The following is a 113,344-nucleotide window of genomic DNA, read 5'->3' on the forward strand; positions in this document are numbered from 1 at the left end:
CTATCAAATGTTGAGAAATATCCATGGGCTTTATAATATATTGGCCATTTAATTTCTGACACGGACTATAAGCAGTAGATCAAATCACAACAGACTGGGCCATCTGACCAATGAGAGCAGACCAATCACAACAGACTGGGCCATCTGACCAATCAGAGAAGAGTAGACCAATCACAACAGACTGGGCCATCTGACCAATGAGAGCAGACCAATCACAACAGACTGGGCAATCTGATCAATCAGAGAAGAGCAGACCAAGCACAACAGACTGGCAATCTGGGCTGCGTTCAGCCCCGACAAAATGTTGCAAAACATTTTTTAAGCGGAAACGGTGGTGCGTTGAACACCCTGTTCTGATGACGCAAGAGTTGCAACTATGGCAGCTGAGAAGGCCATTCTTTGTGTTATTTTGAAGAATTTTGGGAGCCTGATGAAATCGATATAAATACATGTTGAATACTGCAAAATATGCTCAATGTTAGTCACTGCCCTTGCCGTCCAGAATAAAAGAGAACATCCCAATTGAGTGAAGGGATTTGTGAAAACTGTGGTTCCTAACTATTGTGATCCAACATTTGCCTCACATTTCAGGATGAAAAGACAAACATTTCAGATGAAGGATAATCCACTATTTACCTCCGAGACTGTGTTATGATCTATATGACCTTATTATTTTTATTGTGAGTACTAGGCTTATCATTATTGGTGATCACTATTGTTGTGCTATGATATTGTAATATTTACAATTATATAACCAGAGAAGAATAGAAAAGTTTATGAACTTGTCACTCCAAAATACAATAGCAGCATATATAAATATGTATAGTATTTTTATGTTACATTAATACCCACTGTGTGAGCTGTCTCTCTAATACCGTGTGGTTTATATACATGTTGTTGCTGATTGGGCTGACATTTTTGACACACCCACCAAACAAGAGAAAACATATCTCAAACCCCGTTGCACACCGTTTCCAGGAAACATGTTGTTCAATCCGGAAACCGTAGCAAAACCTTGCGGACTGGTTTGAGCTTGAACGTGCCCCTGACCAATCAGAGCAGAGCAGACCAATCACAAGATACTAGGCCATCTGACCAATCACAAGATACTAGCAGAGCAGACCAATCACAAGATACTAGGCCATCTGATCAATCAGAGAAGAGCAGACCAATTACAACAGACTGGGTCATCTGACCAATCACAACAGACTTGGCCATCTGACCAATAAACCAATCACAACAGACTGGACCATCTGACCAATAAACCAATCACAACAGACTGGGCCATCTGACCAATCAGAGAAGAGTACACCAATCACAAGAAACTGGGCCATCTGACCAATGAGAGCAGAGTAGACCAATCACAAGATATTAGGCCGTCGGACCAATCAGAGCAGAGTGCACCAATCACAAGATACTAGGCCATCTGACCAATGAGAGCAGAATAGACAAATCACAAGAAACTGGGCCATCTGACCAATGAGAGCAGAGTAGACCAATCACAAGATGCTAGGTCATCTGACCAATCAGAGCAGAGTAGGCCAATCACAACAGACTGGGCCATCTGACCAATCAGAGAAGAACAGACCAATCACAACAGACTGGGCCATCTGACCAATCAGAACAGAGTAGACCAATCACAAGAAACTGGGCCATCTGACCAATCAGAGCAGATTAGACCAATCACAAGAAACTGGGCCATCTGACCAATGAGAGCAGAGTAGACCAATCACAACAAACTGGGCCATCTGACCAATGAGGCCAGAGTAGACCAATCACAAGATACTAGGCCATCTGACCAATCAGAGCAGTGTAGACCAATCAAAAGATACTAGGTCATCTGACCAATCAGAGCAGAGTAGGCCAATCACAACAGACTGGGCCATCTGACCAATCAGAGCAGAGCAGACCAATCACAAGATACTAGGCCATCTGACCAATCAGAGCAGAGTAGATCAATCACAAGATACTGGGCCATCAGAGCAGAGTAGGCCAATCACAACAGACTGGGCCATCTGACCAGTAAACCAATCACAACAGATGGGGCCATCTGATCAATCAGAGAAGAGTAGACCAATCACAACAGACTGGGCCATCTGACCAGAAACCAATACAACAGACTGGGCCATCCAATCACAACAGACTGGGCCTTCTGACCAATCAGAGTCAGAGCAGACCAATCACAAGATACTAGGCCATCTGACCAATCACAGCAGAGTAGATCAATCACAAGATAATGGGCCATCAGACCCATCAGAGCAGACCAATCACAAGATACTAGGCCATCTGACCAATCAGAGTAGAGTAGATCAATCACAAGATACTGGGCCATCAGACCAATCAAAGCAGAGCAGACCAATCACAAGATACTAGGCCATCTGACCAATCAGAGCAGAGTAGATCAATCACAAGATGCTGGGCCATCAATGTATATTATGAGAAAATTAAAGTGTTTTTGACCTTGGAAGTAAACCTATTGGACTCCAGAACAAACCTTCATTTTCATATGGCCGTTTCCCAAATAGCTTGCGGTCTTCTGGACTTAGAAATGGCTGCAGTGTGCGTGTGATCGTGAAGTAAACAAGACAGTAGGGTGTCCTATCTGTCATTTTAGGTTTCAGAAGAGTGTTCGCGAGCGACCTTTGCAGCCGATATGCACCCTCAATGTGCACTTTTGATAATCCTGCACTAGGGTGAGCAGGAGAGATCTACCCAACAGTCAGAATGGAATGTTGTTTTTTTGCACAGTAACATGGCAAGAGCTAGATAAAAATATTCTAATCTGATTTGTTTAAAAAAAAAAAAAAAAAAAAAAAATAATAATAATAATCTAAAAATATTTAATTATTAATTTAAATGATTTATGAAATTACTTAAAAATTGCCGCCTGTGGTAAAAATGAAGTTTTTAATGTTGTTTATATGTCTATGTAGTGTTTTTAATATGCTTTAAGACAAACCATGTGCAAATTCATAAGTCAGCACCATTGCTGAGTATTTTATGTTTGAAACTGCAGTAAACCAAAGACAGTCTAAAACCTGCGGTTTGAAATCCTGGGCGTTTGGGACGTCACAGACTACAGTTTGAAATCTTGTAACCAATCACAACAACGTGCCGGCAGGCTTTAGCATATCATTAACTGTGACTGCTCTGAAGCAGGGAAGTCTCGAGAGAAGCCAGGTTATCCTGGTATATATTCTGTTGATATGAAAAATTGTTGATTTAGCAATATAGCAAGTCTATTATGATGTTATGATGAACTATATGCCTTTCTCCTCTGACGTTCTGAGTTCAAAGCGTTTGTAAGGATAGTGATTGTTAGAAGGCAGCTGTCTGACTCTAACATGGTGAGCGGGTGTGTAACATTAGTGTGACCGATCGTTCGTGCAGGGTTCGCCTAAAAATACTTGGAAATAAGAAAACAATAAACGACAGTCGTCCGAACTTTCTTTTACTTTATTCTCTGCCACACATGTATATTCACCTGAAAACCCGCGGCACTCCAGTACCCCAAAAAGTGCGCATGCCCCAAACCTATATACGGCAAGCCCCGAGGGGAAAAATACTTTGCACACACAAATACACAACGAGCGCCAGAACATACAGAATTAATACATCATGACAGAGTCAAATAAAATCTGTTACATTAGCAACACATTATTCGCTGTTTGATAACATAGTCAAGCAAAAGGCTAATCATATTAATTCATATTAATTAATGACAGAACCGTCGCAAGGGCTTTGCCAAGTGTGTGAGCGCATAGCAGCTCACGCCAAAGTAAAGTGACATCTGACTTGTAGTTCATGTTTTTTTTTTTCCTTCGAAATATTTGAATACTATAAAGCATAGCTAAAACAATATTGCTCTGAGCGCGTGCGTGTGACCGTGATTCGTGTGCATATTCAGTCAGTGTGGCATCACAAGCTATTCAGTCCATTATAAATTCTGATTTTGGCCGCCTCTGGAATGGATCAAACCATAGATATTAGCCTACCTGATAACTTCAAGTAAATACACTGGAAATTTGCGCTCATTCAAGGATGTACATTTATTTCATGTACAGAGAAGGCACTGGCGCCTGCAGGATTTCATCTGAATGTTTTTTAAATCTGAAAACTCCAAAAAGCAACTATTTTTATGCAGTAATCAGGTCCAAGAGTCAATAATTGAGTCTGAGTAACTGAGTCTGCTTCATCTTATCTTAAAACAAATGTATCTGAAACCGAGTTCAAAAGGAAATGATGTCGACTGTACACGTAGCTGGCTATCACAGGCAAATTGATATAATAATATTACCAGATTTTTAACTGTGACTATAATTGTTTCTGTGCTTATGGATCAATATTTTTATACATTTAGGTGATATATCAAGCTTTCAACCATACTCCTTTCTCTAATTCATTAAAGGATTAGTTCACCCAAAAATGAAAATTCTGTCATTAATTACTCACCCTCATGTCGTTCCACACCTGTAAGGCCTTCATTCATCTTCAGAACACAAATTAAGATATTTTTGTTGAAAATATTCCATTGCCAGCAAGATAATTAACACTTTCAAATGCCCAGAAAGACGTATTTAAAACAGTTCATGTGACTACAGTGGTTGAACCTTTAATGTTATAAAGCGACGAGAATAATTTTTGCATGAACAAAAATGCAAAAAAATGACTTTAACAATATCTAGTGATGGGCGATTTCAAAACACTGCTTCATGAAGCTTTGAAGTCATGTGATTTCAGCAAATGAGGCTTCGTTTCATCATAAGTGTTTTGAAATTTCAATAGCTTCACGTGACTTTGGCAGTTTTATACGTGCTCTGAACCACTGATTCAAAACAAAAGATTTGTAAAGCTTCAAAGCTTTATGAAGCAGTGTTTTGAAATCGCCCATCACTAGATATTGTTGAAAAGTCGTTATTTTGTTTTTTTGGTGCACAAAGAGTATTCTCGTCACTTTATTAAGGTTGAACCACTGTACCCACATGAACTGTTCTAACCCTTTAAATATGCTTATTAAAAAACTAATTGCCAAAATTTGAACTTTCAGCACCAATGACAAACAAAACAGCTGGTGTTGATACAAAATACATTCAGGTATTATTTTACTCAGGTAGTAAGAAAAAAAAAAATCCCAAGTACTGCTTTTCAATTGCTACCCGTGCGTGTTTTGAATCTGTTAATCTTGCAAATCCAAAGTGATGCATTCATATGTCAGATAATCTAATGTAATGTAAATATACTGACATTATATAAAAGGTTGCATTTCCATTTATAGCCCTTTGAAAGCATATTAAATGAGTTTGTACAGAAGCAATGCACTGTTTTTACCTTAACTCTCTGAGTAGGATGACAGGACAGAGTACTTAGTAAAAAATATTGAAATTGTAACTTAATTTTTTAATCTGGTGTAGAAATGTTTACGTTTATGCATTTTAATAGTTTATTCTGGACCATGACCTTGGCATTACTAGTACCATGTTGTCAAACATGAATGATTTAAAAGCACTTCAACACAATTAAAGAATGTAAAAGCATTTGACAGTCATTTAGAGACATAGAACATTTTGACAGGGGACGTCACCATGTGCGGCCGGACCTGCTGTGACACCGCATCAGTTTGAGTGATGTGCTCAGAGGACAGGAATAGTATTTTTGATGCACCGCGTGGGTGTTTTCAAATGCAGAAGATGTGAGTATGATACACATAAGAATAAGAGTAATGTTCAGAGTGTGTATGCTGCACTGTCAATGGGGGCTGGGCACTGCAACATACCGCAGTGCTTGAAGCTTTCAGCACACCCACTCCATCATCTCCTCTCTCGCTCATACTCACCCACAGTGCCCCTCTGTCTTTTATGTTCCTGTACCATTCTCTCTTCCTCCAACACATGCTCCTCCCTCTTTCTTCTGTCCTACATAGTCTCACACTTTCCTCTCCTTTACACTGCTTACACAACACCGCTCTCTCATCCTCATATACGCACACTATAAGCAGAAAATTCACACACACTACAACACATAGGTCTGCACACTTCCCCTAATGTAGTAACTCACACAGTGCACCTTTGCTGTACCAAGATTAATCAGCTTGTCAACAAGCCCAGCAGGAAGACCAGTTGTAGTTGTTCTGTAATGAATCGATTGCCCATTGCACAGAGATTAGGTTGGGGCAAATTTACCTGAATGTTTTAATTAAAATCTGTAATGAGACCAAACTTCTTGCCTTGTTGACTTCCATTACCTCATTCATATTATTTAAAGGGTTAGTTCACCCAGAAATGAAAATAATGTAATTTATTACTCACCCTCATGCCGTTCCACACCCGTAAGACCTTCGTTAATCTTCGGAACACAAATTAAGATATTTTTTGTTGAAATCCGTTGGCTCAGTGAGGCCTTCATAGCCAGCAATGACATTTCCTCTCTCAAGATCCATAAAGGTACTAAAAACATATTTAAATCAGTTCATATGAGTACAGTGGTTCACCATAATATTATAAAGCGATGAGAATATTTTGGTCCGCCAATAAAACAAAATAACGACTTATATAGTGATGGCCGATTTCAAAACACTGCTTCAGGAAGCTTCGGAGCGTTATGAATCAGCGTATCGAATCATGATTCGGAACTGCTGAAATCATGTGACTTTGGCGCTCCGAACCGCTGATTCGACACGCTGATTCATTATGCTCCGAAGCTTCCTGAAGCAATGTTTTGAAATCGACCATCGCTATATAAGTTGTTATTTTGTTTTTTTGGCGCACCAAAAATATTCTCATCGCTTTATAATATTGATATTGAACCAATTAACTCACATGAACTGATTTAAATATGTTTTTAGTACCTTTATGAATCCTGAGAGAGGAAATGTCATTGCTGGCTATGCAGGCCTCACAGAGCCATTGGATTTCAACAAAAATATCTTAATTTGTGTTCCGAAGATTAACAAAGGTCTTACAGCTGTGGAATGGCATGAGGGTGAGTAATAAATTACAGAATTTTCATTTTTGGGTGAATGAACCCTTTAAAGCAACACAAGATTTTTACTTTAATAAAGCATAAAAATACCCCAATATGTTTGCAGATATTTAGGAAACATGCTAAGTTCACCTACTTGTTTTTCAGAAAAACAATGCTACAGCCAGATATTCTACTTTGAAATGTGAGTTCCGTGTTGGAGTGTCTGTCTTTGTTTTGGTCTGTGCAAAACCGTGTGCTGCCAGTTTATCCAATAGTATTTCGACATCACAGGTTGCCAGTTGGCGGAAAACGCCACATATTGTAGCCATGGAAACCAGCAAACAAACTGGGTTAGAGAATCACAGATTCTACCCAACCAAAAAAAGCCTCTGCATCCATCAAAAAATATCTATGAACGACAGCATATTAAAACACAGATAAAGCAACTCATCAGCTTACAGTGTGCAAGTCTCCTCAGCTTTCATTGTCAATTGAACGAGGGGGCGGGGCAAACAATAATTTGAATTTGGACTGCAGTACCTATTTCGACCACTGGGTGTCATTCCTACATAGAGCCCCTTTAAAATATTGTCTCTAAAATTATTTCAGTGGTAGAACAACTCTTAACTGGACAAATTATACTGCCGCTGCTACCTGAGCAGCCTCCTAGCGGCTACAACCACAACCTGCAAGTTTCGTGTTCGGGTCAGTACACACAGCCCCACCCATCCCCTGCCAGCGGAAGAGTGTGACCTAATTTATGGCATACGTCATGTATTTTACTCGTAGCCTGGGTGGAGTTAGCCAACAGCTAACTCTAAGATGAGACAATCTAATATGCAAGTCTCAAAACCATGCGGATAACATTTATTCTCTGTTACAAATTACACCCTTTGCAAACAATGCTACATACAAACTATGCAAGCAAAGAAACTAGGCTAACATACTACCGTTCTTTTTGTCATTGTACTTTTCAATTCTGGAGTAACAATAAATTTATTTAACTATGTACATAACTAAATGTACATAACTATGTAATGATATTTGTAGAACATAGTGTAACACGGGCTACTTTACCTGGTTAGTGGACATGGTTTCCAAACAAGGTTTCTGCATTCGCCGATTCCATCAGCTTAGGCAACAAATTCAGGTGTATTGAGCTGCCCATGGGGAAGCTTATACAGCAACAGTATTTACGACACTGGTAACAGACAATTGCGCTTATCAACCACATGGGGGAACCATGAGCAAATGTTCCATGGCGTTGCTTTTAAGCAGTTTTATTTGCTATATTTAGTGTTAGGTAAGTTAATTCAAAAAAGTAATTAATTACTAATTACATCAGTGTTGTATTTAAAATACTTTTCTAATTACTCTGTCTGAAAAGTAATTTAATTACTCAATAAGTAACTTTCTAATTACTTCTTAAAATCCCTATAAACCTTGACCGGATAGACAATAGAAAGGAAACTCCTTTAATAATTTAATCAAACATGGAATAGTTTAGCTTTTTAAAACATTTTAACTTTATTAAAACATATACTATAATACTTTTATTTACCTTATAATACTTAAATTTTTTTTAGTAAGAAATAGAGATGTCACTATACCAAAAATCTAGTAGTCGGTACCGATACCACCAAAAGTGCACAATACTCGATACCACGGTAAAATATAAAAACACAAATAAAACAATGCTATTTTTTTTCCAGGTAGGTCTAATAGTAGGAAGTAAAAATACCACAGAAATGGAATAATCAAATATAAAATATCTCTGCATAGTCATAACTGTATAAATTAAATATAGATTAATCCTTAAAGCTTTTCTTTTGTTGTTTGATTATCATTTATAACAGACAGCCAATAGTAGACAGTATTTTAAAGGCTGCTGTCACTAAGACTTAATGGACGGAGACAATATGCTGTTACACATGCTGTTCACATTCACATAACCAACGCGAATATACGCCAAGACGGGCATTTTGACATAACTGTGTGTGTATTTTAACGTTTATGTTAATAAACCGCGGAAATTTGAAACTCGCGAGAGCATGTGTGTGCGCTTTGGTCGAGAGCGCACTGAATGAAGACCGTCTCTAAGAAAGAGCGCACATTTTTTTCTCCCTAGGACATAGCTTACATTTTGCCGTAATGTTCTTGCCTACCTGTGTCAAAAAATAATTGGAATATTTCCATTCTGCAAAACAGCCACTCGCTTCAGCCGACATCCTCAGACAGCGACTATGCAGCCAACTGGTGCGAAGTTGCGAACTCACGCGCAACTGCACTACAGCTAACGATTTTAAAGAGGCAGCGTTTACTTTTACCTTTAGACAAATTTAATTTTAAATTCAATATTGATTTATACAGAACTGTTGAACTAATTTACAGTATGTAACGCAAATACATTATAAGTAACTGTAATTAAATTACCTAAAAATGAACAGTAATCCCTTACTTTACTTTTGCAATGGATAAATAATTTAATTCCGCATTACACCCAACACTGGCTGTATTGATGTGTTTCCTATTGAAACGGGAATTTAGTCTTCTTTTACCGCGAGTCGTGTTTCACGGGACACTTAGAGGTGGTCCATATAGCCATTTCAAAGCTGTATCAGGTGAGCTACTGATGAAGTTTACTACATCTGAAAAGCCAAACATTTGGAGCTGAAGCTGATCATGTGATGCAAACGTCAAAATGTATTAATGTACAAAATACACCAATACACATGGATAAAAGCCACAAAACCTAAAAAAAAAAAAAAAAAATTCTTGATTTCTTGATTTTGTGAAACTTGATTTCACATGGTATTTAAGAGCTGAAGTCGGACTAAAAAAAATCAGATCAGTTTATATCTAATAAGATATTAAAAAAAAAAATAAATAAAAAAAAAAAAAAAATCATTTAGCTTTCTTTCATTTATAGCATATCAAACTCAGTTCCTACAGGGCCACTATCCTGATGATTTTAGCAACCAGATCCAAAACACCTGCCTGGAAGTTTCTAGTAATCCTGAAGACATTGATTAGCTGGTTCAGGTGTGTTTAATTAGGGTTGAAGCAGAACTCTGTAGGACAGCGGCCCTCCAGGAAGTGAGTTTGACACCCCTGATTTATAGTAAGACATGGCGCCCTCTACTGGCCAGAAAGCATATAAGCTGACAAAAAGGTTGTTTAAAAAATACATACAGTTACTGTATCATTTCAATAAAAAGAAACAGTCACACTTTATATTAGGTGTCTTTAAGTACTATGTACTTACATCAAAAAAAAAAAAAAAAAAAAAAAAAGTACAATGTATTTACTGTGTTGATGTTGTATATTAGGTGTCTTTAAGTACTATGTACTTACATCAAAAAAAAAAGAAAAAGAAAAAAGTACAATGTATTTACTGTGTTGATGTTGTATTGCAAAACACTTGTGCTGCTATTGAGGTGGATAAGGTTAGGGACAGGTTTGGTGGTATGGGTAGGTTTAAGGGTGGGTTAAAGTGTAAGGGAAGGGTTAACAGTGTAATTATACATGTAATTACATGCAGGTATTTATAATAAGTACAATGTAAAAACATGTACGTACATAATAAGTACTGTATCAAATGATTAATTTAAATGTTAGTATATAGTATTAAACACACCTAATATAAAAGTGGGACCAAATAAACTATTAACATTTTATAACTTTTGCTGTTATGTTAAAAGCTGATAGCTTTTGTGTTGATGGTTATATCTTAACTATTGATGTTACTATCCATCAAGTAAATCACAAAAAATGTTGTTTGCCTTTAGTAATATATAATATAGGTATATATATAGTGTATGTTCTAACGCTGGATTTTGAGGTTACACAACAGTCCAAATGGCACTGTCCTGATAACGAATCACCCATGCAGATTTGGTAACATGCTATAAAATAAAAATAATTTCTAAGTATTTTGCAAAATGGCAATATAGACATACTGACAAGTAAATTACTGGATAATTTTAAGCAGGCAACATATTTTAAATTGGCTACTTACCATACGTGCTGAAAAACTTAATGGGATGACAAGCCAAAAGCCTCAGAAAAGCACTATATTGCCTAAAATTTCCTCTCTCGAGGTGCCTTTAAAGAATACACACTGGCTTCAGACGCCGGGTGTCATTCACACTAAACTGATTTGAGTTGAAGATCAGTTGATGCAGAAGCAGAGGAAAACAAACATGCAGAATCTTTCCTCTGCTCACTCAGCCCTTCAATATTTTACTGCTGTACTTACCGAGAAGTCTCCTGATTGGCTGAGCTGCTGCACAGTAATGTATGCTCTCGTCTTTAACTGGATGGAGACAATTTATGTCGCCCATCCAGCTTTATTCCTGTTCACTCATGCTCATCTCTCTCTCTCTCTCTCTCACACACACACACACACACACACAAACACACGCACTCACAGAGGGGGGGGGGGGGGGGGGTGATAGCTGAGCTCTGCAATATCAGATGAAGCGCAGAGGATGAATGAAATGTAGAATATTTAAAGGTGCCCTAGAATCAGAAATTGAATTTACCTTGGCATAGTTGAATAACAAAAGTTCAGTACATGGAAATGACATACAGTGAGTCTCAAACACCATTGTTTCCTCCTTCTTGTGTAAATCTCATTTGTTTAAAAGACCTCCGAAGAACAGGTGAATCTCAACATAACACTGACTGTTACGTAACAGTCGGGATCATTAATATGTATGACCCCAATATTTGCAAATGCCAGCCCATGTTCAAGGCATTACACAAGGGCAGGCAGCATTAACGTCTGGATCTGTGCACAGCTGAATCATCAGACTAGGTAAGAAAGCAAGAACAATAGCGAAAAATGGCAGATGGAGCAATAATAACTGACATGATCCATGATAACATGATATTTTAGTGATATTTGTGAATTGTCTTTCTAAATGTTTCGGTAGCATGTTGCTAATGTACTGTTAAATGTGGTTAAAGTTACCATCGTTTCTTACTGTATTCACGGAGACAAGAGTCGCTATTTTAATTTTTAAATACTTGCAGTCTGTATAATTCATAAACACATCTTCATTCTTTATAAATCTCTTCAACAGTGTGTAATGTTAGCTTTAGCCACGGAGCACTATCAAACTCATTCAGAATCAAATGTAAACATCCAAATAAATACTATACTCACATGATCCAACGCATGCATGCAGTATGCATGACGAACATCTTGTAAAGATCCATTTGAGGGCTATATTAGCTGTGTGAACTTTGTAAATGCACTGTTTTATAGTCGAGAGCTCGGGGGGCAGGAAGCACGCGATTTAAAGGGGCCGCAACCTGAATCGGTGCATAGTTAATGATGCCCCAAAATAGGCAGTTAAAAAAAATTATTAAAAAAAGATCTATGGGGTATTTTGAGCTGAAACTTCACAGACACATTCAGGGGACACCTTAGACTTATATTACATCTTGTAAAAACTGGTTCTAGGGCACCTTTAAGGTAGTTAAATAAAAGGCAGAAGAGAGAACAAACGGTTAACATTTACTCTAACATAGATTTTATTTTATTGAGAGCAAAATACAAATGAGGAAAAGCACAAGCAATTATATAGGAACCAATAATATTAGCAGTTCCTCAATAATTAATTTCGAGAGTAAGCAGAGTAGTACAAAAACTAGAGCAGAAGTGTGACTGTGTATGAGTCTTTATGTATGATTATGGTTTATTTGTCCAGAAAAGAGGGTCATGATGGGACAAAAGATCGGAGATCATTGCTTTGAGAAGTGTTTATTGTCAGTGCCTTGTTCTTGCAGTGAATGGTAAAATAATTTGTGCGACTAACCAGTGTGTTTATGGTAATGATAATAGATTAAAATAAAAGATAATAAATAACAGTTTACAACATCAAGCAGCATAACTGACCTTTTTTGTACAGTTAAAATAAATGGCAGTGGATGAGAGTGGAAGCCTAAATATATTCAAGTTACACTCTTACGTTAAGATTAAAGTGAATACAATCTGTGTTTCTCACTTCTAAGGGCACAATGTAATTTTAAATCTTAGAAGAAAAGGTTCTATATAGAACCGTAAAGGTTTCTGTCAGGCGCTTCATAGAACCTTTTAAGGGTTCTGATCATGGGATTATTTTCATGATTTAGTTTTAATTAATTTTTCATATATATATATTTTTTTATTCAATTTTATGAAGCATTATGCAAGTTTTATGCAATCATTAAGACTTACCTACTTGTACAAAACCTTTTTGGCATAAAGTGTTCTTTATAATTGACTCAAGAAGCCTAGAGTTCCATATAGAACACCACTGAAGCTTTTTTTTTTTTTTTTTTTCTAAGATTAAGTAGCATCATGGGTAATGTAGTTTTTCACAGAGAATTCCACTGTTAAACGCGATTATTTTAAGGTTATTAGGTGAAATAATGCGGGCTGACGACTTCAACAGAAACAAACACCATCAATTAACAACCTTGTGGCTCACTGTAGGTCTGTCTTAAAAGGAGTATAAGTTATCATTAAAAATAAATTTCCCTTTGGACTAAATGAATGGAGTTTTTACTTCCAGAACCCGACTGTTGCACTTTATTTCAATCAAATCATTTCTATCAAATGTTTTCTACTAGATATATCTGTTTGTTCACTAGCCCATGTTAATTTTGAAATAAATAAAGGGACAGAAACTAAGCTACTGTATATCACCACTAGATGGCAATACTCTTTTGTTGTTGTGGGAATGAGTAAGGTTGCTCAAATGAGAAAGAGGACTATCAGTGTTTACTGCTGAAAGATGAGAAATAGATTTTTATTATTAGTAGTAGTAGTAATAGTAGTAGTAGTAGTAGTAGTAGTAGTATTTATTACAAGTACTGTTTTATAATTTTATTTTAATATAGATTATATATTGTTCTATTTTGTATGACATATACAGTTTCTAGTGTATAAGTTCTTGCAGTGTTACTAGCATAATACATCTACGGCTATATATACAGTCATGGCCAAAAGTGTTGGCACCCCTGAAATCTTTCCAGAAAATGAAGTATTTCTCACAGAAAACTGAAATTACACGTTTTGCTATACACATGTTTATTTCCTTTGTGTGTATTGGAACAACACAAAAACAACACAAATTTGACATAATTTCACACAAAACTACAAAAAAATGGGCTGGACAAAATTATTGGCACCCTTTCAAAAATGTGGATAAATAAGTTTGTTTCAAGCATGTGATGCTCCTTTAAACTCACCTGGGGCAAGTAACAGGTGTGGGCAATATAAAAATCACACCTGAAAGCAGATAATAAAAAGGAAAGAAGTTGACTCAGTCTTTGCATTGTGTTTCTGTGTGTGCCAGACTAAGCATGCAGAACAGAAAGAGGAGAAGAGAACTGTCTGAGGACTTGAGAACCAAAATTGTGGAAAAATATCAACAATCTCAAGGTTACAAGTCAATCTCCAGAGATCTAGATATTCCTTTGTCCACAGTGCGCAACATTATCAAGAAGTGTGCAACCCATGGCACTGTAGCTAATCTCCCTGGATGTGGACGGAAGAGAAAAATTGATGAAAGGTTGCAACGCAGGTGTGGCGAGGGGGGGCGTGGTTCAGCGAGGTCTGCGGCGGGAGAGAGCATCGGGAGATCTTTGGTGAGTGAGCGAGTTAAATGGAAATCACGAACACCTGTTTCTCATTTCAGTAATTGGCGCGGAGACAGGTTAAAACTCCGCGAGAAGCAGGAGTCGGTGAGAGAGAGGGGAACTGCTGACTGAGCCGCTGGTGCACGACAAACTGGAGTGAAGCCCTTTGTGGATTGTACATGCCGTGACCAGGAGTGAAGCCCTTTGTGGATTGTTTATGCCGTGACTGGAGTGAAGCCCTTTGTGGATTATTTTATTTTGTTGTTGTGCCCTGCACAGTTTTTGGTTGGACATTTTCTGAATTTTGAAATAAAGCTCAGTCAGCAGTTGACCGCCGACCCTGTCCCCTTCCTTCCTAGACTTAAGAACATTATTTGTACTACACTGGTGCCGAAACCCGGGAAGGAAGCTGGGTGGCCGCTGCCATGCAATCTTCGTCCTCCCCGTCGACATTTGCGGAAGTCATCGCGTCCCTCGCGGTCCTGCATCAGGAGCAACATCAGGCCCTGCTGGACCTGCGCACCGACCAAGAACGTCGCTTTCAAGCCATCGTGCAGGCCCAGCAGGAGGACCGCGAGAGGTTCCGGAGCTGGATTGACCGGGAGGTTCAGCAGGAGACCATCGGGCGGCTGGCTGCGCCTACCCACCTGCCGATGAATAAAATGGGGCCATCTGACGACCCCGAGGCCTTCCTCGATTTGTTCGAGCGGTCAGCCGAGGCAAGTGGCTGGCCGCGGGACCAGTGGTCCATGAGACTGGTCCCCCTACTCTCGGGGGAGTCACAGGTGGCGGCGCAGCAACTGCCAGCCGAGAACCTCCTGGTCTTTGACGATCTTCGACGGGCCATCGTCCAGCGGGTCGGCCGGACCCCAGAGCAACATCGTCAACGCTTCCGCTCCCTGGACCTGGGCGAGTCCGGCCGGCCCTTCGTGTTGGCCCAGCAGCTCCGGGACTCGTGCCGCAAATGGCTACTGGCTGAGGGAAGCGACGTGGACCGGATTATCGATCGCGTGGTACTGGAGCAGTTTATCACTCGGCTCCCCAAGAAAACCGCCGAGTGGGTCCAGTGCCACCGCCCCACGTCGCTGGACTCAGCCATCGAACTGGCGGAGGACCACATGGTGGCGTGCCAAGGGGTCGGCGAACCCCTCCCATCTGCCTCTCTCTCTCCTTCTTTTAATTTCCCCTCTCTCTCTAAACCTGTCCCTCTACCCAGGTCTCGTCCGCCCGGCCCGCCACGTGTTCCGCCCCGGGGGCGGGGTGGAGCTGAACAGGGATCATATTATGGACCAAGAGCCCTGCCCAGGGGGGCGGGACTCCCTGCTGCCGGGCCGGACTCTGCTCCTGCTTCTCCCCTCTCTCCGCGCCAACCATTTAACCCGCTCCCTGCCACAAGAGCGGCGGGCAGGTCTGGGCCGGCCTGTTGGCGTTGCGGGGACCCGGAGAACTTTGTGGACAGGTGTCCAGTGATGGAGGTCGGGACGTTGATCCAGGTCCCGGACGATCCGCAGGCTGCCCCCGGTCAAGCTGGCGAGTACCAAATACCTGTGAGTGTCAAGGGGGGTACCTATCAGGCTTTGGTGGACTCAGGATGTAACCAAACCTCAGTGCATCAAAGCCTGATTTCGTCCGGGGCATTGGATGCAGGCCGCTTGGTTAAGGTGAGGTGTGTGCACGGGGATGTGGTGAAATATCCGTTAGTGCCCGACATTATTCAATTTAGGGGTCAAAAGCATAGTGTGGAGGTGGCAGTTAACCCGCACCTCCGGCATCCGATAATTCTGGGTACGAATTGGCCTGCATTTAATAAATTATTGGGGTGTTTATGCTCGGATGCCTCTTGGGAAGAAAAATCGCGGGATGGGGAGGTGCGCGTCCAGGCGGGAGAGACTGATCAGGGACCAATGAGTTCAGCTTCAGGGGAACAGAGCGAAATTGGAAGACTTATTCTTTCGGATCGCGATGACTTTCCCCTGGAGCAGTCTCACGATGAGACGCTAAAAAATGCGTTTGAAAAGGTCAGCACCATCGACGGTCAGCCTCTCCAGCCTGGGCGTCCACTTTCTTATCCGTATTTTGCGATCATAAAAGATAGGTTGTATCGAGTGACCCAAGACACTCAAACAAAAGAAGATACGACCCAATTATTAGTTCCAAGGAGCCGCAGGGAAATGCTTTTCCACGCGGCTCATTCTAATCCGATGGCTGGGCATTTAGGACAAACAGCAACACTAAATCGTCTCATGACCCGATTCTTTTGGCCGGGCATTCACGAGAATGTGCGCAGGTGGTGCACGTCTTGTCGGGAATGTCAGTTGGTTAACCCACCGGCCACCCAAAAGCGCCATTGCGCCCCCTCCCATTAATGCAGGTCCCCTTCGAAAGAATTGGTATGGACCTCATCGGGCCATTAGAGCGATCAGCAAGAGGGCATCGCTTTGCATTAGTCATTGTGGATTATGCAACGCGATATCCTGAAGCAGTGCCACTCCGCAACATTTCCGCGAAAAGTGTTGCGGATGCACTGTTTAGTTTAATCTCCGAGTGGGGATTCCGAAAGAAATCCTCACTGATCAAGGCACAGCGTTTATGTCACGCACGTTACGCGAACTTTACGAATTGTTGGGCATTAAATCCGTGCGTACCAGCGTCTTTCACCCACAAACGGACGGGCTGGTCGAACGGTTTAATCGCACACTTAAATCCATGATTCGTAAATTCGTTCAAGAGGACGTCAAAAATTGGGATAAGTGGTTAGAACCTCTGTTATTTGCAGTGCGAGAGGTCCCGCAAGCCTCCACGGGGTTTTCCCCCTTCGAGCTTCTCTTTGGACGCCAGCCCCATGGGGTATTAGACGTCCTAAGAGAGACTTGGGAGAACGGACCATCTCAGGCCAAAAATGAAATTCAGTATGTGCTGGACTTGAGAGCAAAACTCCACACGTTGGGGCGGCTGTCTATGGAGAATTTGTTACAAGCCCAGCACAGACAGAGCCAGCTGTACGACCGAGGAACTAACTTACGCAAATTTTCACCGGGAGATAAAGTACTTGTATTGCTTCCCACATCAAGCTCGAAATTACTTGCAAAGTGGCAAGGACCATTTGTGGTGACACGGCAAGTCGGTGAGCTCGATTATGAGGTTGTGCGTTCCGATAGGAGAGGAGCATGTCAGATTTACCACCTCAATCTCCTTAAAAAATGGAATGAGGCGGAATCAGTGATGTTGGCGATGGTGATTAGCGGAGAGGATGATCTCGGGCCAGAGGCGAATGTCAAAAAACAGTCCCTCGCTCTGGCCCCGGGGGGAGATCACCTCTCGCCCTCGCAGCTCACTGATTTGTCCAAGTTACAAGCAGAGTTTGCAGACGTGTTTTCTCCCCTACCGGGCCGTACAAACCTCATTCAGCACCACATCGAGACAGAGCCGGGCGTGGTGGTTCGCAGCCGGCCGTATAGATTTCCCGAACACAAGAAAAATGTAGTTCAGGCAGAATTAGAGGCTATGCTTGAAATGGGAGTAATAGAAGAGTCCAGCAGTAACTGGGCGAGCCCGATAGTTTTGGTTCCCAAGACGGACGGCTCAGTTCGGTTCTGTGTGGACTACCGCAAGGTGAACGCAGTGTCGAAATTCGACGCGTATCCAATGCCTCGGGTGGACGAGTTGCTTGACCGGCTAGGTACGGCTCGATTTTATTCGACACTGGACTTAACGAAAGGGTATTGGCAGATCCCCTTGTCGCCATTATCCAAAGAAAAGACAGCTTTCACGACGCCGTTTGGATTACACCAATTCAGCCTGAGTCGGGCGATGGGGGTATGTGGCGAGGGGGGCGTGGTTCAGCGAGGTCTGCGGCGGGAGAGAGCATCGGGAGATCTTTGGTGAGTGAGCGAGTTAAATGGAAATCACGAACACCTGTTTCTCATTTCAGTAATTGGCGCGGAGACAGGTTAAAACACCGCGAGAAGCAGGAGTCAGTGAGAGAGAGGGGAACTGCTGACTGAGCCGCTGGTGCACGACAAACTGGAGTGAAGCCCTTTGTGGATTGTACATGCCGTGACCAGGAGTGAAGCCCTTTGTGGATTGTTTATGCCGTGACTGGAGTGATTATTTTATTTTGTTGTTGTGCCCTGCACAGTTTTTGGTTGGACATTTTCTGAATTTTGAAATAAAGCTCAGTCAGCAGTTGACCGCCGACCCTGTCCCCTTCCTTCCTAGACTTAAGAACATTATTTGTACTACAGCAGGATAGTCCAGATGGTGGATAAGCAGCCCCAAACAAGTTCCAAAGAAATTCAAGCTGTCCTGCAGGCTCAGGGTGCATCAGTGTCAGCGCAAACTATTCGTCGACATTTGAATGAAATGAAACGCTATGGCAAGAGACCCAGGAGGACCCCACTGCTGACATAGAGACATAAAAAAGCAAGACTACAGTTTGCAAAAATGTACGTGAGTAAACCAAAATCCTTCTGGGAAAACATCTTGTGGACAGATGAAACCAAGATAGAGCTTTTTGGTAAAGCACATCATTCTACTGTTTACCGAAAACGGAATGAAGCCTACAAAGAAAAGAACACAGTACCTACAGTCAAATATGGTGGAGGTTCAAAGATGTTTGGGGTTGTTTTGCTGCCTCTGGCACTGGGTGCCTTGACTGTGTGCAAGGCATCATGAAATCTGAGAATTACCAAAGGATTTTAGGTTGCAGTGTAGGGCCCAGTGTCAGAAAGCTGGGTTTGCATCCGAGATCATGGGTCTTCCAGCAGGACAATGACCCCAAACATACTTCAAAAAGCACCCAGAAATGGATGGCAACAAAGCACTGGAGAGTTCTGAAGTGGCCAGCAATGAGTCCAGATCTAAATCCCATTGAATCACCTGTGGAGAGATCTTAAAATTGCTGATGGGAAGGCGCCCTTCCAATATGAGAGACCTGGAGCAGTTTGCAAAAGAAGAGTGCTCCAAAATTCTGGGTAAGAGGTGTAAGAAGCTTTTTGATGGTTATAGGAAGTGATTGATTTCAGTTATTTTTTCCAAAGGGTGTGCAACCAAATATTAAGTTAAGGGTGCCAATAATTTTGTCCGGCCTGTTTTTGGAGTTTTGTGTATGGAAGAGGATTAGGGCCAAGCAATAATAAAAAAATAAAACTATCTCGAGATTAAAGTTGTTAAATTTCGAGAAAAACTCACTAAATTTCGAGAAAAAAGTCAAAATAAAATGTTGAGAATAAACTCGTTAAATTACGAGAAAAAACTCATTACATTTCGAGAAAAAGGTCGAGATAAAATGTTGAGAATAAACATTAAATTACGAGAAAAAAAATTTAACGAATTTGTAATTTAACGAATTTGTTCTCGTAATTTAACGACTTTTTTCTCATAATTTAATGAGTTTATTCTCAACATTTTATCTTGACTTTTTTCTCGAAATTTAACGACATTTTTCCTCATAATTTAATAAATTTGTTCTCGTAATTTAACAACTTTTTTCTCGTAATTTAATGAAATGACTTTATTCTCAACATTTTATCTCGACTTTTTCTTCAAATTTAACGAGTTTTTTCTCGTAATTTACCGAGTTTATTCTCAACATTTTCTTTCGACTTTTTTCTCTAAATTTAACAACTTTAATCTCGAGATGTTTTTTTTTTTTAATCCTCTTCCATATTTGTGTGAAATTGTCAAAATTGCTTTTTTTCCTCGTTTTTTTGTTTTGTTTTTGTTTTGTTTTTTTGTGTGTTGTTCAAATACACACAGAGTATAAATAAACGTGTATAGCAAAACATGTGTTTCAATACTTTTCTGTGAGAAATACTTAATTTTCTGGAAAAATTTCAGGGGTGCAAACACTTTTGGCCATGACTGTATATAGCATATGTGAACAATATTCCTTTTTGACAGATTACATGACCATTAAAATATAAAGTAAACATAAATCAGTAGTGGTTATTTTCTCATGAAAATAACACACTGTCATTGATGATAAAAGACAAGGATCAATTATGCACTGTAACACTGAGCTTAGCATACTTTAAAGGTACACTATTGGCCCTATTCTTATGCAGATGACGCAGTAATCACAGTGAAGTCTTCCATGTTTACATCCGAATGCCAGCTCAGTATTGGCCAAAGATGCACACACGAGCAGCACGACGCATCCGTGTGATCCTGATGCAGGAGCCGGCCAATAATGAGTTGACGTTTGGACGTAGAACCTGGAAGTGCTGGATGTAAACAACATATGAGAATGGCACAGAAGTTTTTGTTCTTGCTCACAAAAAGTATTCTCATCGCTTCATAAAATTAAGGTTGAACCACTGCAGTCACATCTACAGTTTTAACAATGTCTTTAGTACCTTTCTAGACCTTGAAAGTGTTGATTATATTGCTGTCTATGGACGAGTCATCTACCTCTCAGATTTCATCAGATATATCATAATTTGTGTTCTGAAGATGATCGAAGGTCTTATGGGTGTGGAACAACATAAGGGTGAGTAATTAATGACAGAATTTTCATTTTTGGGTGAACTAACCCTTTAAGTGCACGTGTCATTGAATTCAACTTTGTGCCAGCAAATCCATTGAGATCTCAAGTATTTAGTTTCATGTTCACACAGCTTGTTTTCTCACAGTGTACTGAGACGCAGAGAATATGCCAAAATTTACCGATTAATCAATCCCAGTGAAACTCCACGGATGTTAGTGCAGCTTTCAGGCACTAGATGGCTCTCCATATATGACTGTTGTGTTCATGTACTAAACTTACATTTCCAGCTGTGCAAAGATGCAAAATGATGCTATGATGCAGAAGTACTCTACCAGATGTACTATGAACAAACTGTATCTGAAGTTTCTCATGCCCATCTTACATGGGTTTTTTAGAGTCAACAAATTGTTCCAAATTGGAAATTAAAAATAAATTAAATCCACTCTGACATCGGAATCCTCTAGCTAACAGAATTTTGTTATAAGAACATTCTCCAAATATTCAGTTTTGGTTTTGGGAATGTAAAAAATTTCCAGTTTTCTTGAGGTTAGAGGAACATTTTTTATAAGGTATGATGTCCCTCAAATGTTTCTAGGAACGCTGATTTGTAACATTCCAAGAACATAAAAATGTCCAGTTTCCTTAATGTTAGTAGAATGTTATTTAAAGGTTGGTATGATGTTCCTGAAACATTCTTTCAATCATTCAAACACCTGCTGTGAACAAGCACTGAAAGAAAGAGAAATAAGAACACAAACTACAACTTTCTTCAGCCACAACCTTAGATGAAATCAACTGAAGATAAAAGACTTTAAATATGTCCAATCTTACTAAACATCTCCACAAACAGTATTACCAACATTACTGACTTTATTGCTGTCAGATGTCTACAAAAGATCTATTTGAGAATTAACAGAGATTTAGATGATGTCTTATTGAAAATGATGTCACTGTCATGGGGATCAGTGTTTGCTTTATTTGAGCTCTTGACCCTTGACTTGCGAGTTGCTTCTTTTTCAGCAATTGCAGGTGTTTTCAAAAAACATTTTTGCATTGATAAAGAAGATCAACATGTCTGTTTTAATAACTGCATTAAAGTGGTTTAAACAGCTGTTTTTTTTTGTTTTTTTTTTTTGTTTTTTCCTGTAATTGCTGACTTAAGGAATGGAAATGTTATTGAGAAGCATAAAACTCAACCAGTGTGAAAAAACAAATTGTTGTAACACCATTGCATGCAGGCTCAAATGACACCCCTAAACAAGCAATCTGAAGTTCTAAAATGTTCTTTGCCTTCTGGACCTTTTTCATCTCTACATCAGTGAAATTGCATATATCAGGCCCCATTCCCATGGTGATGTGGTCGCTTCAGTAGGCTGCTCAGACTTAAACACTTGGCTAGCCTCCACACATGTGTTGCTCAAGAAGTGCACTTCACAGACAACTTCAGCTTGTTTTGGGAGCGAAGAACTCTTTTCAAAGCGAACAGGTTTCATCCAAACAACTCTTGACTTGAATGAGACTTGAATGCTCATTTCCAACCTTCTCTACAGTATCACTCATCCACCTTTGACAGCTTTAAACAACAACAGCTACAGAACATTTGGCACCACCAACAAGCAGTTGACCCCACTGTCACAATCACCCCTCCGCCCAGTTGTCACTACTATAAGAAATCTGCCAGAAGAAAGTAATGGTATGCATGGGCTTCTAACCAAGCTCAGCAAGTACTGCACATCAGGATCTTCTCCCTCTCCCACCACACGTACAGGGGTCCCTGTAATCTTCACCAGGTTGTAGATATTTCAGTGTCCCTAGATTTAATAAGAAGAGAGGTGGAGTTGCCTGTATGTCCTGCAATTCTTTGTGCTGTCAACATATTTCTCTGGGAGATTTTTAAACATTTGAATACCTTGCTGTGCATCTGAGGAGTGAACTCTCAGTTATTTTACTAGTTCTCTATCATCCTGTGTGAGTGCCAGAGTGCTGGATACTCTGATGTACTGTGTTTTCAATTCATACTGGCAGCCTGAGAGCGCTCTATGCACATTTAGTCCACAAATGGCACTAGTGATGAACAGGCATATCATGTGACGTTCCAGGAAATAACAGAGGCGAGATCGCTATAACATGCAGATAGACACTTTTGAAGACAATAAACACACTAGTCTCAGCCTTAGACGACACACCCATGAACCGTTGGCTGAACGTCTGATGCATATGGCACACTTAACTGGAAACACTTCAGGATGACTCAAGAAGTCATTATCTGGTTGGTTGAATTCTACAGGATTTCTGGGAGATGTGTGTATCTTTTTTTAATGGTCCACCTGGAAACAAATGCCATGATGCCAAACCCTCTTGTGGAAGACGAACGCTATCGTATTTACAACTGTTACAATGAGCGCTTACCAGGATCAACTAAACGCTGGATTTTCAAATGTATGTGAAGTTCGTGGCTCCATTGTTGCAGTAAACTTGCACAGCACTCTTGAATGACAATTTATTAGATGCACACCGGTCTTTTATTGTAGGGACATCACCTTCACATTTTCACGCCCCTAAACATGATGTGGAACAAAACGAACCACGATTGGTTGTGTTACATGTCAGTCAAATGTCCACTCGGGTGGTTCTTGGTCAATGAAAACTGCAATAGAGTCCAGACCTTCTGCCGTCAGTATGAAGGTCTATGCGAGACTACAAACACGAGACTTGGCATGAAGAACACAGATAAACCATATATTGTCCATGTTGGGTATTTTCATAATAATAGAATATATTTATAATGCAATGCAAATCGACAACTTTTATCATTGTGTAGAATACCATAAAAAATATATTATCTGTCTGATGTTTTGATCCAAAACCATATCAGACACAAAAGGATATTTAAAACACTCAAATTGAAATCTCATAAATTGTGTATTGATGGTGTGCTAAGCTAACATGCTAGCACCTGCCACCTAGCTGAGCAAATATGTTATTTTTATGAATAATTTTGAATAGTAAAAGCTCACTGAAATGTTTCTTTTTTTCTTTTTTCAAGAAGAGCATTTGATAAGTTTCACACTCAAAGAAGGTGAAGTGAGAAGTTTGATTAAAGAAATGAGGGATTAAATCTGCATGGATAGAAAGTTGATAGTAATTATAATAGAGATAAAAGAAAAGAATAATTAGAGCCATAACCAGGCTTGAGAGGTGTGAATGTGTGCAGGGAAGACTAAAACTGAATTGGGCAATTTGCTCCACAAAACAATAGAGACAATACAGAATGGATGCTTAGAAGATGGCAATAACTATCAATAAGCATTTTAGAATATTCTCAAAATAAAATCACGTGACTTGAAAAACATTTAATAAAACTCAGAGTTTTAGAATTGTTATCCTCAGATTTGAAATATAACATGGTCAGGCATGTGGCTTTAGCTGCAGTGCTTTTCTAGATTGCAACAAGGCTAACTTCAATTTATTTTCATAAAGATATTTAATAAAAATACATTTCTAATAACTTTACAAAACATTTAAGCTATTTATAACTATTTTTTCATTATGACAATAATTAATTTTGACTTTACAGTAAACTGCAAATCTGCTTTTAAAATGAGACCATACTTATGCTTTTAGTGCAAAAGGCTTCATGAACTGTATCTGTTTTAGTTTAGGTATGCCATTTCTTGGGATTTTTTCAAAAGCGGGGGTTCATGCTAACAGGTTAAAGCCCCAATATAGAAATAGTACAATCATCATAAAATTAAAGGTGCAATAAGGTGCAATCCAAAAACCACTAGGCCAGTGTTATATATTTTGTTCACTTGAGTACTTACAATATCCCAAATGTTTCCAACTATTTGTAAATCATGAGAAAATTGCAATTTTAACCAAGGATCTGGGACACGTGAGGAGTCGCCTGTCAACTGTGTCATATCTGAGTTACCCTTGGTTTACGGTTTTATTTTGTAAAAACCATGGAAACACCAAATACGCTTCAATATATTACATGTTTTAATGGGCAAGGGAACAACTGTTTGGTTACATTTATAGACAGAAAACTAATTGTTGTTATATAGCTCAAAACGTTTAGTCTTATTGTTTAAATCTAATTTTCTTGATTTTTTTTGCAAGTACCATGCTTTACCATGCCTCAGAGAAAGACACTATTTTGTCAAGTAGCTAACATAGCATAATCAGATGCAGCTTTATTTTTAGTAACAGTAATACAGAACTTTCTCCATCATACAATACGTTTTAAAATTAATTGCATGCCATTTATCAACACAAGCCATCCAGCATTTAATATGATATTCTAAAATCGATCTAGCTTACATCAGTGTGTCTCAAACAAGTGTCTCACAGCAGCCGCCAAGCGAACGCTAATTTGATAAACAGAGCTGTGTTACCTCATACTCATGACTGGAATAGCGGAAGTGGCGCCGGCGACTGTGGCATAATAAAAGTTCCGCTGCTCGTGAGGCATGTGTTGCGCAATCGCTCCAGCAACCTCGTTCAGCTCCTACCACATTCGGTCCTGCTCTGCTTCATACTACAGTAACGTTAATAATCACATCCATGAACATACTTCCCGAGTCCTATCCCTATTCTTTTGCACCATCCATTGAGGTGAAGACCACATGTCCCAAGATTCTGCTCTCAAACTTGGCATCATCAAGCTACACCTTTGTTTTGAATAGGCCTCTAGCGACCTCTAGCAGACATAATTCTTACATACTACACCTTTAAGCAACTGGGAATACAATGTTACACTGGGTGCCTACACTTCCAGGCATTACGTCATTTTTTGTTGTGTTCCTCAAGGCTCAATTTTAGGTCCTCTATTATTTATCTTAAATGCTTCCTATAGCTGTTGTACAGTACAATATTTCATTTCACCAGTATGCAGATGACACTCAACTCTATCTTTCACTTGCACCAAATGCCCACAAATCAATTTAGACACTACTGGACTGCATAGAGAACATAAAATTGTGGATGTCCCAGAATTTTCTAAAGCTAAACAAAGATGAGACAGATGTACTTTTTTATTAGTAATGACATCTATTGCTCCACATCTTGACTCTCTATCAATAAAAAACATTAGGAATCATGTTTGACAGTGACCTCAGTTTAAAAAAAAAAAATGTATATATATATATATATATATATATATATATATATATATATATATATGTCTAGTATATTATATATAGTCTTACATGTTTATTTGAAAGTAAATAATCTAGAACACACAAAACACAAACAAAAACAATATCTCAAATAAAATATGTGTAAATTATATTTTTTTTTAAAGGGGGCACTCATACAGAAGAAAAAAATATATATTTTGTTAAATATGAAAATAAATTACAACAGCAAAATAATACATCCAGTTGATGTATTACAATCATTTTCTTTTCCCTATGGTGTCATGTTGTAATATTTGTATTTGCAAGTAACAAAAGAAACAGGTTACTTCTGATAATTGTAATTTCTTTCTAGGAGTCCATTATTCATCTCCTTCTACAATCAATGTCTTCATTTAAGGCAGTATGCTGTCTCCACAACACTGCAGTTCAATTCTACATTTTCTCAAGCTGCAAACAAGCTGGTTTTCCACCTTTAAAAGTATACAAAATTGCAGCTGCTAGTAGACAAAGTCCCATGCTAATGCAATTTTTTTAATATAAGCATGCCATGTAGATCCCTCAGTGCAAATATAGAAACTCCATCATGATGTTGATTGCTGACATAATGGTTCAGAGTCCTGGAGAGGCAGAAACATGACAATTAGTTCAAAATCTGTATCGCACTTGACATTGTTATTCTAGAGTCTGAAAATGTTAATCTCAGGTTTCGAGATTTCACTCTGTACATTTTTAAAACCTGGTTGGGACTTTTTATTTGCATATTTACAGGTGTAATAACAGTGATTATTATTTATGAGGTTACTATGTTTTTATGACTGCACGAGTATTTAATAAAGCATTGAGGCAGTTTATGATCCAGGGTTAAAAGATGTTAACTCAGGCTTAGTGTGAAACACTTTTAACACCAAGAGGTAAGACTTTTAAGACCAAGTAGTAAAAAGTACAAAACTCAATTTAAAAAGTGTAATTTAACTACCTTTAAATGATGTCAGGACAATAGCTTCTGCTGCTGGTGAGTCTTCATCTTTAAGAGAAAAATTGTGAGTCATTTGTGATAACTGATTTCTGAGATTGTGTAATTATTGCTCAGAAACATTATTATACTCCTTTATGTTATGTACACTCTTAAAATTAAGGTTCCCATTCAGTCAGTCACGTTTGACTTTATGTTGATACTGACATATCGGGGTCTCGCCTGGGAACCCAATCATCTTTAAGTGGTAACTAAATGAGTCAATGGATATTGGCTAGTGAGATTTGCATGCCAAGCCGCTCCTATCCAGACATACAGGCATATAAGACCGGCTTGCACTCACTCATTCATACTTTGCGTCGGAGCCGAGCGGTTGTATACAGCGATCAATCTTTTCCAGTCATCCTTCGACAGAAGCGGTTTCCTGATTGCAGTGAAATAGCAATTTTAATTGCTAAAAGAACTTGTTCCTGAGGAGATTTCTCCTGCCAGTGTGAGGGCGTATCCAGCGGTGATTTGCTTCCTGAAAGAGCAGTGCATAGTTAAGTGCGGCGTTTCACGCCTCAGCGCTTTGGTGCACAAGAGCAGATTTCCTAAAAGAGCAAGCACGGGCGACGAGCGTCTTTTTAAAGATGTCTTTCCGTCTGTGTGTTTTTGGATATGGTCATTTCCATGCTTCATCTTATAGCCACGATCATTGCCTCACATGTCTGGGCTGAGAGCTGCCACCTGGAGGAATCGTCCTTGTCTCCCACTCTGGCCACCTCTGCATTCCTGCAGGTCCATCAGGCAAAAGCTTTTAAAGAGCTGCACGAGGGTAGTTCTGAGCTGGGGTTGATGCAGGAACTGCACACAGTGACTGACTTTGCCCTCTGGGGTGCACAGTGCGTCCCCCTATGGTATCTACATCAGCTTATTTGTCAACCAGGCCCCCTGCAGAAAGCCAACGCACCCTGTCCAGGCAGCTGCTAAACCCTCGAAGCGTCCATCTAAGTGGCTCTGAGAGAGGTGGCCCAGAGATGGAGAGAGCTGGTCTGAACCAGGATGTGGTGATCACACCACTTCTTCCCGAAGTGGAGGACCGGGTGGAAAATCTTCATTTTCAGTATCGACATAACGTTAAATGCAACTGACTGAATGAGAATGTCTTGGTTACTAATGTAACCCTTGTTCTCTGAAAGAGGGAACGGAGACATTATGTCCCTCCTGCCAATATATCTCACTAGCCACTGGTATCTCCCAGGTGAGACCCCAATACAACAGTTACATCAGTAACCGAGATGTTCTTTATTGGCATTGATTGTTTCATGAAGAACTTTTAACATCAGTGGAACCTTTACACTGCACTAAAAGTTCTTTAAAATTCTTTATAGCAAATAAATATATATTAATAATAATAAATAATAATTATAGTACATTTTATTTAAAGTCACCTTTCAAAACACTCAAGGACACCGTACAGTTGAATGATAGTCATAAAACAAATCAAGACAATACAATAAAACAATAGCCATTTAACATAAGATATTTAAAATTGATCAGAGAAAGCTAATTCAAAAAGGCAAGTTTTAAGACATGATTTAAAAGTAGCCAGACAATCACTTTCTTGTAAAGATTGCGGAAGAGAATTCCAGAGACGAGGAGCAGCACAGCTGAATGCCCTGGACCCCATAGTGACTAAATGAACAGAGGGTACAACAAGAGAAACAGATAAAGAAGATCGAAGTGTATGCTTTCGGGGTGTAGACATGAAGCAATTCAGAAAGATATGTGGGTGCATGATTGTGAAGAGCTTTAAAAGTGAAGCAGAATCTTGTACTCTACCCTATATTTAACAGGAAGCCAATGTAGATGATAGAGGACAGGAGAGATATGCTCAATGGAAGAGGTTCTAGTAATTATACAGGCAGCTGGAGTTCTGGACCAACTGAAGTTTATGAAGGAGTTTATGAGGTAACCCAAACAGAAGAGAGTTACAATCTTCAATGCGTTAAGTGACTAGAGCATGTACAAGAATGGCTGTTGAATTGGATGTGAGAAATGGACGAAAGACTGCTGATGTTCCGTAGGTGGAAATATGCAGACCGAAGTAATATTGTTCTCATGCATTTCAAAAGACAAAGTACTATCAAGGACAACACCCAGACTCTTAACCTGAGAAGATGGAGAGATAGAATTATCAATGTAAAGAGAAAAGCTATTGAATTTTGACAAATTTGATTTAGAGCAAACAAGAAGAACCTCTGTTTTATAAGTATTCATCTTGAGAAAACTGTGTGAATAACCAGGATTTAATCTCCTCTAAACAATCTGAGAGAGAGGAAGACAGAAGAGTAGAATTTGGCTTGGATGATAAGTAGAACGGGGTGCTTGTCCGCATAGCAATGAAAACGAATGCCATATTTCCTGAAAATATAACCAAGAGGAAATAAGTAAATGATAAATAAAAGAGGGCCCAGAACAGAGCCTTGAGGAACACCAGTGGTAACAGATGAAGAGTATGACCTGAAATTTTTTAAGCTGGAGAAATTAAGTGGATCCGGAGAGATAAGATCTGAACCAGGTGAGAGGAACACCAGTGATACCTATAGAGGGTAATCTATCTAAAAGAACTTGATGGAAAAATGGTATCAAACACCACACTTAAATCAAGTAAGATAAGTATGGTTAAGAGTCCAGAATCAGCTGCCATCAGCAGATCATTAACAGCTTTTACCATGGCAGTCTCTGTACTATGCAATGGCCAAAAACCAGACTGGAATTTTTCAAACAGGCTACTTTTTAAGAGGTGAGCATGAACCTGAGATGCAACAACCTTTTCCAAGAAAGAAAAGGTAGATTGGAAATTGGCAGAAAGTTGGAAAAGTCATTAGGGTCAGCATCTGGTTTCTTGAGTCTTGGAGTTATGACAGCAACTTTAAAAGATGATGGAACAAACCACAGAAGTGAGAGAAGAATGTTTAATATCGATTACTATACCAGACAAAGTGGCTAAGCAGGCTTTAACCAAGTGACTAGGGAGTGGATCTAACTGACAGGTGGAAGACTTAGATTTCTATTTGTATTTGTATTTGTATTTTATTTATATAGCAACAATTTAATACAACGTTAGTTGTCCAAAGTGCTTCACAGTGGCAAAAAAAAAAAAAAAAAAGTATGAATAAAAACAAATAAAACAATATAAAACACACACATAACACACATTAAACATCACTCTCCATCATTAGAACTTGCATTCAGAGTTAAGCAAATGTGATTAACATAGCTTTAAAAACAGGTAGAGATTTGATGGATCTAATAGCGACTGGGAGATCGTTCCACAATTTAGGACTGGCTCCGAGAGAAGGCTCGATCACCTTTGTGTTTGTATTTTGTCTTAGTAACAGAAAGCAGATATTTGTTTTCAGATCACAATGATCTGGGCGGAGTATACACTGTCACCATCCTAGACAGGTAATTGGGCGCTAAATTGTGAATGGCCTTAAAAACAAGTACGAGAATCTTAAAAACAATTCGATAACGTACTGGCAACCACTTCAGTGAAATTAAAAGCGGAGTAACGGAGTCATGTTTTTTTTACAGACTTAATCATTCTCGCTGCTGCGTTCTGAATTTTCTGCAGACGCATTAGTGCTTTACCATCAACTCCAAAGTAGATGGAGTTGCAATAATCCATTCGAGAAAAAAACCATAGCTGAAATTGCCTTCTCAAAATCTGATAGTGTCTTTGCTAACAGACGTAGATTAAAAAAGCATGATCTGACAACTGAGTTTGTTTGAAAATCGGATTGTCGGATAAGACATAATTATCAACAGTTGGAAGTTCAAAACTATAAAATGAAAGAAGTCAGTCATGGTAAAGCAGATACGGCAGATCACATGCCATGTTATTTCGAAGAGTCAATTTTTGATGGATATTGTCAATTTTAGTTATAAAAAAGGTCATAAATTTGTTACACAAATCAGTAGAATATAGGTGGGAAGGAAGGGTATCAGGATTTTATGATTTAGTGGTTAAAAGAGCATTCTTGCAAGAGAGCATGTGATCTGCATACATATCTTTATGAACAGTAAGTCCAGTTTTAATGCACAGACATTCAGGTGTAAACCAAGGTGCAGAATGAGAAAAATATACAGTCCAGGTTTTTAGAGGTGCAAGTGTATCAAACACACTATGCAGTCCCTCATTATAATAGGAAACCAAGTCATCCGGAGTAGAAAAGACATCTCTCTTCAAGAAATTATTAAGTCCATCAGAATGAGCAAATTGATCAATATTCTTAACATTCCGAAAATGAGATGAAACGACCGATGTTGATTTTTTTCTACCATTAAGTTAACACTGAATGATATTAACCCTCTGGGGTCTGAGGATTTTCGGGGCCCTGGAGAAGTTTTGACATGCCCTGACATTTGTGATTTTTTCAGTTGTTCATAAACATTAATGGAAAAAAAAGTGTCATTACACTGTATTCAGCACAAACTAGGCTACCATAATATGTAAGGAACATGTATGTACATGTTTGTGTTTTTGAAGGAATAACGTTTATACATAGTTATTGAAAAATCAAAAAGATTAAGTCACTGAAATAAAGGCAAAAAATATATATTAAATCTGTGTTCACAAGACGTTCTGGGTATTGGAGGTTGTAGACTAGAGTTTTTGCTTCAAAATGATGTAAAAATATCCTGCCTACTCGTTCATATAAAATAATATATTGATTTAGTTTTTGTAAGACACTTTTTGTCAAGAAACACAATATGCGCGGAGGAGTGAATCATCGTGAATAATCCTGTAATTCACACCTGAGAAGACAAAAGAATCGCATAATGACCTGCATATCAATGAGCTCTTTCAGTCAGGTAGGCTGTGAAAAAACCCTCTGTGATCATGTCTTAAGCTCATCATGGTGTATATCAAACATACAGAAAAAACAGCAATACTGTGAAATATTATTACAATTTAAAATAATGGTATTCTATATACTTTAAAATATAATGTATTTCTGTGATGCAAAGCATCTGAACATTCATGTTACCTCTATGGCATTTCATATAGCCTTTTAGCTTAAAAGCATGCACATTTGGAGAAATATTGATGGATTCTCATAAATTTATGTCAATTTTATATACAGATGGAGTAATATTTATTTAATATTTATTGTCATCACTATGAGCACTGGATACTGTGTTTTCAATTCATACTTGCAGCCGGAGGGCGCTCTGTGCACATTTAGTCCACAAATTAATCTAAAGAACAGGACATTCCAGGAACTAACAGCATGTCTTCCAGAGGTCTCTAACCATTGCTTTAACATACAGATAAACACTTTTGAAGACAATAAATACATGACTGAGACAATGTATACATGTATTGCCTCAGAATTTGCATCTGAATAGCACTCGTTCTGTGGGTGTGACTGCATTAGCGGATAATGAGCTGATTCACGGATGTCTGACATGGCTCTTTTTTCATACAGATTACATAAACACAGAATTTTTGTTTTCGATTTGACTTACACAATTTAAAACCTGACATTTCAATGTTTCTTTAGACATAAGTCTATTTTTTTGTGATTAGTATTCACCAAGTTACAGTTCATTTTCTGAGAACTATCAGATTGGACTTTGTTCAGAGGGAGATGACAGATAATGCATCATGTTTGTTTTCTTTATTTTACAAAAAGAACAACATTTTGTGTACACAAATAAAAGAAGATATTCCACAGATTAAAATGGTGTATAACTCTTAATTGTATGTGCAACATTGACAAAAGTATTTTGAGTCTCTTTCACACTGGTAAGAAAAAAAACGTTGTGGTATCGACGGCGTGACCGGCGAACCCGAGGGAGTTAACTTGTGATCTGATATGGGCAAGTCCAATGCAAAACAGTTAGAAGGGGTTACACCAGAGCAGCAATTAAGGTCAAGAATGTGACCTTTACAGTGGGTTGGAAAATCAACAAATTGTTGTATTCCAAGACTATCAAGGCACGATATAAAATCTCTGGTGAGAATGTTAATGACATTATCCATGTGTATATTAAAATCGCCCAATATAATAACATTGTGAGATGTGGAACACTCTAAACTTAAAAATACAGAAAAAAAAATTGTATCGCTCCTGGGTGGACAATAAACAGCAGATACAACAGTAGGAACAGGCCGTTAATTTGTAAAACAGTGGACTCAAATGATTCATACAAAGGCACAGTTATGGGAGAGCTCTTTCACTTCTCAGTATAAAGTATAGCAAACCCTCCTCCTCGGCCAGAGGCTAGGGGGTTGACAGGTGTAAACAAAGCTGGGAGGAACGGTTTGATTAAGCTGCGAGAAATCATGGGGTTGTTGCCATGTTTCAGTCAAACAGTGGAAATCAAACTTCTTATCATTCAGGTGATCATAAATAAGAGGTCCTTTGTTTGTTAACGAGCGAATATCGAATACACCAAAAGTTAGATCATTCATACCGGATTTAGTACTACTTGTCCTGGCTATGTTGGCTAACACACTGTGGTCAACAGTCCATCTTGATTTCTTTGATGGATGCGAGGTGGATTACCAAAAATATTGTACTGGACCTGTGTCATCAAAGATATAATTCCGTCATGACCGGTGATGGATGTACTTCTGCCGAGGATAGTATATAATGTCCTGGTGAGATTGAAGGGTAAGTGGTGGTTCAGTGACACAAAATCACAATGATAAAAGTTCCGCCACGGTATATTGAAGTATCAATGTCACCGGATGGTAGAAGAAATAAAGTATAATCAACATAAGAAGTCAGCTGATCCACATTGTTGCAAACAAACACCGGGATAGCTCCTTGAGAAGGGAGCGATACCAGAAGCCGTGATCAAAAGCGTCAGACCAGTCAGGTACAACTTTAAAAGTTAATGAATAGTTGATGTTTTCTATTTGGGTAAAATTGTCCTCAGGTCCTTTTAGTTAAAAAGACCAGGAAAGGCAACAGTAATAAAACAACAAAAAAGAGAGCAGCGGCAGTTTGCGCAGCATTCACTCACAGAACTATTCAACAACCCATACATAGAACCGAATCGAAATCCACACAATCCACAAAAGGGAGGGCTACCCAACCAAGGACTGACACCACAAAATGACAGAGAGAGGAGACTCACTGTGCCAGATGACGAGAAGGACGTGGATAGGAATGGAGAGGGCTCGCAGACAATCAGTGTGACAGGATCGTGAAAAATACCAGGACAGTCGTCCAAAACTTTTTGTGTGAAGAAAGTAATCCAGAAAATAATCCAGACAATCAAGATCTGTTGACTTCCAGTAGAAACGTTTCCAAGAAACATATCCAAAAAACGTATCAGCAAACAATCAAACAGACAGACAGACAGACAGCACCAGCGTGAAACGGCAGCACAAGCGCGCCACTGCTCTGACACTGGAAGAGGAATATGATATGATAGATATGTGTAGATATACGTTTGTTAGATCTCTTACCTTTAATCACATCATCTTCAGGAAGAGCTGCAACATGATCAGTGAGCAATTCTTCTTTTTCCTCACATTCTGAATGGTATTAGAGAGTGTGGCAATTTATTTTAGTTCAAATCATAATTCTGGCTTGTAATGCAAGCAAATTCATGCAAAATGACAGAAAACTACATTGTTGAATTATATAATATTATCACAAAATATAAGACTCGGTATATGAAATACTACCATTTGTAAATGAGTAAATGAGTACATGATTGTATTTTTGATTGTAATGTCGGCCAAACACAGTAAAAGGCATACCTTCCATCTCTGTGGGACTGTTGTCCATGTACTGCTCCAAGGGTGAAGCAGTTTCTATAGAGTAATTAAAGATCCATATAAATGTAAATGCGTGCACACACACACGCACACACACACTGGGTTAACTATCGAAAGGGAACTCACTCTGCTTCAATGTCAGCTTCATGTGACACCGCGATATGTGCATGCACATGAGTAAGCAGCTCGCAGGCTCAGTCCTTGAGGGGACTTTTTGCATGCATTTTGAGCGCCTTTCTATGAGGACTTTCACTCTTGTCTGGCCCTTTTTTCCAGGAATAAAGCCAGCCATCTGTGTCTCGCAGTTCAGGACCTGCTGCGGCTTAGGAGAGTAGGAAACAAAAGTTGTGGGGATCATAGGTGGAGCTCGCGGATTGTTTCTCAGTCATTACCAGAAGTGTGAGCTGCCAGATGATGATGCATTATCTCTCTCATCATCTGATCCGGCAGCTACAATGCTCCTTGTGCTCTCAGCCCACTTGCTCAGCATATGACGAGTTTTTGGATGTTATCCCTGTTGATAAAAAACAGTATATACTGGTTAGGTATGTTTTGAAGCATGGCAGCTGGTTTGAGCTGGTTTATGCTGGTCCTAAGTTGGTCATGAGCTGGTTTAAGATGGTCCTAAACTGGTTATAAGCTGGTCCTGAGATGGAGCTAGTTGCTTAGGACCAACACTTGACCAGCTTAAACCAGCTGCCATGCTTCAAAACATACCTAACCAGCATAAGCTGTTTTTTTCAACAGGGACGTCAGGCATAGACATGCTGTGGAAACGTGAGAAGCCTGAGCCCCTTCGCGGTCGCCTAGATTAACGGTTCCTGTCGGGACATAACTATCAATCTCATACGTGCCTTTCTTTTCTCCCAGATCTTCACAATGAGGTGCAGAGATCTTAGAGCATGCCATATACTGCCCATACCCACCGCGCTCAGGTGATTTATGATGTTGTTGAGGGAATGCAGGAGCATGAGAAAGCGTTGATGCCTCCGATCAAAGAGACGTTGGCCAGCTATTTCACAATGGGCGTGGCATCCACGTTTAAGGCTTCGTCTCTGCCTACTAACGTCATCTCGCATCTTAATGCCAGAGCATATGCGGCAGTAGGTCAGGATGGCATGTTGATGCACACTTTGGCTGTGTTGCAAGCCTACCAGGCTGATCTGCTGAAGGACCTGGTTATGCCAGGAGGGGCTTTGAGGGGCCTCCACTCCTAGCTATGTTTGCCAAGTTGTTAGGCTCTCTCTAAGCCTCCATGGCTACTGTGGGGGGTCGTCTGGCCTCCTCTTGTTAGCAAGAGTTATATTTATTTAGGTTTCCACTCTCCACGGAGCGGAGGCCTTTTTGAGTTGAAGGCTCACTGTGAGCCTCCTTTCTAGACATCCTGAGTGTGGGGCATTGTTAGGCCTCCTCACGATTAGAGAGCAGTTATTTTGAAGGCATCCGCTTCAAGAGCTCGGCTATTATTTGCTAAGTCGCCGGGCTCTCTTTGAGCTTCCTTGGCTTATATGAGCGTTGTTAGGCCTCATATTATTATTTAGGCCTCCACCTGTGGAGCCTCGTGGGCCAGCTGTTAAGGCCTCCTCTTTCTAGGGCTGCTTTTTGGAAGTTTGAGTATTTTAGGCTCTCTGTGAGCCTTTTTGGAAGCTGGTCTGAGTATGAACATAGCTAGGCTTCCTCTGTTAGAGTCTTCCTTGAGGCCTCCATTCTTGAGAAGCTCCTGCCTATGGTTGTCACTGGTGCACCTAGGGATGAAGACTCTTTGAGTCTTTCACTTAGCTCAGCAAATAAGGCATTCATCCCTTCAGCATGGCAGCATGAGTATTCCATTCCCCATAGCGACCCCTAAGAGCGCAAGTTCCCTTTCGAAAGGGAACATCTCTAAGTATGCACGTAACCAAGGTTCCCTGAGAATAGGGAATGAGATGCTGCGTCCCTTTGCCATGATTCAGACATTCCTGCAAAGTCTCCTTCAGACAAGAAGTGGATGACGTCATTTTCAGGTGCCCTTTCATAGCACCTGTGGTGACGTCATAGACTGCCACCTGCCGATGTCAAGTTCATTGTTGTATTTAGACTTCAGACACTTAAAACACCTGGCATGCCAGAGGCATTCCCCCTAGCAACCCCCAGACATGTTCACAATTCCCTGCGGTCAAGTCCAAGTCAAGTCTCAAGTCTTTGAGGACCAAGTCAAGTCAAGTTCAAGTCAAGTCTCAAGTCTTTGAGGACCAAGTCAAGTCAAGTCCAAGTCAAGTCTCAAGTCTTTAGGGATCCAAGTCAAGTCTCAAGTCAAGTCTTTGTTCTATTTTTATCAATATATTTTTTTCAGCTAGTTGTTATAATATAAACAGTTTATTTAAATATCAAAACAGATTACTTTTACTTTAAAATGGTCTAATAAAGCACACAAAATACTACTTAAATAATTTCTATTACTTTCTAAATTTATACAAAATGATACTATTTAGAACCACCGCAAGGAAAAAAGTGCCGTGTATTTTGAGCTATATGAGTTGCGGTTGTTTGCTGTAGATCTCAAGCAATGCTGGAAAATGTAGTCTTCCAGTGAGCGCTGACGGTAACAATATCTATGTATAGACAAGCGTTACAGTAAACAAAACAATGAACAACATTTCCATTTGTGTGTCTCGATTGTGATAAGGTGATATAATAACGCACTGCGACTTAACAAACCGGCCTGTGGAAATAAGTCGGACAGACAGTGTCATAAAATGCACGTGGAAGTGCACGTTCAATCCAAATACAATTTAACATGGTAAATCTGGATATTATATGCATTATCAAATACTTGTGCAAAAATAAATTAAAAAAAAAAAAAAATGAAAAGGACATGTACTTCTTGAAAACGGACCACAAGCAAGCCTCTGCAGCTGTGCAAAACCGCAGCTTCCCTTCGGATTAATTAATTGCTTTTCAAATGAAATGACAAAGTTTATTGCAAGGTAAGGCTTGGTTATATTGTTATTATTTGTTGCTAATTTAACAAGTTTTCTAAGGGGTGATGAATTTGTGTACCTTCAAATGTGTCACGCGCTCAATTGCTTGGTGTGTTTAGAGATGATTTGTGATATTTGCTGCTGCAGCACATATTTGGGAATGAATGGATAGTAAAATGTGGTGTTTCGTGCCATCGTGTGGGGTAGTAAATAGAGAACATAATCTGGAATGTCACGCCAAAAGATTTGCATTTTTCACAAGTCTCTGTCTTCAAGTTCAACTCAAGTCTTGAGTCAAGTCTTGGGTTAGTAGTTCATGAGTCCAAGTCAAGTCACGAGTTAGTAGTTCATGAGTCCAAGTCAAGTTGCAAGTCGTTTATTTTTGTGACTTAAGTGCGACTTGAGTCCAAGTCGCAGACTCGAGTTTCCATCTCTGGCAACCCCTAGGGGACACAGCATCTTGTTCCCAATTTTAAAGAACCATGGTTACATGCATAACTTGAGACGTTTTCATGTTTTATGAGGGCTTTCCATAGACATAGGTTTTTTTACTATTCAAACTGTATATTTTATCCCTTAACTCAACCCACCACAGAAATCCTTCTGCATTTTTACATTTGAAAAAAAAAAAAAAAAAAAATATATATATATATATATATATATATATATATATATATATATACACTGTACAAACTGTACATTTGTAATGAGGATCCACTGTAGGCAAGTCGTGGATAACCCAAGTGCAGTTTTATTCCATTACAAGATCAAACAAAACATAACATAGACTTGACTTGGCTTGGCATTGCATGGCATGGCATGGCATGGCATGGCTTAAGCTTGGCAAACAAAGAACAGGAACAAACTGACCAAACAGTGGTACACGGAACAATGCTTAACAAAGAAAAATGACAAACATGAGGGCTTAAATACACAGGGACTAATGACAAGACACACCTGTGCACAATCAACCCAATGAACCATTGACAACACAGGACACATGACAAGGGAGCACATGGCAGGATCACATGAGGACAAGGGAATCACATGACATGGGATCACATGGCAAAACATAACAAACCTGGGGCACGTTCAAGCTCAAGTTCAAGGTTTCTGGGTTGAACGACATGTTTCCTGGAAACGGTGTGCAATGGTGTGCAACAGGGTTTGAGATACATTTTCTCTTGTTTGGTGGGTGTGTCAAAAATGTCAGCCCAATCAGCATCAACATGTATATAAACCACACGGTATTAAAGAGACAGCTTGCACAATTGGTACAAGTAAAGCTGTTTACAAATGTGTTCTCTTTTATTCAGGACGGCAAGGGCATTGACTGTAACATTGAACGTATTTTGCAGTATTCAACATGTATTTATACCGACTTCATCAGGATCCAAAAATTCTTCAAAAAGAACACAAAGAATGGCCTTCTCAGCTGCCATAGTTGCAACTTTTGCATCATCAGAACAGGGTGTGCAACGCACCACCGTTTCCATTTAAAAAAACGTTTTGCAACATTTGCCGGGGCAGAATGCAGCCCTGGCAAAGAAACAAGAAGCATGAACATAATGAAACATGAAACTTGAACATGAACACAAAACCAAACTATACCAGACAATATTCTATCCCCTATCCCTAAACCTACCCATCACAGAAAAACTTACGGTTATTGGAGTCTGCCATTGAGAAAAACAAGTCCTCTTGTACTGTTTCTTTTTTCTCTAGAGATAATGATATGAAACAAAAGTTTTGTAAGAAGTAATTAAATATAAAATGTTACTAATATAATTAAAAACACAGAAGCTAAATGTTACTGTTTTACTGTATTCTTGATTAAATAAATGCTGTCTTAATAAGCATAAGAGACTTCTTTCAAAACGATTTAAAAATCTTGCCAAAACTCAAACTTCTGAATGGTATTGTATGACAACAAACACAAAATGGCTGAATCCACGTCAAAGGTTTACGTGTTTAAAAGCAATTTTATATTTTTAGGTAGCAGCCATTTACACTAAGTGTACTAGAGGGTGTAATATCTTCAGACCAACAGCTGAATGAAGTACAAACGTCTCTCTTTCCAGCTTGCTTGTTATCATTCAACATTACATGCTTCACTCGCACTCGATAGCACAGCACACTGGGAAACCACTTTTCTTAAAGGGGAAGTACAACACTTTGTCCCTCCCTTTGTTTTAGAAAAAGAAAACATTATGAATAATACTAATTCACCCGGAGAACAAGAATGAAAAATGAAATACAAAAGTAACTGAAAGTATATGCTCTTTAAATTACGTTAACTTAAATTATGACTGAACAAGTAAAATGAATTTAGTATAGTAAATAGAAATTAGAATCTGATATATAGACATGTCAGCTGGCTATAATGGGAGGACCTAAAACAAACTAGTCAATAACTTATCTCAGTGCTTCTTCATAATGTTTAGCTTTTGTCTAACTCTATGTAATCCATGAGTCCATGAGATGTCACTGTAGTTTGTCATTTCTCAGAAATTTATGGAATTCTTGTTTCCATGATTTTCCTTCAACAGTGGCATTTGATATTGCTTTCTTGAGGATTCTCATGAATCTCTCAACCTCACCATTGGCTTGATGCCAGTAGGGGGTGATCATTCGATGGTGAATACCAAGGTGGGTTGTGAAGCTCGCAAGGTCTTCTTGACTGGAGAATGGAGACCTGTTGTCAGACTTCATTATTTTGGGAATGCCTGCTGTGGAGAATATTTTCTCCAGTAATGGAATGACTGTATGCACGGATGTTGATAGTGTTATCTCTACAAAGAGGAATCTGGAATATTCATCCAGAACAACTAGAAGATAGTCGCCAGAGGGAAACGGACTGCAAAAGTCAACAGAGACATTCTGCCATGGACCTTCAGGTAACTAACATCTGGAGCGGTTGATGTTTGTTGTAGGTAGTTGATGCTTGACAGAGAATGCAGGCTAATATTAGTTGTTCTGCCTGCTTTTCTATTCCAGGGATCCAGACCTTTTATCTCAGCAGCTGTTTTGTTTTATTAAACCCTGCTGGCCTTCATGTGCGAGTTCAAGTGCTCTGTGCTGCAGGGCCCTTGGCATAACTATGCAGTGTCCTTTCAGAAGTACACTGTCATCCTGTCATCCAGGACAGTAAGCTCCTCTCTGACATTGTAGAATGATTTTAAATCAGACAGATCATGCTCTGTGGTGAAATTATCATAAAGTCTGTGCCATTGACCTGTGTGGGCGATGTTGATGATGTGCTGAAGAAGGCAGGTCTTTGCTGTTGCAGACTTTACTTCCTCCAGTGTCATGGCTTTAGGGCTCTACGTTAGTGGTGATAAAGTTGACGTGCATTTCTGTGTCAACCAATGGTGTAGTCGGGGCGATACGCACGCATACGCCGTATGCTTACTTTTTGCTCAGGGCTGTTTGCGTTTTACAACTTCTAAGGATCAGTATTTGCGTATACCCACTTGTTTTTTGCTTCGAAAGTCCATAAAATATTGTCCTGTTAGCTTCCCCTTTAACTGTGTGTCCAATGCTGTTGTGTAAACTCGCGATTCGTTGATGTAATTGGTGCATGAGCACTTCTGTCTACCTTGTCCCGCTCATAGCGGCTAAAAACCAGGCTTCACAGTGCGTTTCGCGCTCAGTGAGAGAACTCCGATCAACGCCGCTCGGTGTTTTGAGCCGTGCATTGAGCGCATTTCTCTCACTGCAGCGGTCTCGGCGTGAGAAACATGGTGGTGAGTAAATAAGACTATTAATTAATTATATAGTCTACATCATGCGTTTTCCAAGTTTCCGTACGAACTGAAAAGACCATCAGCGCAACTGAAGCCTTGTTTATAATGCATTAGTGGTGCGGGAATCATAAACATACTAGGCTAACTTTACTCTCTGAATCTTATCACGCTCCAAAAGTTTGATAAGATTTCCATTCCGACACTGATGATAAAATGTGCGATCCATTTGAATTTTGAGAGTTAAACACTTTAAAACGCTATAGAGAAAGTCAAACATTTTCTATAGGCTTGTGTAGGTTGCTATTTTTCATAACAAATGCTATAATGGAAAATGATATAGTTTGACTCTATGGCACACTGAAGTAGAAAATTCTGTCAAACTGATATTACATGTATATAAATAATACAAAACTGAGTTTACAGAGGTTACCGGGGAAACAACTCTATTTCTGCTTTTCCATATGCGCCACCTACCGACAGAGAGTGGTTTAAATTTTCATTCAGCCTGACTACTGTTTTTTGTTTGTTTGTGAAACTATGACCACATTTTTATAATGTTAATAAATTAAATTTTTAATAATTGACTTTTTTAACACCCTTTTGAATAAAATGAAACTTTAATTTCAGATATATCATTTTTTTTTTACAGTGAATATAATTCCAAAGCAGCATGTTTAAATAATAGTCAAACTGTAAAGCAATAAAAATGTCAACCAATTTTAGAATGCACTGTATATATTTGTTTTTAATGAAACATGTTACTAGTGAACAACAACATAAAACAGATTTACTGGCATATGTTTTTTTTTTTTTTTTTTGTCGTTTTTTTTGTGTAATAGTACACCACTTATTTTTTTAGGACTACACCACTGGTGTCAACATCATGCATGATGGAGGTCTTGTGGAGTTGCTGTGGGTTGCGAGACATGGATTTGTCTTTCCAGCTGGATTTGTCTTCCCTACTTTGTAAATGACTTTGTACATGTAAGGCTGCAGTCTGAGAGCCCATCTCTTGATTCTTGCTGGCGGTTTTGATTTAGGCTTGTTAAAGATTAGCTCTAAAGGTTTGTGGTCTGTGATCATGTTGAACTCAGCAACATAAAGATACAGATGGAAGTATTCACAGCTCCAGACGATAGCCTGAGAGTACCTCTGTTTAACTGGGGTCAAGGCCCTGCTTGCATAAGCAAAAATATAAGTGTGATTAGTGGTTTTGTCTCTCTGTGCCAAGATAGCGCCAAGGCCAAAAGGACTGACATCAACAATGACATTAGTTTCTATTTTTAGGATAGAAGTAGCTCATCACAGGGGCATTGTCTTTCTTTGATGGTTGTCAGTGCATCTTCTTGCTTTTTACTCCACAGCCATTGAGAGTCCTTCTTTGTGAGTTCCCTCAGAGGTTGTTTGAGTTAACCTTGCACTGAAATTGGCCATTCCTAGGAGGCTTCTTACCTCACTCTGGATTTGTGGAGGTGGCATACAGGTGATTGGCTCAATTTTTGGGGGGTCAGGTGTGATGCCACAATTGGAGAATACATATCCAAAGAACTCCAGGGATGTTTTGTGAAATTCACATTTGTCCTTGTTGATTGTCAGGTTGTTTGCATGCAGTCGTTGAAAGACTGCTTCAAGAGATCTGTTCTGGGCACCTGTTGTGGTGCCATACACCAGAATGTCATCACTGAAATTTCTAACTCCAGGGATTCCCTGCAGGACCTGTTGGATGGTATTTTGAAAAACTTCAACTGCTGATGAGATACCGAATATGAGCCTTGTATATCTACTCAGTCCAACATGGGTTGAAAATGTTATGATGATCTGGACTCTGGTGCTAGTTCAAGTTAGCGATAGCCTGAGTTAAGGTCCAGTTTAGAGAACATCACCGCTCCATTGAGATCATGGATGATGTCATCTACCGTTGGTGAAATGTGTCTCGCTCTGCATATGGCTTGGTTTGGCAAGCGCATGTCAAAAAAGATATGTATCTTCTCTGGATTTTTGGGCTTGGGCTATGCAACGATGGGTGAGACCCATGGTGTTGGACCTTAGACTTTTTCTATGATGCCTTGATCCTCAAGGAGCTGCAGTTCTTTCTCCACATTTTTTCAGATGTGGAAAGGGGATACGACGATGTGGCTGGATAACAGGTTTGACAGTTTCATCAATGTGTAGCTTAACGTGAATGTTTTTCAATTTTCCAATGCCCTTCATAATGTTTTGGTATTTTAGCATACACTGAACAGAAAGGGTAGGCTGCTGAACTATGTCTGCAGAGTAAACAATGTGAATGAGTCCAAGTTCTGAAGCTGTTTTGTGACTGAACAGAGAACCATGGTCTCCTTGAACCACATAGAAAGTTGCTTCAGTGGTTCTTTAATGAGCTGAAACATCAGTGGTTAGTTTTCCAAGCAGTGGAAGAGGGTGTAGCTTGCCATACAGTAATAATTTCTTGTTTGTTGGTTTCAGTTTTGTCAACATATTTATTCTGTTATGGGCGTTGTTGTCAAGAAGGTTGACTGTGTCTTCAGTATCAATTAATATGTCCACAGGTTGTTGAGATATCCACACTTTTGTCATTGGTTGTTTGATGTTTGAAGGTGCTTGCATGACATAGACATATTCATCAACTGTACTTGAGGTCGCGGCTGACTCCATGTCTCAGGTTTTCTGTAGTCTTGTTCCTTGCGTAGTTTGTTGAAACAACAACGTGCAAAAGATTTGGTTTGCTGCTGAATTTGCATGACAGACCTCTAGCTGGACATTCTGATTGTCCACCAGGATGTGGAAAAGAGCCACCAAAATTTCTCCATTTTGACTGTTGTTTTCTTTGTACTGTTTTCTGTTGTGGGCTTTTACTTGTCATCTTTCTTTTAAAGTTTGTCTGTGGTATCGCTGCAACACGCTCAATGTCATTGACTTGTGTGTTATTTTCGATGCCAGCTACTTGCATTTCTGGTGTTTCAAATGCTCTGGCTAGATCCAACAGTTGTTTCAACGTCAAGCTGCTGTCTCTACACTAAGTGTACTAGAGGGTGTAATATCTTCAGACCAACAACTGAATGAAGTACAAATGTCTCTCTTTACTGCTTGCTTGTTATCATTCAACATTACATGCTTCACCCGACAGCACAGCATACTAGGAAACCACTTTCCTTAAAGGGGAAGTACAGTGGTGATCAGAATTATTGGCACCCTTGGTAAATATGCATTGTTTATCCTTTTGATCTTTAATTAATAAAATTAGCAAAAATCTAACCTTTCATTGAAGGAAAATAATTGAAAGTGGGAGGGGGGGGGGGGGGGGGATCACATTATGAAATAAATGTTTTTCTTCAAAACACGTTGGCCACAATTATTGGCACCCCTAGAATATTTATGAGTAAAATATCTCTGAAGTATATTCCCATTCATATTTACATTTTTTTTAGGGTGATCATAAACATGAAATTGTCCAGACATGACTTCCTGTTCCACAGGAGTACAAACATGAGGAAACACAAATGCCAAATTCCCTTAATCATTCATCACAATGAGTAAAACCAAAGAATATAGTTCTGATGTGCAGCAAAAGATTGTTGAGCTTCACAAAATAAAAAGTGGCTGTAAGAAAATAGCTAAAGCATTGAAAATCCCCATTTCCACCATCAGGGCAATAATTAAGAAGTTTCAATCAACTAAAGATGTTAAAAATCTGCCTGGAAGAGGACGTGTGTCTAAATCATCCTAATGCGTGGTGAGAAGGAAAGTTTGAGTGGCCAAAGACTCTCCAAGGATCACAGCTGAAGAATTGCAGAGATTAGTTGAGTCTTGAGTCTCAGAAAGTCTAAAAAAATTATCAAACAGTACCTACATCACCACAAGTTGCTCGGGAGGGTTTCAAGAAAAATCCTCTGCTCTCATCCAGAATCAGTCTCCAGCATATTCAGGCAAGACTGGAACTTCAAATGGGACCGACTTCTATGGTCAGATGAAACTAAAAAAAGAGCTTTTTGGCAGCAAACCCACCAGATGGGTTTGGTGCACACATGGATAAAAAGTACCCCATGCCCACGGTTAAATATACTGTTGGATCTTTAATGTTGTGGGCCTATTTTTCTGCTGGAGGTCCTGGACATCTTGTTCAGATACATGGCTTCATGGATTCTATGAAATACCAATAGATAAAAAAAAAATCAAACCCTGGCCGCTTCTGCTAGAAATCCAATAATGGGCCATGGTTGGAGCTTCCATCAGGACAATGATCCAAAACAAACATCGAAACCAACACAAAAATGTGTCACTGAGCACAAAATGAAGCTTCTGCCATGGTCCCCTGACCTGAACCCTAAAGAAAATGAGTGAACTGAACTGAAGAGAAGAAGTACCAACATGGAGCTGGGAATCTGAAGGATCTGGAGAGATTCTGTATGAAGGAATGGCCTCTGATCTCGTCAATTCTTCAATTCTTTTCCTTCAATGAAAGATTCAATTTTTGCTAATTTTATGAATTAAAGATCAAAAGAATAAACAATGCAGATTTATTTTTATAGTCATCTTTGATCATATTTACCAAGGGTGCCAATAATTCTGATCACCACTGTACAACACTACAGAGTGTAAATAGTGTTTACCTGTTTAAACTGCATCCATTGATAGATACAATTCAAAGAAAATGTAATTACAGTAGAAGCGGTACTACAGTATTTGAAGCATTGGGTTGGTGCTTGGTGTAAATAGATACTGCTTGTTTTTTTGTTTTGTTTTTTTTTTAATGAAGAGAACAGTATCATTAATTAAGATGCTTAATTTCAGAAGTACATGCATTTTTTTTTTTTTTTTTTTTTCTGTTTGTACCTGATTTACAGGTGAATCTTAGAACGAGGCATCCAATGATCAGGCTTACAATACAGCAGATGAGAAATCCTGAGATGGCCAGCAGAATTTTTCTTTTTAATACTGTAATAATGGGGAAAATAAAAAAGTTAAATTAACATTCCGTTCAAACATTTATGTATAAATTTTATATATATGTATATTAGGGATGTGCCCGAAGCTGAACAACAGGTGAATACCATATTCGGAAAGGAAATGACGTGTACTACGGAGCCCCTAAAGGCAAATACACATGAGATGGGAGGAAAAAAATATATTTCTTTCTATATATATGCTTTATCTCACAATTATATAGTTGGGTAATTATAATGTAAATAATTTGCCAGCATCAGGAAGCTGCTGTTAATATGCGGAGTATTGAAATCACTTTTGAATGCATGTGAGCTTTTACTTTCACTGTCGAGATTTGCAATCACACGTGCTGTGTGTATACTACGGAGCATCAGTACTTATTACACATTTCACAAGATTAGATATTTGTCAGTGATGCTCAGGAGCTGCAAACCATTCACCACTGTCCTATCAGCCATCTCTGCTTTTAATTTCATTATATATATATTAGGGGTGTGACGAGACGGGTATCTCACGAGACGAGACGAGACTCGAGATTGAGTTCACGAGACGAGACGAGACAAGATTTTTACACACTATTTTTAAGAAATCCTCAATGGCGAAATACACGACTAGAAAAAATATACTGCAGGTGTATTTGAAATGTTTTAACTAATCATCTCGTAATGAATGTCATTTCAGTTCTACTTTCTTAGTATGAATTATCATATGCAGTAAAAGACAACAATACTCAAGTACTGTAAAAGGTTTTGCCACAAACTCAACTGACTGACTTCTCTTCTGTATTTCAGTCTCTTCAGACCTTACTGTACATGATTTATGAGCTTCTACAACCTTTGATCTCCTAACTGAACTCCTTTCCACAAACTGATCATAGAAATGAAAACAGTATAAATAAAAATGTTAACACTTTACAATAAGGTCTCATTTATTAACATTAATGTATTAACCAACATCAACTAATAATGAGCAATATATTTGCTACAGTATTTATTAATCTTTGTTTATGTTAGTTAATAAAAATAGTCATTCATTGTTAGTTCATGATAGTTCACAGTGCATTAACTAATGTTAACAAATGAAACCTTATTGTTTGTGCTTAATAAGATTAAGAGAAACTGTTATTTGTTTTTATGGTAACACTTTACAATAAGTGCAACCATAATCGCACTCTCTCAATATTCAAAAGTGCAAATAAGACCAATTTTTTCTTTGATACAGAGCTAAGAGATGGTTACAACTACACTGCCCAGCCTAAAATAGCTTTCATATTGAGAGATATTTGCATTCATCAGGGAGCCGCTTTCAAAATGCGGGTATTGAAATCACGTTTGAATGCGCGCGCGCGTTTACTTTCACTTTTAGCGATCGCGCGTAACTCTGTAAATATGGAGCGGCGGCAACCGTTATCCAGCTGAATTAAATGTTTTTTATTTAAATACAAAGCAAAACGACAGTGGAGGCGTAATGTAAACGTAGAGGTGGCATATTCTTTCCCAATCATCCTAACACTCTGTCATGGCAACAACATCACGAGACTACTTTTCGCCTCGACGAGAAATCTCGTCACATATTAGTCTCGCGAGATCTCGTGCCACGAGATCTCGTCACACCCCTAATATATATATATATATATATATATATAAACACATACACTATATTGCCAAAAGTATTCACCCATCTAAATAATTGAATTCAGGTGTTCCAATTACTTCCATGGCCACAGGTGTATAAAATCAATCACCTAGGCATGCAAACTGCTTCTACAAACATTTGTGAAAGAATGGGTCGCTCTCAGGAGCTCAGTGAATTCAAGCGTGGTACCGTGATAGGTTGCCACCTGAACAATAAGTCAATTCGTGAAATTTCCTCACTACTAAATATTCCACTGTCAACTGTTAGTGCTATCATAACATAGTGGAAGCAATTGGGAACAACATCAACTCAGCCACGAAGTGGTAGGCCACGTAAAATCACAGAGCGGGGTCAGCGCATGCTGAGGTGCACAGTGCGCAGAAGTCGCCAACTTTCTGCAGAGTCAATAGCTAGAGACCTCCAAACTTCGTGTGGCATTCAGATTAGCTCAAGAACAGTGTGTAGAGAGCTTCATGAAATGGGTTTCCATGGCCGGGCAGCTGTATCCAAGCCTTACATCACCAAGTGCAATACAAAGAGTCAGATGCAGTGGTGTAAAGCACACCGCCACTGGACTCCAGAGCAGTGGAGACATGTTCTTTGGAGTGACGAATCATGCTTCTCTGTCTGGCAATCTGATGGAAGAGTCTGGGTTTGGCAGCTGCCAGGAGAATGGTACTTGCCTGACTACATGTGCTAAGTGTAGAGTTTGGTGGAGGGGGGACTATGGTGTGGGGTTGTTTTTCAGGGGTTGGGCTTGGCCCCTAAGTTCCAGTGAAAGGAACTCTTAATGCTTCAGCATACCAAGACATTTTAGACAATTTCATGCTCCTAATTTTGTGGAAACAGTTTAGGGATGGCCCCTTCCTGTTCCAACATGACTGCGCACTAGTGCACAAAGCAAGGTCCATAAAGACATGGATGAGCGAGTTTGGTGTGAAGGAACTTGACTCGCCTGCACAGAGTCCTGACCTCAACTCAATAGAACACCTTTGGGATGAATTAGAGCGGAGACTGCGAGCCAGGCCTTCTCGCCAACATCACTGCCTGATCTCACAAATGCACTTCTAGAAAAATGGTTAAAAATTCCCATAAACACACTCCTAAACCTTGTGGAAAGCCTTCCCAGAAGAGTTGAAGCTGTTATAGCTAGGGTGGGTCAACTCCATATTAAACCATACGGATTAAGAATGGGATTTCATTAAAGTTCATGTGCACGTAAAGGCAGGCGTCCCAAAACTTTTGGCAATATAGTGTATGTTTATATATAATTTTTTGAATGTTATGTTAACAGAATACTATGGAAGCCCGTTTCCGCCACAGTTGAGTAAAAAAATATAATTCTGTAAGTCATAATAATGAGAAACTTTCTCATAATAATGACTTAGTATGTCAGAATAATGAGAAAATTTCTCGTAATAATGACTTAGTATCTCATAATAATGAGAAACTTTCTCGTAATAATGACTTAACATCTCATAATAATGAAAAAAAATTCTCATAATAATGACTTAGTTTATCATAATAATGAGAAACTTACTCGTAATAATGACTTAACATCTCATAACAATGAGAAACTTTCTTGTAATAATGACTAATGCTGCATTCCAGGCAGGTTTTTGAGCCCGTAAGTCATGACTTCAAATCACAACTCACGACTTTGTAGCGTTCCAGGAAAATCACGCCAAACTGCGTAAAAGTGTAATCAAACCAACATGGCGGACTGTACGGGGCTTATGCTCATTAACAATTATTTCTATCGCCAAAGGTGCTTACTCCTTGCTTATTTGAGGGAAACAGAGGAGGAAAATGGCGCATAAGGCAAGAGAAGCTGTTATACCTTTTATTTTACCGTGCACTTGCATAAACACCGCATCCGTAAGGGCTGCCATTGTTGTTTCGCGGGCTATGTGACATCAGAACTTTACTCGTTAAGTTTAAGTGCAACGTCTTCATAAAATGTGTGGGTTTATGTGTTAACTTTAACACGTATTTTGCGGATGAGTCTAGGCTATTTGATGTGCAGGTTTGCCTAGACATAGGCGCTGGAAAGCTTTTCTAATATAAACTGGGTCCTAACCCTGACAGCAACATAGTGTCGGCACAGATCCGGCCCACATCTGGTCCGCGTATAATCTACATGTACCAGATGTGGGCCGGATCTGGGCCAGACTATGTTGCTGTCTGGGAAAGCACTTGGCCAGTCATAAACCTTCATTCCAGTGATATTCCTACAGAAAACACCTTTTAAGATATTTATGACTCATTAGAATGTATGCAAAAGACAGCTTTCTTTAACAGAGTTGGATATGTAGGTGTGTGCTGTCTTATCATTCCTCTATCTGTTTGAAATCCATGGATCACCACTCTGTGTTTCTGCTTGTTCATACACAAAAATACAAATGAATGTTACAAATGAAGACTATATCCCGTCTCATATAGGCTACTGATAATTTATCAATAATGTCATTTATTTAATGATATTATAGATTACACTTTTGCAGAACGTGCCATGGTTGCAGAGTTCTCGCATTTACGAGACTTTGACCAGCGGATGTCGCTAGCGTGCTACGCCCTTCTGCTCCACTGCTTTGTTTCTCATTATAGAGGGTATGCACGTGACGTCACCGTCAACCGTTACAAATGCGGTCACGCCCACTGAGTGGCAAAAGACTGAGCGGTAGCATTGGTTTTCAGTGTGAATGTCGCGAAAAACACACAAAACACATCCAAAACGGGTAAGAGCTTTGTGATTGACTGTACAAATAGCTTTGACACAAAACCTGAGGTATATATATAAAAACTGCAGAAAACAACAGAAAAAAGAAGGAAATGGATCACTGCAATTCACAGAAACAACTGGACTCCAGCAGAGAAACATGGATTTGCAGTTATCATTTTGTGTCAAATTGTTGGATTTTGAGGTAAAATCATACTGTATATATTGTATTGTTATACAATATATACAGTATACAGTCGTTTTGACAACTCATCAATTAAATATTTTCCATCTTATATTCTGCATAACTGGGTGTTTTTCAATAAACAACACTGACAAAAACTATACTATAAAACTATATATGTTTTAGGGCTGGACAATATGACGATATAACATTGATATAAGTGATTACGCAGATTAAAACCTACCGATATTGTAGTTATATAAAATATTCACAGGCAGATTTGCTTTATGTATTTCCCCGGCGTCAAATCGGCGGGAAAATGACATCGATGCATACCCTCTATTATGAGAAACTAAGTCATAATTACGAGAAACTTTCTCATTATTATGAGATGTTAAGTCATTTTTACAAGAAAGTTTCTCGTTATTGTGAGATGTTAAGTCATTATTACGAGAAAGTTTCTCATTATTATGAAATGTTAAGTCATTATTACGAGAAAGTTTCTCATTATTATGTGATGTTAAGTCATTATTACGAGAAAGTTTCTCATTATTATGAGAAACTAAGTCATTATTATGAGAAAATAAGTCATAATTACAAGAAATGTTTTCATTATTCTGATATACTAAGTCATTATTATGAGAAACTTTCTCAGTATAATGAGATACTAAGTCATAATTATGAGAAAGTTTCTGTGGCGGAAACTGACTTCCATAGAATAATTATCTCACTGTTAAAAATGTTTTTTTTTTCTTTCTCATTTTTAATCTAAATGTATGATCTTGATGATAACTTGACATTGTTCTAATCCACAAATCATTCACATCTATACACTGTATGAAAGAGGTTTACTAATAAATATTTGCATTACTCACTAATAGTATTGGCCGTGAAGCCCTCACTCAGAGCAGAGTACAGTGGTCTCTTTGTCCTTATTCCCTTGCATTTGAATTCACTTTTAATAGTTTCTTCAGTTGCTGTCACTTTGAACATATGAGATGACCCATTGAGATTCTGTCCATTCTCGAACCAGGTGTAGCTCCACTGTCTGCCCTCTGAGACGTTACACCTGAGGGTCAGGATATTTCCAGACATAATGTCGCTCAATTCGGTCTCCAGACTCAGAACTGCAGGTGGACGCGCTTAGAACAAAACAAAAGGTTATTTTATAAATAATTTGTTATAAAATATTTTTCATACTGAGCCTTCTTACTACTTCTAATCAATAAGCATCAGTGTTTTTACTTTTACTAGTTTTTTTAACTATTTAAAATGCAATACTTTATTCATACCATGTATGTATCAAAGCATATCATGCAGTAAACTACACTTAAAGTGATAGTCCACCTATAAATGAAGATTATCTCATCATTTACACACCTGTATTTCTTCTGTGGAACATAAAATAAGTTTTTTTTTTCTTTTCTTTTTTTTCTTAAAGTCAGTAGGGTCCAAAACAACATTAGACCACACTGACTTTCATAGCATAGACAAAAGTACATTCTTCAAAATATCTTCTTTTGTGTTCCACAGAAGAAAGAAAGTCATACATGAATGACATGAGAGTGAGTAAATGCTGATATGGATTTTCACATTTATGGGTGAACTATCACTAATTTAATATTTTCATTTCATTGAGTTCTTTGCCATGGTCATATTCCTTAAAATAAATGGCGACATGAGGCAGTTTATATGGGCACAAGAGACTAACTTACCTTTGACTCGCACTTGTAGAGTCTCACTGTCCACTGAGAAGTCTCCTCTCTTTGCTTTGCAGTGATAGACACCAGTGTTAGAGAGAGATGCAGAACTGATAGTGAAGGTTGGATCTGTGATCAAGTTTTCTGAGTCTTTGTACCAGTCATACTTCCATCCATCACCAGGCATGTTACAACCAAGCTGGACTTTCTCCTCAGTGTAGAAGAACTCAAACCACTGATCTTTTCTGATCTCTGGTTTTGGTGTGTCAACTAGGAGCAACAGAGGTAAAATTAAAAATAATGGACCACCTGACCGCCTTAGTCAGGAAGCTGTAACCGCTGACACTAATCTCTTTATAATTCAAAGGTCAGTGCAACAGTAAAGTAGCTAAACCTTTTCTGTGGAAAGCAAAATCCACATTTACCTCTTTAAGACACCTGGCTGTCACTATCTGAATAGTTTTTGTTCATTTCTGATTCTTAAAACTTTTAGAAATAGTTTAACTTGCCATAAATACGAAGTTGCAAAGCTTCTCCTTGTCTTGTAGTCACAGGCATTCTCTTCAGATGTTTTCCTCTGCAGGTAAACTGTCCAGAATTACTCACTTTTGCTGAGATGATTGAGAGTGTGTCTCCAGAAAAGGTAATGTCCTTGTCAACTGAAAGCTGAGCTCCGTTTCTAAACCATTCATAGCCCCATTCATTTGAACCTCCATCAATTGAACACTTCAGAGTCACTTTTTCACTTGGGTAAAATGTTTTCCATGGAGTCTCTATTGACAGTTTTGGTTGAGGCGGCTCTGCACAGAAAAATAAATAAGTAAATAAAACAGTAATGAACAAAAGTGGAAAAGTGAATGAAAAGTATTAAGCCCAATTTCTTGGATATCAAATCAAATATCAAATTAATATGATATCCAAGTAAATAAAAGTTAGTAAAATACTTATTTAGTAAATACTTATTTAACTCTCTTGATTCTAAGTTGTTTAATTTACACATGTGGTGGATGCTTCCAAAGCGACCTATGACTTATACAGTTCAGGCATTTCCTGGAAACTTTTTGAGGTATTGTAAGCTGAATGCACAACGAGAAGAATATTCCACAATAGAAATGACCATAAAGAGGTAAATTATGGACTCACCTTCAACTCGCACTTGTAGAGTCTCACTGTCCACTGAGAAGTTTCCTCTCTTTGCTTTGCAGTGATAGACACCAGTGTTAGAGAGAGATGCAGAGCTGATAGTGAAGGTTGGATCTGTGATCAAGGGTTTTGAGTCTTTATACCAGTCATACTTCCATCCATCACCAGGCATGTTACAACCAAGTTGGACTTCCTCCTCAGTGTAGAAGGGCTCAAACCATGCATCTTTTCTGATGTCTGGTTTTGGTGTGTCAACTAGAAGTAAGTAAAATTAGAAATAATGGACCACCTTCAAACAATAAATGCTTTGAGTTGCATTTGCTGATTATTTTCATAATCAAAGACTAAATTAACTGACTCATGCTGCTAATAGTGTCTGGCCAAAGTCAAAAGCGTAGACAGAAAACTGCAAATATTCACATGAATCACTGTACACTAATACAGGCCAATGCAAATTAAAAATCAGCTTCTTCATTGAACTTATTTGGGTGCCTGTTAATTTCATTCATATATATTAATCATATAATATAATAAGTAGTTTAACCATAAATATGAAGTTGCAAAGCATCTGTTTGTCCTGTAGTCACTGGTGTTCTCGTCAGATGTTTTCCTCTGCAGTTATACTGTCCTGAATCACTTGCTTTTGCTGAGCTGATTGAGAGTGTGTCTCCAGAAAAGGAAATGTCCTTGTCAACTGAAAGCTGAGCTCTATTTCTAAACCATTCATAGCCCCATTCATTTGAACCTCCATCAATTGAACACTTCAGAGTCACTTTTTCATTTGGGTAAAATGTTTTCCATTCAGACTCTATTGACAGTTTTGGTTGAGGTGGGTCTGCACAGGAAAAAAAAAAAATAAAATAAACAAAACAGTAATGAACAATTGATGTTAAAGAGTCAATGAAAACATTTCAGGTTATGCATGTAACCATGGTTCCCTGAGAAGAGGGAATGAGACACTGCGTCTTGACGCATTTGGGGAATGCCTCCGCGTGAACCTGTGTCTGAAACGCTATCAAATCAAGGCAATTGTATTGGCTGGCGAAGCTGATGACTTCACTACTAGTGCGACCCGAATGCACATAAGGAGCGCCTAGAGAACAAGTCATCCACTTATCGTCTGAATATCGTCTTAAAGGTGTCCCTTTAAGGGAATGTGGCCAGGGAGCCGAAAGGAGCCCCGGCCAGTCACTTCTCAGGGGAGCATAGTCTACCCTGACTGCCACCAGGGAGGCTGACCTGATCCTACTTTAGTAGTAACCTAGTCTGGCCAGCAACCTGTCTGTTACCAAAACTGAATCTCTAAAGCACTAGCCTCCAGAGGAGGCATCCAGAAAGAGGGACTGCAAACTGGCAGTAACCAACTCAGACCGGATCATAGAGACGGGTATCCTGGGGAGCAGGACTCAGTGCTTTGTAAACAGCAAAAGAAGGGAGTTACTCTACTCAACCTAGGATCTACAGAGCGCTTCTTAAATAAAGCACTCTGGAGGCTGAGTACTCAACATAGGGTCCATAATGAGAGACGTACCTCCAGCTCCAACAGGACCTGATCTACCAAGGGAGTTCTTACTAAAAAGAACCTCTTAAACCTTTAAGACCAACTCAGGAGCTGAGGTCCTCCATATGACGACCCACTCAAGAGAGTGAGTACCTCAGCCCTAAATATTGACCTACCAGGGAGGTCTCATAAGAGACCTTCAACCTTCCTCGGGAGCGCAGTACTCTAAAGAACGACCCTCAATGTGAGGGGAGTACCCACTGGACTCAAACGAGATGAGTATTGACCAAGCTCAATGCAAGTACTAGGGAGGCTCCTAAAGAGCCTACACTCTGATATAACTCTAGGGTGTCAGAATACTATCTTAGCTGGAAGTGCTAAGGACCTATTCGTCCCAGAGGATTGCCTTCAAGGTGGCCTGCTCGAGGGCCAACTACTTGGTAAAAGATCTAGAACTCTAGGGCTAGAATCAGGGAGGCTCCACTGGAGCCTGAGCTACCTGATAAGTGTTTGCTCAACTCTAGGGAGCTAGGACACTCAGGAACCAAGCTCAACCAAGAGGATCACTTTCAAGGAGACCCAAGGAGGGCCAACTACTTGGTAGCAAATCTAACTCCAACAGACATAGCCATTAGAGGTGGTTTGCTCTCACTATGAGTTGGAATACTCGTTCGCATTGTCATCATGAGCATTGTACTCAGCATATCGCTTTCTACCCTTAAAACAAGGGAAGTACAAAACTATGTGACCGGGCTGATGAGGAGGCCTCAGTTAGGGCCTACTACTCTAGCATAGCATAGCCACAGGCCCGAGGCTAATGCTTGAGCTCTAAGGGAGCGTGCTCAACTCGCCCTGAAATGAGGGAGTACTCGATACGCTCGACCTGAGCATCACTGGTGTTGGGCACATATGGGGCACAGAGCTCTGGGAGCGAAGTGAACTAACCTGAGAAAGGCTCAAGGGTGATAGCCTGAGCAAAAACTCTTGCTCCAAGATGATAAAAGCCATCTAAGCTCAGCTCTGGAGAAATGGAGGCCCCAACAGGAAGAAATACCACAGGAGGGGCCTGCAACACTCGACCCTGCGACTTGATAATAATCAAGGAGCTTTTGGTGGAGAGATTGCTCCAAGCTCAAACTAGACAAAGCTACTATCAAAGCTCTAGAGAGCAGAGACTTCAGCATAGTGCTTTCCACTTTCTAAATGAGAGAAGTCTAACAACACTCAAGGACAACCACAGGGAAGGCTTTCAACGAAATTATATACTCTAATACCAAGAGGAGTTTCAGCTCAACCTAGGTAAATTGAGGAGGCTGTTAGGCCTGCTACTTGCATTAATAGCCTAATGCAGAAGGTGGGCCCCATCCGGGGATGACTCTCACAATGAGAGGAGGAGTACTAGGATCACTAGCTGCCAGTCTTAAGCTCAAGAGGCTCTCCTAGGAGTAGCCTACTCCGGGCTACTGCATGCTAGGAGGCGGAAAGCTACAGCTGAACCGCCTCTGTCAAAAAATACGTATTCCTGATTACAAGTCTAGGCTGGATATCGGGGCAGCCCAAAAGAAGGGCCAGCACACACGCACTCATGACCTTCCTGGAGCACAATGGAGCAGAGACTTCAGCCTAGCAACTCTAAAGAAAGGAAGCCGGCTCACACAACACCCAGGGGAACTGACCACCTGGAGCTCAATGGAGCAGTGGCTTCAGCAAAATGTACTCTCTAAGTGAGAGGAAACCAACACACTCACCACAGGGAATGTCAAGGTGGCCTTAACAGGCCATTGCTTGAGGACATCAACTACCTGGAGCTCAGTGGAGCAGAGGCTTCAATAAAAAACTCTATAAATGAGAGGAAGCCAACACACTCATCGAGTGATTGTCAAAGTGGCCTTGCAGCAGGCCAATGTCAAAGACATCAACTACCTAGAGCTCAAATGGAGCGGCAGCCTTGAATAGAGACTCTCAAACAAGAGGAAGCCTGCTCACTCATCACAGTGTGATGTCAAGGTGGCCCAGAGAGGCCGACACCTACAGTCATGATCTATCTGGAGCTCGGGGGAGTGGAGGCTTCAGCATATCGTCTTCTACTCTCTCAGCGAGAGGAAACCACTTCACTCAACCTAGGGAAGGTATCAAGGGGGCCTATCAAAGGCCAAACACCTCAAATCATGATATTACCTGGCGCTCAGCAGAACAGTGGCTTCAACAAATGACTCTCTTTAACTAGGGGAAGCCAGCCCACTCAACCCAGAAGGATTATCAGGGCGGCCCCAGAGGGCTGAACACCCGACATATCAACTATCTGAAGCTCAGATGAGTGGCGGCCTAGAAAACTGATTCTCAGATCGAGAGGAGGCCATGCCATTCACTAAAGGTGATATTTCGTTCTTAATGCTACCTGCTATTAAGACTTCACAAAGAGAGGAGGCACATAGTAAGGGTGCCACAATAACCTTCCCTAATAATGGGAGCTCCAGGGCCCCAATTTAAATGGCCCAATACATAAAGTATATATACTTTTGTAATCTAACATATAAGAATAAACATCCCCTTTATTCCTTTCTACAGGGAGCTGAGGTCACTAAATTTATAACGGCTCTCACACAGGGAGAGGTAACCTAAAAGCTCAACCTGAGACTTTAAAGAGCAGAGACCTAAATGTAAAAGTGTCCTGCCATACTCTGCAGTCTGAAAGGATGTGCTCACTAACAAGCACTGTGCCGGATCCACAGATGGGTTCAAAAAGATGGAACAAACACAGCACTGGTCCAGCCTCAGGCCTGGTGTTGGAGCACAGCATAATCTGCCACCGCGTATGTCCTGCCATATACAGACAGGACCAGCTTCATAACACATAAACGCAGATGCAGATAGGAAACACGCAACTAGGGTTGCCAAGGGAAACACTCATAGTGCGAGCAAACAGCCTTAAGGCGAACACACGTGTAAGTAATGTGTGTGATAGATGTAAAGGCTTGCACACAAACCTACACATCGCTCATCTAAACGTATATAGATCACTGTTTACTGATATTGAGGATGCAAGAGACAACGCATCCTTAATCAGCAAAACACTCTCATAACCAAAACCTGTCCTGCTTCCCTCGAGAAGAGACAAACGAGAGTGGAGCTTCCTCAGCGGGAAACGCTCACAATGCGTGCCGACATAACTCTCAAGCACTGGGCATGCATGCTCTAACAAAGACGCTCGAGTCAAGTGTGTTATCAGGTAACTATACATGGATGTGCACACTGATTGAAACGTCTGTATAAACAGTCATTCTTACCTTTGAATAGCGCCTCAAAAAAACAGTCCCTGAAGACGAAAAGAGGATGACTTGTTCTCTAGGCGCTCCTTATGTGCGTTCGGGTCACACTAGTAGTGACGTCATAGGCTGTCGCTGGCCAATGCGATTTGATAGCGTTTCAGACACCAGGCGCCTTCAGGCGGAGGCGTTCCCCAAATGCGTTAAGACGCAGTGCGAGTTCCCTTTTGAAAGGGAACTGCTTTTAGCTAGAAGCCCTGTTTCTTGTTTATGAAATCAAAAAGTCTAAAATACTTTTTTTTATATATTTTAAAATATATTTTGCATTGATCTTGACTTAAATTGTTGAATAAAGTAGTTATTTTTGTTTTGTTTTTGCACACAAAAAGTATTCTCGTCACTTCATAAAATTAAGGGTGAACCACTGTAGTCACATGGACTATTTTAATGATGTCTTTACCTTTCTAGGCCTTGAAAGTGGTAATTAAATTGCTGTCTATGGAGGAGTCTTGGATTTCATTAAAACTATCTTAATTTGTGTTCCAAAGATGAACAAAGGTCTTGCGGCTTTGAAACGACATGAGGGTGAGTAATTAATTACAGAATTTTCATTTTTGGGTAAACTAACCTTTTAAACATTGCAAACTTAATGGTGCACAACAGGCAGATTTTTTTTTCACAGAAATAACTCAAAAGACTTACATTTAACTTGCACTTGTAGACTCTCACTGTCCACTGAGAAGTCTCCTCTCTTTGATTTGCATTGATAGACACCAGCGTCAGAGAGAGATGCTGAGCTGATAGTGAAGGTTGTATTTGTGATCTGAGGTTTTGAATCTTTATACCAGTCATATTTCCATCCATCACCAGGCATGTTACAACCAAGCTGGACTTCTTCCTCAGTGTAGAAGAACTCAAACCACAGATGTTTTATGATATCTGGTTTTGGTGTATTATCTAAGAGTCACAGGGACAGAATTAGTAATAATGCACTCTCTTCAAACAAAAACTGCCTCTTTATAATCCTCACACAAAATGAACTGAATTTCTCACTGAAAATCCTTTTGCACATAGTCAGGAAGCTGTAAGTGCTGACACTAATGTCTTTATAATTCAAAGGTCAGTGCAACAGTAAAGCAGCTAAACCTGTTATATGGAAAGCAAAATCCTCATTGACCTCCTTAAGACACCTGGCTGTCACATCTGAATAGTTTTTGTTCAATTCTGACTTTCAAAATTTTCAGAAATACTGAACTTGCCATAAATATCAAGTTGCAAAGCTTCTGCTTGTCCTGTAGTCACTGGTGTTCTCTTCATATGTTTTCCTCTGCAGGTATACTGTCCTGAATGACTCAATTTTGCTGAGCTGATTGAGAGTGTGTTTCCAGAAAAGGAAATGTCCTCATAAACTGAAAGCTGGGCTCCGTTTTTAAACCATTCATAGCCCCATCCATTTGAACCTCCATCAATTGAACACCTCAGAGTCACTTTTTCACTTGGGTAAAATGTTTTCCATTCAGACTCTATTGACAGTTTTGGTTGAGGCGGCTCTGCACAGAAAAATAAATAAGTAAATAAAACAGTAATGAACAAAAGTGGAAAAGTGAATGAAAAATATTAAGCCCAGTTTCTTGGAAATCAAATCATTTAGTTTGATATCCAAGTAAATAAAGTTAGTAAAATACTTATTTAGTAAGTACTTATTTAACTCTCTTAATTCTAAGTTGTTTCATTTACACATGTGGTGGATGCTTCCAAAGCCACTTACGACTTGTGCAGTTTATGCATTTCCTAGGATCTTTCTGAGGTATTGTAAACTGAATGCACAATGAGAAGAATATTCCACAATAGAAATTACATAAAGAGGTAAATTATGGACTCACCTTCAACTCGCACTTGTAGAGTCTCACTGTCCACTGAGAAGTCTCCTCTCTTTGCTTTGCAGTGATAGACACCAGTGTTAGAGAGAGATGCTGAGCTGATAGTGAAGGTTGGATCTGTGATCAAGGTTTCTGAGTCTTTATACCAGTCATACTTCCATCCATCACCAGTCATGTTACAACCAAGCTGGACTTCCTCCTCAGTGTAGAAGGGCTCAAACCACACATCTTTTCTGATGTCTGGTTTTGGTGTGTCACCTAGAAGTAAGTAAAATTAGAAATAATGACCACCTTCAAACAATAAATGCTTTGTGTTGCATATGCTTGTTATTTTTCATAATCCAAGACTAAATGAACTGACTCATGCTGCTAATAGTGTCTGGCCAAAGTCAAAAGAGTAGACAGGAAACTGCAAATATTCACATGAATCACTGTACACTGATACAGGCCAATGCAAATTAAAAAAACAGCTTCTTCATTGAACTTGTTTGGGTGCCTGTTAATTTCATTCATATATATTAATCATAGAATATAACAAGTAGTCTAACCATAAATATGAAGTTGCAAAGCTTCTGCTTGTCCTGTAGTCACTGGTGTCCTCTTCAGATGTTTTCCTCTGCAGGTATACTGTCCTGAATGAATCGTTTTTGCTGAGCTGATTGAGAGTGTGTCTCCAGAAAAGGAAATGTCTGTGTCAACTGAAAGCTGAGCGCTATTTCTAAACCATTCATAGCCCCATTCATTTGAACCTCCATTAATTGAACACTTCAGAGTCACTTTTTCAGTTGGGTAAAATGTTTTCCATTCAGACTCTATTGAGAGTTTTGTTTGAGGTGGGTCTGCACAGGAAAAATAAAAAAATAAAATAAATAAAACAGTAGTGAACAATTGATGTTGAAGAGTGAATGAAAACTACTTTGAGCTAGAAGCCCTGTTTCCTGGTTATGAAATCAAACATTCTATAATACTTTTACTTTTATTTTTATTTATTTTTTATTTTAAATATATTTTGCAGTGATCTTGACTGAAATTGTTAAATAAAGTAGTTATTTTTGTTCTGTTTTTGCACGCACAAAGTATTCTCGTTGCTTCATAAAATTAAGGTTGAACCACTGTAGTCACATGGACTATTTTAATGATGTCTTTACCTTTCTGGGCCTTGAAAGTGGTAATTAAATTGCTGTCTATGGAGGAGTCTTGGATTTCATTAAAACTATCTTAATTTGTGTTCCAAAGATGAACAAAGGTCTTGCGGCTTTGAAACAACATGAGGGTGAGTAATTAATTACAGAATTTTCATTTTTGGGTGAACTAAGCCTTTAAACATTGCAAACTCAATGGTGCACAATAGGCAGAATTTTTTTTTTTTTTCACACAGAAATTACTCAACAGACTTACGTTTAACTTGCACTTGTAGAGTCTCACTGTCCACTGAGAAGTCTCCTCTCTTTGCTTTGCAGTGATAGACACCAGTGTTAGAGAGAGATGCTGAACTGATAGTGAAGGTTGGATTTGTGATCAAGGTTTTTGAGTCTTTATACCAGTCATACTCCCAACCATCACCAGGCATGTTACAACCAAGCTGGACTTCTTCCTCAGTGTAGAAGAACTCAAACCACTGATGTTTTGTGATGTCTGGTTTTGGTGTGTTATCTAAGAATCACAGGATAGAATTAGTAATAATGCACTCTCTTCAAACAATAACTGCCTTGAGTTCCATATGCTTGTAATTTTCTGTAATCTGAGACTAAATTAACTGAAACTAAACTGCTAATAGTGTCTGGCTTCTTCCATTAATGCTTTTTAAGTGCCTGTCAATTTCATTCATATCTACTAATCTTAGAATATCATAAGAAGTTTTACCATAAATATGTAGTTTCAAAGCTTCTGTTTGTCTTGTTGTCACTGTTGTTCTCTTCAGATGTTTTCCTCTGCAGGTATACTGTCCTGAATGACTCGCTTTTGCTGAGCTGATTGAGAGAGTGTCTCCAGAAAAGGAAATGTCCTCATAACCTGAAAGCTGAGCTCCGTTTTTAAACAATTCATAACCCCATTCATTTATATCTTCATCAATCGAACACTTCAGAGTCACTTTTTCAGTTGGGTAAAATGTTTTCCATTCAGACTCTATTGACAGTTTTGGTTCAGGTGGTTCTGCACAGAAACACACCATAATAATAATGTAACATACTGTAGACTGTTGGCTGTGATCCTTTGTAACTATAAAAATAATTTATAATTATTTTATAATTATAACAATAATTTAAAGACTAAAAATATTATATTTACACTGGTTTTATTTATGACTTCAATGAAAACACCAATAAGCTTTTGCTTAAATTGAGGCTGGCACAATACCAAAACTAAATAAAAAATGTACAGTGTTGAAATTCTAAGATAATTATGAGAAAAAAAAAATTCCAAGAGCTGTGTTCTGAAATGAGACATTTCTAAAATGGTTATATTTTACAATTAACAGATTGCACAGCAAAATCCCCAGAGTTAAATCAACTCTGCTCAGAGTACATTTGATTCCTCTCTAAATAGTGTTAAAGTAACACTGAAGCAGAGTTAAATTTAATGAAATAATTAAGCGATTAGTTAAGTGATGATTGAGCATTAGTGATGAACACCTGCTTTTAACAATCAGAATCACTGAAGAAAAGAGAAACACAAGAACTACAACTGACTTCACAGCCTTAGATGAAATCAACCGAAGATAAAATACATTAAATCTCTCAATATCTAATTAAACAACTCCACAAACAACATTACCAGCTTCACTTATTACTAACCAGTAGGGGTGTGACGAGATCTCGTGTCACGAGATCTCGTGAGACTAAAATGTGACGAGATCTCTCGTCGAGGCGAAAAGTAGTCTCGTGATATTGCCATGACAGAGTGGTTAGGATGATTAGGAAAGAATATGCCACCGCTACGTTTACATTACGCCTCCACTGTTGTTTTGCTTTGTATTTAAATAAAAAACATTTAATTCAGTTGGATAACAGTCGCCGCCGCTCAATATTCACAGAGTACGCGTAATCGCGAAAGCGAAAGTAAACGCAAGGAAGCATTCAAGCGCGATGTTAGTACCCCGCATTTTGAAAGCGGCTCCCTGATGAATACAGATATCTTTCAATATGAAAGCTATTTTAGGCTGGGCAGAGTAGTTGTAACCATCTATTAGCTCTGTATCACAAAAAAATTTGGTCTTATTTGCACTTTGAATATCGATTATGGTTGCACTTATTGTAAAGTGTTACCATAAAAATGAATAACAGTTTTCTCTTAATCTTATTAAGCACAAACAATAAGGTTTCATTTGTTAACATTAGTTAATGCACTGTGAACTATCATGAACTAACAATGAATGACTATTTTTATTAACTAACATAAACAAAGATTAATAAATACTGTAGCAAATATATTGCTCATTGTTAGTTGATGTTGGTCAATACATTAATGTTAATAAATGAGACCTTATTGTAAAGTGTTACCATTTTTATTTATACTGTTTTTATTTCTATGATAAATTTGTGGAAAGGAGTTCAGTTAGGAGGTCAAAAGTTGTAGAAGCTCATAAATCATGTACAGCAAGGCCTGAAGGGACTGAAATCATACAGGAGAGAAATCAATCAGTTGAGTTAGTGGCAAAACCTTTTACAGTACTTGAGTATTGTTATCTTTTACTGCATATGATAATTCACACTCAGAAAGTAGAACTGAAATGACATTCATTACAAGATGATTAGTTAAAACATTTCAAATACACCTGCAGAATATTTTTTCTAGTCATGTATTTCGCCATTGAGGATTTCCTAAAAATAGTGTGTAAAAATTTTGTCTCGTCTTGTGAACTCAATCTCGAGTCTCGTCTCGTGATCTACCTGTCTCGTCACACCCCTACTAACCAGACTTTATTTTCACACGTCTACAGAAGTCCTTATTGAGATTTAACAGAGGTTTGGATGATGTTTTATTTGTCAAGAAAAGAAAAGAAAAGAAAAGAAAAGAAAAGAAAAGAAAAGAAAAAAGAAAAGAAAATGATGCCACCATCATGGCATCCTGTTGAGCAGAACTGATTTAACTCTGGGGATTTTGCCATGTATGATTTAGTCATGACATGCTAGTTTTACCAACACTGATAACAGATTTTACTTCTGACAAAACTTACTATGAACCTTTAATGAATGTGTTTTGCTTTTTTTCAGTTGTTATAAAACACAAATATCCAGCACAACTACTTAATCAGTGAATTTCAGCATAAAAATAAAAAAGTCAGTGCTCACACATATACCCTCTTAGGTAACACATTATAATAACTGCACACTATGAAGCATTACTTAAGCATTGGTAAATAGTCAATTCATAATTTATAAAACATTAATAGACATTAGTAAGCTGTTTATAAATACAGCTATAAATGCTTTGTTCTTGATTTATAAGCATTTCTATAATGTGTTTAATAATTTTATTTTCATACTTTATTAATGATCAATTTATCATTTCTAAATTATGTTTTACATTATTTACAAACCAGTTATTTAGGAGTTGTCAGTGGTTCACAAGATCATTTAGAAAGTGTAAGTATATGATTAATAAACTATTTAAATGTACATTTATGCATATTATTTAGATGTATAGTAATAGTTACTCAGTGAGTTAATAAATGCTTTATTAACACATTTTCCTACTGTAATTTAAGATTAATTCAGGTAGTTATAAAACATTTAGTAGAACACCTCTTTTCAGCATTAGTTAATCTTTGTTAACGTTAACTCACGCATATATTAATGCATCTATTTATGTTAACTGTGCAATTAGTTAACATTAGCTAATGTATTAGTTAACATTAACTAACCATGAACAACACCTCTGTTTAGCATTAATTAATCTTTGTTAAGGTTAACTCAGGGGTATATTAATGCATCTATTCATGTTAACAGCGCAATTAGTTAACATTAGTTAATGCATTAGTTAATCTTTGTTAAGTGTTAACTCACGCATATATTAATGCATCTATTCATGTTAACAGTGCAAGTAGTTAACATTAGTTAATGCATTAACATGACCTAATCATGAACAATGCCTGTAAATAGCCTTAATGTTTTAAGGTTAACTTACTGACACACTAAGAGTGAACATTTCTAACTCACCATCTTAGGTTAAAAAAAAAAAAAAAAAAAAGGTAAAAATGCCATTGTGTACCTCATCAGTATTATTTATTAATAAGGCATTGATTTGAGCTGTAAACATAATTCTGAAGTGAAAACCATCTGAACATTAACAGATATGTTGTTCATGTTTATATGCACTTTACTATCATTATTTACATTCAACAAAGCATTTATTAATGGAATTTGTGAACCTTATTGTAAAGTGTACACTATTTCAACATTAACTGATGTGTTACTAACATTTGTAGACCCTTTATTAACATGACTTACCATTAACAAAGCATTTAAATGAAAAAAAAAAGTTCTATAATTGTTTAACAATTTTGTAATATTTAGTTTGTTTGCTGTGCGACACAGAAGGCGTCTCCAGACAGTTTCCAGACTGTCCTCCAAAAAAAACCCTAGCTGGAATTAAAATAATGAGTGTCGTGTTATGTCTGTTGTCATGAAATGACGTATGACTGTCGTTACCAACCAAAATGCGTGTTCATTTAAATGCAATTTGTGGACTTTTTTACACCATTTGTCCTATTTCTATTTAGCAAATCTTTGCCTGTTTGACCACGAGTTCTTCTAATAAAAGCTTGCAGATGGATCTTGCCATGAGTCCCGCTTCGTTACAGTATGGACTGAATTTATGGTTCTGACCCTTTACCTGGCTGTGACTACGATTTTGGATTGCCCTTATTAAAGCTGCACTTGGATCTTATCATCAAGTCTCAGCGCATTCGTGACAATATGTTTGTAAGGAACAGATCCAGATTTAGCCCTGCATCCGGTGATCTCAGCAGCGACCGTCACAGTCAAAGCCCGGGCTCATTATGATTCAAATTTGAAAGTTGCGCCTTCGAGAACCTTTATGGCATGGTTTACGGCACTCGTATCGAACGCTCATTGGATCTCACCTGCTTCGTCACAGATTGCGACATGCCGTTTTCAGTGGATTGAAATTTGAAATGAGTGCCCGCCTTTACGGAGAGAAGCTGATTTCATATTCTCATGGATTAATAAGTTAAATTCTGCTCTGTACCCTATAAAATAAACTATAGGACTGTGACTGCAACTCATCATCATTTGAACTACTTTTGGTACCACTTTTGACATTTTCACAAAAAAATAAATTATTGTGATTACGCTTGTTTGTCTGTTATTCTTTTATTTATAACAGTATAGTTTTAAGAAATGGTTATGGGTAGGTTTAGGGGTAGGTGTAGGATTAGTGGCTCAAAATATTGTTTTAATGTTATATTTTTAATAAAATTGTCATTTTCTTATATATTTATGTTTATTATGTTTTATTATTTTAACATTCTGTATAAAATAAAAGTTTAGATTGATGAATGGCTTTCACTCATTTAAGGTTCAGTAAAATCAATAAGGTTCACAAATTCCATTAAAAAATGTTTTGTTGAATGTAAGTAATGATAGTAAAGTGCATATAAACATGAACAACATATCTGTTAATGTTCAGATGGTTTTCACTTTGGAATTATGTTTACAGCCCAAATCAATGCCTTATTAATAAATAATGCTAATAAGGTACACAATGGCATTTTTACCTTTAGATGGTAAGATAGAAATGTTCACCCTTAATGTGTCAACTGTTACATAAACTAATGTAAATATGTACAGTAAGTTAACCTTAAAACATTAAGGCTATTTGTAGGCATTGTTCATGATTAGTTCATGTTATCTAATGCATTAACTAATGTTAACTGTTAACGTGAATGGATCAGCGTCATCTCACGGCCAATTCGTATGTATTTTATGAGGTGGCTAATGAGTGAGGTCGTACAAGTTTGTACGATTTGTCTAAAGGCAGGAACACACCAAGCCGACGGTCGGCCGTCGGGCAGTTTTTCTTCGTCGGCCGACTAAGTTTTCTCAGTGTGTTCCGCACCGTCGGCTGAAGTTGGTCCTCGTCGGCCTTTTTTCGGCCGATTCGAAATGTTGAATTGCCGTTGGAGCTCGTCGGTCCGTCAGGCCATCTGATCATTCTGAATGGCTGCTCAGCTACTGCCGCCTGCTGTTTGGGAAAGGCATTTCATCTCACGCAGGCGCAGAACTGACGTGCTGCTTGGCCGTCGGCTGTTTAGCGTCGGTTTGGTGTGGCAGGGCAACTTTGGACACAGACGCTGCCGACGTGAGCCAACCCCACAGTATGCTTTCGTCTCCACTAGTTCGTCGGCGTCGGCTTGGTGTGTTCTGGCCTTAAACCCCAGTGACGGGTAGGTTTAGGGGCAGGGTTTGGAGTAGGTCATTCATATATGAATTTGTCAACTCATAAAATACGTACAAATTAGCAAAAAACATATTGATTCGTACTAGTGAGTTTGTATGAATTCATACGAATTAGCTACCTCATAAAATACGTACAAATTGCTGTGAGATTAGGTTGGAAAAGATGCGTTAATATACAGTGGCATGAAAAAGTATGTGAACCACTTGCAGAATCTGTGAAAATGTGAATAATTTTAATAAAATAAGTGAGATCATACAAAATGCATGTTATTTTTTATTTAGTACTGTCCTAAGTAAGATATTTTACATAAAAGATGTTTGCGTTTAGTTCACGAGACAAAACAATAGCTGAATTTATTAAAATGGCCCCATTCAAAATTTTGTGAACCACTGAATCTCAATACTGTGTGTGGTTACCTGGATGATCCACAACTGTTTTTTTTTTGTTTTGTGATGGTTGTTCATGAGTCTCTTGTTTGTCCTGAGCAGTTAAACTGAGCTCTGTTCTTCAGAAAAATCCTCCAGGTCCTGCAGATTCTTCAGTTTTCAAGGATTTTTTGTATATTTGAACCCTTTCCAGCAGTGACTGTATGATTTTGAGATCCATCTTTTCACACTGAGGACAATTGAGGGACTATCAAAAAAGGTTAAAACATTCACTGATGCTCCAGAAGGAAACAAGACGCATTAAGAGCCGAGGGGTGAAAACTTTTGAATTTAAATATCAAGGTAAATTGTACTTAATGTTTCTTCCGGGAAACATGCAAGTATCTTCTGTTGCTTCCGAAGGGCAGTACTAAATGAAAAACAATGATATCTAAATATAATAAGAAAAATTGTGACATCTTCAACCTGTTCAAAAGTTTTCACCCCCCAGCTCTTAATGAATCGTGTTTTCTTCTGGAGCATCAGTGAATGTTTGAACCTTTTTTAATAGTTGTGTTTGAGTCCCTCAATTGTCCTCAGTGTGAAAAGACGGATCTCAAAATCATTCAGTCACTGCTGGAAAGGGTTAAAATATGCAAAAATGTTTGAAAACTGAAATTTCTGCAAGACCTGGAGGTTTTTTCTGAAGAACAGAGCTCAGTTTAACTGCTCAGAACAAACAAGAGACTCATGAACAACCATCACAAAACATAAAAACCGTCATAGATCATCCAGGTAACCACACACAGTATTGGGAATCAATGGTTCACAAACTTTTGAATGGGGTTATTTTAATAAATTCAACTATTGTTTTGTCTTGTGAACTAAATGTAAACATCTTTTATGTAAAATATCTTACTCAGGACAGTACTAAATAAAAAATAACATGCATTTTGTATGATCTCACTTATTTTATTAAAATTATTCACATTTTCACAGATTCTGCAAGTGGTTCACATACTTTTTCATGCCACTGTATGTGTGAGTTAACGTTAACAAACATTAACTAATGCTAAACAGAGGTGTTGTTCATGGTTAATGTTAACAAATGCATTAACTAATGTTAACTATTACAACCTTACTGTAAAGTGTTGCCGATATGCTAATAAATCAAGAACAAAGCATTTATTGCTGTATTTATAAACTGTTTATTAATGCCTATTAATGCTTTATAAATGATGAATTGACTATTTACTAATTCTTTACTAATGCTTCATAGAGTGCAGTTATTATAAAGTGTTATCACATCTTATTATAAAAATATTATTACTGAACATATATTTTATATTATGATATCCTCTAACCTTGTAGAGTTAAAGTGTACCCATCACTTTTTTCAGACTCAGAAGCTCCATTTTTTGCCTTGCATTTATAATTTCCACCATCTTTCACATCGATGCTGGACCAATGGTGAGGTTCTAGGTCAGTAGAGTCCTTGTACCAGTCATATTGTAATTCAGATGCTCCTCCACGGACCACACAGTGCAGAGTGACCACCTCTGTGCTGTACAGCACCTTGTGAGTTGGATTCCGAGTTATCTTGGGCTTAGGAATTTGAATTTTCGGGTCTAGGGGAAGAATATTCTTTAGGTTACAGTGACTAAGGTAACACTCTAGTATAGGGAACATGTATTCACAATTAATTATGAATTTTCCCTCAATAAACTCATAATTTACTGCTTATTAATAGTTAGTAAGTTAGTTATTAAGTTTAGGTATTGGATAGGATTGAGAATTTAGAATAAGGTCATGCAGAATAAGGCAGTGATGTGTGGTTAATAATTACTAATAAACAGCCAATATTCTAGCAATATGCATACTAATAAGCAACTAGTTAAAAGACCTTGAAATAAAGTGTCGCCATGACTAAATATCAACACTTTTTTAAATACAGTGGTGTAAAAATAAAGCAGTCAAATAAAATAGAATGAAAAAAGTTCACATAACCAGAAACCACCTATAGTATATATATATATATATATATATATATATATATATATATATATATATATATATATATATATATATATAAATAAAAATAAATGAATCTTACATTCACTGCTTTCTTGAGATGTTACTTGCACACAGACGACCACTATAATTTAGAATAGATTCAGCAAAAAGCTGGATTACAGTATAGTGATTTGCTAGTTTTATTGGTGTCAAATATAATTAATATTAATAAAGGCACCCTACCTGTCAAAAAGAAGATTTTAAATGTTTCCATTTGCAGCTGCAGTGAAAGTAGAGCCTCAGTAAACATGGATCTTGCGTGAGTCTCTGCAACAATACAAGCTTCCTGTTATAGCCACTGACAGGAAATCATTCAAAACGGTATCAACAAAAATCAGAACAAACGTTTCTAGCTGTGAAATATTTTTAGTTTGAATCGAAGGAACCTACCTTATAATGTGTACACAACAACAATAGAGGGGAAGGACTTGAGGAAAGATTAAAAAATATGTTACTTTAAAGAATTATGTTACTTGGGTAAACAGTACAATGTATTTGAAACATTAATGATGGACTGAAGTGTACTGAATGCACTTTCAGCACATTTACACAAAAAGACAATCTGACAATATGTCTAGTATAGCATCATTCTTCAGTTTTAAACCAAAAAAATAAATCTTGCAGTTTAAAACAGTTAAAGGTGGGAAGTAATTCTTCTGTCTAAATCACATTCAGCTCAGCCTCCTGATTTTATCATATGGTGAACCAACATCCTGTAAGCAGATGATTTAACAATTCAGCTATAGGTGGGGCTGCAACAAACTCAAATAATTTTCTCAAAAAAAAAAAAAAAAAGGCAATGATGTCAATAACAGTTGCTAATTTATACTAAGATACTAAGAGGTTGGTTGATATTTGAAAACCCTAATTTATACTAAGATACTAAGAGGTTGGTTGATATTTGAAAACCCAGTGGCTGATGGAAACAACAGTAGTTTGCTGTAATATATATATAATACTGTAACCCAGGTTTTTGCTGAATCTATTCTAAATTATAGTGATCGTTTGTGTGCAAGTAACATCTCAAGAAAGCAGTGAACATAAGATTAATTTATTTCTATATATAATTAATTAATTAATTAATCGCAAATTTATTGTACATCAAATTTTGCTGAGAAATTACCCCCAAAAGATAACTTAAAGTTTAAATTTGTGTAAAGCAAGCATCAAATATACATTACAAAATGTAGATTCAGAAAGGAATATTTTATTTGTTTCAACATAAAATTTATTACACAAACTTTTGGATCATGAGGTTGATTAAATGATGACTGAATTTTAATTTTGGGAATATAGGATTAGGATTCAGATATAAAGGATTAGGACATATATATATATATATATTTTTTTTTTTTTTTTTTTTTTTTTATCAATATGGAAATATGAAACTAAAAAAGTAAACATATGGTCAACTGATTTTTTAATAAATCATTTTCTTAGAGAAGTTAATTTACCAAAGGCTACTGTAATAATCAGCCAAATCGGTTGAGTTACAAGATTTAAAATAGGGTCAGATTTTAAGTCCCAATCTGAGTGTCCACCAGTGTAAATAAAGGTCCAGGGTAGTGATAATCCAAAAGTTTGCAATAGATTCTGGAAAGGTAAATCCACAGGTAGGAAACTCCACAATCCAGATGGGTTGTGGCTGTTAGTGACTGACTGACTTTGTTACTACTCTGTTTGCCATGCTGCTCTCTTTATACAGATGCAGTTTCTGGTTCCTGTCATGTGACTGGTCACATGACAGGCCAACCATTCATTTCTTAAAGACATACACATGCTTAAAATGGTAAGATGAATAAAATGGACTAAAAAAAACATGTAAAGCAATTAAAATAAAATCATTGTAATAAATAGAGCTGTAAAACATGTCTTTTATGCTTTTCACTTTTTTGGATATATATTACTTATTTTGGATATTATATCTAGCGCAGTGTTAGTTCAGTCAGGCCACGTAGGCATAGTGCTGCGACCAGTTGATGTGGTCAGCTGTCAAATCGCTCCAATCACTACCATTCTCCTATTAGACATGGGACATATATACGTGGCATTACTGCTTGGTAAGTATGCTCAAACTACTCGCAACCCTCCCTCCCTACTCACTATAAGCATGAGTACTGTGCACCTTCTGGTTGTCGTCTTCTTTTGTTTTAGATCACTAAGGCTTTCAAGTCCCAGCTGGCATGGACCTCACTGCTGAGAGACACTCATCCTCATAACCAAGTATAGACACAGTACAGTATAGACGTCCCACTGCCATATCTACACAATTACCATGTTCGCATTTAAAGACATTACTAAGTGTCTTAATTGTCCAAGCTGATGGTTCCGCGGGGTTAATGTTAAAGCTCTTGTATATTCATTTTGTTCAATGTTCAATTTTGGAGCAAGATTCCCCATAAGGAACCATACCGCCAGGCCTGGACTGGTAATCTGGCATACCGGGCAAATGCCCGGTGGGCCGACGCACTTGGGGGCGGGCCGCGATATGATATGATTTTTTTTTTTTTTAATAAACATAAAATTGGCCAACGACCGGCCCATAAAGCAGGGACAGCGGCCCATTGGTTCATTTTCCATAATGACACTGGGCTGGCCCAATCACATCTCTTAACAGACTCCACCCCGTCCCCTGTGTTTCGTGTGTCAGATGCATGTTCAGATGCAGTGGCTCAGAGCCAAAACATCTGTGGATTAGGAGGATGGAGAAACAAAAGCGCAAGTGCAAGGGGGGTGCGGAGAAGTTGCGGGCAAAAAAAAAATATATATATATATAAAATTAGAGGTTGATGCCTCAACGTGCAAAAATTACTGACATGTTTAGTACGGTTACAGTAGCTTCAGTTTACAGTAGCCTACCTGACGACGTGCAAGAACATAGAAGAACATGGAGGAGACACCTGTCAGGCAGAGGAGCAGCAGGTGTTTGACAGTGAAACCAATGAGGGACAGAGTAAGCAGGAGAGTATAATATAAGCGGTAAGCAGGGTAGTTGAAAATGATGCCATTTGAAATGATGCCATTTGATTTTTTCATAAAACAAAAAAAAAACAAAAAACAAAAAAATCAGGTTATTATTTTAATGTAGCCTAATATTACTGATGATGTGTTTATTTCACAACGAGACTATAGGTGTCTATTTATAGCCGATAGTCGTGATGATGGTCTACTAGATCTCACTTTTCAGCTATAAAAAGTTATGTTTTGTAGCTCTTGTACCCCATTACTCTGGTATGAACACTTGGTTGTTTATGACAAGTGAATAACATGTATATCATTTTATTAGGACGTTTTTTGCGAGTAATTTGGTAGTATAGTTTTCTTTTTCATTGTTTTTAATGGGGAGTATCTAAACAATATAAGAGGTAAATGTTTGACACTTAAAGAGGGGTTTGTGCTCTTTAAAACAAAGTATATTTGTAATTGTAAATTATAGTTTTTCTTCTGTCTGTTTCGTTGAAAAAAATATTTCTTTATAGAATTATCAGTATTCTACATCCATGTTCTAAGGGTTAACTAGCTTTTATAACATGGAGCACATTGTCCATCAAGATTATAATGCAAAGTTAAACACTTAAAATAAGAATTTTTTTCTGATCTTTGCTGTCCATTGGTGTGTAGGCCCTACTCCACTGCCACTTTTGATCACCAGGGAGTCAGTCAAGAGAGAGTGAGTACACTGGTCCACTTGCACTTACTACTCAGCTTTGTAGGGGCTTTGGGGAATGGAACAGGTATGCATATTTACAGGGACTGCAAGGATGGTGTACTGGTGGGTGGTGTCCGACCGATTGTGGTGGGCCGGTCTGAGCAAAAATGCCAGGGCCATTTTTTTTGTCCCAGTCCAGCCCTGCATACCGCCAAAGATAATTGTGTTCAATAAACTCAAGTAACTTGCCAAAGTGGTCCTGTCTGAAATATATTTTGGATATATATATTACTCCTGATCGAGTGCTGCTGTCTGCCTAGCTGCTGAGTGGTTTGCCTTTGTAGCTCTGTGTAGCTTTGTTTTGAATCTCTATTTACTGTCATTCCTTGTTGTTAATATTGCTAAATATAACTTACTCTTCACCATATGTCTGATACTGTCTAATATTGCCTATCACATTAAATCGTTATCACAAAGCGTTAGCATTTCATTTAGCATTTAACATTTTGTCATCCCTGCTCACCATCTTTTTTTCTCTCGCACGTATATTTTTTCTACGAGTCCATCAAACAACTGTGGTAACCCGGAATCAGTCAGCAAACACGGTGAGTCATGTCATTTTCTCCTGTTATCGTCGCTGCCCTGCCACATGTTTAGCATAGCCTTCTCTCTCAGCTATGTTCGTTTCCAGTTGTAGAGCCCCTGCATCAAGGCAACTGGGTGACTGTGAGACGGAATAGTCACGGGACAAAACAACTCTGTTTTGTTCCAATTAGAAATTCAAACAGGTTCTCTCCACTCAGTGACGCACCCACTGAAATGCCCTAGTTATTGATGATTCTATTACATGGAATGTGAAAATAAAGACACCAGCCACCATAGTCACATGTATGTCTGGAGCCAGAGCAACTGACATCAAAGTTAATTTAAAACTGCTGGCTAATGCTAATCATTAATTCTCTAAGATTAGTACTCACCCGCGGGTAACTGAATATTAGATCCCTTTTGTAAGGGAATTCTACAGTTAAAGACCCAAAAGACCAGATATGATGAATGAAGACCCGGAGTCAGAGTTTTAAAAAAAAATAAATTGAAGGAAATTTTACTGAAGGATATTTTGCAGTTTTATCTGCAGAAGCCAGCTTCAAGTCTCACAAGGAGTTTGTAGGCCGCTCTGCGTACATTCACATTTCCACAGCAATTATACTCTAACAGAGTCTACTAACTATGTCATTACTTCAGGTTAAATGATTCTGATTGGCTAAGAAAAATAGACAAAATTAGTAATCTTCCACACATGGACTGATAGACAGACGCGTATCTCCATCCATCACGATTCTGACCCTCGGACCCTGCATTTAGGTACATGGTGTCCTTCTAGATCATGACAAGGAGTATGCAGGTCTCAAGCAGAGTGCAAGTTGTCCACCAGCACCCATAAAGGACCTGCACAAAACATTTAGCGCACATGCAAAGATACACATGATTCACAGCTTCTTCAAGGTGGAAGTTGGCCCAGGCTTTAACTATAAAAAGGAAAGATTCCCAAAACATACCGATAAGTTGTACTTTTCTCTCAGTGAGAGGTACAGACATTATTCATCATTATTTTCTTGTGTTTGAAGAAAAAAAAGGAAAATAAATGCTTTAACATAAGTTGAAGAAGTCATTCAAATAATTTAATATTTAGAAGGATAAATGTTGATTAATAACTTGATTATAAATCACTCTCCCTTAAAGGACTTATCTACAACAGAATATTCTACAGAACACTTAGTGCATTATTGAACATCAGACCTTACACATAGTTGTCTATTACAAAACAAGTATTTATTCTCTGGAAGCCAGGCTAAACAAGTCACTTCTCAGATGCTAAATACAGACATTGCCTGTAATCAGAAGCACCAGGATATATACACTGGTTTTTAGGAAGCTATGATTTCCAATTCATTATATAATACAAGAACAGAGTTTGTAAATCCACTGCTTTCACTACACCCCTTATAGATCATTTTTAGGATTCAAAACAATTGTAGTCTAACTAAAAATAAACACTGAAAAAACATCCATGATAATCCATCTAAGCACTTTAAGTCTCTAGAAAAAGCATCCTTCAGTTTACAGTCGACAGACATATAGCATGTACCATCTTAATTTGCAAAACATCTTTTCAATTTTTTTTTAAAATTATTTTAAGAATAGAAATAGAAGAAAACATTCACAGAATTATTTCAATCATTATTTCCAATAAAACAGAATCGTTTCTAACTTTTACATAATAACCCTTTTGTTAAGCTTTCTTTGTACAACAGATCCATTTACAGTGATTATAGCCCACAAAAAAGAACATACATGAACATAAACATGAACTTCTTAATGTTAAAAACATTTTGTTAAAAGCATTTCATCAAAATGACATAAGCATCAAAACATATAAATTCAATACTAATAGCAACAACTTTTTTTGTTTGTCTTACATTTTATATATTTGTATCATGACATCACTGTTAATCATACTTTTACAGTACTTAGACAATGTGTATTTTGGATTATATTTATTAAATACTGCACTTGGGTTCAAAACTATGCTCGCCTCCAGTGGACTCCCCCTTCCGTTACAACCACATAAATATATACACGCATAAAATAACGAAATATTTATATAAACAAAATCCCGTTAAAATAACAAATACAAATGTAGACATAAATAATAATAAACACATAATAATAATGCCACATTTCCATTATTCCACTTATTATCAAGACAATGGATGAGCCAACTTCCGGTTGCTTCGTGCCGAAGTGCCCACACACAGCGGACCTGGCACTATTTATCCAGGCCTCTGGGGGGCGCTCGGGTTTGGCTGGCCGATGGTGGAGAAGCAACACAAAAGTCCGGCAACACAGACGCTGACAAACACTGAACACAGGTATGTATTAACATGATAACATGACAAAACATAGAAATGAAAGACATCTCAGTTATGTATGTGTGTTGTTATGCGCAGCATGGATTCTAATGGGGATGGAAATGGAGTGGATATGTTTGCGTGTATGAAGACCAGCGTGCTAATGGCATGCGTGTGCACCCACATCGCCTCAGCAGGGAACGGAGGACGGACGAGGTAAGATGGGGTGTGTGTGTGCGCTGCACTAACCAACAGGGACAGGGACAGGTTCGGCATGTTCCTGGGTCAACATTTTTGTTGATCCTGGAACAACATTCAAATCAACCAATCAGATTTCAGGGACAAGTTTACAGATTATGTCAAGTTTAGGCTTAAAATCATGAATTGGTGCTTCTACATCAGTGTTATTCATCTATCATTTCCCTCTGATTTTTGGGATAACTTTTGGGTAGGGTTAGATTTAAGGGTAGGAATAGGGTTAAGATTAAATTTTCAGACTAGAATGTTGTTTCAGGATCAACAAAATATGTTGACCCCGGAACGCATCTAACTCAGCAATATTAGGACATGCGGGACAGGTCACTCTGTCACATCACCTCCCCCCTCTCCAGGCTGCGAACAGACCAGATTTCAGGACAGGTAGTCTGCATTTTTGTTTTGAGGTCCAGGTCAATGTCTGATCTTAACCTGGTAGGGTTGCAGGGAGAGGTACCACCTAGTCACCCGAGAGTTGTGGTCCTTCATGGTGTGGATCATATAACAAAACCTTTTGTCCAGGTTGCAGTTCGCGGGATCTGGCATGTTGGTCGTACCATGTCTTCTGTGCCCGTCGGACGTTTTCTTGGGCTTTCTCCCTGTGGCTCTCTTGGCGGTCTCTCATCTCAAGGATGTACTGAAAAATGCCCTTTCTAGACTTCGTCACGTCTCCAGAAGAAGTGGCCTCCCAACTTTTCCGTAAGAGATCCAGCCGCCCTTGAACCCGCCATCCATACAAGAGCTCGAATGGAGAGAAGCTCGTCGATGCTTGTGGTACCTCCCTGTAGGCGAACAGCAGGAATGGTAGCAATTTGTCCCAGTCCCTTCTAGTGTCTGACACAAACTTGTGAAGCATGTTCTTGAGCATCTGGTTAAAGTGCTCCACCAGCTCGTTGGTGTGTGGATGGTATGGACTGGTCTTTATGGCAATGATGCCCAGCTGCCAGTGCAGTAACTTCATCAGCCGTGACGCAAAGTTAGTCCCTTGATCTGTGAGGATCTCCTCAGGTATCCCCACTCGGGAGAACAGCTGGACGAAAGCATTGATGACCTTCAGTGTAGTGATGGAACGGAGAGGGAAAGCCTCAGGATACCTTGTTGCGTAGTCACTGACGACCAGGATATATTGGTGCCCTGCACTGCTTCTTTCCAGCAGCCCCACAATGTCCATGGCGATGCGCTGAAAGGAGACAGATATCACAGGCAGAGGATGTAACGGTGCCCTATCTCGTTGGAGCACAGCACTGGTCTTTTGACATGTATGGCATGTGGTGCAGTATGTTTGTACATCAGTGTACATGGAGGGCCAAACAAATTGTGAGCTAATATGAGCATAGGTCTTTTTGAGTGCCATGTGCCCTGCCAATGGAACACTGTGCTAGGTGTAACACAAGGGGTCGACAACATGTAGTGACAACCAAACAGGTAGAATCAGGGGTTTGCATGTACAATATATCATTGACAACAACATATTTTTCCCCATACATGTCAGCTTGTTTTCCCTCCAACACCTTAGTAAACAGTGGTTTCAAAGACTTGTCAGCTCTTTGCAGTTCAGCAATATTCTCTGGGACCTGCCAGTCATGAATTCCGAGACTCTCGGTTTGGATCTTAGGGGCTGGTGTACCCAGGCCTTTTTCCCAGTCACCGTTGACAATGTGTTTTCCTGGGGCCCTTGGTCCCACCTTGCAGCAGACTATGATGAAAATCTGGCAATGGCTGCAGACCTGCTTTAACTTGGGCTCGTGTCATTACCGGACAAGCAACATTGACAGCATTAGAGGTGGACAAACAAGTTTCAACAGAATGCAGCAATTCAGTGAGCACTGGTAAGTCTCTTCGCAAAATCATGTCAGCAGGTAAGTCATCTACAATTGCCACATTCAGCAGGCAAGTTTGATCTTAAACACATACATTAACTTCTGTTTGGGGGTACTGCTTGACATCCCCGTGAACACATTGTACACTGACCAAATTATCAAACGGAACATGTGACATATAACTCTTTTTCAGCAGTGACAAGGAGCTTCCAGTGTCCAACAAAGCATTCATACATTGTCCATTTACAGTCACTTGCACATTCTGTGTTTTGCGCACATTGTTGACAGTTGTTGGCAGTAAAAGCAAAAAAAAAATTTTCTCAGGAGCCACTTTCTGTGCCTGAGTAACATTAGAGTCAGTATTAGGTTCTCCAGAACTACTGGGAGAGGTTTTAAAGTTACCTTTCATTGGTTGAGAGCGCTGACTGCCGGTGAGCGTTGAGGTACTGCTGAGCCAGTTTAGCAGCATCCAGTCCAGTTGTTGGCTCATGTTCCTTGACCCAGACTCGAATCTCATAGGGTAGAACACGCAGAAACTGTTCCAGGACTATCTCACCGATCTCCTCCTTTGTGCACAGTTCAGGTCTCACCCAGCGTCAGTACAAGTTCCGCAGTCATTGTACGTTTCGTCGGTGACTCTCCAGCTAGAGTAGAAGTGGCCTGGAACCGTTGGCGGTAAGTCTCTGGCGAGATGTTGAACTTTTCCAACAGCGCCTCCTTCAGGTCATTGTAAACCTCCGCTCGGTCCTCGTCCATGGCCAGGTAGGCTTCCAGTGCTTGCCCAGACAGCAGTGGAACCAGATGATAACTCCATTCATCCTCTGGCCACCTCCAGGTTCTGGCAAGATGCTCGAAACAGCGCAAGAAGTTCTTAACGTCCTACCCCTGCTGGAGGACTGGCATCCTCGGCTCCGTTCGTGGCGTCGGCTGGCGGTAGTACCCCATGTCGGTCAGTGAATCTCGATCTCTCTGACAAGCTGTGCTTCTATGCTGAGCTGGTGTTGGAAGCTCCATCCATGGACCTTCGGCCTCACTTGACACCTTAGCTGGCTGGACAGCTTGCATAATTGACTCCCACAGACTTCGTAGTTCCATTACATACCGTTGCTCTCTCTGCTCCTGTGCTCTCAGGAAGTCGCGTATCACTGCAAACATCCCACCACTAGATGTTGGAGCAGAAGAGACGGACTCTCGAGGTAATGTGGACTTAGGACGAACTAGTGGGGAATTCTCTTCTTTCTCCCCCTATGTAGACTCAGCAGTGTCCCAGGCCACATCCGACTCGGTGATAGATTTGGTCTGGGACCGAAGCCACACCCTAGGCTTCCTGCCTCTTGGCGCAGTTTTGCGAGTAGCCATCCCACTTCTGACCCACGACTTCCGGTTGCTTCGTGTCGAAGCGCCCACACACAGCGGACCTGGCACTAATTATCTAGGCCGCTGGGGCACTCGGGATTGGCAGACCAACGGCGGAGAAGCAAAGTGAAAGACCGGTGTTATGAGATTTTCGGTTTCTGAGATTTTCGATTTACGAAAGGCGGAGCATACATGAATGTTCATGAGTTTCCCAGACATGCGCGATTGCACATGCAACTGAGAATTTTAGTTCACATTGTATCTCAGCACATTAGAGGATTATTCCATAAAGGTAACTATATTCTCAGCGTTGCAGCGGAATTATGCCTAAACTACAGTTGTTTACTTACTCTAGGTAACAGTTTATAATTTCCTCATTAGTATGCAACTGAATGACAGGCACTTTGTGTAAAAGCAGAACAACCTTCAGCTATCGTCTACAATGAGTTCAGCTCGTTGTGCTCTTCCTTTGTACCTTGCAATGTTTTACGTGCAATCGCACATAAAACACAGCGTATGTCTGGGAAACTCATGAATATTCATGTATGCTCCGCCTTCGGAAACCGAAAATCTCGTAACATCGGCAACACAGATGCTGACAAACACTGAACACAGGTATGTATTAACACGATAACATAACTAAACATAGAAACATAGAAACGAAAGACATCTCAGGTATATGTGTTGTTACGCGCAGCGTGGATTCTGACGGGGATGCAAAGGAAGTGGATATATTTGCGTGTATGAAGACCAGCATGTGCACCCACATCACCTCAGCAGGGAACGGACGACGGACAAGGTAAGATGGGGTGTGGGTGTGTGTGTGTGTGTGCTGCGCTAACCAACAGGGACAGGTCACTCTGTCATAATATACAACTAGAATCAATGGTGTTCATTTAACTTGAATGAATGGTTTTAGTTTAACTTAAATAAATGGTTTTCATTTAAATTGACATTCAAACAGTGTTGGGGGAGTAGTCAACTACATGTAGCGGCGCTACTAGTTTAACTACATTTTTCAGTAGCTTGTATGTAATTCAACTACTTTTAAAACAGTGTAGCTTTTCCAGTAGTTAACTAAATTTTCCAGCAAGTAGTGGTGTAGCGCGACCAAAAGCTACAAGCTACATTCCATTTTGCATTCTGACGAGCCTGCGATGCATTGAAGCAGCACAGCGTCTTCAGATCACAAACTAAAACAGTCCATTACTGCCATCTATTGTTATATAAATTAACGCATCTTGCGGCTTTATCAGTTCATCAGTTCATCAGCAGTTGATTGAGAACAGTTCATTAATCTGTCCCGGCAGTTTTATAATGAACATAAGATGACTAACGTGGTGTTTTGAGTCATTGCATTGGCAAAGCATCTGTCAACTGAACCGAAAACAAACTCGTACGCAATATAGCTTAGTGCACTTATCACAGGCTGATCTAATAAAATTGGTTGCTCGGGTATGAGAATGTTCACGCAAGAAGCACATGATTCACGTCTCAAAGCTTCATCTGCATGAGCTGTGAGTTTAACATGCATTTTTCTGTGTATCCAATTTAAATTCTGGTTCAGTTTCAGTGCTGGTCCGGTTCCAGAATCAAATCATTGAGGGCGCTTCTGAAATAAGTGAGGGTGCTATAGTAAAGTGCAGGTGTAATGTGTAAACAACGGCTCCACCATAATAAGAATAGCAATGTATAGTGAGACATTTAAGATTAAGTCATTTTACAAATACTTGGAATAGAATTTCAAAAATATTGATACAAAATTTCTAATATTTTTCTAGTCTGCATTTACATTGCTTATTATTATTCTTATTATTGCATATTTTTGTACCGTGTTATGGTTATGGTAGCAATTTTGAGCGTGAATCCTGCATGTAGAAATCACTTCTGAAACTGCAGAGTGCAATTGGTGGTCGGTCCTCTCATAGCATGAAAAACAATAACTTATATTAAAATTCTGAATGTATTATATATAAAGCGTGCAAAGAGAGTCAGTGTGAAATATAGGCTACATTTGAGTATTGTATCTTTTGATATAGTTTACAAAATAAATCAGTATGCTTTGAAATAATAATTGTAGTGCAATGCTTTGTTTAAACCACAAACATCTTACTTAAACATTCTTCATTAACAGTTATCCAGTTATTTGTAATAAGCTATGTCATAAAAAAAATAAAATAAAATAAATAAAAAAAAAACAACATTAAACGTAGCTTCAATGTAGCTAGCTACTTTTTGATAGTAACTTGAAGTGTAGCTAACTACTTTTTCAGAAGGGTAGCTTGACTGTAGTTTAACTACTTTAATTTATGAGTAGCTTGTAGCTTGTCAAACTACAGTTTCAGAGTAGCTTCCCCAACACTGCAATCAAATCGGGTATATGTCGAAAATCACATGACCAAACCAGAAAACTGGAAAACATTGCATCCGCTTGTCAGAGAAAGTGTTAACAGCAGTATGAATTTACATATATGGACTTTGAGGTAATCAAAGAAAAACTACTAAGTTCACATTGTTATATGTGTTTTATTCTATTAAATATCTAAACGTTATTGTGAAGAAGAAAAATGAAAAAAGCTAAATATCAAACTGCATATGCTCATCTTTGCTCGCTCCTTTTAAGTTATCTTGAATAAAACAGCAAATTTTTCCATGAAGCACATACAAAAGACCTAAACCGGAAGCGATCTGATCTGTTTTACAGAATACGGAAGTTAGATTGCGCATAACCCCTATAATCATACAATTAATGCTTCCTGATTAATCCTGTGATGTAACAAACTAAAACAAACTTTTTTTTTTACACGTTATGTTTGGTGTTGGCAGTTCAGAAGTGATTCTGGTTTCATCCAGATCTCTACCATAACGGTTGCTTTTTTTAATTAAAGCTATTTGAATTCTTGTTAGTCCTCAACCCAAGTACAAGCTCCACACTTTACCACAATGGTAACCCCTAAAACCACTAACATAACCTAAAGTTTTAAATACCAGTATAATAGAACATTGAACAAAGAGTTCAGAATGCAGCTGTGCGAATGCTAACTCGCTCTAAAACCAAAAATAACATTACTCCCAACTCTCAGATCCCTTCACTGGCTGCCTGCATCATTCAGAATTGAATTCAAGATCCTCTTATTAGTTTTTAAATGTCTTCATGGAACTTCCCCAATATACCTTTCTAATTTGTTGAATAAATATACTCCAGCAAGATCGCTCCAAAGATCAGATAGTAATTTGTTGGTTGTGCCTAAGACAAGGCTAAATATTGGTGAGTCAGCATTTAGTCATTTTGGTACCAAGCGATGAAACTTTCTTCCTGACAACCTTCGAAGCAATTGACTCACTGTGCGCTTTTAAAAAGTCTCTCAAAATACATTTTGTTCGCTAGAGCCTTTCCTTGATTCATTTTATTGTTGCATTGTATTATCTTATTTCTCCCATCTGTGCCCATCTGTTCACCCATGGGCGTGCTGGTCTGAAAACGAGGTGTGTTCAGGTGGACTGTTGGTGTGTTGCTATTTTGAGGTAACTGAATATGACCAACAAAAACCTGGTCTGAAGTCTATGACACAGTATTTTTATTTTTTTTATTTATTTGGTAACACTTTATTTTAAGTCTTAATTTGCAGTCCATAACTTTTTTTGGTTAAAAATGATCCAAAAATCAAATTTTTGAGCAAGTACATAACCAGCCAGTGTTCAAAACTATCACATTATCTTAGCTCGATTCACAACGGTAAGCTTGTAATAATGTTTTATAATAAAAGCGACATGGTGGATTTCCGCTTGGAAATTTGAGCATGCAGCAGTTCCTCTGTGCGTCATTACATCATGTCCGTAAACAGAAAGGAAGTAGTCCAGACTAATTGGTTTTATCGCGTGAGGACACTGCTGGTAGCGAATCATTTATAGCCTGTTCTCACAGCAGCTGAAATAATTAAACTTATCATTTTGATGGTGGATTGTAATCCAGAAAGGTCCAAATGACAATCATCAGTGACAACTGGAGATTCACCCGTAGTCAAAAAGCAAAAGACTTCAGACTGTTGAGTGGCTTTAGAAATTGAAATCTACAGGTAACGCTAATATACACAGTCATAGTAATGCTGATGTTGTTAACATTAACGATTTGAGAACAAAGTATAAAAGTAATAATAATTTGCACGGTTTGGCATGATCCGAGCTAAGTGATCGTTGGATTTAATCATCATTGGCAGCACAATTTATTGTAGGCCTAATGCTGTTTTCCTCAGTTGGTCAGAACAAAAGTGGCAGACATGTTACTTACTTATTCAGATGATATTTTCCAGTGAAAACTCTTATATTGGTCATACTTCAAGATGTAGAATCTGTGATTCTGAAGTATAGTATCCACACCGGTGCGGTGACTGACAGCAAAAATTTGATTCATCCACACTGACGAGCTGTGCCAAGGCACAACGCACATACAGATAACTGTTCCGCATATGACTGCAATTGCAGGTTTCAAACAAGAAATGGCAACAAAGAGGAAAAAAAATCGCAGACTGCAGCTTTAAGCATTAATTCAATGATTTAGTTGTTCATAATTAAGCATTAGTTAAGAATGAACACACTAGTAATTAATGATTAACGTTATATTTTAAGGGTCCTGAATTATGCATTAGTTAAGCATAAATAAACTATTAATTAATGATTTACTTGTTCACAATTATGCATTAGTTAAGCACGGACACAATAGTTCACTCCACTGATTCACTCCGCCCATACATCACTTGGCACTGGCCACCCGGGGGTCAATGAAACCCTCTCGTTGCTAAAAGATCGCTTCTTGGTGGCTCAACATGGCATCGGATGTCAGAAGTTACGTGCAGGGATGTAGGGATTGCGCCATCCACGCCATCGACCATCCGGTAAACTTATTCCTCTGACCGTTCTCAACCGTCCATGGTCACACCTAGGAGTTGACTTCATCACGGATCTTCCTCCTTTCCAATAACTGTACATGTATATTTGTGGTAGTAGACAGATTTTCTAAATCTTGTCGTTTGATTCCTTTGAAGGGACTACCAACTGCTATGGAGACTGCTGAACTGATGTTCAACCACATCTTCCGCTACTTTGGAATCCCTGAAGACATCATCTCCAACCGAAGACCCCAGTTCATCTCAAGAGTTTGGAAGGCGTTCTTCTCACTCCTAGGTGTGACCATCAGCCTGTCATCGGGATACCATCCACAGACGAACGGGCAGACGGAACGTAAGATCCAGGAGATCGGCCACTACCTCCGTACCTTCTGTCATGGCCACCAGGACTCTTGGAACCAGTATCTGGGTTGGGCCGAGTATGCACAGAACTCCCTACATCAACCATCCACCGGTCTTACACCTTTACCAACCCCCACTGTTCCCCTGGGATGGGGAATGATCGAACGTCCCTGCAGTCAACTACTGGTTCCGAGAGCGTGAGGATCTGGGACTCAGCACATCACCAGCTACAACGTGCCCTACGTCGGCGCAGACTGACAGCTGACTTTCATCGCTCCAAAGCACCTGCCTATCAACCTGGACAGAAGGTCTGGCTGTCCACGAAGGACATCAGTCTGCGTCAACCATGCCGTAAGCTGAGTCCCAGGTTCATTGGCCCATTCACCATCCTGGAGCAGATCAACCCGGTCACCTACAAACTTCAGCTGCCACCTGAGTATCGCATTCACCCCACATTCCATGTGTCACTTCTCAAACCTCACCATCCCTCTGTTTCTCCTTCCACAGAGCCTGGCGTGGACGCAGCCGAACCCCCCCTCCCACTCCTACTGGACGACGGAGCAGCCTACGAAGTGAGAGAGATTCTGGACTCCCAGCGCCGTGGTGGTCAGCTCGAGTATCTGGTAGACTGGGAAGGCTATGATCCTGAGAAACGTTCATGGGTACCACGTAACGACATACTTGAACCAAACCTGCTAGAGACCTTCCACTCTGCTCATCCCAACAGACCTGCCCCTCGTGGAAGAGGAAGACCACCACAACGTCGGGGTCCGCGGCCCTCAGGAGCGGGCCATGGGGATGGGGGGTACTGTCACAGACACACCAGGCTCCCACATCAGCCAATCACAGCGCACTCCCTCTCCTGAGTACTGATCACTCACTCACACCTGCACGCAATCACCTCTACAATCACTCCACACATAAAAGACACTCACACACACTCACTCACTGTCCGGTCTCGTTCACAACTAAGGACTCTCCCTGGATGCTTTCCTCAAGGACTCCTGTTGTTACTTACCTGTCTCCAGTGTTCCCAAGTTACCTTGTGTGTCTCTATCGTGCGTGTGAGTGTGCTCCGTCTTTCACCTCTCTACTGCTCCAATGAACATCCACGGATTACCACCTGCAATTCACAAAGGACAGTATCATTACTCATTCATCTATCTGCCACTCTATCTACTTCATTGTCACTTACCTGTGTTCAACGATTCATCTGCTTGTGTCAAATAAATACCTTAACTGTGATCTTCTGTCTCTGAGCCATCTGTACTGTTAACAGTGATATTCATGTTTGATGAGAATAAGCCAATAATTAAGGTTTAACTGCGATTAATACAGTACTAATAAAGACCCAATGACCACCTATTCTAAAGTGAAAGTTAAATCCTCATTAGTTATGGCACTTATTGAGTGATATTCAAGTTTATTGATGAGAATAAGCCAATAATTAAGGCTAAATGGCCATACAGTACAATTGTACAATTTTATCCCCCTATTATAAAGTAAAAGTTATGGTAACGCTTTAGAATAGGGAACATGTATTCACTATTAACTATGACTTTTCCCTCAATAAACTTCTAATTTACTGCTTATTAATAGTTAAGGTAGTGTGCTCAATAATTACTAATAATTACTAATAAACATCCAATATTCTAGTAATATGCATGCTAAGCAACTACTAAAAAGAGCGTAAAATAAAGTGTTACCAAAGTTATATTCTCAATTAAGGCACTTATTGAATTGCCTCATTGTCTCATTGTTATATAAGTATTAATACATAACTTTTACAGTCACAAAACATATTTTTTTGTACGTTTGGATAAATGGTGAAAGATACAACATGGACGTATTGCCAACATTTAAACGTAAACATATTACACATTTACAGCAAAAAAAAAAAAAAAAAAAAAAAAAAAAAAAAAAATATATATATATATATATATATATATATATATATATTTACGAATCCTTTATAAACAAAGATATCTGTATAATTTCCCTTTTACCATTTTATAGATAAATGTTTTATCCTTAAACTCAAACATAACCATTTTATAGAGAATATAAAATGAATGTAATAGACGTAAATATTTAGGGAAATGACCATTTAAGTACACTATAGCATAAAAAGGATATTTTGAGCCACTAAATCCACTCAAACCTCTAAACCTACCCATAACCATTTCTTAAAATGTAGTTATAAAAAAAAAAAAAAAAAAAAAAACAGACAGAAAAGTGTAACTTGTCAAAAAATGTCAAAAGCACTACCAATAGTAGTCTGAATGACGATGTGTTGCAGTCGCAGTCCTCTCTGGTGATATATAATAGTTTTGTATCTGGTACAGAGCAGAATTTAAGTTATTAATCTACGAAAATGGTATTCGGAAAATGGTATGCCTTTTGTGTCCCACGGCGAACAAAATAAGTATTACATGATAAATAATGGTTAAACGATTACAGAAATGTTATTCAATTGAAGGTTTTAAAGTGTAATTTTGTTTAACATAATTCTTTGAAGCGAGTTTGCAGTGAAAGTCACGAACAGCAAAATGTTTTTACACTTAAGTGAATCATTTTTAGTGCTGTCAATATTGTACGTTTCAGTGTATGAAAACGTAAGTAAATGTATGTGTTGTAGAACCACAGTTTTCGTAAAAATGCACATTCTCATGAGATCACGTTGCAGAATAACTAAACAAACATATCTCTAGAGTAAGGGGTCAAATTGTCTTTATTAGTACTGTATTAGTGCCAGTTTAGCCTTAAAGGGGACCTATTATGCCCCATTTTACAAGATGTAAAATAAGTCTGTTGTCCCCAGAGTGTGTATGTGAAGTTATAGCTCGTTCTCCCCTGTCAGGATTCAGTCAGGAAGCACTATAATGTCAGAAACTGCGAATATATGCTGCATGGAGATAGAACATGTATAGTTTAGTTTAATTACGGTTATAACTTATATTGGCTTGTTTTTATCCACTTATATTACTACAAGCCTGTTGTACCATCTGAATGATGGCCAAAACTATATAGATGAGTTTTATGACATTTATTGTACTTCACACTAGAAAATCATTGTAAGAGCTTAATAAAACACAGTGCAAGTGTGCATTAAAATATTATCCATAAACTCTCTCTCTTTCGCTTGTATTATCACCAATATACATAGCGAAGAACACAGAAACACTCGCTACAACTAACAGTAAACAAATATATAAAGACCTTATGCCTTTTTGGGTGGTGCTTAATAAACTGGTACATTTTATATCCGTAAATCAACTCTGATGAACTGTAATAAAGTGCCCTCACCTTCATTACCACTGTAACTCACTCTGGAGACTGTAATTACAGCTTGGATCACGAACAGTTTGTACTTGTATATCCTTGAGTAGCACATTTTTAGCACGAACATTGTAACACAGTTCGTATGTACGGGAAGGAAGGAGGCGGGAACCGGCGAGCATTCAACATAACTTTAATATAAAATAAACAAAGAACAAAACGAAAGAAATGCCGGCAGACCCTCGCGGACGTCTGCCGGCCACACAAACATAATAAAACATAAAATAAAGTCCAGGCCTGGTCCTCTCTCGTCGTTCACTGTCGTCGCTCCTCCTTTTATGCTACCGGAGCTCCTCCATGAGAGACGCAAGGCCGGTGCGCCTCCCAGGTGTAGCTCGTTAATTCTCGCGCCAACTCTTGCGCCGTTCCCTCACGGCTCTCGCCCGCCCTGCTCACCACATACCCCCATCGCCCCTCGCAGGCCAGGGTGTACTCCCGAGACTGTGCTCTACTCCAGCATGACCCTCCTCCCTCCCGGGTTTCGGCACCAATGTAACACGGTTCGTAGATGTGGGAAGGAGGAGGCGGGAACCGGCGAACATAACAGAAAAAAACATAAGCTAGTCACAGCGGTGAGGCTTATGGAGAAAGGACCTGTGTCTGAAGCACAGGAACGTCCAGGTTATAAAATCTGACAAATGTGGATGGTGAGGCCCAGCCAGCCGCCGCACAGATATCAGCGATGGAAACGCCACAGGACCATGCCCACAAGGAGGCCATGCCTCTCGTGGAATGCGCTCTTATGCCTAAAGGGCATTGAAGGCCTAAAGAGGAGTAAGCGAGCACTATGTCATTGACAATCCATCTGGAAAGTCTGGGCTTCATGACCGGAAGACCTTTCGTGCGGCCACCGAAGCAGACAAAAAGCTGTTCCGCCTGGCGAAAAGAGGCGGAACGGTAAATATAGGCCCTCAGGGCCCTGACAGGACAGAATAGGTTCGATTCCTGATCATCCTGAGAATGAGGAAGAGCGGAGAGAATAGCCAACTGCGTCTTAAAAGGGGTGGATAGGACCTTCGGGATGTATCCATGTCTTGGTTTCAGGATGATCTTGGAGTCGCTAAGCCCGAATTCAAGGCAGGAGGGGCTCACAGAGAGCGCCTGCAAATCTCCCACATGGTTAACCAATGCTAAAGCTAGCAGTAAAACAGTTTTCAGCGACAGGGACGTAAGTTGGCAGTCTGGATTGGCCCAAAGGGAGGGCCTTTAAGACCTCTAAGAACCACGGATAGGTCACAGGTAGGAACCGTGAGGAGACAGGGAGGGTTCAAACTCCTGGATCTTTTAAAGAAGTGAACAACCAAGTTGTTTCTCCCTATTGACTGCCCTGCTATAGGAGCATGAGAGGCTGCTATAGCTGTGACATAGACCTTAAGGGTAGAGGGAGTACGGCCTCTATCCATTAAGCCTTGTAGGAAGGACAATATCTGTGATATGTCACAAGTCAATGGATCCACGCCACGGGCCGTGCACCAGGCAGCAAAGATGGACCATTTCAGGGAGTAGAGACGTCTTGTTGAATGAGATCTAGCTTGTGAGATGGTGTTTAAGACATTCTTGGGGAAGCTTGCAGGCTCCCATTGAGAAACCACATGTGAAGATCCTACAGCTCGGGTCTGGGGTGCCATATCATTCCTCTCACTTGAGAGAGGAGGTCTTGCCTCAAAGGAATCGGCCATGGTTTCTTGGGCGATAACTGAGACAGGTCCGAGAATCATGGTTAGGTCCTCCACAGAGGAGCCACCAGGAGGACTTTGTGAGCACCCTCTCTGATTCGTTTGACAACCAGGGGAATCAGAGAACATGACCTGGTTCACCTTGAGCAAGCACCGACCATTTCGCCAGGCTTGGTAGGGGACTCGTGGCTTCAGCCAGAACTGCAGTGCACACATGTGAAGCAGGCCCAGATGTAGAGCTGAGGATGCTGAGCCCATTAGACCTAGCATCTTCTGAAACTCTCTGAGCGGCCGAGAATGCTGAATGGCCAGAGATCACTCTGGCAAGACCACGGCCCTCATGCGAGTCGAGTCTAAAATTATCCCCAGGAACGAGACACGTTGGCTGGGAAATAATGAGCTCTTGGGAAAATTGACCCTGAGCACCAAGCACTCAAAGTGGTTGAGGATGATGTATTTGTGAGATATAAGCTCCACCTCCGACTGGGCCAGAACGAGCCAGTCATCGAGGTAGATCAGGATGCACACACCCATCTGTCTCAGAGGGGAGAGAGCTGCATCCATGCACTTCGGAAAGTTGTGGGGAGCTAGGGACAGGCCAAACGGAAGGACCGTGTATTGATATGCCATCCCTTCGAAGGCAAATCTCAAGAATTGCCTGTGATGGGGGGCTATCTGGATGTGAAAATAAGCATCTTTCAGATCCAGGGTAAAGAACCAGTCACCCGGGCATATTTGCAGGAAGATCTGCTTCAAAGTGATCATTCTGAATAAGCGCTTTATCAGGGCCCTGTTCAGATGTCTGAGATCAAGGATGGGTCTGAAGACTACCATCCTTTTTGGGAACTAGGAAGTATCTGATGTAGAAACCTGACTCGCTCAGTGCTGGGGGAAAAACTTCTATGGCTCCTTTTGCCAGCATGGTGTTCACCTTGGAACGCAGGATGTGCAAGTCCTTGCTTTCAACAGAGGTCTGGACCATGCCGTTGAATAACGGGGCTCGTTGAGTGAATTGGACTACATAACCTCGTTTTATTATGTTCAGCACCCAAGTTGACATTCAGGGATTGCCTGCTAGGCCTCGGCCCGTGTGGCAAGGAGCTGGATAGGTTCTGGCACTAAGTCGCTGTGAGGGACTGTGGTGCACATATGGGGTGGAAGAAGAAATTTGCTCTCTTTTTGAGTATGTTTGTTTTTTATTACTTTCGCTACAACAGCAGTTCACTGCCAGGGAATTTGAACAGGCTCTGTGCAGGCAACAAACACATTTTCTCAGGCACCTGGAACTGATCAGGGTGACAGGAAAATAGAGCAAGGCATTTTGGAAGGTAGTCCGGCTGCAGTGGGACTTAACCTTCTCCTCTTCCTTTCTTGGGCATGAGGCCGACTTCTGAGGCGCAGGGTCCAGCACTATCTTGGGCCAGGGTCCCTGTCGCTTCGGGGGGTGGCGCTTATCAGAGCGTGAGTGCTGCCGGTGCTCAGGTCGTGGTGCAGACTGAGTGGTTGGTGGTGTAGCCTTGGGTGGCTGCTGAGCTGGGGCTGAGCTGGGGCAGGTTTGGGGCACCTCGAAGTAGCAGAGCTGGAGCGCTTTGGCAGGAAGTGTCGCATAGCCTGTGACGACTTCTGTGCGGCTGTGAAATCGCTCAGCAAAACCATCAACAGGGGGACCAAAGAGACCAGTGGGGGAGACAGTCGAGTTGAGGAAGACTGCTTTGTCCGCGTCCTTGATCTCGGTCAGCGTTAACCACAGGTGGCGCTCCAGCACCACCAGACTGGCCATCGAACGCCCAATAGCCTGAGCCGTGGTCTTTGTGGTGCGCAGGGCCAGGTCCGTGGCGAAGTACCTGCACAGCTCTTTGAAGGCGGCTGAGTCATGACCAGCCTCATCCAGGGCCCGCAGGAGCTTAGCCTGGTAACACCTGGAGTACCGCCATGGTGTAGAGTGCAGAAGCTGCCTGGCCGGCTGATGAGTACGCCCATCCAGCAAGGGCCAACATAGTGCGGCAGAGCTTGGATGGGTGGGCGACCTTCGTTTTCCATCCAATGGCGGTGGGCAGGCACAGGTATGCGGCTACAGCTTCGTCCAAAGGACGCAGCTTCTCATAACCTTTCTACTCGGTGCCGTCAACGGAAGTGAGAGTGAGAGCGTGAGGGGCAGGAGGATGTAGGCAGGGCTGAGGATGGGGCGCGCCACAACTTTGTGAGCTCATGACAGCACTTTGACAGCACTCGGGTGAGTTCAGAGTCAATGAACGTCCTGGCATCGATTGGCTCCAAAGACGGCAAGGGGGCGGGGTCATGAAGTGAGTCCGACCACTCCTTAGCATTCGAGGCCGCTATGGACATGCTGTCATCCAGCAGCTCTTCATCAGATCCCCCGAACGAGACCAGGTCGCTCGCAATGGCAGAGGGGCCCTGGTCAGGGTGGGAGAAATGGACGGGTGAAACCTCTCTTTGTGGAGAGAGTGAGGTACACAGGACTTGAGCCGGCGTAAACTCACTCTAATCCGAGTACTGGGATCCTCTGACCCGCTGTTTTTTCCTCACAGGTCACTGGGAGGAAGAAAACAGGAGGGTGCAAGGAGCAGAGTCACTCTCTGAAAAGAAAGCGATCCACGAGTGCAAAGAGGCCAGACTCACAGTCTTGCAGTGAGAGCAGGTAATTTCAGTGAGCACAGCTTCTGCGTTGGACTTCCCCAGACATCGCATGCACTCACTGTGCCCGTCATCAGTGTGCAGAGGGGCTTGACAGCCATGGTGCGACATTTGCAACAACGTTGCAGAAATTTGCTCTTTAGAATAGCAGTGAATTTTTTTGCTTCATCTTACTATATAACCCATCCCGTTTGAAGTTCCAGTAGTGTCAGTTACTTTTCAAATGTTCTATGGTCAGATGAAGCAAAAAAATTTGCTTTTTTAGCAGCAAACACTTAAAGGGTCATGAAACCCCAAAACACTTTTTTTGAGATGTAAACAGATATAAATAGGCTGCACATCATTGAAAACACTAAAGGTACTCATTAATGTTTTCAGAGCGATTTGTGTCTTCCAGTTTGAAAAGCTGAGTCGGAGCAACGTCACAAAATATGATGTAATCATGTACTTTCAGCCCAAGTATGGGCATGGTCGAACATGCTGACGTAGACCGTTTCGAGCGATTCTTGACATATATTCATGACATAAAGCTCATTCAATCCAATCACTGTGCTGTAGTATGCATAAGATTATAATTGCGGTATTATGCATGAGGAAGCATCACTTCTCTCGCCTCGGTCTGTTGTCATTCAGAGACATATCGTTGGTGCTCGTTTCCTCAGTGCTACAACACAATGTGTTTTCCTGCGACGCGACCAGAGCAGAGGTTTGTGTGCATGTGGATTGTTTTGCTGTTATCTACCAGCACAAATGGAAAATATGTTTACGTGAGATCGCATTACAGCAGAGAATTCAAATGTCACAAAAGTGCTGTTCATTTACCTCTGCCTGCTCTAGCTGCGTTCAAGCACGCGAGCTGTGTGTATGTTTCCCCCAGCAGCACATGTGTTGTTTGTATTTTGCCTGCGATGCGGTCAGAACTGGAGTTTGAATACGAACACATGAAAAATACGACTGTTATGATATAGATGCGGAGCGCGCATATGATCGGTTTCAGCGCGGAGCTTCGCGTTGTGTTTAACAACACTAGCCACGTGCCTCATAGCTCATACAGAATAAAATATCTGTGTTTAAAGTTTTTATTTCACACATTCTCCTTTACCAAACATTAACCAGCATGGTGTAGTTATGCACACATATTTCATCAAGTCTTCTTCAAATGAATTATATGTGCAAACTGGACACTGATACAGTGGTGTAGCCTATATCTGAACGCGACGACACGATTATTCTAATAGACAAAAGACTGATTTTGACACTGCAGTGCTCGTAAACGTAATCAAAGTAGTCTATTATTAGCCCTATTAAATATTCTTTCGCATTTCTCCCTTGTGCTTGGGAGTTTGTTGTCATTTTCTCCATGCTCATATATCAATATTCATTATTCTGTATAATGAGTGTGTTCTATGTCTGTGCTTCATTGGTTGTTCTCTCCTCTCTTCTCCCCCTCTACACTCCCACTTTTCCAGATCTTTACACGCCCATTTTAACAGAGATTTTGCAGCTTAGAGGTATGAACGACCAGGCTAAAACTGTCACGGTTGATCAATCCGCTGTCTCATTCTGGTGTCTGTGTGTTTGTGTGGGTGTGTCTGGTTGATTGTTCTGTGTGGGCGTCGCCGCTGATTGTTGATCAGCGGCAGCTGTGTGCAATCATCATCTGCCTATTTAACGCCTTGTCTTTCGTCTCGTGTTTGTCAGATCGTTGTTTGGAATCCTGGTGTTGTGTCCTGTGCTCTCTCGTGTTTGTTTGTTCCCCGGAGTGGATTACCTCGTCGTTGTTTCCTGTTCCTGTTCTTCGTTCGGACTCTCACCTTGGATTGCACTCACGGATTCGGACGCACGGACTCACGGGCTCACGACACCATCTCACCTCACCACAGGATTCCAGCTGCCCATCGAAGTCCCTGCGTCACCACTCTCCTGCTACTGTCTTTTCTCGTTTAATGACTAACTCTGGTGTGAAGCTCTAATAAAGAGATTAACTTGCACTTGCATCTGTCATTCTTTCCGTGACAAAAACAGGTCATGACCCTTTAAGATGGGTTTGGTGCACACAGGGGTAAAAAGTACCCCATGTGTACAATGAAATATACTGCTGTATCTTTAATGTTGTGGGCTTATTTTTCTGCTGGAGGTCCTGGACTACTTGATCAGATACATGGCATCGTGGATTCTACCAAATACCAATAGATAAAAAATCAAAACCTGACTGTCCCTGTTAGAAGTCATATAATGGGCTGTGGTTGGATCTTCCATCAGGACAATGATCCAAAACAAACATCAAAATCAACACAAAAATGGGTCACTGAACACAAAACCAAGCTTCTGCCATGACCATCCCAGTCCCCTGACCTGAACCCTAAAGAAAATGAGTGAAGTGAACTGAAGAGAAGAAGCACCAGCATGGAGCTGGGAATCTGAAGGATCTGGAAAGATTCTGCATGAATAATCGTCTCTAATCTCTTGTCAGGTGTTCTCCAAACTCATCAGGCATTATAGGTGAAGACTCAGAGCTGTTATCGTGGGAAAAGGAGGTTGCAAACAGTATTGAATAAAAGGGTATGATTAATTGTGAGCAATGTGTATTAGAGAAAAACATTTCTCTCATAATGAGATTCCCCCCCCCCCCTTTAAAGTTATTATTCTCAAATGAAACGTTGGAATTTTTGTAGATTTTTTTAAAATAAAAGATCAAAAGTATTCAATGAAGCAGATTTATTTTCACAGGGTATGAATAATTTTGAGCATGACTGTAATATATATATATATATATATATATATATATATATATATATATATATGTATATACACTCACCTAAAGGATTATTAGGAACACCATATTAATACTGTGTTTGACCCCCTTTCGCCTTCAGAACTGCCTTAATTCTACGTGGCATTGATTCAACAAGGTGCTGAAAGCATTCTTCAGAAATGTTGGTCCATATTGATAGGATAGCATCTTGCAGTTGATGGAGATTTGTGGGATGCACATCCAGGGCACGAAGCTTCCCGTTCCACCACATCCCAAAGATGCTCTACTGGGTTGAGATCTGGTGACTGTGGGGGCCATTTTAGTACAGTGAACTCATTGTCATGTTCAAGAAACCAATTTGAAATGATTCGAGCTTTGTGACATGGTGCATTATCCTGCTGGAAGTAGCCATCAGAGGATGGGTACATGGTGGTCATAAAGGGATGGACATGGTCAGAAACAATGCTCAGGTAGGCCGTGGCATTTAAACGATGCCCAATTGGCACCAAGGGGCCTAAAGTGTGCCAAGAAAACATCCCCCACACCATTACACAACCACCAGCAGCCTGCACAGTGGTAACAAGGCATGATGGATCCATGTTCTCATTCTGTTTACGCCAAATTCTGACTCTACCATCTGAATGTCTCAACAGAAATCGAGACTCATCAGACCAGGCAAAATTTTTCCAGTCTTCAACTGTCCAATTTTGGTGAGCTCGTGCAAATTGTAGCCTCTTTTTCCTATTTGTAGTGGAGATGAGTGGTACCCGGTGGGGTCTTCTGCTGTTGTAGCCCATCCGCCTCAAGGTTGTGCGTGTTGTGGCTTCACAAATGCTTTGCTGCATACCTCGGTTGTAACGAGTGGTTATTTCAGTCAAAGTTGCTCTTCTATCAGCTTGAATCAGTCGGCCCATTCTCCTCTGACCTCTAGCATCAACAAGGCATTTTCGCCCACAGGACTGCCGCATACTGGATGTTTTTCCCTTTTCACACCATTTTTTTGTAAACCCTAGAAATGGTTGTGCGTGAAAATCCCAGTAACTGAGCAGATTGTGAAATACTCAGACCGGCCCGTCTGGCACCAACAACCATGCCACGCTCAAAATTGCTTAAATCACCTTTCTTTCCCAATCTGACATTCAGTTTGGAGTTCAGGAGATTGTCTTGACCAGGACCACACCCCTAAATGCATTGAAGCAACTGCCATGTGATTGGTTGATTAGATAATTGCATTAATGAGAAATTGAACAGGTGTTCCTAATAATCCTTTAGGTGAGTGTATACATTATATATATATATATATATATATATATATATATATATATATATATCTTTCATTTAACATCTTTTGTTGTTTTATAAATATTAAAGACAGACAAATATTTAATTAGGCTACTCTCCCTTTAAGACTGAATCCAAGGATGTAATACACTGACACATATCCTGTTTTCAGCCACCTGTTTACGTCCACTTAAGCCATAACCGACTGTATTTACGTGAAATACTCCACATGATGGACATTTTAAAACTATTTGTGCATTTGACCATTCAGGCGCAAGGAGAACTGATCGTGCGCTGTCTGAGAGAACTGGGATTGCGCGCAAGAAAAAGAGAGAGCTCGCGTGAGAGAGAGCGCTTCTGGTCTGTCATTCAGCGCGATTTGCATGCAGTTCGCAATGTGTGGGTTTTCATAATTAATTTTGAAGTATTTCCACACCCCTGAGGCTGACATTGTTTCTGCTGCAGCCGTCGGTGTCTCTGTGCACGGAAAATTCTGTCAGTTACGTCACGTGAGGTATCGGTCTTTGGTATCGGGGGTATTTTTATGAGTACGAGTACAAGTACATGAGCTTGGTATTGGGCTGATACCGATCGGTGCATCCCTAATATTTATGGAAATAAAGAAACACACGTGGGTGAGTGACGTATGAGCACAATTTCCCACGAAAACCATCCCTCTAGGTCTAAAATATAAACACTTATAATATAGCCATATCACAATGGCCCTCATTTATCAAACGAATGTAGAAACCAGCATACATTCGAATGGAAAAAATCAGCTTACGACAATGCTCACTTATGATTCATTAAACTTTCGTAAGCAGCCAATTCCGTCACACGAATGAATGGATGTTGATAAATGTGGCGGCTGAAAACTGTCATCATTTAAATATCACGCCCCAAATTACGACACAGAGAAACATAACCCGGCCATGAAGAGGAAGTAATCGCATGAAAAAGAAATGTATCTTACTCTAAAAACACCTATCAACCTCGTAATTTCAAAAAACAAAATTAATTTAAATAAAAATACCGGTAAATAAAACAAAATACTTACAAACATTATTAATATATATAAACTTGGTTATTTTAGTACCTTACTTCACAGAAAATCCTTTAAATTTATTTTATTCAGAAAAGAACAAGAACAAGAACGAAAAATAAGTAGATATATTTTAAAACACAAATTAGGCTATAGTGGCATTCATTATAAACCAGAAATGAATTTATTTAAAGCAAAACTGAATTGGGATCATATAGCCACATAGCCTAATCCAATCGTTTCCATATTCGCAATGTAACATTTATTGGTTGCTGAACTACTGTTCATTATGTAAACAAGGCTTTCTATTTCACTCTTGTTTCAATATCCATGTGAAACATCCTTCACATGCGCAAAAATGTGTTTGGATGGGTGTTGTGTGCGCCGACTGGTACAGATGTACTCCTAGATGTATTTGGACCATTAAACTGAGCAGTGTTAACTTTGTCTGTATTTTAGTTTGCTGATAAATGGCTGAAATGTCAGTTCTAGTGTTGCTAACTTTACATGTAGTATCTGTGTGTGAGATTGAGGCGCCCGCGCGATCAATTGGATTTAATAAAATAAAGACAAATATTTTAATAAAATAAAGAAAATGAATACAATGCGTCAAATGAGTATAGCCTGTACTAGCCCTACTAGATGCACAGTTTTTCTCTTTTGTTTTGTTAATTATTTCAGTGAAATATATTTCGTGTAGTCCTATTTTTTTTATTCCTTGCAGGCTATATATTCTGTTTTTCTCTGCCTTGGAGGTGCACGATGTGTAAATCCTTATGTTCTTTTGATGTTTACATTTGCACATCCAAAGCTAAATCCCTGGAAAGAAAAAGAAAAAAAAAAAAAAAAAAAACATTATTTTAAGTATTTTAAGACACACATCTATTCTAATTTAATTTTAATTTGACATTTTAATTGTGTCGTTTAATAGTTAATGATCAGTTAGTGAGTGATTGTCGGAAAATAATCTAAATGTTCTCATAACAGTTCTCCACCAGATCTACTATGCTGCACGCAAGTTCCCGCTAACTCAAAAACATGCATACACGAGCTGAGACATGACGTGAGATTTGATCGTAGCCACTGCTCACGCTCATATTGATAAATACCAAATTTTGCGTGGAAACGAGCATACGTACAGTTTTCTGGCATACAATTGTTTGATAAATGAGGGCCAATGAATCAGGGTAAGACGAAAAGATTGATGATGTATTGACTTATTTGAATTTGAATGTTAACTTTGAACAGAAAAAAAAGTTACATAGTGTATCTTTAAGTTAGTTTTGTGTAAATTAAATGGATAAAACTATTTAGAAAAATGCCTGTCATGTCATTTCCTCAAGATAGATAACCTGAGAGTTAATTAGAATTCAGAGAAAATGTTTATTACTACTATTATTATTATTATTACTTCTGTAACTGCACAACGTTGTAATCAAGTAGACTGTGAAGGCATTTGGGTAGTATTATAATACGATTCTCATAAGTTTGACTTCAGAAAACATAAAATGAGTGTATACGGCTTTTCAAAACCAGTTTATTGGATGATCAAGTGAAAGTCTAACTTTGTGTTAGTCTTACATGTTTATTTGAATGTAAATAATCCAGAACAACAAACTAAAAACTAAAAACAGAATACACAAACACACACAAAAACAATATCTCAAATAAAACGTGTAAACTACATATTTTTAAAAGGTGGTACTTAAACAGTAGGAAAAAAAATAAATCTTTTGTTCAATATGCAAATAAATTACAACAACAAAATATTCCAGTAGATGTATTACAATCATTTGTTTCTATGATGTCATGTTAATAGTTGAATTTGCAAGTTCAAAAAAACAAAACAAAACAAAACAAACAAAAAAACAAAAAATGGGTAGACAGATAGAACAGATATAGCTTTGATTACTTTTGATAATTATAATTTCTTTCTGTCTATTATTCATCTCCCTTTACAATCAGTGTCTTCATTTAAGGCAGTAAGCTGTCTCCACAACACTGTTGTTCAACTCTACATTTTCCCAAGCTGCAAACAAGCTGGTTTTCAGCAATTAAAAGTATACAAAAGTGCAGCTGCTACTAGACAAAGTGCCATGCTAATGCAGTCTTTTTTAATATAAGCATATAATTTAGCTGCCTCTGTGCAAATATAGAAACTCCATCATGATGTTGATTGCTGACATAATGGTTCAGAGTCCTGGAGAGGCAGAAACATGACAATAAGTTCAAAATCTTTTTTTTTTTTTTTTTTTTATGGGTTTATCATACTTAATCATACTTAATCTAGAGTCTGAAATGATTAATCACAGGTTTCGAGATTTCACTCTGTACATTTTTAAACCCTGGATGGGACTTACATATACATTTATTTACATATTTACAAGTATAATAACAGTGATTATTATTTATGAGGTTACTATGTTTTTATGACTACAAAGTGCATGAATATTTAATAAAGCATTGAGGCAGTTTATCACCCAGATTAAAAGACGTTAACTCAGGATTAGTGTGAAACACTTTTTAACACCAAGAGGTAAGATTTTTAAGACCAAGTTATAAAAAGTACAAAACGCCTTTAAAATAGTGTAATTTCACTACCTTTAAATGATGTCAGGCCATTAGCTTCTGCCGCTGGCGAGTCTTCATCTTCAAGAGAAAAATGTGAGTCATTTGTGAGAACTGATTTCTGAGATTGTGTAATTATTGCTCAAAAACATTATTACGGTATACTCCTGTATTTTATATACACTTAAAAATAAATGTTCCCATTAAGTCAGTCACGTTCAAACGTTACGTCGATACTGACATACTGGGGTCTCGCCTGGGAGCCCAATCATCTTTGAGTGGTAACTAAACGAATCAATGGATATTGGCCAGTGGGATTTGCATGCCAAGCCACTCCTACCCAAACATACAGGTATATAAGGCTCATTCATTTATACTTTGCTTCGGAGCAGAGTGGTTGTGTACAGCGATCGCTAGCAGGATGCCAACCCATCCTGTTGTCCTCTGTGGCAAACAAAGACGTCCCTGTCCTGTGTGCAGAGATTGCGGTCCTGCTGGCGAAGGTCACAGTAGAGTCTGTCCCTCTAGCCAAGATGAAGTCAACGTTTTACAGCCCATACTTCATCGTACCCAAGAAAAGCGGTGGGTTACGGCCAATCTTGGATCTGCGTGTCTTGAATCATGCACTTCACAAGCTCCCATTCAAGATGCTCATGCAGAAATGCATCCTCAAATGAGTTCGCCCCCTGGGATTGGTTTGCAGCCATCAAACTGAATGATACATACTTTCATGTCTCAATTTTACCTCGACACAGACCGTTCCTACACTTTTCTTTAGAGGGTTGAGAATATCAGTACAAGGTCCTCCCTTTGGGCTGTCCCTGTCTCCCCAAGTCTTTATCAAAGTCGTGGAAGCTGCCCTTACCCCGCTCAGTAAGATGGACATTTGGAACTATCTTAAAGACTAGCTCATTCTAGCTCACTCTCGAGATCTGTTATATGAACACAGAGACTTGGTGCTCAGGCACCTCAGCCATCTGAGGCGTCTGGCCAACTGGGAAAAGAGCAAGCTCTCCCCTGTGCAAAGCAATATGGGAAGTGAGAACCGGAGCATTCCTGTGAAATATCATGATAAGAGGAGCAGCTACAACCATCCCCAGGGTAAGCCCTGTCCCTGTCATTTTTACGTGGGACGCTGGGTAGGTTACGATTGTGTAAGGGTAGTTGCCAAAAGGGCACGCTACATCTCACCAGCATTTGTGTCGCAGACACTCGTAACACAGTTCAGATGTACTTTATTGGCATTGATTGTTCCATGTTTAAACATCAGTGGAACCTTTTCACTGCACTGAAGGTTCTTTCTTTAGTTTAATAAAACATTTTCACACTAATAAAAATGTATCTTGTAATGAGTGAAATGATCACTAATAAGTTCTTCATCACAGTAAAAAAAAAAAAAACCTTTTGGAACCTTTATTATTAAGAATGTAATGTACACTCTAAAAAATGTGTTGACTCAGCAACTAACGCAACAGTTTGCATCAATCTTTTTGAGTTATGACAACTTTGAATTAAATTATGTTTAGGAAATTATGTAGAGGACCATAATAATTTGTAATAAAACACAAATTTTTAAGTTGATTACTCAAAAAAATTTATTCGCTCCAACTACTTGAGTAATGGCGAAATTTGAGTTATGTCAACAGAACTTAAAATGTTTAATTAACTCAATAAATTAGAAACTTTAACTTTTTAAGGTCCCCTGTCTTACTTTTTAGAGTGTACTGAAAATGAAATTATTGATTTATGTTACAAATATTATTATATGATAGACATTTGTAGATGAATGTTAGGTCTCTTACCTTTAATCACACCATCTTCATCAACGGCTGAAACATGATCAGTGACCAGTTCTTCTTTTTCCTCACATTCTGAATGACAGAGAGTGTAGTGATTTATTTTAGTTTAAAAATCCAAAATCACAATCCTGGCTTGAAATACAAGCAAATACAAGCAAATTCATGCAAAATGCCAAAAAAAACTTAACTTGTTGAGTCTCTAATAGTTCTTCATATAATATTATCTCAACGTATAAGACATGATATGAAATGGTACCATTTGTTAAAATAAATGAGTACATTAATGTGTTTGTAATTGTAATGTCAGCCAAACACAGTAAAAGGCACATTATACCTTCCATCTCTGTGGGACTGTTGTCCATGTATTCCTCCAGGGGTGAAGCAGTTTCTGCAGAGTAATTATAGACCCATATAAATATAAATGTGGATACATTTCTCTCTCTCTCTCTCACACACACACACACACACACAGGTTTGTTTTGCTATCAAAGTGAGGACATTCCATAGGCGTAATGGTTTTTATACTGTACAAACTGTACATTCTATCCCCCTACACTACCCCTACTCCTAAACCTACCTATCACAGAAAACATTCTGCATTTTTACATCTTCAAAAATCATCACTTCATATAATTTATAAGCTGTTTTCCAAAAAACTTTCCACACAAGGTCAGAAAACTTACGGTTCTTGGAGTCTGCCATTGAGAAAAACAAGTCATCTTGTACTGTTTCTTTTTTCCCTAAAGATAATGATAAGAAACAAAGGTTTTGTAAGAAGTAATTAAATGTAAGATGTTACTAATATAATTAAAAACACAGAAGCTAAATGTTACTGTTTTTACTGTATTCTTGATAATATAAAAAAATAAATGCTGTCTTGGTGACTATAAGAGAAGTCTTTCAAAAACATTAAAAAGTCTTGCCAAACCCAAACTTCTGAATGGTAGTGTATGACAACAAACTCAAAATGGCTGAATCCACATCAAAGGCTTACATGTTTAATAGCAACTGTTTATACCAAATGTAAATATCAACAAATAGAATCATGTTTACACTGGAACCTTTTACAGATACTATTCAAAGAAAGTATAAATAGAAGCAGTACTACAGTATTTGAAGCAATGGGCGACACGAGGCTGGCTGTTGGTGCTTGGTATAATAGACACTGCTTGTTTTTTAATGATGAGACCAATATCATTAATTAAGACACTAAATTTCAGAAGTATATGAATTGTTTTCTGTTTGTACCTGGTTTACGGGTGAATCTTAGAATGAGACACCCAATGATCAGGATTATAATACAGCAGACGAGACATCCGGAGATGGCCAGCAGAATTTTTCTTTTTAATACTGTAATAAAGAGGGAAATGATCATTACCTTCAAAGATTTATGTAGAAATGTAAAATTTATGTAAAAATGTTTTGTTTTTTTTCTTCTCATTTTTAATCTAAATATATGATCTTGAAAATCTTGACTATAACTTGACTTATAATCCACAAATCATTCACATCTATACACTGTATGTTACTCACTAATATTATTGGCCGTGAAGCCCTCACTCAGAGCAGAGTACAGTGGTCTCTCTGTTCTTATTCCCTTGCACTTGAATTCACTTTTAATAGTTTCTTCAGTTGCTGTCACTTTGAAAATATGTGACGATCCATTGAGCTTCTGTCCGTTCTCGAACCAGGCGTAGCTCCACTGTCTGTCTTCTGAGACATTACACCTGAGGGTCAGGATATTTCCAGACATAATGTCGCTCAATTCAGTCTCCAGACTCAGAACTGCAGGTGGACGCACTTAGAACAAAACAAAAGGTTATTTTATAAATAATTTGTTATAAAATATATTTCATACTGAGCCTTCTAATTAATCCTAATCAATAGACATCAATGCTTTTACTTTTACTACTTTGGATAACTATTTAAAATGCACTTACTTGTTAAAATCAATTTAAACCATGTATGTTCAAAGCATATCATGTAGTAAACTACACTTAAAGTGATAGTCCATTCATAAATGAAGAATCACTCATTATTTACTCACCCCCATGTCCTTCCACACCTGCATTTCTTCCATTGAACTTAAAAGAAGATATTTTGGAAGCCAGTGGGGTCCAAAACAGCATTAGACCACACTGACTTTCACATGGACAAAAATAAGTAAATTTTTCAAAATATCTTCTTTTGTGTTCCACAGAAGAAAGAAAGTTGTACAGGAATGATATAAGGGTGAGTAAATGCTGAAAAGATTTTCTTGTTTTGGGGTGAACTATTACTAACTTCACATTTTCATTTCATTGAGTGCTTTGCCACTTTTTTATTTTATAAAATAAATGGCCACAAGAGGCAGTTTATAAGGGTACACAGGTCTTACCATCAATTCGCACTTGTAGAATCTCGCTGTCCACTGAGAAGTCTCCTCTCTTTGCTTTGCAGTGATAGACACCAGTGTCAGAGAGAGATGCTGATTTGATGGTGTGATTGGGTTTTGCTATCAAGGGTTTTGAGTTTTTATACCAGTCATACTTCCATCCATCACCAGGCATGTTACAACCAAGCTGGACTTCCTCCTCAGTGTAGAAGAACTCAAACCACTGATCTTTTCTGATATGTGGTTTTGGTGTGTTAACTAGGAGCAACAGAGGTAAAAAAATAAATAATGGACCACCTTCAAACAATAACTTTGAGTATGTTTGTTATTCTAGGTAATCTGAGACTATGAACTGAATTTCCCACTGAAAATCACTTTCCACTCTAAAATACAAAGATGCAACAATAAAGAAGCTAAATCAATCATACACTCAAAAACATGAATCATGTTGCACAAATCTAATTCTTACTTGTTTGATTTAAGTATGATTGACAAATATGCATCACATTAAGTGTGTTAGTGTGTGTTAAAACTGTGTAATCCATAGACCCAAATAATTGTTTGAGTGAACAGAAAGCAGAACAAAATCATCATTGACCTCTTTAAGGCTCCTGACTGTCACTATCTGAATTATTTTGTTAATTTCTGAAATGACTTTCACATTTTCATTTCCATGTTTTTCTCTTACTTACAATCCCGATTCACTTTTACTGAGATGACTGACAGTATTTCTAGAAATGGAAATGTCCTTATCCTTGAGAAGTTTCATTTCTAAACCATTTATAGCCCCATTTATTTGAATCTCTATCAACTGAACACTTCAGTCACTTTTTCACTAGAGTAAAAAAAAAATGTTTTCCTTTGACATGCTATTGACAAATTTGGATGCTGCTAATAGTGTCTGACTGCTGAAACCTGTTGTCAAGAGTAGGCAGGAAACTGCTGACATGAACCACTGTACATTGATAGAGGCCAATGCAAATGAAAAATATCTTAAAATATAAACAGCTTCACTGAACATTTTTTGGGTGCCAGTCATTCATTCTTTCACATATATCAATAATACAATATTTTCATAAGTAGTTTTACCATAAATATGAAGTTGCAAAGCTTCTGCTTGTCTTGTAGTCACTGGTGTTCTTGTCAGGTGTTTTCCTCTGCAGGTATAATTTCCTGAATCACTTGCTTTTGCTGAGCTGATTGAGAGTGTGTCTCCAGAAAAGGAAATGTCCTTGTCATCTGAAAGCTGAGCTCCATTTCTAAACCATTCATAGCCCCATTCATTTGAACCTCCATGAACTGAACACTTCAGAATCACTTTTTCAGTTGGGTAAAATGTTTTCCATTCAGACTCTACTGACAGTTTTGGTTGAGGCGGCTCTGCACAGATAAATACAATAATAATAATAATAATAATGTAACAGACTGGACTCAGTGTAGATGTCTGTGAATGATGGATCTTCAGAAGGATTGTTGGCTGTGATCCTTCATAATTATAAAAATAATTAATTATTTTATAATCATAACAATTATTTAAAGACTAGTAAAATAATATTTATTCTGGTTTTGTTTATGATTTCAATGAAAATGCCAAGAAATGTTTGCCTAATTTGAGGCTGGAACAGCACCAAAACTAAATGGTAAGACTTAATAATAACTGCACACTTTGAAGCATTAATTAAGCATTAGTAAATAGTCAATTCATCAGTTATAATCATTAATAGATATTAATAAGCAGTTTATAAATACAGCTATAAATGCTTTGTTCTTGATTTATAAGCATGTCTATAATGTGTTTAATAATTGTATGTTCCTACTTTATTTATGATCAATTTATCATTTCTAAATTATGTTTTACATTATTTACAAACCAGTTATTTAGGAGTTGTCAGTGGTTCATAAGATCATTTAGAAAGTATAAGTAAATGATTAATAAACTATTTAAATGTACATTTATACATCTTATTATTTAGACATATAGTAATAGTTACTCAGTGTGTTAATTAATTATTTATTAACACATATTCCTACTGTAATTCATAATTAATTCAGGTAGCCTAGTTATAAAACATTTAGTACTTGTCAGTTAACTATTTAACTATCCTAAAGTGAGGACTATTTATTCCTTGTAAAGCTTTACAAACGAGATTTAAAGGCTCAGTTATCTTCTGCACTGCTGTTCTCTAATGTTTTAAAGTTAGTACTGAGGTAGTTTTGACACTGAAATATTTTATTATATTATTATTATTATTTTTTTGTATATATATATTTTGTTGCATTTTTGCACTCCTGTAATCCAGTGTTGGCACTGGTAAATTTATATTCAGCAATGTTTACACTTTACAGAAATTTATTTTTAAATCAGATTGCAAAGGCTTAGTTTCATTTTACTGCAGTTATGTTTTCTAGAGGTGTGCAGGAATTTTTATTTTCTGTGACATTGCAGAGGTTTATTTTTAATTTTATATCAAGTTACCTGTCGTAAAGTTTCATTTTTTGCTTGAAATAAATATTTCTATGTTCTGTATCCTTTAAATCTCCTTTATAAAAGCTTTACAGGGAATAAATAGTCCTCACTTTAGATGAGCTCACAAAAATAGTCAACTGACAGCTACTAAATGTTTTATAACTACCTGAATTAATCATGAATTACAGTAGGAACATGTGTTAATAAATAATTTATTAACACACTGAGTAACTATTACTATATGTCTAAATAATAAGATGCATAAATGTACATTTAAATAGTTTATTAATCGTTTACTTACACTTTCTATCTAAATTATCTTATTAACCACTGACAACTCCTAAATAACTGGATTGTAAATAATGTAATACATAATTTATAAATGATAAATTGATTGTTAATAAAGTATGAAAATACAATTATTAAACACATTATGCTTGTAAATCAAGACCAAAGCATTTATAGCTGTATTTATATACTGCTTACTAATGTCTATTAATGTTTTATAAATGATGAATTTCCTATTTACTAATGCTTAACTAATACTTCATAGTGTGCAGTTATTATAAAGTGTTACCAACTAAATTAAAAACTATAGTGTTGAAATTTTAAAATAATAATGAGCTTATGAAACACAAAATTTCAAAAACTGTGTTCTAAAATGAGAAATTTCTAAAATGGCTGTATTTTACAATGAAACAGATTATGATTTAGTCATGACATGCTTCTTTTAGCTAAACTGACAACAGATTTTTTATTTGGCGAAATTTACATGAACCTAAATCATGAACCAGTGAATCTAAAATACATATTTAACTCTCTTGACTCTATGTCATTTTATTTACATTTACACATTTGGCGGACACTTCCAAAGTGGGCCTACAGTTAATCAGTCTGTACATTTCCCGGGAAATTTACTGAGACATTGTAAAGTCAAAGAATCGGAAGAATATTCCACAACAGAAATGACTATAAAGAGGTAAATTATGGACTCACCTTGAACTTGCACTCGTAGAGTCTCACTGTCCACTGAGAAGTCTCCTCTCTTTGCTTTGCAGTAATAGACACCAGCGTCAGAGAGAGATGCTGAGCTGATAGGGAAGGGGGGTTCTGTGTTCAGAGGTTTAGAGTCTTTATACCAGTCATAATTCCAACCAACACCAGGCATGTTACAACCAAGCTGGACTTTCTCCCCAGTGTAGAAGAACTCAAACCACCGATGCTTTGTGATGTCTGTTTTTTGTGTTTTATCTAAGAATCACAGGGGTAGAATTAGTAATAATGCACTCTCTTCAAACAGTAACTGCCTTGATTTGCTTATGCTTGTTATTCTTCATAATTCAAAACTAAATTAATTGACTGCTAATAGTGTCTGGCCACTGTTAAGAAGATTAGACAGGAAACTGCAAATGCTGACATGAACTATTGTACACTGATACAGGCCAATGTAAATGAAGAACAGCTTAAAATATAAACAGCTTCTTTACTGAACTCTTTTGGGTGCCTGTTAATATCATTTATATCTATTGATCATAGAATATCATAAGTAGTTTTACCATAAATTTGAAGTTTCAAAGCTTCTGCTTGTCTTGTAGTCACTGTCGTTCTGTTCAGATGTTTTCCTCTGCAGGTATACTGTCCTGAATGAATCTCTTTTGCTGAGCTGATTGAGAGTGTGTCTCCAGAAAAGGAAATGTCCTTGTCAACTGAAATCAGAGCGCTATTTCTAAACCATTCATAGCCCCATTCATTTGAACCTCCATCAATTGAACACTTCAGAGTCACTTTTTCAGTTGGGTAAAATGTTTTCCATTCAGACTCTATTGACAGTTTTGGTTGAGGCGGCTCTGCATAGACAAACAAAGTAATAATAATGAAACAAACTGAACTGGTGTAGATTTCTGTGAATGATGGATCTTGATTCAGAAGGACTGTTGGCTCTGATCCTTTATAATTATAAAAATAATTTGTAATTATTTTAGAATCATAACAATAATTTAAAGACTAATAAAATAATATTTATGCTGGTTTTGTTTATGATTTCAATGAAAATGCCAAGAAATGTTTGCCTAAATTAAGGCTGGAACAGCACCAAAACTAAATTAAAAACTATACAGTGCTGACATTTTAAAATAATTATGAGCTTATGAAACATACAAAATTCCAAAAACTGTGATCTAAAATGAGAAATTTCTGAAACAGATTATGATTTAGTCATGACATGCTTCTTTTTAGCTAAAATGACAACAGATTTTTTATTTGGCAAAACTTACCGTGAACCTTTAACGAATGTGTTTCCTGTTTATGAAATCAATTAATCTAAAATACATATTTAACTCTCTTGACTCTATGTCATTTTATTTACATCTGCACATTTGGGGGACGCTTCCAAAGTGGGCCTACAGTTAATCAGTCTGTACATTTCCTGGGAAATTTACTGAGACATTGTAAAGTCAAAGAATGCACAATCGGAAGCATATTCCACAACAGAAATGACTATAAAGAGGTAAATTATGGACTCACCTTGAACTTGCACTCGTAGAGTCTCACTGTCCACTGAGAAGTCTCCTCTCTTTGCTTTGCAGTAATAGACACCAGCGTCAGAGAGAGATGCTGAGCTGATAGGGAAGGGGGGTTCTGTGTTCAGAGGTTTAGAGTCTTTATACCAGTCATAATTCCATCCATCACCAGGCATGTTACAACCGAGCTGGACTTTCTCCCCAGTGTAGAAGAACTCAAACCACAGATGCTTTGTGATGTCTGGTTTTGGTGTGTTATCTAAGAATCACAGGGGTAGAATTAGTAATAATGCACTCTCTTCAAACAGTAACTGCCTTGAGTTGCTTATGCTTGTTATTCTTTATAATCTGAGACTAAATGAATTGACTGCTAATAGTGTCTGGCCACTGTCAAGAAGATTAGACAGGAAACTGCAAATGCTGACATTAACCACTGTACACTGATAGAGGCCAATGTAAATGAACATCTTAAAATATAAACAACTTCTTCACTGAATTCTTTTAGGGGCCTGTCAATTTCATTCATATCTATTAATCATAGAATATCATAAGTAGTTTTACCATAAATTTGAAGTTGCAGAGGTTCTGTTTGTCTTGTAGTCACTGGTGTTCTCGTCAGATGTTTTCCTCTGCAGTTATACTGTCCTGAATGACTCGCTTTTGCTGAGCTGATTGAGAGTGTGTCTCCAGAAATGGAAATGTTCTTGACATCTGAAAGCTGAGATCTGTTTCTAAACCATGCATAGCCCCATTCTTTTGGACCACCATCGATTGAACACTTTAGAGTCACATTTTCATTTGGGTAAAATGTTTTCCATTCAGACTCTATTGACAGTTTTGGTTGAGGCGGCTCTGCACAGAAAAACACCATAATAATGTAAGAGAACTGGTCATTTTTTGACATGCTGTTTTATGCCTTCATGTATAACACAGATTAATCTTACCGCTTATATTCAGTTTTGTGGTCTCTGTGTATGTCATCTCTCTCCTTGTTATGGTACAATTGTATTCCCCGTTTTGATCGAGTGTAGCATTTAGGATAGTGTAAGTATTATTGTTTACTAGCACTGAATGTTTTTGCCACTGATATTGCCATTTTGATGTCTCCTCCTTAATGCTACAAATGAGTTTGACTTGTTCCCCAGTGTAGATCTCTGGATATGATGGATCTTGCTTCAGAACGACTGTTGGCTTTGATCCTTTAGAATGATAAAAAAATTTTGTAATTATATTTTATAATTATAGATATAAAGTCGCAATTGCATGATAAAAAGTCAGAATTCTGAGATATAAAGTTGCAATTGCGTGAAAAAAAGTCAGAATTCTGACTTTATATCACGCAATTGCAACTTTATATCTCAGAATTCTGACTTTTTAATCACGCAATTAACTGACGGACAGTGTCTCTGTAACAGTGCATCCAGCGATAGCCGTGCTGCCGTGAAGTCTGAAGCTGTTGGTGTATAAAATGTGCCACTTCAGCTTTGTCTGTTTTATTGCGCCTCCACCACAGCTGATTCTTATTATTATTACTATTATATTGTTATTATTGTTATGTAAAATTAATTAGTGTATCCATTCTGTTAAAAACAACTTTTATTGCCCAAATACCTCGACTGTAATTTGCAGAATTGCATCATTCTACCCTTGAGTTGCAAAATTTATGAAACTTGATAGGAATTGGTGTTTTAGTATTAAGCCCACTAGATGGCAGTAAAAGCTGTTTTTTCTCCTTGAAACGCTGTACTTGTGTACAAGGTTACCGTGGAAACATTCTATATGCATATTCCTGCATAATGCATATGTCCGGAGACTAATCTTTATGTGTCTCCTCCAGTAAAATCAACATTTCTTTATTGGTAAATCAGCGCTAAAAAATAATCCTTTATGATGTCTTCCATTTTATGTAGGCCTACAATAATAACAAAGCAGCAATCCTGATAGTCAATCGCAAAGGAAACGCAAGCAAAGTCAGAACTGTGAGAAATAACGTTTCACACAATTGTGAGAAAAAAAAGTCAGAATTGCGAGAAAAAAAGTCAGAATTCTTACTTTTTATCACGCAATTGAGACTTTATATCTCAAAATTCTGACTTTATATCACGCAATTGCGACTTTATATCTCAGAATTCTTACTTTTTATCACGCAATTGCGAGTTTATATCTCGCAATTCTGACTTTATATCACGCAATTGTGACTTTATATCTCAGAATTCTGACTTTATAACTCGCAATTGCGACTTTATATCTCGCAATTCTGACTTTATATCACGCAATTCTGACTTTATATCTCAGAATTCTGACTTTATATCATGCAATTGCGAGTTTATATCTCAGAATTCTGACTTTATACCATGCAGTTGCGACTTTATATCTCAGAATTCTGACTTTATATCACGCAATTTCGAGTTTATATCTCGCAATTCTGACTTTATATCATGCAATTTCGACTTTATATCATGCAATTGCGAGTTTATATCTCAGAATTCTGACTTTATATCATGCAATTGTGACTTTATATCTCGCAATTCTGACTTTATATCATGCAATTGCGAGTTTATATCTCAGAATTCTGACTTTATATCATGCAGTTGCGACTTTATATCTCAGAATTCTGACTTTATATCTCGCAATTCTGACTTCATATCACGCAATTGCGACTTTATATCTCAGAATTCTGACTTTATAACTCGCAATTGCGAATTTATATCTCGCAATTATGACTTTATATCACGCAATTGCGACTTTATATCTTAGAATTCTGACTTTATATCATGCAATTGCGACTTTATATCTCAGAATTCTGACTTTATATCATGCAATTGCGACTTTATATCTCGCAATTCTGACTTTATATCATGCAATTGCGAGTTTATATCTCAGAATTCTGACTTTATATCATGCAATTGCGACTTTATATCTCAGAATTCTGACTTTATATCTCGCAATTCTGACTTCATATCACGCAATTGCGACTTTATATCTCAGAATTCTGACTTTATAACTCGCAATTGCGACTTTATATCTCGCAATTCTGACTTTATATCACGCAATTGCGAGTTTATATATCACGCAATTACGAGTTTATATCTCAAAATTCTGACTTTATAACTC

The 113,344-nt window shown here is 38.7% G+C and overlaps 1 protein-coding gene across 14 annotated transcripts; it reads right to left on the reverse strand.

Moving 5' to 3' along the window:
* Positions 1–26,319: 26,319 nt before the first annotated feature.
* Positions 26,320–111,428, reverse strand: LOC125259754 (hemicentin-1-like). Of its 14 annotated transcripts, none has more exons than XM_048177658.1 (22): positions 111,175–111,428; positions 110,792–111,082; positions 110,235–110,489; positions 109,268–109,558; positions 108,708–108,962; positions 62,524–62,814; positions 62,059–62,313; positions 61,209–61,499; positions 60,664–60,918; positions 60,040–60,330; positions 59,483–59,737; positions 54,558–54,848; positions 54,014–54,268; positions 53,380–53,670; positions 52,886–53,140; positions 52,046–52,312; positions 46,522–46,623; positions 39,607–39,663; positions 34,965–35,018; positions 34,668–34,736; positions 27,197–27,244; positions 26,320–26,837 (listed from the first exon to the last, which is right to left on the reverse strand). In XM_048177658.1, the coding sequence occupies exons 1-22, from the start codon at positions 111,209–111,211 to the stop codon at positions 26,830–26,832; spliced, it is 4,464 nt and encodes a 1,487-aa protein (XP_048033615.1). In that variant the 5' UTR covers positions 111,212–111,428; the 3' UTR covers positions 26,320–26,829. The 14 variants fall into 14 exon arrangements, 12 of the variants coding, with proteins under 12 accessions (XP_048033615.1, XP_048033618.1, XP_048033625.1 ...); XR_007182904.1 differs by lacking the exon at positions 26,320–26,837 and adding an exon at positions 35,109–35,304 and having other exon boundaries at positions 27,227–27,244; XM_048177661.1 differs by lacking the exon at positions 46,522–46,623.
* Positions 111,429–113,344: the final 1,916 nt, after the last annotated feature.

This window comes from Megalobrama amblycephala, linkage group LG24 (genome assembly GCF_018812025.1).
Source record: "Megalobrama amblycephala isolate DHTTF-2021 linkage group LG24, ASM1881202v1, whole genome shotgun sequence".
NCBI classification, from domain to species: domain Eukaryota; kingdom Metazoa; phylum Chordata; class Actinopteri; order Cypriniformes; family Xenocyprididae; genus Megalobrama; species Megalobrama amblycephala.

What these genes read in the sequence shown, in the direction of transcription:
- LOC125259754 (XM_048177658.1), bottom strand. Translation starts at nt 111,211, where the DNA reads ATGACATACACAGAGACCACAAAACTGAATATAAGCG. An exon ending in TCTACAAGTGCAAGTTAAAT is followed by an intron (nt 54,849 to 59,482) that starts GTAAGTCTTTTG and finishes TTTCCTGTGCAG; the next exon opens with ACCCACCTCAACCAAAACTG. An exon ending in CTTCACGGCCAATACTATTA is followed by an intron (nt 46,624 to 52,045) that starts GTGAGTAATGCA and finishes CCATTATTACAG; the next exon opens with TATTAAAAAGAAAAATTCTG.